Source organism: Periophthalmus magnuspinnatus, chromosome 8 (genome assembly GCF_009829125.3).
Source record: "Periophthalmus magnuspinnatus isolate fPerMag1 chromosome 8, fPerMag1.2.pri, whole genome shotgun sequence".
Lineage (NCBI taxonomy): Eukaryota > Metazoa > Chordata > Actinopteri > Gobiiformes > Gobiidae > Periophthalmus > Periophthalmus magnuspinnatus.
This window is the reverse complement of record NC_047133.1, coordinates 4237383-4359278: the sequence shown is the minus strand read 5'-3', so window position 1 is coordinate 4359278 and position 121896 is coordinate 4237383. Positions and strand designations below refer to the sequence as shown.

The window sequence follows — 121896 nt, the reverse complement described above, 5'->3', positions numbered from 1 at the left end:
CAGTCTTATAGTTTTAGGATTTACGTTCATTGTTAAGTCTTTTAGTAGTTATTAATCTTGATTCTGACTGCATGTTTCTTTTTCCTCTGCTGTTCCTGAACTTTGCGTCGCAACACTGTAATCCCCCCATGATGAGACAAATAAATGTTTATCATATCCTTGCATTTTATTGGGACGATAAGGATTTATATGGACCGCAGCAGAACGTAGAAGTCACGGATTGAGCTACTGGAAGCGCTTAGACGTTTTAATCGATATTTTGGCTCATGAAGATGCTGTTCACTTGTACTTTCTGCAGGACATGGCTTTAGTTGGCTAAGAACTCCTTTAGTTGACTTAAGCCGTACAAATATCTGCGTGTCACCTTGTCATTTACACCAACTATAGCAGGTTTCGTGGTATTTTCCTGTGCTGTTTCTTGCCTGAGTGTGCATGTGGTATACTATCAGGCGCTCTGTCAATGTTTAACACAGGTTCACACCTACTGAACATTGCACCTCCCCTGTAAGGCTTTAAATAACCTCCTATCTGATGCCTCTATAGCTGCCCTCTCTCTAACTTGTCTGTGTACAAAGCGTTGGTTGCCTAAAACGCGGCCGTCCCTGCCCTGCTCCGGGGGTCATCAGAGAACATTGTTGAACCCGATCTCCGTCACTTCACCGCTCTCAGGTGTATTTTGTTACTTTAAAAAACCCCAAATCCAACACAATCCAAAACATGACCCCATTCGTCGGGGCTGGTTTATCTTCAACTGTTTGGTTTTGCACAGATTCGGTGTCAGGGCAGGTTAATCTACTCAAAATTCAACTTTTGGAATGATTATGTTTATCCTGACGGTAATTTTGTGTTTTGTAGAGCTGCAAATATGAAACAGGATCTGATAATATCACAATTTTGCAATATCTGTGATCATAAATAATACATTGCACATTATGTTTTGCGATATATAGCACTATTTTTATGAACCAAATATATGTTAACAGCGCGATTTCTTTGTTAAACTTGAACAATTACATGCACAAACTTAAGAAATACACCCATTTTAATCGTTAAAACAGTGAACATCTTAAATATTCAGGACTAATTTGCCATAATATACCAAAAAGTACTGATGGCTATATATATATATCTATAAATTAGCCCACAATATCACCAAATTTAGTATCACAACATATAAATATTCTAGCTAAGGCTGTAAGATTCAGGATTAAATCTGTTTGACAATATTTATGACAATTATTATGATTTAAAATGAGATTAGATTTGCTGTAAAAGTAGGGTTCTGTTCAGAGTCCACATTGTAAACCTCTGCAGGACGATTGACTCGAGAAATATCATGAAACTTGCGGTATATCCCGTGCATTTCAGAGCATCTTTGCAGGTTTTTTGATCAAATTAAGATATTTTATCGTTTACATCGGACGTTCTGAGGTGATAATTGCTCTTCCTCAAATTGTGCAATCCTAATTTCACCTCAAAGCTTGAGTTTGTGTCACTCTTATCTCCCCCCCCCGTGTTGTTACCGTACCTCCTCCAAAGGTGAGGTGGGTAGAGACTGGAGAGAAAGAGAGAAAGGAAGACAGAGGGAGGGAGAGACGGAGAAGGAAAGAGAGAGAGAGAAAGGGAGAGAGGGTGCATGTAAGCGAGTGGCTCCTCCTCGTCCGCTGCGTGCCTTTTCTTGTGTGTCTCTCCAGCTTGGTGCGCACTCAACACTCAACCTCAGCTCCAGTGGCGAGGACGAGCGAAGACCGTCGGAGGAGAGGAGGAGGGATAAAACCAGGAATCAGGGACTATTTCTTCTCTCGTCCGTGAAAAAGGTGAGAGATGGAGTGTTTGTTTTTGCAGAAAGGGGGAAGGGTATCCTGACAGCGGCGGGTGAACAGGCTGAGGCACGTGCACGCTGGGGCTTCAAGATTCATCTAAATTTGAATGGATGCAATTAGCAGATCGGAAAGGTAGCAATTTTTGAAGTGGCATAATTTCCTCTGCAAACAACAAAATATCCGGTCTAACCTTGTAGTTTAGATCAGCGCTGCATGTTCTAAAATGTGATTCTTGGATTAGTTTGCCAGTTTATATTTCAGTCAATTCTCCAGGACGTGTTTAAAATGTGAACTTTGAACAGAATCCTAGCACTAAAACGTAAATCGCACGTTTTTTGTTGTTGTTTTTTTTGACTGTGTATCCCGTGTTGTCTGTTTTAGAGGGATAGAGAAGATGCAAGGAGATGGAGAGAAGGACCACCTGGAGAGCCCGAGCCCGCTGACTGACAAGGAGAGAGTGATGATCCAGGATTCGTGGGCAAAAGTCTACGAGAACTGCGATGCTGCCGGGGTCGCCATCCTGGTCAGGTGGGCTTGTTGTTAATCCGTTTTATTTGGAAAGGGCAAGTACGTACGTTTTGATTTTGAATTAAGAAGCGAAATATCACGAACATGACCTGTGCTCTGGAGACGAGGTAAATCAAGTGTAGCTTTTACTGAGGATAATCGTAATGTCGATGCGTTTTTAATTACAGAAACAATGGCTAAGTTATAATTTGATGTTTTGGTTGTTGAGATGTTTGTCCAATCAGAAAACAGGATGAGCCTCACATCAGTCTCTCCATCCGGTTGGTTTAAATCTAAAAAAGACTCTCTCTGATCTGAGTCGTCGCTACGTAAACCCCAGCACATGCGGCTAACCGTGACTCTGTGCTAGTGCAGCCGCTGCAGCTCAGTGACTGAATTCTGGAGGTTCACATGAGGCCTGGTCTGTTCACACACATGAGAAAAATGAGAAAAATGAGTTTAGAGCAAAGGCGACGTACGGTTTATTTAAACATGTAACGCGACAACACTAGATCCAAGGCCGATTTACAGACGAAGTCACATAAAAATATAACATTACGCTTCAATTTATGTTTCAGCTCAGAGAAAACTCAAAGAAAATGTAATAATGATCTACTAGAAATGTTGTTTAATATTAGCGCTGTACAATATTCCAGTTAAATTAAAAGTCGCGTTGGTGCAGTCATCAAATTGCCAAGACTGCAGTTAATTAGATAATAAAAAGTCCTCTGCAAAGAATAACATTTTTAATAGAAAGTCTTGTTATTCCTGTAGTTTAGACGTCCACAAACACGTTGAAATGCAGCAGATCCTTGTAGTTTATCAGTTCATATTTCTGATGTTTTCTCTCAAAGGTTAATGCTCTTGAGTTGTTCACACTCTGCATGAACAGAATCCGACTTTTTAAACTTATATCGCAAATTTAATCACAATGAAGACACAATTAAGGCGTCAATCTGTTTATTTAGCGCTTGTTAATTGTGCAGTTCATAGAAACGGGTTTGACAGCCAAAAAAAATGCTTATGTATAATGAACAACAATTATCGTGTGCGAGGGAGTGGTAGAAGATAAAAAGTCTTTTGAAAACTGCTCCCAGAAGATTAAAACATTTTTCATTGTCAATGATCATGACCAAAGATAAAAAAGTTTAAAGATAATTTATATTTTTTTACCTGCACATTACATTATGGCCTCAGTTAAGTCAAATATGATGATCACTCAAATATTGCGTCATCGTCTTAAATTAGTATTTAGATTTGTACGACACAGACACTGAGGTTTCAAGAAGCTCTGGACTGTTCCGTGATTGTGAACCGTAACGACAAAATGAAAATTGCTGTGCGTTTTCTCGTATAAAGTCGTATGCAGCTCATCTGTCTGGTGGAATAACGCTGGAACTTTTTGCAAACATGTTCGATATGTTCTTTCCAACTCAATTTATCCCCAATCCATACACTTAGGAAGCATGTCGATGAAACTCTAGTTATATTTTCTTGGTTTGTGAAAATTTTGATTAGATGGGAAGCATATTTTTTAACATCCAGCGAATAACATGAAGTTTTTTTTACATTTAATCACAATTTATTTGCTTTGAACTACTGTGAAAAATGAATGAGGTCACAGTTTACTACCTTAATAATAAGAACATCGACATCTCTGTTTTTCTGTCACTCGTAAATGGAAACGTAGCAGCAAAGACAGAAGCAAAATCATTTACATAGATAATAAAAAAAACAATGGTCCAAAAACTGAACCTTGTGGTACTCCATATTTTATAGACTTAATTTCTGATACTTGACTGCTCATAGAAACATACCGTTTTCTTTTAGTTAAATAGTCACACAACCATTTATACACCTTATCCCTTAAACCACAATTATGTCATTTTAAAAGCAAAATATTACAGCATCTAAAAACACGATTACTGCAAATTCATTATTTTCTAAAGCTGAATTAATTCTGTCCACATGTTCAATTAGAGCCGTATAAGAGGAATGAGTTTTGATAAATTCATACTGATAATTGTATAAAATGTCATTTGTAATCAGGTGTTGATAAAGTCTTTTGTATACAAGTTTTTTCTAAGATCTTTGAGAAACATGGCAAGAATAATATACAGTTTTTATACTTTTTTATGTTTTTATTTTACTGCATGGCCAAAAAAAAAGGCGATCCAACAAAATATTAGTGTGTGACCTTTTTTTTTTTGGGCCAGGCAGTGTGCAAAGGTATAACTTTAGCTTTTTCTTTAGCTCAGATATGCCAGTTTAGCTACGCCAGTTTTCAAAGACAATGAGGAAATAAACGTGAGTGGATCAATAACTGTAGGTATCACATCTTTAATCTTTCAGAGACACTTATTCCATTATGGTGATGTTTTCCTTCGCTTCACTAGAGTTAGGCGGCGCAAAATGACTTAAGGATGTAAACGAACCCTTTACGTAGCTTAATGGACCTTTGTTTTGTTAATTTTCTGGGCAAAAGACGCACCGACATGTGTAAAGAAGTCGTTAAACCTCGTGTGTAGTATCAAAACAATCACGAAAAGTATTGGTTCCATCTGAAAACGCTGAAATCTGTGCTTCTGGGTCTAGTCTAGTACTAGTTATAATCTTGTTTTGGTCCAGTTTTGGTCTAAATATAACAAAATAGAACCTTTAAAGTCCCTTCGAGGTTCATTTTCCTGTTTTTCGTTCCTCACTCTATCCATTTATTCACATTTTGGCCTAGAAAGTACGACCATGCCTCTTACCATTCTAATCCATGTTATATAAATACAAACTCCCACAAATAACTTATCCCATTTGCCATATCCTCCTTACGCTCGAGTCTGCACGATGATATAAATGTGATATTTTATTTCAATAACATTTCTGCAGTGTTTTAATAAACCATTTTGCCGTAGCAAGTTAAATCTAAATTGCTATTCCTTTTATTTACAAGTGGAGTTGTGTCTGGAGAACATCAGTATTCTATTTTTATATATTCTGAAGTATAGTTATTATAAATTTGGGTTTATTTTTAACACGTATACACTCAAAATTGACATTTGCGCTGGTGGATGCTTAAATCTGTGAAGGTTAAATCGGCTCACGGGTTTCAGATGTTTCAGAATTTGGACCGATGACATTTAAAGTCTTAAACCCCAAAATAAGAAAAAGCAAAAACAGTCAATGAAAAATACATCTGACTGGGTTTGAGAAATAGACCAGGACTAGACCAGGACTAGAACTGGACTAGACCAGGACTAGAACTGGACTAGAACTGGACTAGGACAAGGCTAGATCAGGACTAGAATAGGACTAGATTAGAACCAGACCAGCACTAGAACAAGACCAAAACTGGACTAGAAGAGGATTAGACCAGGACTAGACCAGGACTAAACCAGGACTAGAACAGGACTAGAACAAGACTAGACCAGGACTAGACCAGGACTAGACCGGGACTAGGACAAGGCTAGATCAGGACTAGAATAGGACTAGATCGGAACTAGACCAGCACTAGAACAAGACCAAAACTGGACTAGAAGAGGACTAGACTAGGGCTAAACCAGGGCTAGACGGGGACTAGACTAGGACTAAACCAGGACTAGAACAAGACTAGAACAAGACTAGACCAGAACTAAACCGGGACTAGACCATAATTAGATCAGGACTAGACCAGGACTAAACCGGGACTAGACCAGGACTAGACCAGGACTAGACCAGAACTAGAACAGGACCAGAACAAGACTAGAACAGAACTAGAACAGGACTAGAACAAGACTAGAACAAGACTAGAACAGGGCTAGACCAGAACTAAACCAGGACTAGACCAGAACTAAACCGGGACTAGACCAGGACTAGAACAGGACTAGATCAGGGCTAGAACAAGACTAGAACTGAACCAAAAAAAGTATCTTATCTTATCTTACATTAGGACTAAACTGGTCTCAAACTAAACAACAAAACCAGAACCGCAGACACGTTTCCACCTGTCTGAATCTGCGGGTTTCAGGATAATACAATAAGCACAGTTGCCATAGCGATTAACAAATTAAAACAAACTATTAAGTCTTTTGAACGCTAAAAACAGTCATCAAAAGTCTAGATATTTACTGTCTTAAAAACGTGAAGAACAAAACACGATTTGCAGCGTTCCAAAGTTATTCCTCACAACAGAGACCAATTTGTTTTGAATTTTGCCGCGTCGGGCAACAACTAGCCTGCTAACACGCATTCCTGATCATCAGACAATAACGCGCGTAGTAATTAGACGCAGACAGCACGCGGCAGACTTATTTTGACCTCAAGAGCAGCTTATATAATATATCTATACTGGGGAAAGATAATTTTCGCTCAAATGGAAAAGATCAGGTACAGAGTGTTTAAATATAACCATAACAAAACCCAAATCGCACATGCTAACTGAAAACATGCTTATAATAAAATACTGGCTTCCAAATCCAGCTACATTTCTGCATTTCTAATATCCCCGAGCCGCTCTCTCTCTTTCTCTCTCCTTCTTAATCCCATTTATCACACTGGTACTGCTGGGTAAACACTCAAATGCATCTGTCATACACCTTTGGCAGAGAGACCCGACTCCCCTCTCCTTATCGGGTCTGTGGAAATGTCGGCGTAGAAGGCATGGCAACTCCAATCCATCACCGGCAATCAGAGCCTGAAATCATGGGTTTGGTTTATCGCTCCGCTTCATTCACATTTCATTTACGGGTGTGCGCAGCTGTCTGGTGCGCTCTAAAATATGAGTGTTTGTTCTTAAGTCAAATCAAGGCTGGGTAATATGGTAAAAACGAAGTGTGTTTTTCATAGTTTTTCAGATTGAGCAGTGTTTTTTTGTTTTATAATCAAAATAAAATGGGGTAAAGTGGAGGTTGTTTAAGTATCTCTGGGTCTTGTTCTGTAAAATATGGAGTACCACAAGGTTCAGTTTTTGGACCATTGTTTTTTTATTATCTATGTAAATGATTTTGCTTCTGTCTTTTTGCTGCTACGTTTCCGTTTACCGGTCTTGTTCAGGGGTGAGGGGAGGATGGAGCGTGCGATTGACGGTCTGTAGTGATGCGGTCGCTGGTCGCTGTATCGGTCCGTCGTGGTGAAGAAGGAGCCGAGTCGGAAGGCAAAGTTCTCGATTTACCGGTCAATCTACGTCCCTACTACGTCCACGAGCTTTGGGTAATGACAGAAAGGACAAAGATCGCGAATACAAGCGGTTGAAATGAGTTTGAGGAGCTCGGAGTAAAGCCGCTGCTCCTCCACGTTGAGGAACCGAGCCGGGCGTCTGTTCACGATGCTCTAGGGTGGTATTCCGGGCATGTCCCATCACGAGGAGGCCCCGAGGAAGACTCAGGGCGTTTCTCTCGGCTGACTTGGGAATGCCGTCCCCGTGACCCGACCCCGGGTCAAATTCCAGGTGAAGAATCCACTTTCAAAGAGAATTCACCTCAAAGTGCACATTTTATGCGGGTCAAGGAGCACTGACTTGACCGAAGACCTCTGAACTAACAAGAATCCCAAGAATTTCCGAACATGTCTAAACGTCTTAAACACAGGATTATGATTAAGATTTGTCAGGTTGTTGGCAGAAGTAACAAAAAGTTTGGAATAACTGCAGTTTTTACAATTTGGTAGATGGGTTTATTTATATCAACCCTGTAGCGTCGGATGCTATCGCCGCCGTTAGACTCGCTTTCGCCGACTTTCCATTACCGTAACTCCGCAACCGACTGTTCTATCACGTAAATTCAAACGGCGTCTCAAAGCAGAGGCACGGAGCTCTGTAAATATGTCACTGTCACTACGGTAATCTGCTTATGTTGTCCCTCGAAGACGACCAATCAGAGCGCAGGTGTCGACGGGATTCTACCAGTCAGTTATTCGATGCGTTGAAGGAAAAATACGGTGAAACAACGGCCAAGTTATAAGATGGATATGTAAAATAGAGGAAAAAAAGGCAAAAGTACATGCTTATACTTCCTTTAACATGATTTTTATGGCTAAAAAAAGAATAAAAGTCTACACGTGCTCAGTCCTTAAAGGGTTAAGATGTAGAGTTTAGAGTTTCTTGCAAACATTTTTAAAAAAAGAGATCCCTCCACAATCTTAAAATCAAACCACGAATTTGACTTTAATTTAAATTCAACTAATCACAGCTCGTCTAGATATTATTTTCACAATGTGGCTTTGTTATTTATGTCAAAAAGCGCCAAAATATGCAGCTCAGTCTCGATTTACTGCCCCAAACTGTGTACTTTTATAATCCTTTTTGACTGTTGCAGGTGAAAGTTAAGAGGCAGGGCTGGACACATACTCACAGTCATTATGTCAACACTTTCAATGTGTTTTTCATTTTCCGAGCGTCACAGGAGTAGAGACATTTGAGACTTGAGCGGCGCGCGGTGAATTGTCTTGTTGTTTTTTTTTCCTTTGCTCTTAACTCGGGTTGTGTCCTCGGGGCAGCTGAGGACGTGAAAGCCAAAGTTGCGAGTAATTGCCGTTTATAATTGAGGAGCACTTCTTCAGTTAAGGAGGGATTAAAGCTTCCAAATGACTGTTTAAATTTTCTCATTAAATTAGCTTGAACGTTCGCCACCCTTGGACGCGCAAAGAGGTCATCACCGCAGGAGATGCCCCGAATCACACGCCAAACTTATTATTAGAAAAGAAACAAGTGGTGGGAAGTGGAAGTAAAGAAAGTTAAGTCAAGTTAAAAGTGTCATTAGGAAGAAAGTGCTCGTCAAAGTTCAAACTTCAACTGTGAATTATAAGTAACTGCACATAATAACGTAAAACTACTACATAAAAGTAAATTGTACATAAATTGTGGACATCAGTTTCTTTTTTTCCAAATGTTTTAATTAGAACACCAATAGAAAGACAGATTACATTGAAATATATTTTAGTTGTCCCCGTTTTTTTTTGTTTTTTTTAACGCACGAGCACAGTGTGGTAGAATTGTACAAAATACGAGCGCATAAATATAGAAATATCACCCACCCTGTACAAAACAAATCAATAAAATTAATTCAAAAATAAATAAATAAATTTAAAATAACATCCCCATCCCAGCTGACATCAATTTCTCCATTTTTTTTGTTTTGTTAGAATTTCACTGAAAGAAATTGTTTTGTTTTTTCCCTGTAGTTCCACTAATTCACAGAGGTTAAATGAAGTTCAAGTAAAAATGGCAGATAACTCCTTCCTTTAACTCCTTTAACATTTGTGGAGAAATGTGTTTTTCGTTTTTAATAAATATTGTTTCCAGATAAAGAAGATTTTTTGCTAAAAATGTATTTTTTGGTCATTTAAAGGTGCACTTTGTAACTTTTATAATAGAGAATCCGCCACCTGTCTTCATGTAAATGTGTTTGCTTTACCTAAAATATACCACAGTATGGCATTAAACATATCTATCACTGCAGAGACACCAGGCAGGCCAAGTCACAGGTCATATCTGCGGAGAGGCCACCCTGCTCACTGTAAAAATGTTTTTCAAGGTATAATTGAGCAATGAAAACACCTGCAGTTGAATCAATGCACTGTGTATGTCTTTAATGCCACACTGGGGAACATTCCAGGAAAATTAACAACATCTCCAAAGAAACAAGCAGCTGACACAACCTCCACCAGGAAAGTTACATAGTGCAACTTTAAGCAGTTAATTGAAGTAAACATAAAATCATCTAAGGAAAAGTAACTGATTAAAATAGATACAACTATAGCTCTATTTCAAATAAAAGTAATTATATAAAACTAACCTTTTGTATTTAAAGGTCATTCTTAATATAATGACATAATATACGCTACTACTTCCTCAAAACATGCTTTGTGCAGACATATATGTTCCAGACGTCTGTGTAATTCCTCAGTCGTTCAAGTCTGATCCGTGAAACAATTTTGGCTTTTAGTATTTTCCAGATGTCGAAATAAATACAGATAACAGATCAGTAAGTTATGTGTGCATTCAAAAATGTAGGAAGTAGGAACGTCACAAGTTTGGGTTTTTTTCCCGCTGGTTATTTTCCACCATTTTTTATACTCTTTATTATCATTCTGTGTCATCATTTTGTGGATGTACAAGTTGAGGAAGCCAAGTGACATGAGGATTTATGTCCACACACATGATTTAGACTCATTGGCTGGGCTCCTGCTGGCTTTAGGGAGGGGCTTTTAGGTTTGGCACATTCCTGCGAGGGTCAATGTGCCTCTGGAGTCATGTGGGGATAAGATAGACAGGAAAACATATCACACATTGGAGGTCGATATATTGGCACAGAGATATACTGCGAATCATTAAAGAGCAGGAGGTGCAACAGATAAACAATAGAATGAACCAATAATTAGCCAAAGAAGTTCCTTGCTTGTTTTTTTTTTCATATTACAACAAAAATAACAAAAATCTACCTAAAATATAATGATCCAGCTGTCAGTAATTGTCAGGACAGACCTACGGAAACTCAGAAGCTTTAGTACAGTTATACAGTTGGATTCTTTTACGTTTTTTTTTTTTACAAAAATATGGGGAAAAAATTGACTACTTCATTTTAACCTCCAGAGACCCGAGCTCTTGCAGGACTTTATTTTAAAAATATTAACTGCTTGAACACATACATTTTGTGTAAAAAAAACAAAATGAGAAACAATTGTGCCTCTAGGAACAATGTGTCTCATTTGTGCTGCTGACAGGTGCAGGAAGACGTATGCCTTTAAATAAAAATAAAATTAAATGAAAAAAATAAATAAAATTAAAAAATATATATATATTAAAATACAATAAAAAATAAAATTAAAAAATAATAATACAAAAAATAAATAAATAAAATAAATACATAAAAAATAAAATAAAAGTAAATTAAAATTAAAAATAAATAAATATTCTAAACTCTTAGAAATATTCAAAATTTACCATGTTCTTGTTGCTGTTCTTTGAAAAATTTGCACTGTGGCCTAAACAACCCACAATGTGTTGTCCACAGATGAGGACACCAGGGCTCAGGAGGTTAAACTTTTTGCAGCAGTCAAACTCCTCTTTCCTAATGCGTTCCTAACATCCTAAATGTCCATTGCGAGTTTAAAAAAAGACGTTTTTCGCAACTTTCAGAGGCAAGTGTGGAATTTTTGCTATCACTGTAATGTTAACAACAACTAGCATGCTAACCAAACACTTGTATCGCCATTATCAATGAACACAATTATCAAATTAGGAGTTTCTTTTAGGGTATTAATGCAAACATAAAAAAGGGTAATCATATAAAATAAAAATATACAACGGTAAAGGTAACTACCCAGTGAATACAAAATGTCGGTGTTGTCAGTAGAGGGCAGCAAGCAGTTTAAATCAGGCTAAAAACAATAGCTGCTGTGCTACATATAGGCAGGACTATACTTTTTTTTTTTTAACGGAAGGCTTTTTGAGTGCTGTAATTTTAAGAATGAATCCAGTGAACGTGTGTGTGGACTTAAAACATGTAAATATAAAATAAAAACTTTTACACTTCCTGGAGAGGCTTATGACATCATCAGGTGGGACAGATTGTTTGACGCTCATGAGAAAAAGACAGATTAAAAACGCAGGGTTACTCAAACTTGCATGAATGAAATAAAACACAATTCTGACCATGATTATGAAATAGAAAATAGCTTAAAAATAATATAGGTCCTTTAAGGAGAAGGCATCATGCTAGGTGTGAGATCGCGTGGGCTGCTCGTTTTTGTTATCTTATTTGTTTATAGTAGCTTTTATGTAACTTGTATTTATGTTATGTCTCGTGAAGCGCGGTTCATTCTTGTAGAGTTACTGAAAAGTTTAGACAGTGGTGATTGATGGAATGTGTGTTGTTGAATCCAATGGTAAATATTAGCTTTTGGTGCGGAAGTTGGAGACAGTGAGGTTTTTGTAGCTCGCCGTGAGCCTTTTCTATCCACATTTTGTCTGTCTGCTTGTTCTTCTGAGAATGCCCTGTGGGGCAGAAGAGGAAACAGGCTCGTGTCTGTTTTGGATTGTCTTCACACTGAATCCCTGGAAAATCCACAGTTCAATAACTAGCAGAGTTTAAAGAGTTATTCAGGGACATTGTTCTTGTTTTTATATGAGTTTTGTTCTTTGTTGCTTTTGGGTTTGCTCCCTTGGTAATGTGGCTGTTTTGTTTGTTTTTTTTCCTTTTTTTTTTTTTTTTTCGTTTTTTTAAACACAGATGCCCTTCCTGTTGCTCTTCCTTTTGTGGGGAGGGATGTCACGTCACAGTTTCATGATTATTCAAGATTATTGACACCATGACTAAACTACAACACAATCTTTAACCCTTTAAGGGTGTGTTGTATGTATATATATATATATAGATAAAATTTATTGGAAGACCAAATTCACCTCATTGGATCAAAACATAAGAACTGACTTGACAGAGAGATGACGTTCAGCCAACAGCATCTTCAGGATTCTGAGTCTGAAGAGACTGATGGATCCTGGAGACTGATGCAGATACAACTCCACAAACCAGAGAAAGAACAGAGTCAGAACGATCTAGGACTGTGACGCTTTCTCCCAAATGTCACAATGTCAAATAAACATTTAATTAGGAAATAAACTGTTATGGTTGTTATTTTTTCAACATGAGTTATTGATATATTCTTGTTCCTTATAAAAAGTAAATAATTGCTTTTGCAGTCCCTCAGCCAATCAGGACGCAGAACACAATGCACTTTCATACACTGTAAAAAAGTGTGTAGAATTGCACTGGAAAAATTTGTCAATACAGATATCGGCCGCTATCAATATTTGATACTGATATTTTTTGGTGCTGTGTGCCCATGTGTCATTCACAGATTGTTCTTAGTGCATCAGATTTGACCTTCTGAACAAATAGAAATGTGCTATACGCATGTATGTTTACATAAACATGTAACAAATTATTTTATACGCCAGATAAATACATTTTGTGAAATTTTTACAAAAGTTAGTATCAGTTATCGGTATCGGCTACAAAAAAATAATTTAAAAAATCATCCCAATCCTATTCTTCTAGCACGGGCAGCAGGCACATTGTGAATTGTGTGTCTCTACATGTTTGTTTGTCACATATGACAGGTTTTCATGTTTTTCAAAGTATTACTTGGTTTGTTTGGGTGAACATTTGGAAGGGAAAAAAATCCAGTTTTAAAACAAATAAATCTACCTATATCATAAACCCATAGACTATATATAAATGGACATAGCTAATGTGTTAGCCGCCGCGATCCACACAGAAAGTGAGCATGGACGAGCTTCTGGCTCCATCGGCTCTGGCTCTAATTCACTTTATACTGAAAAAGAGTCGCCACTCTCCACGTAACTGCTGCTGTCAGACTCATCATTTGGTCTTAAAATGTTCATATTGATCCTCTCTACGTGATCCTGGTATTTTTATTTCACGATTGTTTCTATAACTCAAGATATGAACATTAATAACAATCAAATCAGATGACTTCTTTCACTGAAGTTGCTCCCACTAGCGTTATTAACAGGTTTGATCAGCAACGTTGCAAAGCGTCTGCGTCCTGCTAAACCAGCGGTGCAGGAGGGATGGGGCGTTACCTTCAGCAGCATGGATACGAATAACAGTAAAATATTTAAAGAGCCCCATGCCTCTGCTTTGAGATGCCGTTTAAACTTACATGAAGCACAATTGGTTGCAGAGTTACACTAATGGAAAGTCCGCAACCGCGATTCTGCAAACAATAGCATCCGACTCAACGGGGTTAAATGACATTGTCGAATAGATGACCTTTCTCTAATCTAGTTTGTGATCTGCTTCATGACATGGAAACCTTCTGAACTGTAAGGTAAAGGCACTGTGACCGTCAGATCTTTACATTTAGGTTTACTTTTTTTTTTTAAATAGTTTTCATAGTTGCAGCTGAGGGTGTGACGCAAACTGTAGGCACTGCTCTGTCTGAAGCTCTAAACTTTAATCTGAGCGTTAATTTAACACAATCTGACCAGAAAGAGCTGGTTTAGCTGGAACTATAACACATTACACATTAAAAATTACAGTCGCAAGCTAAGTTTTTCAGTTAGTCACTCTCACCTTTTTGTTGAAAATCAAACAACTAAACACAACCATAAACCCACAGACCAATGGCAGGTTCCTGATAATGTGCTGTTTAAATCCATTTTGTATTTCTGTCGCGTTTTCAGATCACCCCCTCCCCCCTAGACTGAAGCCACTGAAAAGTAGCGATAGATTGATCTGAAATGACCTGCGTTTGCCTCTAAAATTCTCACGGCCTTACGATTATGTTGTGGTCAGAATAAACACGGTTACTGATTAACGGATTTATCACACCCCCTCGTCGTTCGCTCAATAAAGACATTTTTTACTGATGACTTGAATAAACTTTACCGTGGCTTGTACAATCGTTAGCGTTGTATTGTTATTTCACCTCAGCCACTAAAATAAAACAATTACATAGTAGAATACATCAAAAAAAGACATAAAAATGACATAAATGGGTATAAACATTCCTCACTTAGGCAGCAGAATGACCTTTAAGCATAATTTATTTACTTTATTTAACTCTAACTTAACCCTGCCTTGGAGAGCCGTTTTTCGTTTTCAATCAGGTGAGAATCTTAATTAAAAGTCCACAGTTTTGTCATATTACTCAAATAAAAGGTAAATCGAAATTATGGCAGTAACACAAGCAATCAGTTTCTTGCCCAGTAACACAACAATAATAACTGCCTATATTTATTTGCCTATCTGTATTTAGCCCTTTAAATTGTTCCACTGCAGAGTTTGATGCACAGTCTAACAGAATTTGGTTACAGTTTTTGTGTTATGTTGCCTGTCCTCTTACGGTTTTTAATCAGACACTACAATCACAACTGAACCCGTTTTACCAGAGCTTTAACCTGCAGACAGAGACACATACAAGTTTTTCTCCTTCTCAGTTGATGCACAGGCCTCATGTTAAAGCTCAGATCCTCCAGAATTCGCTCACTGAGCTGCAGCGGCTGCACTAGCACTGATGAATGATTGGCTGCAGGTGCTGGAGTTTAGGTAGCGATGACATTATATAACTGTCGCATTCAGATCAGAGTCCTTTTAGGTTTAAACCAGCTGTGTTTCAGTGTAGAAAGTGGCATTTTGTGAACCAAACAACCAAATTATAACAAACAACGAAGAACAAATCTGCATTACAATTGTTATCCGTAAAGGTTATGTTTGATTTCAACATGTTTGCCAAGTATCTGGGGACACAAATATACAGTATCGAATCAAATTGCACTTTTTACTTCACCTTTGAGGACATCACCAGTCACTCACACACCAGTTCATACATATGCAAAGAAGGTGGGTCAAGTGTCTTGCACAGAGACACAAAGTTTGTACCCGGGATCAAACAACTGCACCCGTCTGAGCTAAAAGGGAAGATCTCCACCCATCTCCACATACTGTATCTCTTATCACATGACGATTTTAGCTTTTATAACTGCCGCAAATCACTAATTGACCTCAAGTGCATGTCAGTTTGTATGATATATCGCACACTATTTCGCTCTTCACATATTTTTACCTACAAAAATGTTGAAATGATTGGTACGACTTGATAAAACGGGCGAATGAGAGTGCACGACTTTACGCACGGCTGGCACTGTTTTTCATCAACGTAATGGGTTTCCTCTGTGTTTTTAGTTTGCTCTTATAGGGGTGAGAGAGTGTGACCTGTGCCAGCTTCATCGAGAAATGAAGGAGTTTTAGGTGGATTTGCTCGAGTTAAAGAGGCGATGACAGGGAGGGCATCTGACACATGAACTATATATATATGTATTTGTTTTTCTTTGGACGAGAGGCATGGCTCCGTGGAATACAAAATTATAAAAATGTGAAAGTATTTGTGATGATTTTAGTTCGTAGCCTGTATGTTTACTAAGGATGCAACCACATTCAGCAACTGTTTAATAGCAGTTTACTGGTCGCACGCCGGAAAGGAGCAAAGAATCATGGGTAATGTAGTCCATAATGCATCGTATCCTGCCAATTCACCAAATCTTTTCAGCTCTAGAAACTTACAACCCAATACAGTGTAGATCTTATATAGTCAGTCTCGATATTGGGCTTTTATGACATTATTAATTCTGTTACTTCTCAAATATTCACCATTGGCTCACGATACAATATTATGTGAGATAATCAACATATTGCTCATGCGTTTCTGCTATTTATCCATATTTTTAGGAACAAAATACATTTTAACAACAGTATTTCTTTGTTAACATGAAGTACATCTATTTAAATGATCAAAACAGTTAATATGTCAAATATGTAATAATCATTTGTAAAATTAGCCCAATACAGCAGCCTTTAATAGCAGTACTATATCACCAAATTTCAGATGGCGGTACTTTAGCGTGCTCCTGGTTAATGCTCATATTTCTATACCTATATATTATCATATTTACCTATTTATTATCATATTTTAAGTCTTGCCTGCTTACAAATCTGAGTATAAATGATGTGTAATGCTTTATAAATTGCATACTGTCTCTAAATAACTTAATAATAGCTCTCAAGCACCGAACTACAAAGCAACGCCGCAAGTGCATGCCGCGCTAATGTTTGCTAACGCTGTCTTGCCAGCTCTAAAGTGGTTTTGCCAAATCAAATGCACTGTGCGAGAGATTAAGAGATACCCGCTCGCTTACAACAGCTGTTCGTGCTTACATTTCCGTCTCTTTCCCCTCCTTTTTTTTGCAGACTCTTCGTAAACTTCCCCTCGTCCAAGCAGTACTTCAGCCAGTTCAAGCACATCGAAGAGGCAGAGGAGCTGGAGAGCAGTGCCCAGCTGAGGAAGCATGCCCATCGGGTCATGAACGCCCTCAACAGCCTCGTGGAGAACCTGGAGAACGCAGAGAAGGTGGCCCAGATCCTGAAGTCGTTGGGGAAGGCGCACGCACTGAGACACAAGGTGGACCCGGTCTATTTCAAGGTAAGAAACTTCAACAATAAACCACAATACTTCTTTCAAATGAGTACTTTTTGGTAAAGGTGAGTGATATATATACTACCGTCGCCTCTAATTTCATTCACACGCACAGTCCATCCCCTTTAAACTAGTTTCAATGTTCCCCAGTGAATCCTATTGAATAACATGAAAGTGTTGGTAATTAACTAATTGCATTATTTTCCAAATCGGACCATAATATCTGTTTATTATATCATGTTTAATTCAGTCCTTTTCATGTTTACAAAATGCCAGCTGAGGGCTTTGATCAGAATATGTATGGACCTTAAAAACACAGAGGAGCAATGGAGGAGCAGCCTCAATATGCATAATTATTGAGATTGGTGATATAATTTCTCTAAATGGCTGTTTTGAGGGCTGCAGTCATCTAAAGAAATCCTTGACTTCCATTGTGCATCTAGGCCTGTCATGGTAATTACTATATGGACTTAGCATTCAATGTATAAAAGCTGGACCTATTTTTTGCGGGCTCAGAATTCATCATGTTTATATTTTTGTAGTTTTATTTATTTTATTTTATTTTTATTTTATTTTATTTTATTTTATTTTATTTTATTTTATTTTATTTTATTTTATTTTATTTTATTTTATTTTATTTTATTTTATTTTATTTTATTTTATTTTTATTTTATTTTTATTTTGTTTTTATTTTATTTTATTTTATTTTATTTTATTTGTAGCAATATTTGTACCAGGATTTAAGCTGTAGAGTGTTTTTTTTTTTTTGACTGATTATAGATACTAACTAAGCACTAGTGTTTCATTCTGCCATGTTTTTTAATATATTGCATGTTAATAAAAGGGTTTACGGCAATTATCTTGCTTTAGTGTCACTGTGTTAGTGCATTAGTAGTTTCAATATCATCGTAAAAATAGAACAGTTGAGTATGTCATCAACCCAAAAGCATAAAAAGTAGATGATCAAGAATTAAAGTAACAGAAACAGTGTAATAATAATGCTTCAGATCTATATAGTGCCTTTTAAGACACTAAAGCACTTTACATTTCATTATTTATTCACTAAACACACTTGTTGGTGGTAAGTTACTGAAGTTATAGCTGCCCTAAGGTAGACTAATGGAAGTGAGGCAGTGGTCTGTGCCTGAGCCCTTCTGACCATCACCAATCACTCACTAGAAAAGGTGGGTGAAGTGTCTTGCGTAAGGACACAACACCAGTTTAAACTAGAGCCACTGCTATCCTCAGTGGTCTCCCATCTAAGTACTAACCGGGCCCAGTCTTGCTTAACTTCTGAAATCTGACGAGATCAAGCATGGACAAGCAGATATGATCCCAACGTCTTGTAGTAGTGTGTAATCTGACATTTCTTTCCATTGATATACACTGCCTGGTCAAAAAAAAAAAGTTTCACACTCTAATATTTTCTTTTTCCTCCTTTAGCTTTGATTACGTCACACATTCGCTGTGGCATTGTTTCGATTTCGCTTCTGCAACATCACAAGATTTATTTCCATCCAGTGTCACATTAATTCTTCACCAAGATGTTGCATTGATGCTGGTCGAGTCTGACGCTGCTCAAAGCTTCTCCAGCTCATCCCAAAGATTCTCAATGGGGTTAAGGTCTGGACTCTGTGGTGGACAATCCATGTGTGAAAATGATGTCTCTGTCTCTCCCTCTCTCCGTCTCTCTCTTTCTGTTTCTTCCTCTCTCTCTCCCTCCCTCTCCCTCCTTCTCTCTCTCTCTCTGTGCATCTCTCTCTCTGCCTCTGTCCCCCACCCTCTCTGGTTTCTCTCTCTCTCTCTTTTCCTTTCTCTCCTTCTCCCTCTTTATCTCTCTCTCTGTGCCACTGTCTCCCTGCTTCTCTTTCTCTCTCTGGCTCCCTTTCTCTCTCTCTCCCTCCCTACCTCTCCCTCTTTCCCTATCTGTCTCTCTCTCTCTCTCTGCCTCTGTTTCTCCCTCTCTCTCTCTCTCTCCCTCCTTCTCACTCTCTCTCTCTCTCTGTGCATCTTTCTCTCTCTGCCTGTTTCCCCCCTCTCTCTGCTTTCTCTCTCTGCTTCTATTTCTCTCTCTACCTTTCTCCCCCCCCCCTCTCTCTCCCTCCCTCTCCCTCTCTGTATTCATGCTCCTGATTCACTCTTTCACAGTTTAATCCCGATGAATCGTGGCATTGTCTTGGAATATGCCCAAAAATCCATTGATGGAATAACCTGGTCATTCAGTATATTCAGGTGTCAGCTGACCTCATTCTGCTGAACCTCGACCAGACCAACTGCAGCAACCCCAACATATTTGCTTAGTTAAATCCAGGTGGTGACTTTTTGTTTGTCCAGACAGCGTATGAAGGACACTCACCTGACCTCAAACCATGTCTTCCAGATCCTGAGCGGCGTGATCCTGGAGGTGCTCGGAGAGGCGTTCCCACAGGTGGTCACTCCGGAGGTGGGTGCGGCGTGGACCAAGCTCCTGGCCACCGTCTGCTGCGGGGTCTCGGCCGTGTACGAGGAAGTGGGCTGGACCAAGCTCTCCACGTCCAGCGGGTGAAACGTGCGGACCGTACCAAGCGGGATTACGTAACGACACAGACACTTGAACGGCCTCTTTACCAATGGAATCAACTCGACTTATGATCTATTAAAGCAATGTATCTGAGGAAAATGTATAAAATATAGTTTGTGTAACATTAGATAAAACTGGATGATTAATATGCATATATAATACTATAATGTACCAATAATAATAAAATGAGTAGGTATCATAGCCTATAGCAGCAGATGCACGTATACTGTTAAAACTGCCACTATCTTTACCATAGTTTGGGACCAATGGATTTCAATGAAGGGACAAAGTCATAGGAAACGCCAGAGGGTGGACTCATATTGGACTTGGATGTGCCTTCTATTGAATGTGTATATCGAGAAACTGCCATGTAAATACCATTCGGAAATCCTCCTTGTGCTGTTTTACTATTAGAGGTGTTGACCCACACGTGTCCTAGAGAGATGTTTTTACATTTATAACAGATTATAGTGACGATTGTACATTTTTACATTATCCTTTGTATATGTATTAAACACACTATATGAAAAGAACAGAGAATCAATCGCATTTCTTATTTTTTTCCACTGCAGTAATAAGGTGCACTGTGTAACTTTTCCGGCGACTTTATGGAGATGTTACTACTTGGGCAAGAGTTTTCCGCAGTATGGTATTAAAATCTCCGTGGAGCCAAGCAGACGGCACCAACGGAGGTAAAGGGGCATGGGGCAACCTGTCAGGAGGCACGTTTTGGTTGATGGGGTGAACATGAGGATCCAGAGGAAACCCACCCAGACACAGAACACGCAAATTCAGAAAGGCTCGGACAACCCAGGAGTCAAACCCAGAACCTTCTTGTTGTAAAAGGACAAAAAGTTGTAGGAGTGAAGATGTTTCTCTGCTCATCCAAGTCGCTACTTCAGTTCTGGTCAGATTACTGCTGGACACTGCCTTAAATCTGTCTGAAAGGAGGCGCTAACTACACTGAAAACAGTGAAACACCCGCCTGGCTTGCTCTAGTGTTCCCTTTGTTTCCTTTGTTTGCTTTGGGTCTGAGGATGGAGTTATATATGAGGGAAAGGTGATGTCTAAGGCCCCCATTCCTGCTCAAAAATGGATTGTCTTTTCTTTCTCAAACCATTTCTTTTCTCTGGCTAAGATCTGTACCTTCTTGCTGTGATAGTAAAAGGACAAAAAGTTGTAAGAGTAAAGATGTTTCGCTGTTCGTCCAAGCCGCTTCTTCATTTCTGGTCAGATTGCTGGTGCTGCATTATCTGTTGAGCTACTAATGGGTATTTTTCACACCTATTGCCAACCTGGCTAACTCCATTGTTCTCTTTGTTCTCTTTGTTTGCTTTGAGTCTGACGATGGAGTTACATATGAGGGAAAGGTGATGTCTAAGGCCCCCATTCCTGCTCAAAAATGGATTGTATTTCCTTTCTCAAACCATTTCTTTTCTCTGGCTAAGGCAACCGCCACCGGACCCTCCTTTGGCAAAAAATACGCTCAAATCAAAATAATTCTCTCCTTCTTGATAAACACCAACACTCCATTCCTCCGTTAACTTGCCCTACTGATCCCTTACTCTCCGCTTGAGTCAGCAGTGCTAATTATAAGTAGCTCGGAGGTCTATCTATTTTTACCTCCATTTATCCCACTATGGCTTTTCTTCTCCTAATATATTGCAGGATGGGTGCAGCGAGCCTAGGGGGAAGTCATTACCCCGGTATTTTTAGAAACAGCCTCGTAATATCTTCAACAATGATCCGCTGGGCCCTATTTTCGGTCAGAACACAATAAAAGAAGGCTCACTGAGATTCCTGCAAAGAGAGGGCTGCTAAAGGAGTGTATTTGTAATTAAAAGGCCTGGACCTGATTTTAATTTATTCATGCAACGATAAATGCTCTTGACATGGTGCATTGTCTGGTAAAAACTGAAGAAATTGACTCTGCAGAATATAATCTTTATTCTACATGACATTTTCTCAGGTAATAACTAATAAAGAAGCTAAATCACAAGTGACAATAAACCAAATAATAGGCAGAGATCGGAAAACTGCAAGGAAACAACTGAACGACATGATCCCAGACAGTTGTTTCTATGCCACGGTGCAATATCACTATGGCACTAAGTGGGTAGGGTTAAAAGTTCAAAATAAAACATGTTCCTGACTCATGGTTTGAAATCATGTACGCAGAGCCTGAGGGGGATAAAGGACAGGTTCAAACCAGTTGAAATACAATATTTCAACTGGTTTGAACCTGGTTTATGGTTGTATCTGTAATTACTGGACATAAAACCAAAACTGGGACAAAATTCAGGAACTTCTCTGTCAACACGAATGAACTAAGCTGTTTGTTTTGTTTGTTTTGGTGTTAAAAAGTGGCCTCATTATCCATTTGAACATGGCGTGACATTAAACTGCACGATTAATATGGCAACATTTTCTATTGGGACATTTGATAGTAAATGTCTTACTATCGTGGATCCAGAAAACACCCTCCAATATTGGGCAAAGATCTGAGACTGGACTCTGTTGAATCTCCCGAAGTTCAGATGGGCGTGGCTGTTACGTGGATTAGTCAATCAGGGACGCTCAATGTCCTTCCATATCAAAACAAACATGGCTGCTTACAAGAAAATTTTGAAAAATGAAAAACATATCAATTTGCAGATCTTTAGACTAACAAAACTGTCTGGTAACATCATGAGTGTGTTTAATCTGAACCACAGACCGTTTTTGAACAGTCATGTGCTCAACTCACAGTAAGAGCTCCTGCCGTCTGGAAGGAGATACAGGGTTTCTTTACATAAAAATAGCAGATAAAAAACGTTTTTTTCTGCTCGAGTCCATAAAATTGATTAACAACATGGACTGACTGTGACTGATTGTACATTGTCCAGTTCTTTTTGTCTTTTGTTACGTCACATCATGTCTGTTTGTTGATGCTGCTGACCTCTGCTCTGAGCCAATTTTCTCTATGAGGAGACGAAAATACATTAAACCTAAACCAGAACCTGATCACGACTGGAAAATATTGCCGATTTCTGCACTAAAGTCTGTTAATCTGAGATGAAATAATGTTGTTTGTAAATGGTAGGTGACAAGTGAGCTCTTTCTTTTCAAATGCATGTAATTGTTAGTTTTTAATCAGTTGACGCACATTAGATCCAGAAGTGACATCGATCTAAGCAACACTACTGAGTTAAACTGACTTCTACTCTCCATCAAATACAACAACATTATGAACTTATGAACACAGCCTATTTGATCAGAGTTCCTTCTTGTGCCACAGCCTGCTTTATTTACCTTCTCCAGTCTTGTCTAACCCCCTCCCTGATCCAGGCTAATCCTCCCCACGTAATCTCCAGAGTTGTGAGTGCAGTCGGGTGGAAACACGGGGAATAGTCCCACTGTCGCTCCTTGTATAATTCAAGGAATTTTCAATGGAAGACCAGATCTCCAGGAGATAGCCCTCCCTCAGTATCACCATGTGCACCACCATGATGGTCCTCACCAGCATCGCCCTCGTCCTCAGACAGCTCTTCTTCCGCAACAAAGTCAGGCCGTGAGTAAATGATTATAAAGATACTCATGCAGGTGGACTTTTTACTTATGGACTTTTTACCATGCTTTTCTAGACTCTTTTTCCATGTATTGTCTTATTCATTTGCACAAAACACGTTCAAACATGGTCATAACAGTCAAAGTTTAGATGAGTGAGCACGTTATATACGGCAACACAGTGGAACAGAGGTTAGTACTTTTGCCTCATTGCAAGAACTTCCTCGGTTCATTTCTGGAGTAGTATGGGGCCTCTCTGTGTGTAGTTTGAATGTTCTCCATGTGTCTGCGTACATTTCCTCTGGGTCCTCCACCAAAAACAGGTACAACAGCTCAGACCTTCCTTGAAAAAGTTATTCTTACTCTCAGCGGAAACATCCTAAAAATACAATGGCAATAGAATAGTTCATAGTTCATTTTCTTCTTATGCAGTTATGTCACTTTGCACTGGGGTTATATAGTAATTGTTCACTTTTAAAAATACATTATTTCACAATCAAATTAAGGACAGGGTTAGAATCAGGGTTAGGTTCAGGACCATGTATTTTGGTTGACATTGGGCTTATGGGACAGATTTAGGGAGGCCTTGGCAGAACAGAACTTTGGCAGAAAAATGAAGCGGCACAGAAAAGCTTGTGAAATCAAAGTCCATGCAGATTTCTAAGAGCCCACACATGGCAGGGAGCCACAGACTGGGTCAAACCTGTCTGCATCATTGATTTCAAATCATGCTGTAATTGTTAGGAGTTTGCCCTGAGCCACAATGTGTGCTTTAAGTGGCTCGATACATAACAAGCGAGCATTTGACTTTTGAATAGAGGCGCTGATGGAGGGTGAGCACCGCAGCTCTCCACTCTATAGTGACTAATAGACCTAAAGTGCAGTGTGCAAAGCCTCTGGCCCTGTGTGCACTCGCTCAGCACATGTGGGGCTGTACCGGGCTCAACATAAGAACACGTGCTAGAGCTGCAAGATTCATCGGCATCGCAATTTGAATGGATGGAATTAGCAAATCGCAAAGACTGAAATGTTTCTCCCCTAAACAACAACATATCCGTATTATTCTCCATCAAAAACTCCCAATCTGTAGTTTAGATGTGTACAGATGAGTGTTGTGACAATACTAAAATTTGAAACTCTTGCTGATTACGATACCACAAAGATAAAAAGGGTACACTTTTAATAATATAATGTAATTTTCATATATAGTACTTTCTTTATCTTAGCATGAGGTCTCATATTCATTCTGATAAAGCTTAACATCATTAAAAAGCTCAGGAAAGATCACATTTTGTCCCGTTAAAGTGATTTTTTGCAGTATAGATATTTGCTCAAATGAGTATCTAGTTTCGATATTAGTTTTAGTATCGATTAATATCTGATTTTTAATACTTTTGACAACTCTAGTACAAACATGTGATTCTTGTATTAGTTTATCAGTTCATATTTCTGTCACATGACACATAAAATGACAACATAAAAACCTTGAACAGAATCCGATAATTAAAACAAAAATCGCAAATGCTTATCAGAAAAATTGCAGTTAGATATTTTTCCAAATCGTTCAGCACATTTTAAACAGCACACAGCACCTATTTTACGCACATTTGTTTTGTACGTTGTTGTTGATACTTCCTCATTCAACTGAACAAGAAATAAAATATAGAAAAGATACTTATTATTACTATGACATCACGAGGTGGAATGAAGTATTTTGAGCTTTGGAGAATAAAGGGTCAAACGTGAGAATGAAACACAACTCCAGGTCTGTTTTTGACATTTTAACGTGGCTAAAAGTTCCCATGAGTCAACTTTGTGTAACACGGGAGCCTCTGCGTTGTGTTTGTGTCGTCTCAGGCAGAAAGAGGCTGCAGACAAAGACGTGCCGTACACCAAGTCAAACGGAGACGCGGACGAAAAGACGTGAGAGCCAGGAGCATCCCCAGGTGGGTCATCAGACAGTCACGTCACGCTCACATAAATAAACGCAGTGTTCAGAGTATGGACACATCATATGGCCAACAAGAATGATCAGAGAACGCAGTTTTAAGATGTGATTTTCGATTTTCGAGATATCTGATAATCAAAAACATGTGTCAGTTAAAGGCGCTGTACCTCATTTTCTTAAAAACATGGAAAAACTAGTTTATTTTAAATCGTTTGCAGAGGTCCAAACTTATTCCTCACTTACCTAATACATTCCAAGCATCTAAATCATTCACCACGCTGAGTTTTTTAAGCAGTTTTCACAAGTCTCTAACAACAACTAGCATGCGAACGTGCTCTTCCAAATTTTCGGACAATAAAACAGTTAATAATTAGCTGCAGACATGACGCAACAGGTTTATTTTTACCTTATTTTTAACCGATTATTCAATAGATCTGTACTGACGCAAGAAAAATCATTTACAGAGACTTTAACCCATGGGTTTTCAGTGGTACTGTGATATTTGAAAGACAAAGTTCAATGAATCTTGTAAAAAACAAAGAAACAAACAAACAAAACCTCACCGGTGTTTAACGTTTTCTATCATTTTGTCTTTGCTGCATCGGTTTGTCCGTTTTACCATGTTAAAACCTGCACAAATGTGAAAAATCTGAAAGAATTACTCGTATTTTACATAACTATTTACATGGCATTTTAATAATCTGATAACTCCAGAAAGCAAGACAAGGATTAGACAGATTTTTGGTGCTCGTTTGAACATGGCCAGTGTCAAAACCTAATGTCTGATAAGCCGTTTTCAACATGTTCCAACTGCGCCACGTTGAAATGAAATAAAAACTGAACTAAAAACGTCAGATAAGCCGTAAGATGCAGTTGTATTGGCAGAGTGTAGATAAGTGTAAGGAGTTTAAAGGTTCTGTAACAGGTTTTTGGCTTAAAATGGTGAAAAATAGTTAATAGAGCTGGTTCATTCTTATCCAAACTCGTTATCCCTCATTTACATAACCTAATTATTCACCGCAATGAGTTTATAAGCTCTTTTCACAACTTCCAGACGCCAGAGCGGAGTTTTGTTGTGACTCTAACGCAAAAAACAACTAGCATAAACTGAAAATAAGACGATTTACGATTAGATGCAAGCAGTAAGACAAAGTGTTGCTAAAATACATCAACAAATTACAGTGATAATAAGTTTAATGGAACTATGGAACATCTTGAAGGCGCTATATCAGATTTTTAGCGTTTTACCTAATTCTGACTATCCTAATTACTCCCTGCGATGAGTTTATAAGCACTTTTCACAGCTTTCAGAGATCAGAGCGGATGCTAACCACGCGAATGTGCACTGACAGCAAACAACGGACATATTTTGACCTCGAGAGCTGCTTATACATCATATCTGTATCGCCGCAAAAGACAGGTTTTGCTCAGATACATGGGGAAAAAGCAGGTGGAGCCCTTTAAGAGTGGAGGAGGAGTGGTGGTGTATGTTATGGGTGCACAGATGCATGAAAATCTGACATGCGTGGCCCACATTTTAGCTTATCCAGTCAATACTAAATCATTTAAAGGTAGGGCAAACCTTCCATTAGCTTCGTTATGGGGTTATAGTCAACGTATTGCTATTTATTTCCAGAGTATATGTTATTATGTCAGAAATGTTGTTGGGAAGATGCAAAATTAGGTCAAAAACAGCAAAAAAAGAACTAAAAGGGTGGAAATTATGAAGATTTAAGACTGCAATTTAACATTTTAACTAAATATTTTATCGTTTGAATCATAAAAAGTCCTTAAAATGTCCCCCATAAAAAATTAAAAACATAAATTGAAGGCGCGCTAACTTTTTGCTAGTGCTTCCTTCTTTCCATGGAGATTGTTTTGTATGGCTTGTAATGTTTCACAATATGGCTTTATACTTATCTATTATGCGTGTATTCAGTTACATGTGTGTTTACGGCCAAACGATGCCAAGAAAAATATGCGTTCTTACTGTGGGTGGGGTTGCCTGTGCACAGATCTGACCTGTAATTGAGTAACTTGACCTGGTGGCGTCATCCCCGCTTTGATAGACGGGTTTAATGCCGTTTTGTGGAGTATTCTTGGCAAAAACAATGCTATCTCCATGGAAACAAGCAGAAAAGGTACATTGCCCATCCCTACATTTTCTCAATACTGGAAATCAGGTTTTCCAGTAATGAGATTCCGGGCAAAACCTCTGAGTATGTGTTAAATCTTTGTTAAGAAATACTTTGTTTAATCTGAATCTTTGCTGGTCACATGACAATAGAAAACAACTGGGTGTGTGATCTTTTGTCAAATCTTTATTGTGGTGAGTAAAATATCATTTGCAATTTCAAGCGTTTTGTTTTTTCTTTTGCAGTTGCCTCTCTACCGTCAACTCTCATGCCCCTGGAGTACGTGCAAAGTTCCTCGTACCTCTCCTCTTTGTCCATTCATCCATTCGTGTTTCATCATGTCAGAGGTTTTAGGGTGGGCCACAAACATCCACTTTAACAAGCAGCTTATTTTTTGAGCATGTTTTTTCCTTATGTTATGCCTTTTTGCCTGAAATAGACGTGATAGAGATGCAAAATTAGAATATCGTGTATGTTAAAGGAGCTGATCAAAACAGCCGCAATAAAGCATGAAGAAAGGCGTAATTTATGATGAACAAATATTTAATTAACTATTTTTTTTCCTTTTTTTTTTTCTTTTTTTTTTAAACCTAAAAAGGTTGTAGTGGTCCAAAGTTATTCCTCTCTTGCCTTATGAACTCCGAGCATCGTAATTATTCACCATGATGAGTTTATAAGTGCTTCTCACAACTTTCAACAACAACAGCATACTAATCACGCACTTGCTGTTTCTATGACAATATAAATCTTTATAATTAGACGCAGACGGCACAAAGTGGACATATTTTGACCTCAAGATCTGCTTATATGTTTGTAGTAGGGTAAATTTTTTGCTCAAATAGGGGCCAACATAGAAACTATCGAGTTGCCTGTGCCCAGATTTAACTAGGTTTACTTCATTAAGGGGTCAGGAGTTGAGTTAGGGCATTAATTGAGTAGTTACTAAGCCTGAATCATTTGTAATAAACTATTTGTTCACTTTATAATGATGTACGTTCCAGGCAATCAAAGTAAGCAGCACTTGGCCAATAAAATCTAAAATCATTGCGTGTCAAAGGAATGATTATTATTATTAAATAGTTGCAAAATATGTCCAAATAATCCCATTTCCCTTTAAACTTCTGCCCGTTTAAAGCATGGTCATAGTCACAGTGTGCTTTGGTACACCCTACTGGCCGCTGAGCAGACTCCACTCTCTCAACATGGGCTTTTACTACCACAGAGTCAGCCCGTTGTTTTCAGAAGTTTGCACATAAGTACTGAGGACCACAGCAGGGTCATACTCTGCTGAACAAACCCCCGTGGAGTAATCTGGAGGAATCAGGCGTCCGAGGAGGTTCCAGTGCGCACGTGCGGCAGGGAAAAACAACAGCAGCGCCAACTTTCAACACAAGAGAATAAAATAACTCACTTTAGCTTCACGTTTCTAGTGATTAGATGTTAGTTATTGATACAGACAGTATTTCATCAAACGTTGAGTTAGTTTCGGGGCTAGTTTTGTGAACAGGAGAATCCAGATGGAGCTGTTGCGTGACAGCTACTGGGGCAACCCATCTGACCTCTGACCTCTGACCTGTGTGTTTATGAGGCCACAGAGTTAAAGCAGTAACGATGTCGGAATGTGGCTGTTCTGAACTTGCCCTGCTCCAGGGAAAAACAGGACATTTCTTCAGGTGACTTAGATGAGCGTCAGGGTGCTGTTCTAACGCAGGGCTGTGTTTAAGGTGATGTTTGTGACACATGAGGCTGTATTATAAGTGTCTGACCAATGCACCTCTCACTGGTCAGACAAATACACTCACTTACAATGTAGTTTGTATAAAAAGTGGCGTCTTTAAATTGTTTTCGACTGAATATTGATGTCCACCCCAAGACTGCTTGCCTCCCCATAAGTCCCTCATGCTACTGCCGTTATAATTTAAGTTTGCCTTCATGCTTTCTTAAGGCTAGTTAAGATGTATTTAGTATATAATAAAGTATCACCAAATAAAAAGTAGGCTGAGTCGCAGTGTGATCCTCCAAACAAGGTTATAAAGTGATATTTCTGCACTTTTGTATTTAAGTTTACCGTTCAATCATTTTAACAAACATTTAGCACATTTTTGACTGAATAATGACATCGAGAGAATGCTAAAAAACATCGAGATATACAGTTAATTTCTGTCAGTATCCTCCATCTTGAAATAGAATCGATAATAAATCATTATATTGTTGTGGCTTTGTAAGAAAATAAGACTTACTGCTGTGCCTGTGCTGCATGTGTGTTTGCTTCCTAAAATACTATGATTGTGGCGTGAATTTTGACTGGAGTGTTCTAAGTGGCCTGGTTAAGTTTGAAGGTTCGCCTATGTCTTGTAAATTATGCTCTTAGTTTGTTAGTTTAAATCTCATTGCAATCTTCGGCTGTTCAATTGTTGTTTTAAATGAATAAATCCTAAAACATGTTCCTCGCAGCAGTCACGTGTTTATTATTGCCCACAGTTGTCATAGTTGTCTGTGAAAACTTGTCAAAGCAAAGCAATTTGGACAATGTAGTAAAAGTGACTCATGTGCAGAGGGGAGTGACCACAAATTATCTTTTATTTGAGTGTTTGCGTGTTTGCACATGATGGACAGATTATAACGTGGGCCAGAGGTTAAATAGGCCGAAGCAGTATAATGCCTCTTTAAAGGGCTCACGTTTAACACACAAACGCTGCATATTTAGGCTGAGTTCTTCTCTCAAACTGAAAACACTCTGTTCCACCTTGTGATGTCATCATGTGGTAATACAGGAAGTGCTCCACTGTGTTTTTAAGCTTCATACATCTTCACTAGAACCATTTGGATGCGTTTGTCCCTGCGATTGTCAATGTCTGCTGAACAAAAAAGTAAAAGGAGCTGTTAACTTGAAAACTACCACTTCATGACATCACAAGGTGGAACAGAGCGTTTTGAGCTTTGGAGATGTAGACAGCTCAATAGTTACTCAAACATGACTCACTAAAAGCTTAATTTTGTGTCATAAATTTGGAAATGTGTCCCAACAATCTACGTTTGGGAATAGGAGAGATTAAAAAAAAAAAAATCAGAGCAAAATACAACATCTATATCGTATTATAGTAGTTTATAATATTATGTTATTTGAAATTCTTGGCCACAGGTCAAGGGGAGACCAGGTACATGAAAAGAAAACAGAAATCTTGCTATGATTTGATTTAAAGCCATACCTGATAACCGCAGTTAAAGTCTGCAATAAATACTTTCTAAATGAGCCTCACGGGGCAGGGAATAGTTTAATAACTTTTTGAAATATTGTTCCTTTATAGTTGAACGGGTCACAGAGATCTTTAGACCTGTTTCACTCCTTATAAGGATTAGACCAGGACTGAACCAGGACTAAACCGTAACGAACAGGTTCATAGTCCATTTGATGACGATAAATTCAGATGCTGGGTCTATATAACGCTATAGGAGATTTACTGTTTTTGGAAAAATGTATGATCCACAACCTTAAACCTTATCATTATTTGTTAGAGACTGGCTCCACAAACTTAAATCACATTAATCTTATGGCTTGATGACACAGCAATCACGTTTTTGAGATTAAATAATGGCACCACTTTCTGAAGCTATATGAAATAAAAAACATGTCACCTTTGTTTTATGCTGACAGTAAAGACGTTGAACTATGTGCCAGTTTTTATTTCATGTGGATAGGACCAACAAAATACAGATTTACAACATTACATATTAATTACATATATTAATTACATTTTTTTTCAATAGTTTTGACACATTTCTCTATTGAAAATTGATGCAAAATAATAGGATGTTAGTTATCCTAAACAAAACTTTATCCCAGCAAAATTAAGTTTTTCATTCAAAACTGATCAATTGTCCTCCAAAAGCAAATTTTACAATAAAAACTCAACATTTGCTCATGTGTTTTTTGTTGCTCTTTTATTCATTTGACACGGCGGCTCAGAAGCTTTAGTCCTTCTCACATTTTCCACAGAGAGTCACTGGTTTAGTGCAGTCTGCCATTGAGGTTCACATTTTACACATAGATTTGTGGACAGGAACAGTAAGACAGTATTTTATTATTAGTTATATTTGTAAATAAATGTACATTGTACCCATTTCAGACTAGTATTTGATTAGAAAAGTATATGCTGAAGAAAATGGAAAGAATAGCAAATACATCAACACTACTTTTGTAATGTGTGTTTTCTTTATATAAAATTTGACATTTACATCTCACTGAATATACACTGTATGTGGGCCCTGTATTCATACCATCTGTGTCCTTCTCCTTGTTTGATTCATGTATAGAATCTTTTGTTGTTAGATTTAAGGTGCTCACAAATAGTCTTTTTTGTGTTTATGTGTTTCTATATTAAAAGTGACAGAGTATAGACCAACATCTGCACATAAGGACAGGCCTGTAGTATTGAAAACCAAGGTAATTCACTGATCATGTGTGTTTCTGAATGAGAGCTGCGTCAAATGTTCTGAGAAAGAGCCCGAAAACAGTGTGAACTGATGAGAAATGTTCCAAATGATGTGACCACCTGTGCCCTGTTCAGATCCATGTTTGAATCAAATGATCGAACTAAACCAAGGATTCATTTTGACAGTTAAAAAGCATAGAATAGAGCCCTAAAATTCTGTGATGTCCTCCAGCTCAGTTAAACTATAGGCATTCCGGGCTTGCCTGGGATCCCAAATTCACACTTATCAATATGGATTGCCCTGTCCTTAATAATGGCCTGTAAACATGATTGTGTATAATAGGCAAGGCAAGTTTTTTTGTACAACACAATTCATACAGGTAATTCAAAGTGCTTTACAGAATAAGAAACATTAAAATTACAGTACAACAAATCAGAATATAAAAAAAACACAAATAATCATCATATTAAGTGGCTATAATGTATAGCAGCACATAGACAAGAATAAATAGGAGGTAAAGTAACATAAGTGTATTGTAGTGGTGATGATTCACATTATGTTAATGCATTGCAGTAAAAAATAAAGTCCTATTTATGGCCCTGGTCTCTACAACATAACAATAAATTAAACATGGATTTCCACTATGGATTGCTGAATAATACATTTATGCTGTGAGCAACTGGGCTTCACTGCCATCTACTGGTCATTTCAAACAACAAAATTATACATTACAATAATATGATTAAACTGTCAGATGCAACAATCAATTTTTCTATACTGTATTCCAATTTGAACCAAAAAATGCCTAAAAACTACACTACCCACAATGCGTTGCGAGGCGTAAACAGGAAACGCCTCGCGCCGGTTCCGTTGTGTGGATGTGTTTTAGCTCGAGAGATGCAGAAGGTTGAGGAGGTAAATAAAAAGGTACATAAAAGGGTCAGATCTTACCTTAAATATATTCTCAGGGGTTGTCGATTCATTTAAAATATTTGGTTTGGTGAAATCTCCACTTTTCTGAACCCTGCAGCTAACGCACGCCACTCTCTTTGTTTTATACAGAGAAAATGACTTATAAAGAACATACACGGACATTCTGAGTACAGGCGACTGGGAAAAACGTGTTAAAATTGTATTAATCGCGTTTTCTGCCGTGGATAAACCCGTACCATGAACAGTGAGCGGTTTATCTGTGCGGTTGCCCTTGGAAACCGGAGACGCCTCATCAGATTTAGCTAGCGTTAGCATTAGTTAGCATCATCTCACAAATCTCGCACTGCTTCTGGAGATCGAATTGAAAATGGTAAGATTGCTTTCAGTTTACTTAATAAATACCACATGATTTGTCTTAAATGGATAAGATGAGTTATGTAACGTTATTATTTCAAATGTAGGCAACCAAAGCCAAGGGAAAGTTGTCAAGTAAGTTGTTGTTTGTTTGTTTTTCCCCTGAGAAATCTTTCACAGTTTCATTTAAAGGTTCACTACGTAACTTCTCTGCCATCAGGAGCATTAACATTTGAAAACTGAAACATGAACTGAAGTTAATTCAATAAGACTATACATTTCAGAACATACATGCTACTTACAACAACAAAGAGTGCAATTATTTACTTATTAATTTTAGTGGTTTGATAATTGTGTATTGTGCAGCTCTACTCGGAATGTTCCACAGCAGTTCCACTTTGTCTGTGTAATTCCTCAGTCGTCCAGGTCTGATCCATAGTAAAAGCCGAAATTAAATCTGTCAACAGGACAAAAAGTTGTGAAGAACAGCAGCGAAATGTCTTCACTCCTGCAACTTTTTGTCCAGTTGACAGATTTAACCTCGGCTTTTACTATTACAGGCATTACCAACTTACCTATTTATGTGGACAAGCAGAAGACAAAGTGATTTTTACCAATAAAGCCACCTCTAATTGAATAAAGATTTGATGCATTGCTGTTGGACATTAGAATCAAAGCAATAACATCTTTCTGCGTGGATGAAAACTAGTGACACTCCATCAGAAATGTTACATAGTGCAACTTTAAAACACTGATTAATACTTTGTTCTACTCTTAGGTTTATTTGATGGTGACGATTTACTTAGTGATTTACTGGATGATAATAGTAAGTGAATTTACGCAGCACATATTAATTTGCGTGTGTACGGACTAACAATTTTTATACTTGAATTCACAAGAACAACCAGCCAAAATGAACTCAAATCGCAGTTTACCCTCAAATCGGTGAGTGGTATTTGAAAGAATTTATAATGTTATGGCTTGAATGATAGAGGGAATGTTAACTGAGCAATTTTTCCTGTTTTTTTCTAGCTCGTCTGCGCCTGATAACATATTTAGTATGCTTGCAGGGGAGGTAAAGCAGGATGGTGCGGACAGTGAGGTATGTGGGCAGATAAGTGTGAAGAAATGCATAAACTACATCAACTTTATATTGTTGCTCAATTATGAAAATGGAATCATAATCACGATTTATATGGATCAAAATTGAAATCATGATCATTTGGAATCATTGTCTCGGCCTATGTGCTGACCAAAGTCCATAGAATCTATAGAGGAACAATAGGTTACGTTCATGTTCTATCTAGAATATGATGATTTTCTATCTAGAATATGATGATTTTGGATGGAGAGCCTATGTAACTCTGTGGGAGATTTATGTTTTTTGAAAGAAATATCCAGAAATATCCAAACTTATGATCCACATATAATGATGTTGGACCTTATTATTACGGTATTTGTTAGAAATTGACTCCCAAAACATGCCATATTAATCTTATGACTTTATGCCTTTCAACTGATAACAGCTGTCTTTGTGGTTGAATAATAGCACCACTTTCTGAACCTGTTGTGAAAAAATAATTTCACTTTTGTTTATCCGTACAGACAAAGAAGACCTTGAACTTAGTAGCAGTTTTTGTTTCATGTGGATAGGTCCAGTATTTACAGAAATATTAACCACAAACTGGGTGAATAAATCTGCAATCTGACAGTTAAACAGCAAATTCCACCATAGAATTTTGACCTTTCCTCCAGCTCAATGTGAAACTATTGGGATCGTTGGATTTATTTTTTATTATCTATTTTTTAATTGATTGGAGTAATATTTTTATCACAATTAAAATGTGTTAAATTGTGCAGCCCTAATCATTTCTTATCTTTTGTCAATCATAGAATTCCGAAGATGTTTCTGAAGCAGATCCTAATGAAATCCTGAAAGACATGAAGGTAACACTCGACACTTTCAAACGTAAAGAAACATAATACAAATGTGAATTGATACTTATATTTGCCTTGTTACTGTACAGGACATTGATGACATGGATGCTGATCTGTTTGTGCTAAAGAAAAAGCCAAGTTCTGCTCCTGCAAAGTCACCTGGTAAAGATGGTAAAGACAGGACAAAGAAAAGTGCCACTACACTAGAAGACAATGGCAAACCAGAGGGAGAAGGTACGGTGATGGTGGTTGTATTCTGAATCAAATTAAATACATCGAAAACTAAATTACATGATGAAGCATCACTAAGTATTCATGCCATCAGTGCACAATAATTACTACATCAACTTGTTCAATATATGAAGATATTTTAGTTCAAATTATAATTAATATTTATCACAAGTACCTTTTCTTACACTTGTTGGAAACATTTTCTTTACCGCTACAACATGCATCTCTGTGATTCATTAAAACAATGCTAGAAAAGTGTGTTTTGGCTTGATATTTTTGCAGATCTTGTTAAGCTAATCTCTTTTTTTCTTATATTTTTTGTATAATTGTATATATTTTTATTGTGATTATTAGCTTTTAATTACTTTGTTTAAGTTTTTTGCTTTGAATGAATTTAAATTATTTTCTTTCCTCACAGATGCATCCTCCATCGATCAGAAAAAGCCAAACTCTGCACCATCTTCTGGTCGAAACTATAAAAACTTTACCTTTTCTGGTAAGCACTTACCTGCTAGTTACAATCATTTAGAGTAAAATATGTTTTGTCCACTCGTTTTTCTCTTCCCTTGTCAACCTAATGCTCAAATTCAGATGATGATGACGAGCAAATGGATGCAGAAGGTATTTTATAGTTTTATATTGTATTTTTAGTTTAGTTAGTAGGAATTAGAAAAGAGTGGGGCTGATTAAACACAAATAATTGATTATTGATATAATTGTCAATTAATTTAGAAACTAGCTAATCATTATCTGGACTATAAGCAGAACTGAACTTTAAACACTCAGAGAAGACCTTTTATGAGATCATGTAGGAAATTTGTTAAAATGACAGTAAATGTATGTTGCCTGCAAATCTATCCATCAGTGTGGCATCAAGAAGCATTCATTTAGCTTAATCTGTCTTACTAAAAATGGCATGTTTACCAGCCTTTTGTTTTCTCGACAGCTAATCAATGAATCAAAATAATACTCGCGAGATTAATCAGCAAAATAAATGTTAGTTGTGGCCGTGGAAATGGGCGATATATTGTATTATCCCAATAGATGTTTTGAGGATATAAAGGAAAAATAAAAAAGCAGCAAAAAGAAATGTGCTGTTTAATCTTTCAAAAAAGGCTATTAAGTTAAATAAAGTAAATTTTAGTTAATTAGATTCTATTCAGACATACAGCCTCATTTTAGAACATTTCTAACAGCAAAAATGTAATCTGATTATGATTCTCAGGCTAATCCTTGTGTCTGTCACCCACCCCAGTGACAGTAGCAAAGGTTACGTGTAATCCTGTGATTTGTTAGTTAATCCGAATCACTGAATTATTACATTACATTATTATAACACATTAGCCTATATATTTAAACTTGCCTCCATGTACAGTGTAGGATATGGATTGATTGTCATTCACTTATAATTTCTATTATTGCAGATGAAGATCACCTGTTTGACGACTTTCCTCCTGAAGAACCAAAACTGAAACCCACGGCTACGGAAAAGTCTGTGCCAACTTCTCCTGTCTCGCCAATCCTCAAAAGTAAACTGCACTTTTTAATTCATAAGAAATAGTAAAAGAGTATATTATATGTGGTATAGTAGCGTTTGGCTCTGTAATTGTTTCAGATAAGGCTCAAGCCCCAACCAAGAAACTCTTGGACCTAACGTTTGACGACAAGGATGATTTTATGGACACTCTGGGATTTGACATTGATCAAAGTGCGGCTAAGAAAAAGGATGCTAAGTTATGGGACAACAAGGAAAGGTAGATGCTAGTTTATTCTTTCCCTGCCATAACCATTGCCATTAACCAAGTGTTGCAATTTTTTTTTTTTTTTTTTCCAAATCAGGATTCATTTCACAGGGCACATTTAAAAATCAAAACATTTCTGCAAAGACTGAAATATGAACTTGCATTTCAGAGCATATTTTTTGGTCTCTAATTACAGGGTTAGGATTTATTTCTTCCTAAATTGGCAAAGTATTTTGTTGTTTACAGAGGACATGTTACCTAAATACAGAGACCAACTAACAACAGGAGCTCAGTAAAGTGTTTTATCCGAAGGCTGATGGTTCAGATCTCGTTCTTGACATACACATCATTGGTTGAATGGTCAGATCCACTGACCTACAGGTTGGCGGTGCGATTCCAGCTCCCACAGATGAATGCTGTCATTCTTGGGAAAGACACATAACTCACCTCACTCCTGGTGTCTCCGTAAACTGATGTATGAATGTCTGTGTGAACGGATGAGTGGTTGCTTGATGTGAGATGGAAAGTGCTATATTTAAAAATGTGGCCATTTACCAAAGATTATGTACGTACTCGACTTGTCAGCTTTTTTTTTTTTTTGACAAATGATTATTTCTAATGTGGCTTTTTGATAAAATGTAACCAGTTACACTTAAAATATTCCAAATAGAACGAACAAAACAAATAAGTACATAAGCCCATTTAAAACATTAAAAACAGGTGCAGGTGTGAGTATAAATGTTTGTCACCAGATTAAATTGTATTTATGGCACCAAAGTATCCAATTTTCCGTGTCCTTGAAATATATTCTGTTTTGGTAAGAAAAACAGCTCTGCAAATAATTTCAGCCTTAGCGATTACATAATTCAAATTGCAATTTCTATTCGATTGTGATCATTAGTGCGGCGCTATATCTTACTGCAGTATTTAGAGTTCACAAATAATGATTCATAAATGCTTTAAATCTTGCTTTGTTTACACACATTTAAATACATGTCTGTCTTCCACAGGTCTGACCAGCCTCAGAGAGTTCGCACTAAACTAGATGACATCCTGCAGAGCTTGACTTCACCTCATCTTCTGGAACGTCCCCCTACAGGTGAAAAGAAGGAACAGCAACAGGACAAAAGCTCTACTCTCAAAGGTAATATACTAGAGAATAAATGTACGTTAAATGCAACTAATGCTAATTTTTGTTTAATTATAATTCTCAGAGAAACCAGTTGACAACTTGACATTTGGATCCTATCAGCCCACTCTTGTGTCCACGCCGGAGGGCCGCCAGTCCCGCAGACAGTCTGTCAGGTGTGCACTATTTTTCTATATCAACGTGTAGCACACAGAAAAAATTTACTTCAAACAATATCTTGCAACAATGTCTTGTCTTTTTGGGAAAGAAATGGCTAACGCCGAATGTATGTCATTCTTGCATTGGTTTAGCAGGAAACATTTCCAGGACCATTAACAGTTTGTCAAATGTTAATGGTCCAAGAAATGTTTAAAATGTTCAATCAGAATCCTGATTTAAAGACGATATTTTAAATTGCACTTTATTATTATCATTATTATTATTATTATAAGGACGTATTATGGGTAATATTCTTGTTTTTCTTCATGAAGATGTTATTATTTTACCTGGAATGTTCCACAGTATAGCATTAAATATGCCTGTCTTACATTTATTAAAATAAATGGTGTTTTATTGCTCAGAAATACCTTGATTAAAATTCTTAATGGAAGTGGACTCCCCTAGTCTCCACTTATCTGTAACTTGTCCTAGTGGGAGATTGCTTGTCTCCAATCTCCCTGGAGATAAATACATTTAACGCCATACTGTGGAACATTCCTGGGAAATGCATAACATCGATGAAGACAAGAAGGTGGAGGACGCTCCACCAGAAAAGTGAGCCTTAAAAATGTAACCCTCAAATCACAATTGCTGTACTTATCAGAATTTTTTTTTTTTTTCCAAACTTATACAGCCCTACTTTAAAGCTCCACAGCAGTTTTAAGAAATGTTTTATTTATTTTTTTACTTACCTATTAATTGCAATGCTCTTTCCTTTTTTCTGATGACTGATATTTATTTCTTTAGTGATGAGATTCGTAGATGAGAACTACTGGTGAAATAGCTGTATGCTAAATCTGTCATACTTACAGATTCACTGTCTTCAAATAAATGTATTAAATAAAGATATAATTATTATTCAACAGGTTTTCTACTGAAGACGTCTCCACTTTAGACAAGAAATCCAAGCCTACCACTCCGACCAGACAGCGCGCGTCTGCAGACTGGCTCGGGCTCAAAGCAAACGATGACCTCACACAAGACCTCAGTGACCAGAGACCAGACTCTGAAAAGGCGTCTTCAAACCCACCTGCAGCAGCTCCATCAGAGAGAAGAGTGTCCTTAACCGGCCCCACCTCAGCTCCAGTCAAATCGATGGTAGAAACACAATCACCATCTGATAATGAAGCTGTCAAACCATCTAAAGCGGAGGCCCCTGTGAGCAAGAAGGAAAATGAGGAAGAGGAGGATTGGCTATCCGGAGCGCTAAGTAGGAAGAGAGCGATATCTGGGTCCAGACAAGAAGTGAAAACGCAAATTATAAAACAGGATGATATGATGGAAGTTACACAGAAGGCAGATGAGGAAGCAAATATAAGGTAACTCTAAATCCTCACTATGTAGACTACACATTATAATATTGAAACTATGCAACTAATGCAGTAGCCCTAATTATAATTATCCAAAAAATATTCTAAACATACAGTAAAGCAATTTTTTTAATTCCCAACTAGTAGAAAGAAAAGTATCCACAATACATGATGATGAGCCCCAGAGAACAATGTTTGTTCCATCATCATTTATTGAACAATAAGTCAATAGTAATTATGGCAGGCTTGACTCTGATAAGAAAGTTAATAAAAAACATCATAAGCTATTATTGTTGTCAAAAATAGCTGATACCAAGATACTAACAGGCACTTGGTGGGTAGTACTGGGTTGCATTACTGTAATCCCACTGTAAAAGTGACAGTTGTTGTCACTGAAATGAGTTGTGTTTTCTTGCACCGCTACTTTAGCTACTCTACCCACCTCTTGCTTTGAGCTGAAATGATAGATTATACTAAAGAAACTACTAAATACTGTTATTTATCACTGTGGTATTGAAATCAGTGTATGCTCTGTACTTTTCTTTTGCAGTAAACAAGTGACTTCACACACTCCCAGGATGAGAGACGACTCGGCTCTATCTGTCAGGGAACTCAGGTGCCACAGAAGCAGCTATTACCATACTGAAAGTGACAAAAAGCAGGGTTTGATGTTGTGCCTTATTATTGTCTTTTACTTTAATGTTTTTATAGTAGAACTTTTCCCGGCGAGCCAGGCCCCGCAGCTCACTCTACTCCAATTAGAGAAGACACAACAAAGCACGGTATGTCTACAAATACTGTTCATTACACTGACGATATGTTACATTAGGTGCACTGTTTCAGAATCACAATACAAACAATATTCAATAGGCCAACAATATTTTAGTTGTAATACAGTGAGTTTTCCTTTTAGATATTTCAGAGTAAAATACAATGTAATCAATAGGGATAACTGTCACTTGTCCCCCATCTGAGAGTATGACATTTATATTTTACAATCTCAAACTCACCATTTACCACCAGTTGTCAAAAAATCATAATAAGGGCTTGAAATTAAAGGTGCACTATGTCACTTTTCTTGTGTAAAGTGTCCCACTTGCTTTTCTCCATGGTTATGTTATTGCTTTGCCTGCATGTCTGTTATTACTCAAAAGTTCTTGCTGCCTGTAAGGTCTCCTCTCCATAGATTTGACCTGTAACTTGGCCTGATGGTGCCAGTTGTTTGCCTCTATGAATGTAAGATAAGATAAGTTTAATGCCATATGGTGGGACATTAAAAGCAGCAGTGGCATCTCCTCAGATAGCAGGTGGCGGATCCTCCACTAGAAAAGATACATCGTGCTCCTTTAAAGAAACTATTATTACGTTGTCACTATTGAGTATTAAAAGGCGCTGTACCTGGTTTTGTCTTAAAACTATGAAAAACAGAACTAGTTTGTGCTGGTCAAAAGTTAATCCTCACTGATCTTATGCATTCTGAGCATCCTCATTACGCACCGCAACGAGATCATAAGCGCTTTTACACAATTTACGGAGGTCAGAGCGGAGTTTTACCATCACAGCTGACATACTAACACTCTACTTCCTCATTCCCAGACAAAAAAACCACTTTATAATTAGACGCAGACAGAACACGGTGGACCTCAAGAGCTGTTTTTACATTATATCTATCCTGGGGCAAGTCAGACTTTGCTCAAATACATAGAAAAATTAGGTACAGGGTCTTAAAGTTGTTTTTTTTTCTTGATATTGCTATTGAGATTGAAATGTCTTCATAAACAATATTATACTGTATACTTTATTTTCTCTGTCAACTACATAGATTAAATACTGTATCTCATGAGCCTGTAAAAATTGGTGGCCTATTTTTCAGTCTCTGGCACTAGAAATAGCCAGTCTGGGTCAGATTCAACGCCAAATACTGCCTACTGGAGTTAACGTAATTACATGTTTTGTAGTTGTAAAATCACCTTGTGCTTTTGACTTTAGGAGACAGAACAATAAAAGATTTCCAAACCTCACCAGCTCCTGTCCAACCGCAGGTACAGTCCAGACATGTGATTTACGGAAGTGATTTCTTTATTTTATAGTTTTAATATTAGTAAATTTTGTTTCAGATCACACTTTCAGCTGACAATCTGCAGATGCTACTACAACAACATCAACAACAACAACAACAGGTTAGAACTCCACTCACAAACTTGTCAATAAGAATAACACATCGGTTGACATGCAGCTACATTATATTTGGTTCATAATAGCAAAATAGTGTTGAAAATATAGGTGCAAGCAGCATTGAACGACCTTCATCAACACTACAAAGCACAAAGGGAGGGTGTCCTCAATGTCCCTCTATATATATTACATCCACTGACATTTATGTGGCTCTGTTGTGCCTGTCGCTTCAAACGGATTGAAAATTTTTTACAAAGTCAGAATTTTGGCCAAAATCCAATCCCTTGATTTTAAAGTTGTATTTCAGGTATTTTAGGGTATTTGAGAGCAATTGATACTTTGAGGCTGATCATGGGAATGTGATGCTAACTTTTTTTTTTTTTTTTTTAAACGTGTGTTTATTAAGATTTTCCATTTTCATTTGAACAAGAAAAACAAAACAAAAACAAAACAAAAAAACAAGGCACTTAGACAAAGAACTTAAACAGTAATAACAAGGGTGGTATGAAACAGAAAAAGTTGTATTAGTAGTTAGAATAATGATAATAATAGTAAATTATAAATAAAAGACAATGTGGAAGAGAGAGGCAGATAGAAATTAAATAATAATAGTAATAAATATATATATATGTGATGCTAACTTAAGGCACTGCTCTGTTACTCAAGTTAGATTTTTTTTTTAACATGATCTGACCAGAAAGAACTGACTTAGCTGGAAATACAACAGGTGATCTGATTTTGTACCTCTCAAATAATAATACACTCTAAACTAGCTAGCATTAGCCAACGTTTTTTCAGTTAATCATTCTCACCATTTTTGTTGAAAATCATTTTTATTTGAATAATTTAGGAGTAGTTAGTAGAGTATTTCTTCTCATACTATCACATGTATCTGAATATGAATAACTGTGTGCTGTATGTGCAGATGGTGCAGCCTCCTCTGCTCGGCCTGGGCAGTCACATGTCCTCAGGTGTTCTGCCCTTTGTGGATCCTCAGTCTTTCCAGGCCCGTGTGGTTCAGCTGGAGGGACAGGTCAGGCCTCCTCTGCAGGACACATAGGGGCGACTCTGGGCCTGTTGCACTCACATTTTGCACCGTGTTGTACAGGTGAAGACTCTGCAGATGGAGCTGGACCAGAGCCAACTGTTACTGCAGAATCTTCAGCTCAGACATAAACAGGATATGGACCTCATGGAGAACGCACACAAGTAAGATGTCTAAAATAGCATCATCGTTTCAGGATGTAACAGTAATCGCCATATAAGAAATGTTAAGTTTCATATTACTGTTATAGGCTTGTGTTGAATTTCAAACCCTGGGCCTAAACTGCATTATTTTGTTGCAGTAATAAAGCAGGAAACTACATAAATATGAAATACGATTGTACAAAAGCCATTTTTAATCACTGTCAAGAGCAATATTCATCCTATTTATGACAATGTGAGGCTCTTTACAATGTTGTGACAGGACTAATTTAGATAATATCACAATAGGGATGAGACGCTAAACCCACAGTATCGACACTGTGAGGATCAACATCTCACTGAGTTTGTAGAAAAAGCAATGATCCTCACAGCTTTGAGTTCATGAATAGATTTTTTTGGGTCATCATAAAGCAGTATACTGTAAAGTAGGAGCAGATCTTATATAAACTTTAAGCTTTATGAAATACACAACTCCAGGATATACTGTCATACTGTGCCATCCCTAATCAAATATATAAGATGATAATATTATATTTAAAGTCAAGGTCAGAAGGTCCTAAAATTATTTAACTTTAAGGACATACTCTCCTACTGGTTTAAAAAATAAAACGCATTATTACATTTCAAACCGCGGGTGCTATAATATCATAGAGAACCCTTATTTACACTAATAAATAAACTCCCAAAATAAAAAGTGAATTATTTCTACAACAAGAAGAAGAAGAATTACACTTTCTCACTGGATAATTTGCATGAGGACCAAAACACAAACGTAAATATGGACAACTTTTACACCACTTAAAACATATATTTGTGAATAAATCAGTCTATTTTTGTGAGTATTTGGTCAGTATTTTAGATAATTTTGAAATATATACCAAAAAAAACCCCTATCCTAAGTTAGAAATACCAACTTTTTGACTAAATCATTCCACCATTCCCTGTGCGCATCCCTTATTTCCCTTCTGTCAGTAGCACATCTCCGTTGGTTTCTCTTTGCACAGGGCCCGTGTGAAGCTGCTGGAGGAGTCTGCCGCTCAGAGGGAAACTCGGCTGAGGCAGGAGTGCGAGGATCTGATGGAGAGACTGGCTGCGCTGACTCGTTCCACCGAGCAGGAGCGCTCCGAGCTGCAGGCACAGTACCAGCGCAAACTGGCCCAAGCACAGCAAGAGAGAGACCGCGAGGTGGAGAGGCTGAGAGAACTGCAGAGGTGAGTGAAACTGCCCCTTAGCCTTTTCTACTGTGAAACTAGGGCACATGATAGTATGGGGCGTAATATTAAAGGGCCTGTACCTGACTTTTATGTATTCTAGTCAACACATTCTTCTGCTCTTTGCATCATGCATAGTAAAAGCAGATAAATAAGAAATGCAAGAGACTGTAAAATATAATCCACTCATTTTATATGGCATTTTCTCAAGTAATAACTAATACTGAAGCTACTGACAGAGACTTTTCATCCAATCAGGTACATTTTTACTAAGAATCATGGGAAACCAACTGCCTGGACTACTAATTTCACTAAAAACATAGTTAACAATTATATTTTAGATGTTACTCAAAGCCTTGACGAGATGTTTTATTTAATTTAATACATTTAATAATTTTACTTCCTGGTTGGACAAAACTGTTACCCAGCAACCATATTGTTAACAAGGGTGAAAACCTGTTTAAATTGCACAATACCCCTTGTATTTTTGTGTTTTCTACTCATTTTTTTTTCACAAACTGATGTAAAACTATGATAAATATTGAGTACTATCTCACCAAAACCAAGTAATAATTAGAAAAACCCGTCGTATGCACTTTAAAGGGTCCGTATTACGCCTTTTTCTGATCTATGTTATAATGTTTCCTCATCAGAAAACATACCTGTAGTTGTGTTGTTTCATTCACGTTTAACACGTTTAATACACAGAGAGAGACACAGGAGTTCTTCTCTCAAACAGAAAACACTCTGTTCAACCTTGTGATGTCATGTGGTAATACAGGAAGTGCTCCACTGTGTTTTTAAATGTCATACACCTTCACCAGAATCATTTGGATCATGTCAGCTCTGGAATTGCCTATTTCTACAGAAGTAAAGATTAAACGAGCTGTTAACTTGAAAACTACCTCTTCATGACATCACAAGGTGGAACAGAGCATTTTGAGGTTTGGAGATGTTACAGACTAATAATAAGGGGTTACTCAAACATGTGTGAATGAAACAAAACACAACTCTAGGTCTGTTTTTGATGAGGTAACAACATTATAACATGGCTTACTGACTCATGGTTCAAAATCAGGTGGACGCTCTTGAAACTATTTTGTATGTTGTGTTTTTTATGAAGGAAATCAATCTTGGAGATGAAAAAGGACCATGAAGATCAGATTCACCGACTGAAGAAGCTAAAGGATGAAGAGATTGATGCAGTGACAAGTGCAACTTCTCAGACCAGGTGTGGAAAGTAGGCTACGAAATCACACACTGATAAACACACACACACACACCCCAAAAAAATAAAAAGAAATAAAGAAAGCAAGAAAGAAGAATTATTACACAAGTAGGTGTTTAATCTGTGCTTTAAACCCCCCTCCCCCCTTGTATAGTTTATTATTGAGTGCCTAAAAATAAGTATAATATATTTTTATAAGTGTAGAAGGAAGACAAGACAAGACAAGACAAGATTGGGAGTCAGCATAACTGGCTAATCCTCCAACTGGGTTCTCCTTACAATCTAAAGAATTTTCTTTTACCAACAATAAAATATACACCTTACTTAGGCAAGGTCCCTGTAGGGAAATTTGTCCTCTGCATTTCTCTGTGATGTCGTTGCCAGGGTGTAAGTGTACTCTGTAGTGTAGTTACTGTACACTACAACACCTGTTCAGTGGTTTGAAATCCCCCTGTGGTTGTGCGTTTGGCCCCGCAGGTCTCTGAGTGCGGTGATCGAGCAGATGGAGCAGTTCTCGTCTCGTCTGGGGGAGCTCTCGTGTCGGGTGGAGAGCACACATGAGAACACGGCTCAAGGCCTGGAGCAGGGGGCACGGCACAGGGATGAGCAGCTCAGAAGTACGACACACAGGCACAAACGCAGACGCAAATGCAAATATAGATACAAACGCAGACACACACAGGCAAACACACACAGACAGACACAAACGCAGACACAAATGCAAACATAGATACAAGCGCAGACACACACAGGCAGACACACACAGGCAGACACACACAGGCAGACACAAACGCAGACACAACCGCAGACACACACAGGCAGACACAAATGCTGACACAAACACAGACACAAATGCAAACGCAGACACAAACGCTGACAGAAACGCAGACAGAAACGCAGACACAAATGCAAACACAGACACAAATGCAAACGCAGACTCAAACGCAGACAGAAATGCAAACGTAAACACAAATGTAGACACACACAGGCAAACACACAAACGCAGACACAAATGCAGACACAAACGCAGACACACACAGGCAAACACACACAGACAGACACAAACGCAGACACAAATGCAAACGCAGACACAAACACAGACACAAATTGTGTTTGTTCATGGTGTTTGTTGTATGTGGGGTTAAAGAGAGGGTATTATGAGTTGTTGTTTTTTTTTCCTTTCTACCATGTTATAATGTTGTTCCTTCATCAAAAACATGTCTGAAGATGATTAAATGTCATGAATGCATGTTTCAGTAATTTAGTGATCTTTTCCTGGACCCTATTTAAACCCTCATTATAGTTACTTGTAAGATTCTGTGCAATGCTCCGCCCACAAACCTACGTCGCCCATACTCCTGCACCTCTATTTTCCATTAATTTACAAAAACATGATACAAAACTGTACACAACAACTTCACAAACCTGATGTGATGTGCAGTAGTTTCATTAGCAGGATACACTCTGATTACACATACATACATTAAAGGTGCACTATGTAACTTTTCTATTGTGTTGTTCGACAGTATGACATTAAATGACCAGCAGGTGGCATCACTAGGTCAAGTTACAGGTCAGATCTGTGGAGAGGTGATACATTTCACAGTAAGAATGCAGGTCTTTAGTATACTTTTTTAGCAGTAACAACACCAGTTAACTTTAATGTCATACTATGGAACATTAAAGCAAAAACATTTTAAAAAAAGTGACATAGTGCAACAAAATCAAACTACGCACAATTTCCTTACTTGTCTGTTTTGTTGTTTTATTTGAATTGAACTGATTACATTTAGGAAAACAGAGAATAATAAAGACAAAATCATCCACAAAATCAATTCAACCTTTGATCGTTTTTGTTTTTGTGCTATTGGGAAAGACTCTCACCCCCTTTTCCTTCAGAAATGTGGCGATTGTACGGCTATATATTGCGTCATCTTAAACCCAGATATATAACTTCAACAAATCCAATGTTCTTTTCTTTGAACCTGTTTTTTTTTTAGTTCTGCAGGACCGCCTGGCTCAGCAGCAGAAAGCCATGTCTGAGGAGAAGGCTTACCTCAAAGAAATCATTTCCAGGATGGACACTCAGATCAGTGAACAGCAGAGGCAGCTCGAGAAGGTCAGTGGGAAAAAAAATATCTGGATTCGAGACTGCGAGCTATTTTTTGAAACCACTGAACTAGCAGCCTGCATAGATACAAGACGCTAACTTAAAGAGAGATGAGAGGTTTTCACGCTTTTCTAATTATCACTTGATTTGGTGAGATAGTAACTGTGGTAAATATAATAATTATCATAGTTTTCCTTCGGTTAAATGACAGTTTGTGGAAAAAAGTTGAGAAGAAAAGTACAAAATTACGTGGACTAAGTGAATGTGAGTGTTCGGGTCCAGTCAAATAAAGCTTATCGAGGCTAGTAGTTATAGGAGCGAATTTGGAGCCGAGTTCCACATTAGGGACTTCGACCGCGAGTATCATAATAACCAAAAAGCCAGTTTAGAGCGAGGCTGTTGAAAGTAACCCCCTTCCACCTGCTCCCTGTCAAACCAGCGGTGCGGCTTAGCAGGGCTGTCAATCAAGCCTGTTGCTAAAGCTAGCGGGAGCGACCTTGGGGAAAGAAGGCGCCTGATTATTATTAATGTTCATATCGTAATTTATTGATATAATAATGAAATAAAAATACCTGGATCATGTAAAGCGGGTTAAAGCCAAACATTTTAAGACCAAAATGACAAGGCTCATTGTAACAGTTACAGAGAGAAGGGCGAAAGTTTCTCAATACAAAGTGAATTGGAGCCAGAGTCGATGGAGCAGGTTAGCTATGTCCATCATGTTTACAGTCTATGGTTGTGATGCTCATAGTTCTACCACTCAGTCAGAATGTTGAGCGGCAATTGTCAAATAAAATTAATCCAGCGCATAACCTCTTATCAGTCAAATCATAATTTTTAGTTTTTTAGCCCTTGTTAACATTAGGGTTGCTAGGTAACAGTTACATTATTACCTCTACATATGTCACATCTGCTGCCCATGTTCAAGCAGGAAGTAAAATTATAAACTTCGCCAAAATGCTCAAACTAGGGGGAATTAGGCAAAATCTTCAGCAAAAGCTTAAAAATATTTATGTTAAGTACATTGTGGTGAATTGTGCAGTCTAACCTGTCACACGCACTTTAAAGCTGTATTTTGACGGTTGTTGTCAGGAGCGTTGGAAAGTGACATCGGAGCAGGCAAAAGCCGAGTCAACACAAAGGGCCCTTGAAGACGAGCGGCGTTCCCTCAGCATGCAGATGAATATGGAGCGAGAGGAGCTGGAGAGAGCGAAGGTGGGGACTTTGAAGACTTTTTTTTTTTTCTTTTCTTGAGGTTTGCCTACTAGATTTTCAGGTTTTCTTGACTTTTTTTATATTTACTATTTTTGGCTTTTCTGTAACTTTTTTTTATTTATTTTGTCCACCAATTTTAAAAGGCAAAATAGTTTGGGTTTTTTTAGCTTTTATCTATATTATAGTTGTTTCCCCTTCTCGTTTATCCAGTCAAAGTTGTATTTAGCGTGATTCATTTATGTAATCTTTATACTCCTGTATTCAAGACGTTGCTTTGATCAACCCTCGTTTTCACCACCACCGGTTCACACCCCTCTGTACTTACTTCATTCTCCAATTTTATTTTCTTAATCGGTGATCCGTGTAGGATTCGGCAGCGTCACATAGTCCTTTTGGTACTAATGAAAAAAAAATCTGCTACTCGTTAGTATGATCTGGTTGTTTGTTTTGTTTGTTTTTCTGTTTGTATTTTATTTTAAACAAGACGCCCATGAAAAGAACGCTCAAGTGCTCTCATTAGGTTCCCTTGTATAAGTAAAGATAAATAAAGATAAATAAATAAATCTGCAGCTATCCATAGGAGGTGCTATGCTTTGTTGGGTTAGATAAAGATTATAAATGCATACACAAGACACAAGCACAATATGTCTTTTAAAACAGTCTTTTACTTTAAAATAGAATTTTATTTTTCTTTATTGTTATTGTTATTGGTTTTTTTTTCTCTTACTAATTTAGTTCTGGTTTAGTCCTGGTTTAGTCCTGATTTTGTCCTGTTTTGTCCTGGTTTTGTCCTGGTTTAGTCCTGGTTTAGTCCTGTTTTAGTCCTGTTTTAGTCCTGGTTTCGTCCTGGTTTCGTCCTGGTTTCGTCCTGGTTTCGTCCTGGTTTCGTCCTGGTTTCGTCCTGGTTTAGTCCTGGTTTAGTCCTGGTTTAGTCCTGTTTTAGTCCTGTTTTAGTCCTGGTTTAGTCCTGGTTTAGTCCTGGTTTAGTCCTGGTTTAGTCCTGGTTTAGTCCTGGTTTAGTCCTGATTTTGTCCTGATTTTGTCCTGTTTTAGTCCTGGTTTAGTCCTGTTTTAGTCCTGGTTTAGTCCCGGTTTAGTCCTGGTTTAGTCACAATTGTGATGTGGTGTGTGTGCAAATATAAACACATCCAGAGTCTAGTCCTCTTGTGCGAGATCTTTCTACTCTTCTCTTGTGTGTCAGAGTGCGCTGTTGGAGGAGCAGAAGTCGGTGATGCAGCACTGTGCTGAGGAGAGGAGAAGACTGGCAGCCGAGTGGGCCAGTTTCCACGCTCAGGAGAAGCAGAGACATGACAGGGCCCAGAGTGAAGTGAACAGTCTGCTGGAGAGGAGGGAGGGCTCCATCATCAGTATGGCTCAGGTACACTTCAGACACAGGACTTACTGTGAATTCAGATACTAAATAAAGCAATATAAGATGCATAGTTTTTGTCTCATACATTTAATTAAAGTTGGAACTATTACATTCATTTTTATAAAGGTATGGCCTTGATTACATTGAGCTTTTGAGATACATCAGATTTATACTTTTTAATTATAGATGTGAATGTTCCAGTTGTAGATTTCTGGTTCTGTCACTGGTCTGACTTTGCCATAGTCTTTATTTTATCTACTGAAATCCTTGTTGTAATTTTTCCTATTAATTATAATGGGACAAATGATACTTTTTAATGTTTTTTTTTTTTTTTTTTTTTTTTTAATAAACAGTTTTACAGTTGTAAGAATTATGTTAGAACTTTTGCTACTTCTACCTCTTGCTGCAAAAACATGCCGCACATGCAGTACTATGTAGTACTTTGACCCTTCCCATTAAGTTATACATTTTACAATTTTGTCTTTTTCTGCAGATGATACATTTTGGTGGTTTCATATTTTTAAAGGTTTACACATTCTTCACAGTTGGTGTATTGATAATATTTGCAGTACATATATATATATAGAAAGTACTTCACAGGCTATACTATAAAACTTTCTGTAGATGGTACATTCTTACAGATTTAACATTTTCAGCAGTTTCCACAGTTGTACATGTTTTGCATTAGCACATTGGAATTTGACACAGTATCAAGCAAATTCATGCAGCTCTCATGGTACAAACAATTCTGTGGTATTACAGTACTTTCTGACAAGGCTACTACAGACTATTATACGTTTGCAGTAGAAGTACTACTACCTCTCCAAAACAACATTTTTTTTCACAATAAAAGCACTCCAAAAGAATAATTTGCCCTTTTTTTTTTACAATAATAGTTTCCTGGGATCCAGAACAAAACGTTTTTTCAATACTTTACACAGATGTGAGTCTGGTCACCGGTGAATCTCCCTGTTTTCAAATGGGCGTGACTGACAGGTGGATTAGCCAATCATGGAGACGATATGGGCCATGGTCCGTCCTTAATGGGAAAAAATGAAGGAAAAATCTCAGAGGGCTGAAAAACACTGTGGATTTCTGCAGAATCAATGAGCAACAGATCTGATTGCATGACCATGTCTGACGGGGCTTCAAATGCAACAGAGGAGGTGGGGACCAGACTAATATCAATCTGTATAAAAAATACAAAGGATTTTCCAGGCAACAATAGCTCTTTAAACTCTTTTTTTGTTTGTCGACCCAATACAAGCAAAATAATGCAGTGTTTTCGGAGGGTTCTTACAATAAAAGCACTGTAAAACAACAAATTAGACATTTTTCACTTTTGTTTCACACCTTTTTACAGTCTGAGCTATTTTATGCCTCCCTTTTAAACCTTAAGCAGTCACAACTCAGCTGTTGCAGTTTCTAGTTTATACTATGGTATTGTAACTATGTCCTCAACTAATATGTGCTTTAAATATTGTAGGACTTGATTTACATTTTTTGGGGTAAATTTTAGCAGTTTCCCGAACAAACTGACATATTACTTTGTTGTTATCTCTGGACTGTGGATTTCAAAATGGTACCAATTTGTCATTGCTCAAAACGTTGTGTTTGTTGCTTTGTAGGAGCAAGCTGACCTGAAGCTCCACACGGCAGAGTTAAAACAAAAGGAGCTCGCCGTGGCCCAGGAGAGAGAGAATGTGGACAGACTGAGAGAGGAGCTGGAGAGAGAGAAGGAACGGATCAGTGCCACAGCTCTGAGACTCAAGACAAGAGCTCAGGAGGTGGAGGCTTTCAGCAAGGTACAGACTCAACTGCAAATGTTCTGTATACACATGATCTAACATGGAAAACCCTCTGTAATACATCCTTTTCTAAGCAATATTTTAGCTTTAGCATGTTTGAAAGACAACATTCTGCAAAAATATAAAGCACAATCACCAATAAGTCTGGAAGAAATATGTGAAAAGGAAGCTTTTTTAATGAGTCCTAAAAATGTAACTTAATTCAGGCTATTTTGGGTTTTGGTATTATGCTGGTGGTCAATAAAGTGTTCCTAATTTATAAAACAAATACCAGTACCTGGGAATTAAGGCACAGTCCAGAAAACAAGATTTTTTTAAGTGTCATGCTGGATGTGTATTTGTAAAGCTGGCTGCTGACAAATTTGAAGAAGGGGAGCGGGCGTTACACAAAGCCAAAGCGGTGGAGGCCGAGCACGAGGCGAGACTGCGACATATCCACGCTCAAACAGAGAAACTGAGACAGCAAGAACAGAGAATCCTCCAGGTTTGTTTCAGCAATTCATTCCACCAATATCACAGTAAGGCCAAGTACTCACATATTTTACTTAATTAAAACTACAGATAAGTGGGCAAAATTAATAATCGCACTGAAAGTTTGCTTTAGTAAAATGGTTACTGATGAATATACTTGTGGATAAAAAGTAAAAGATGTAAACACTGATTTTACTAAATGCATTATCTTGGAAGATTTGTGATAACCTTGTTTGGCAAAGACAAAAACAATTTTCCCAATACTTTTAGCATCCACTGTGCTTTAATTTCTGTCTGATAAATTTATACGTATGCTTTTTATTTCAGGAAAGAATGCAACAAACCACTTTACAAAAGGAGCAGTCAAGACAGGCCATCCCCACCTTTCTCTCCATGCCTCCAGTTTTAGCACCACTGCCACCAGGTGATTGTTTAATCCTTTACTTTCCATAAATATTGTCCCATCAATGTGCACTATAAAAAGCATTTGTGCCACTGCTTTTACTTGAAGACTTGATGCCAGTAGTGCCAAGCTCAAAGCTCAATTCAGCCTTGAATATTCTGCCAAACACAGATGCCAACTCCCAGTCAATGGCTTTCCAGGCTAGTTTGGCTCTGTGGAAGTACACTGCTGAAAAGGTATGATTTATCAATCCATGTAATGTACATCAAGTTTTAAAAACTTCCATTTTTTGACAGGACCGTGAATATCTTGAGGATGAGAAAGCTTTTCTAGAGAATTTAAAGAAGAAATCTTACAACTCAAACTTCATAGATTGACACAGATGTGACTTTTAAATTTATATTTTTAATAAGATTTGTATACCACATAGAGAACTTTGTACAAAAAATAAATGTTAATAACTTGAATGTCTTCGTAGACTTCTTCCTGAGAGTGCAGCAAGTAACTGGAAATCTACCAGTCCAGCAGCACCAGCACATTTCCTTTGTCGATTAAGTGTGTTCAGGTTTTGCTTCCACTCTTCTGGTTTGTTGGCCAAGTCTCATCTCTCCAAACCCTAAAAAGAGGACCCATTACACACATTGCTTAAGGAAATCCAGTCAATATCCATCTATCCTAGACTTTAATTGCCTCAGGTTACCGTATCTCCACACAGTCATGTTCAGACAGGGATAACTTGTATCATCACTAGCACAAAATTAAGAAAATTCTAAATGAAAATTACCTGCCGTGTCTCTTTCTGTATCTAGTCCTCACAGCATCTGGAGAGGAAAAATACAACGGTTTACCTCTTTGCATCTTCAGTATTTAGCAGAAACACAATACATTTAAAAAGAAAATTAAAAAAGGTCTCAGAAAAGCCTTTGCCATCGTCAGTTATCGCATCAGACGGCACTTCCTATGCAGCTGTTTTCATCACCGATAAAACCAATCTGAAATGGTTTAAACAATATACAAACCTTTTCCATAATGCCTTAATGATGTTCAGGTAGGGCATCCTAGTAGGGTTTAAACAGCCAGTTCTTGATCTGCAAAAAAGTTATGTCATTACAATTTGTTCAAAGAAATAACACATTTTCTAAGACATAATATGCAGCAATTCAGTTACCACAAAAGGGTCTCTACACTATTTTTCAGACAGGGATAACAAAACTCATCACATCTGCTGAAAATGAAAAATAAATATGTAAAAATGCTAAATTATATATACCTGGTGCTAAAACTCCAGCCTTAAACTTGAGTATCTCCATGGATCCATCACCTGCAAATGGAAAAATACATTTTAAATCACAGTAAAGTCAATTTCCTAAACTTTGACCATTACTCTGAGCACGTGTTGGATGTGTTAGCAAGCGGCTATGCTAACAGAGACACTTACAACCGACACCAAGCTACAAAAGCAAAATACCACAACATCATCACATTTTAAACCCCAATCTTACCTTGTCATGGAGGTTTGAAAGAACCCATATGTGGACAAAGATGTATTAGAAACATAAAGCTTCTGTCCTTCAGGATTCGCATGATCCAATCTCACAGGAGAGTGAGGAGAATGGAAAGATCAGATCTCGCGAGAGGGTTTTTATTTTGGAGAATACGTCACATGTCACGTGATTGTGTGACGCTAGCTCATGTGGCTTTTTCAAGTTTTTAAAGAAATAACTGTACTTTTAATAATAATAATAATAATGTTGTTGTTTTTTTTTGTTTTTTTTACATTTTAATATATATGGATTACGCACGTTTACATAAAATGAAAACACGCTACGGTCAGTGGTGGTAAGTGAGGCTTAAAGTTGGGGCTGCAGTTTGATCGTGCACAAATTACCAAGTTACTTTTCTTGTTTAGATTAAGTGAAAGTGTGTATCGTTCTCTTTTAACTCTCTGCTGCCTGTCCTGATATCAGATAGATCCATGACACTGAGGAGAGGCATGTCCTTCCTCTTTCTGCCACTGGGGGGAGACAGTGGACTGGGTCAGCCGCTCCTCTCGCTGTCAAAGCGTCCCACCGCGGGCTCCGAGCTCCAGAGTGAGCTCTGCCTCTGCACCGCCATCCGCTCACCGGCCTGCGCGTGCGGGACCGTTGCACCTCCGCCCGGGATGGAGAAGGATGTCTCTGAACCGGACCCGTCCTGCCTGCGGAACGGGGCGGGGGGTGTCCTGTACGGGGAGTTCACCGACTCTCAGAACGACAGCCTCCGCTACTCCGTAAGTCTGTCCGAGAGCGCGCTCACCATCCAGCGGATCTCCTCGTCCCCCGGCCGAACACGGGTGGTGTTTAACTTGACAGACTGTGTGGGCTGCCGCGCGCACCGAGCTCCGGACAGCGGGGATGTGGGCGCGTACTTTACTGCCTATTTCTACCCGTTCAAAAGGCGTTGGATGAGCGCTGGAGTGGCGCGCCAGAGAGTGGAGCAGTGTTTTCGGGTCGCTCTGGTCCAGGACCCCATCGCCAACCTCCAGGAGGCTGAGAGGTGGGCTCGTGCCATCAGAGACGCCTCCGTGTTGCAGGCGCCGAGGAGAGCGGGTAAGAAGCCCCTATCCAATACCCCCTATCCAGAACCCCCTATCCAGAACCTTTACGCACTTCAGGAACACTAGGACGCAACTTGAGATGATACAGTCTATAAAGTACATGCAGGACATTCTTTTTGTTTATGGCTTCATGAGTTCAGTACATTTATGTTTTGTTTTTGCAGACCAGCCATTCCTTTCTTAGCAGATGCACACTTTGTTTAGTGAAATCAACAGTCATAAGGAGCCTCTAAATCCTGTACCTACTGCACTATAACATAAGGCTGCAATTGGCTTATTTTCTCATTCTCTAATTTGTATTCTATTTGTATAGCTAAACCAGGTTTTTGAAGTCTCCTATTCGCTCCAGCTGCTCCATGCTGCTCCTAACCTGCTCTACCTGCTCTATGACAGCAGACCCAACTGTCAGTAGTTGTAGTAATTAGACCGCCTCTTCCACATTCATTCACTCAGAGGGCATGTGAGAAGGCATTCCTCTAAGATCCAGGCAGACACCACACTGCACTGTCTCCTTTCTCTTAAAACCACTTAAGCAGTTAGGTTCCTCCTCTGGGCTGGGTGGTCGGTTCCTTCATTATTTGTGCACGGCAAATTACCCGGGAGGATTTCTTGTTGATGTGAGGAGAAATCACATCAAAACAAAAGCTGTTTTCAACCGCCTGCTTTGTCTAATTAGGGCTGTGTCAAGTCTACCCCCTCTTTGTTGGAAATGTAGAAGGCTCCTCAGTTCTGACATAACAAGACGGTGATTAGCATAAGCACAATATGAGAAGTGTGTGCACATAATTAGGCCTATCATTCATTTGGGAGGCAGGGAGAGCGGTGCTAATGATGGTACAAAGTCTTATGGGTTGTAAAATGATGACAAGAGAAGACTGGGGGGTAAGGCATCTGTTTCCCCCGAGGAGGAGAGCTGTATATTTGATACATTCTCTCAAAAGGATAAAATTTAAAATGGTTTGAGGTAGACATGGGACGATATTGAATTTGGCGCCTCGATTATCGTGGCCAAAATAACTGGGATGGACAATTACGTCATCATATTTATTAAAGTTGCATGAATAATTACATTTTTAGTGTTATGAATAGGTTCAAAAACTACTATTATGTCCAATTCAAGTTGATTTATACAGCAGATTTAAGTGCTTCACATAAAACTCAACAAAAAAACAAATATACGGACAATACGGTACGATAAAACGCCTGTATATCCTGTGTAGCTCGTGTTAAATGCCAGGGAGAAGAGGCTGGTTTTCAATCTTGTCTTAAACTGCGTTAAAGACAGAGAGGAGCTATAGTTTTGTACTTTGTTATAAGTAAAAACAAGCAAGAATATTATGGATAAGTCGTTTTTTTCTGCACATTCTGGTGATGTAATGGTGATTATCTTTGTTGCCGATTATCAGGATTATATAAAATGTCCCACGAGAAATTATTGTCTACACTTTGTATCATGATAAACGATATTATTGTTTATTGTCCCATCCCTAGTTTGAGGTGTAAGTAATTCAGTTTTAATTGTGGTATTCATTAGTGGATTAACAGAATTACACAATAGAAAGTTTCTGTTTTCTGTGGTGGAAACTATGGATGCATGATCTTGGGAAATAAAAGGAAAATTCCCTCATTTATTGTAGTCAAACTGTCAAATAAAACTTCGCCAAAACAAGATCAAGAAAAATCACCAAATCAAAGCTGTGATAAAAAAAAAAAACAGTTAGATTAGATTATATTAGATGGTGCTGTTATTGTAATAAGTTTCATTTGTTGCAGCATCAATTATTGCGTCACTATTTCAATTTTGATACTTTTGCATCCGTTATATATTTGGCATTCCTGGTGGCATCAAATACTACATATAAACTGTGAGATATACCAGTTAGATGGATTTTTTTTTTTTATCGTATTGTTTTTAAATGTGACTTTTATGCACGACTTTGATGATAAATGTGTTGTGTTTCTGTCAGTCAAGAACAAACTTAATGTCTGACTGTGACTGATTCGTGTTTTTTGCGTTTTATTCTGATCCTTAAAGTACTTTTTGATACCTTTGCTGTGTAATTTCATATTTTAGGTGCACTATGTAACTGTTCCGGTGTCAGATGTGCCGCCTGTTTGTCTCTGTGATTTTATTGTTTCGCCTGGAATGTTCCACACGGTCTGTTCCCTAGCGACAAGCAGGTGATGTCATTATGTTACCAAGTTACTGGTCAGATCAGTGCCACTCGTGCACTTTAATAATCTGGTGATGCACATTTATAATCACACCTGCTTTTAATGTTTTAAATGGGGCTACGCAGTTTTTTGTTTTGTTTTGTTAGTTTTTTTGTGTTGTACTGTGTTTTCTTTTGATGAAAAATGGTCTGGTGCGTCTCAACGGGCCTCTCCCTGAATAAATAAAAATAAATGAAATGAAAACATCCGTGGAGAGTCAAACCCACTCACTGTAAGAATGCGTGGCGTGTTTTTAAGACTGTTACTTACCAATAAAAACTCAAATTTTTGCAATAGCATCACCACGGAGACACGCAGGTGACAAACCCCCAGCAAAAAAGTTACATAGAGCACCTTTAGTTGAAAAAAACCCGACAAAACATGACAAATTAACAGCATGGCTTATGTTGGCATGACTCTTAACTAATATACGCTATGGGATTAAGGAGTGTCCAAGTCAAAAGTGAGTAATAAGTTCTAGAAAATGTAATTTAGCGTAATACATCTTCTGAGTAGACTTTGACTGGTCGTGTATCTCAAAGCGTAGTTCTGCACTTGGCCAGTCGGGCGGCCGGTGACTAATTTGGCATGCTGGTTGCTGGGCACAGGGGGGAGTGTTAGTAGCAGAGATGAGGAATGAGGATATCCTTCCCCGTGGCTGCCTCCAGGTGTACACAGCAAATACACCACGGTAAATAAAGATTGGACTGTGTGCGAGAGAGGAACATCCAGCCTCCCTTTTGCTCTGCAGCCAAGCCAAGTCTCTAAGGCCGCACTCGCGTGACACCACAACGTTCTTAGCAAAAGACGAAGTTTAAATATGTCAAATCGTTGTAGCCACTTCTTCAGTTCTGGTCAGATTACTGGTGGACGCTGCCTTATATTTATCTGCAGGAGGAGCTAACTACACTGAAACTGTAAACAGCTATTGTCTCCACCCAAAGGACAAAACCCCGAGCGACAAACAAATAAAGTAATGTAGTCTACTCCATTCAGTGTAGTGAAGAGTGCAGTGAGCGTTACACTGGAAAAACTAAACAGCTGCGTCATAAGAGAAGAAGAAGAAGAAGAGAGAGAGCAGCTCAGGACCACAGTCTGCTGTACATCTCCATCTCAAAGACACTAATCACTCCTTTGAAAACAGTGAGGTTCAGATCTGAGCCAGAGAAAAGAAATGGTTTGAGAGGAGAGTTAAAGAAGCGTTTTTGTTGGGAAAGAGAATCCTTCCTTAAACAGGAATTGGGGCCTTAGACATCATCTCTCCCCCATCTACAACTCCATCCTCAGACCCAAACAAAGACAACAATAGCAGCATCGTTAAGGTCTGAATATGATGGCTTCAACTGAAACTGGAGAGCTGAACTGTTAGCTACCTCCTTTCAGACAGATATAAGACAGTGTCAAGGAGCAATCTGACCAGAACTGAAGAAGCGACTTGGACGTTGGACGAGCAGCGAAACGTCTTCACTCCTGCAACGATTCGTCCAGTTGACAGATTTAATTTCGTCTTTTCTCTGGATCAGACCTGGACGACTGAGGGATTACACACAGACACCACAACATTTTGCAATCTCTATCCTCACAGAATCACACAGTTTAAGCCATGTTAGAATGTTGTTACCTTTTCAAAATCACACCTGGACTTGTTTTTTGTTTCATTCACACGTGTTTAAGTCACCCTTTATGATTAGTCTGCCCACATCACCAAAGCTCAAATTGCTCTGTTGCACCTTGTGATGTCATGAAGTGGTAGTTTTGAAGTTAACAGATTTATTTAATTGTATTTATTTATTTATTTGGTTGGGCAATGTATGTTAATGAACAAACATGAACGCAGAAACACACCGGATTATAGTTTAAGGCTAATTTCCATTCATTGTCATAAGGGCTGGGGTCACAGAAGGGTCAAAATAAAAATTGCACAGTTCCCATAATTGCACATTCCAGTTTTCAGATTTTATTTACCTTTGTTTAGAAGAGGTTAGACATTCCAGAGCGGAAATTATCCAAATAATTCTCGTGAAGGTGTATGGAATTTTAAAAAACACAGTGGAGCACTTCCTGTATTACCACATGATGACATCACAAGGTGGCATTTGGGCGTGTTTTCAGTTTGAGAGAAGAACTCAGCCTAAATATGCAGGATTTGTGTGTTAAACATGTGTAAATGAAACAAAACGCTCCATTATTCGACTCAAAAGACGGTTGAGAGGCATAAACATAAGATTAACGTGACGTGTGCGCACATGAGTTTATGAGCCAATCCCTCACAAATAACAATGAGGCTCAACATTTGTGGATCATAACTTATTATTCAGATTAATATGTCTTTCAAAACAGCCAATCTCCCATAGTTCCAAGCCTCTGCCCTCTGTCTGAAACCATAACATCATCATTTTTAGACCAGTTTTTTCCCCCGTTAGACTAGCAGATGGTAACCTGGCTAGCTCTGTCATTTCGCATCAACGCTTGGCACTTTCGAAAGGCGCCGAGGTGTTACTTCGCACGTTTTAATTAGAAAACGCAGCCTCATAAAAACAATTTGTCCCTCCATCACGCTTTCAAACACTCACACTCTCAGTTCATCAGGGGAAAACGCATTCCGGGGCGGCCCAATCTCACGCTAGTTAGGGGCGAAAAGTCGTGCTAATAATTCGAAAATGAACTCATCAGAAACGGGAGTGTGAAAGTCGGTGCGCTTTGCTAATCTGGCGGTGTAGTTATCCCAAAGTTAATTGCATGTCATGTCATCTGGATGCACAGATGGAAAAGGTTGGATTAAAAGTGTAGCCATAATGATTCAAATGAGCTAACTTAATGAGGGACTTGTACTTCAGTGAAAGAAAACACTGCGGGGTATAGCGGTATATCCTTTGATTGGGTATGTGGTACTTTCAAAGATATAACAAGCTTCTGATTGGACTATCAATGACTTGGTTGCAAAGAACACTCAAGGACTTTTGAATATTTAGCTTACGGGGCTAAAATACTGCAGTTACATTGGTGTCTAGGGCTGCAGCGTTAAGTCCAATCGAAACTAAATTGCAATTTGAATGGGTGCATGAAAACCGCTAACCCTGTAGTTTATTGCAATTCAATAAACCTTTTAGTACTCGTTAGGGCTGCGCAATTAATTACATTTTAATCAAATCGAGATCCAGCCGTTTCATATCGTCAGTGATTGTCTTGGGGCTGTTTCATTGAGTCTTTTGTCAGTACAATTAAGTCGTTTGGAGCAGAGTTTAGACTTTGGAGGAATATCTTGGACGATTTTTTCTTTATTTCCACTGATGAAAAGTCAGTTTGAATTAATTTTGAAAGTCATTAAAGAAAAACTTAAAAGTAAATGAATTGATCAGTATATCAGTTTTATTCATCATCAGCTCCAGCGCCAGTTTAATATGTTTTTTTCTCTTAATTTTTGATGGCACATTTGTATTCTCCTGCTGTTCTTTTTCTCTGTTCTTGACCTTGGAATCTCTTCTTTTTTTCCCAAGCTGTTTTTATTTGTATATTTTTGTTTTGCTCAAATTATGAACGTGTTAAAAATAAACCTTCAGCCTTTTCAGCGGGTCTCAAACTGTAATAAACATACTTTTACTTTTCAGTCCTGTTCAAAAATGTAGTGGAGTAGAAAGTACAGATACAGGCTCTCAAAAAGTATACACTTCAAAATGTACATTACTAGTAGAGTAAAGTACAGATACCTGAAAATTTTACTTAAGTACAGTACTTTACTACTTCTTTTTGGTACGTTCCACCACTGAAATTGGCTCAAGTAAAACTAACTATTGTCCATATGATAATTTGTGGTGTAATACGTTCACAGTCCAAGTCCTGGGTAATAATGATCAAGTTTAACTGCTACAAAAAACTGCTACTTTCCCTTTATCTGAGAGTAAGACTGGGTAAAAAATTGATTAAATCGATTATTCGGATATGAAGTTTGGAAGAAAATCAATTTTATTTTTATTTTCCCCTCTTTCTTGCTTTGGAAATTGCATTGGGAATGTAAGAAAGGCTGCTCAGAGTTTAGCAATGGGCTACGCTGCGCTAACTCTGTGACGTCAAATGAAATGTTGTCACTGTTTGTTTAACGCAATACTTTGTTTTATCTCGTTCGTAAAAGATTTCCCCAATGACCACTAGGTTAAATACACTGCCTGGCCAAAAAAAGTTGCCACCTGGATTTATCTAAGCAAATATGTTGGTGTTGCTGCAGTTGGTCCGGTCGAGGTTCAGCAGAATGAGGTCAGCTGATACCTGAATATACTGAATGACCAGGTTATTCCATCAGTGGATTTTTGGGCATATTCCAAGATGACAATACCAGGATTCATCAGGCTCGAATCGTGACAGAGTGGATCAGGAGCATGAGACGTCATTTTCACACATGGATTGTCCACCACAGAGTCCAGACCTTAACCCCATTGAGAATCTTTGGGATGAGCTGGAGAAGCTTTGAGCAGCGTCAGACTCGACCAGCATCAATGCAGGAGGTGAAAAATTAATGCAACGCTGGATGGAAATAAATCTTGTGACGTTGCAGAAGCGAAATCGAAACAACGCCACAGCGAATGTGCGACGTGATCAAAGCTAAAGGAGGAACAACCAAGTATTAGAGTTTTTTTGGTGGGAACTTTTTTTGGCCAGGCTGTTTACCATTTTCTGTAGTTTGCAGAACATTTTTAGTGGAGAGAGGGGTTAAAAATGCAAAATCAAATCGAAAACTGCTTTTTTTTTTGAGAAAGAGAGACTATTTTATTTTCAGGCAAAATCACCCAGGCCTAGTGTGAACTTTCAGAAGAAGAAGAATCAGAAGAATCACCTCCTCAAGACATTAGAAAGATACAAACTTTTACATAAACCGTGATCAAATTGAAATCGTGATATAAGTTTTTTTGGATATATCACCCATCCCAAACTTTCCTTTTGCATTATATTGTCCTTATAATGTAAAGAAACGCAGACTATCGGTGCATTTACAAACACTGCTGCCCACTCTTTGCGTACATAAAGGATCGACCTCTCATTCGTATCGACTGGTTCTCCATCTCCCCAGTAGTTTTTCGATGGCTTTGCGTTCTCACTTACGCTTTATTGGATCGAATGAGCCGTGAATAATGAGTAAAGTGTAGTCCACGATGCAGCAGTGCACGCGTGGACCGGTCTGGAGCTCATGCATGGAGAGACGAGATATATCAGATACACGAGTCGTTTCACGTTCCCCTCCAGAGCGCGCCTCTCCCCAGCGCTTCCTATTATAATATTTGTTGCTTAAGGAACAGTTGGTGTGGAGTCGGTTACAGATGGCGGCTTTATGCATTGGTGCCTCAGACGGTGATTGAAATAAAACTGAGAGGATGTGAATATTTTTTTAGTTGAATCATCTTTTTCATCTTTTATATTCAGAAATGAACCTTTGCTGAAGCTTTAGAATGATCTGTATCAGAATTTTAAGACACATAGACCTGTAAACACCCGTGGATCGCTACGTTTGAGGCATTAAACAAATAAGGACACATAGTAATATAAAAAGTACTACATTCAGTGGTTGTGTAAAGATGCACAAACACTCACAGGCTGGATTTAGGTTGTCAATGAAATATATGACATGGACAGACTGACCTTTTCGCTGAGACTTTCTGCTGACAGGTGTAAAAGATATTGGGAGAAATGGATTAAGATATAAAAAAAAATAGATATTTGATTATGTTTGTTATTGGAATACCTATATTTTTGTATTGTTTCTGTACACTTCCCTAGATGCTCTGTATTGTTCTGTGGTCTGCTGTTTTTCCTTCTAAAATACTTATATAAATACTTGTAAAAATGAAGTATAAAAGAAAAGAAGTACTATATTATATTGTCAAAAATAATAATAAATCATAAAAATAATGGTCGTCATGGTATTGAAATCAGTTTTGAGTATCAAGTCTATTCCTTAGTGTTGAAATCAAGTTTGAAATTTTAGTACCGTGACAACACTAGCACAGAAATGTTGGTTTTGTTGTGCTGGTTTATGTTTGGGCTGCAAGATTAGTCAAATTGAAACTGCAATTTGAATGAATGCAAAATCACAAAGCTTCAGTTTTTAAGGATAGCATAATTTCCTACATACAAACAGCTAAATATTCTGTCTCATTCTGCAGAAAACTCACTAACTCTGTACAAACATGGTCTGAAATATGATTCTTATATTATTTTATCATTTGTTTATAACATTGTGTTGGATAATCGTTTCTTCTGGACGTGTTTAAAATGTGAAATTTGAAAAGAATCCTATTTTTAAAACATAAATTGCAAATCCGATCGCAACGCTTATCGGGAAAATCGCAATTGGACGTTTTTCCCAAGCGTTTCATTGCTCGTTCGTGGTGTGGTATCTCTCTGTCTCACTCTCAGCTGACTTGTCCGTAAATCTCCTCTTTGGCATTCCTCTGGGCATCCTGTTTCTTGGCAGTTCTAAACTCAGTCGTCTGTCTGTCCATAGCACATATCCCTCCTCTGCAGGTTCAAACCATCTCAGTCAAAGCTTCTTAGACTATAAAACCTTTTAAGAGGGAATATTACACTTTTGTGAGGTATTAACTGTAAACACAGAACATATTTAGATCACCGTGTTACCTTTTATTGTTCTGAAACTGCTGTATTTGTAGAAAACAACGTATTAACATGTTTTATATCTTTCAGTTTCATTCTTTACACTCTCGAGACCCTCTTTCCCTTTGCTCCTCACGCTAAGTCACTCCCCTTTCAGAGAATTCCATTAATGCAACTACTGCACGTCACATCAGGTCTGTGAAGTTGTAGTGTGTCTTTTTATATATTTATTTTTAAAAAAGCTGTGTGGGAGCCTGGGTTACGTAGATTTGTGAACCCATAAACCACCACCAGGCACGTTCTTTGCTCAAATTGCGTTCACGACACACACATGGCTCTATTAGCATAACATATATAGGATAGGAACTTAATTTGTTTACTTTGCCATTGTTTATTCCTATTGCTGACAGCAGAGGGAGCTCCAACACCTAAATGCCTCACTGGAAACAGAGATGTAGTTTATAAAGCAAACACTGCCTGGCCAAAAAAAAAAAAAGGTCGCACACTCGCTTTGCTTCTATGTCACAAGATTTATTTCCATCCAGTGTTGCATTCATTTTTCACCTGTTGCATTGATGCTGGTCGAGTCTGACGCTGCTCAAAGCTTCTCCAGCTCATCCCAAAGATTCTCAATGGGGTTAAGGTCTGGACTCTGTGGTGGACGATCCATGTGTGAAAATGACATCTCATGCTCCTGATCCACTCTGTCACAATTTGAGCCTGATGAATCGTGGCATTGTCGTCTTGGAATATGCCCAAAAATCCATTGATGGAATAACCTGGTCATTCAGTTTATTCAGGTGTCAGCTGACCTCATTCTGCTGAACCTAGACCGGACCAACTGCAGCAACTTCAACATATTTGCTTAGTTAAATCCAGGTGGTGACTCTTTTTTTGGCCAGGCAGTGTAATTTCCAATGATTTTATTTTATTTATTTTTTTGCAAGCAGATGCAGACCGCACACAGTTGTCTGATTTTATTCTGTTTTTACAATACACTTAATGGATATAAAAACTACTAATCTACTAATTTATAAATCCAGCTTTAAGTTCCAGACAGACAAAAATGTGCCACCCCACCCGACTATTTAAGGCGTGAGGTCAGGTCTGTCAAACTGTTTGCGGAAGACACTGACGCATTTCGGAAAAAAAAAAAATCGACAACAAGACCTGAATGCGCAAACGGATGACCCTTCACCCCTCCTTCGCCCACCTCTCCACCCTCCCTCCCACGACACGGAGCCGCGACGGCCTGTCATCTCCCGAGACGCCTCACTGAACCACCACCACCCACCCCTCCTCTCCCTCTTTCTCTCCTCCTCTGCTCTTCTTCCCTCCGTCCGTTCGTCTCGCCAATATTTGCACTCCGAGTATACTGCGATTTCTAACAAGACAGCTTTCACCAAATAGCCCCGTGTATGTGTTTGCGTTCTTGCTCCAAAAGTTTTCCCCCGCGGCGGTTTGCGGTTTGTTAGCACGTCCCACCTGTGAGGCCAGCCCGGGGTAAATGACTTCGGAGGATCGAGATAAGAGCGATTTTTCTTTTTCCCTGTCAGTTACGCTCGGGTTGGCAGTAAAAATTGTCGCAGCCGGCTCGCCCGTCTCCACCTGGGTTCCTCTTTGTTTACCAAACGCTAAGTGGGGAAAAGGCTACACGGTGCTGCCCATAGGTATTTCACAGCACATCGCGGGCGCTTGTCAAATATAGCCTATTTCTGTCATCAAATAGCACGTCTGTTCTCATTCCCCTACTGACACAGAGAAGCGAGAGAGACGGAGAGAGGGATTGGAAGAAAGAGGGAGTGAGAGAGTGAGAGAGGATTGTCCGGGAAGAAGACGTTTTCAGACAGGGTGAAATCGATGCTCTATTGACTTGTGTTTAAATGTCATGCGGGTTGTGACCGAATTTTAATAAGAGCTAAAAGGTGCAGTGTGCTTATGATAAACAGGTCTAATGTATATGCAGGGCCGGCGCTAGCTTTCAGGGGGCCCCTAAGCTGAATTTGTCTCTGGGGCCCCCTCCTGGTTCAGCTGTTGTTGATTCACATTTGACAACATTCTGACTCTGCTCTCATCACTTTGACCAGTTGTTTTTGTGTTTATCTGAACAACATCAGACTGAAAACATCCAGAATGTCACAAAAACCACCACAGTCACAAGAACAGAACACAAACATATAAGGGAAAGAGTCAAGATTTTTTAAATTTTACAGGGTTTTTCTTCGTTTCTGTTGGATTTTAATGTGTTCCAGTTGGCGACAGTGTTTCTTACATTTACATTATGTCGGGTCCTTGCTCCGGTGTAAACACAGAGCTGCCCTCACCTCTGCCCGACTCAAAAACAAACGTAGCAGCAGCAGATATTTTACTACTATAGATATAAAACAAATATAATTGTTTTAGAGGGATATTTAGGCTGCTGTAAACACACGAGACCTGTGTCCAATTAAACTTGACATATTATATTATTTTCAGTATAAATGTAAAGGCTCTCGGGGGCCCCCTACTGGCCTCAGGGCCCTAAGCAGCTGCTCAGTCTGCTTATAGTCTGGACCGGCCCTGCTGTATATCACGGCTTATAGTTATGACCACAACAAACAATCATTTTGGTAACTGATTAATCTAGCATTTATACTTTATTTAACATTTCTACCAAATCTACCCAGATAAAGCTGAAGTGAAGCCGCTTGAGGACGTTCTGATGAAGTATATTTACTGACAGATTGTTCAAACGTCTTGATTTCAAAACGTTGTCCAGACGATTACCTTTAAAACCTTTTCTACTACAGGACAAATGAGGAATTACACTTACTTCTGTTCTTTATTGCTCTGTCTCTTTTATCAGCTCATGACATGTTTTGAGACTGTTTAAACACCGATTAATCATTATACTAAATTAGTCGACAAAGAAGCATTTAATGGAGCTGAATTTATTGTTCCAGATTGGGGGAAAGATGGAGTGGTGTGGGCAGAGTTGTGTTTTAGTTTTAGTTTTTCCTGGAGTGATGCAGAAAAGAGGGAGCCACTGTCTGTGTGAATGGTCACGTGTGTTACTTCAATGAACAATTAGCTGCTATTAATCCCTAATCCCAACTTTAAACCTTATTTATAATGCAAATTTGGAAAACGTTGATGCACGATTGTCAAGGATGAGTGTCAAAAAACAGGAATTTAATGAACTTCAGTCGCAGTTATGGATTTAAAGGGGCTGTACTTGATTTTTTTCCAGTACTTATATATTATAAAAGCAGCTGTTAGGGTCAAAATGAGACCACTGTGTGCAAATGTTTTATTTTTCACAAATGAGGAAGTAGTTCTGTTAGCATGCTAGTTGTTGTTAGCAATAATATGACAGCAAAACTCCATGCTGGTCTGTGAAAGTTGTAAAAAGCACTTATAAACTCATTGCGATGGATAGTTAGGATGCTAGGAACGCGTTAGAAAAGTGAAAAATAGCTTCAAAATGTTTAAAATGATCACGTTCTGTATTTATTTATTTATTTTTTTAAGTACAGCGCCTTTAAATTGCCCCAGAAAACACAATATAATGGATGTTTTCCTTGAGAATTGACACAGTTGGCATGTTTTTCCGTGGTTTGGCGTGGTCAGATTAGTTTGGTTTTGGAATAACTTCACATAAAATCACACTTTACACTTTGTTACCGAAAAATTGAAAAGCATCAGGTTTGCCTCGTCTTTACAGAAGGTCGTCAAACTCCGGCCGGACTGTTACGTGTCGGTATCAATCTTATCAAATAGGTGAAGCGTTGACATGAGCAGGTGAGATGGATTTTCTCCGGAGACAGTAGAGTGCCTCAGTAATACATAGTCGTACATCTATATATCTATAACTCGATACACGCACACACACACGTACAGCCTGCATTAGTGTGATTAGAGGTTTGCTGGGGCAGATGGGAGGACGGCTTCTGGTCTGCTAATACATTTCATAGTATAAAATAAGTATAATATGCAGTGGGATCAAAACATGAACCTTTGCGTTGATGCGTTCACATTTTGACTGAACTTCTTGAACCTTGGACTGTCCGTGACTTTGCGTATCCAAAGCGTGTTGCGCTATTTTGCCTTTACCACACGAATTAAACTGGAATAAGCGCTAAAAATAAGATCGGCCGCTGTTTCTGTCTCACTACGGACTCAGGAAAGGTCGTAACACTATCTGACATTTTAAACTACTGCACAAAGGTGATTATTTATTTCAGTTAAAGAGGCGGCATTATGCAAAATAGACTTTGGGGAGCTTGTTATAGCGTTGTTCCCTCGTCAAAAACATGCCCGAAGAGGTTTTAATGTCATTCATACGTGTTTCAGTAATCCTGCGATCTATTTTTATGGTTAGTAGCGTGAGTTTGTCCAAGGCTCCGCCCACAAATCTACGTCATCCATGTTCCTGCACAACAAGTTTACATAAATTTACAAAAGCATGATACAAAAATGATAAAAGGTAACATGGTGATCTAAATACGTAATGTGTAAGCAATTAATACCCCATAGAATTGTAATTAGTGACCCTCTTCATGGTTTATACAGGTGACATTTTGAGGACTTTTGCTTATTCTAATGACATAATATTTTGTTTTGAATCGTTAATTGAAAAATCCAGCAGCGGTGCTTGATTTTTATCGCTCTAAAACCTGTGAATTCATAGAGTAGACATTTCCAATCCAATTCCATTTTCAGCATTAAATTATAGTGTGACCGTATATCTGTGTACAGTGGGGTCACGTTCTAAAAATAATCCGCAATAGGCAAAATCCACGAAGTATCCGCTTTATTTTTTGCAATTATTCTCTATGTTTTTGTCTGTAAAACCCCTCACCACACACTTTATACACTTTTGTCACACAGGCGTTCACATTTTCTCTCATTTCTCTCTCGTTTAAACTCTCTCAAAGTTCAAACCTTCGTAGGCGTCTTTGTCGGTGCAGAACGTTTCATCGACATTGTGGGTTTTGTCGGGGAGAAAACAAACTGCAAACGTACAGCACTTTAGAGTCACACTGCGATACAACGTTTATGTAAATTTGGCTGAACACACTCAAGATCATTGTAAAGTTGTTCAGGAAAGGTTCATTTCTGTCTTTTTTGTATTGATACTTGCTCACATGACAGCAGTTTGGATACTAGTTTCCGTTTTGATTAATCGATGTGATATTTTGTCGAGCCTCGCCCTGTTTTGCCCTTACAGTACACTCTATATCACTGTGTCTTATCTCCGTTCACATGTTGAGTTTCCTGTTTGGAGGAGTTGTCGGTGTGATTTCCATTAGCTTTGGCAGGTTCCAGTCATATTTGAGTGTGTGAGCTCATTGTCACTTTGTCTCTATTGTTGACAGGATTCTGGAAATGTTGCGATGTTCTTTTGTGTTGCATTGTGCTACGGTACACAGCACCACAAAAGGTGTGTGTGGGTGAATGAATGAACCGCAGCACAGGGCGGCATGCTCTTTCTCTCCCTTTCTTTCTCTCTCACTCTCCTTTTCTCTCTCTCTCTCTTTCTCTCTCTCTCATTATCTCTTTCTTTCTTTCTCTCGTCTCTCTCTCCCCCTCTCTCTCTTTCTTTCTCTCCTCTCTTCTCTCTCTTTACCCCCTCGTCTCTCTCTTTCTTTCTCTCATCTCTTCTCTCTCTTTACCCCCTCTCTTTCTTTTTTCTCCCCTCTCCTCTCTTCTTCTTTCTCCCTCATTCTCCTGTTCTCTCTCTCTCTTTACCCCCTCGTCTCTCTCTTTCTCTCATCTCCTCTCTCTCTTTACCCCCTCTCTTTCTTTCTCTCCTCTCCTCTCTCTTCCCCTCTCTCTCTCTTTCTTTCTCTCCTCTACTCTCTCTCTTTACCCCCTCTCTTTCTTTCTTTCTCTTCTCTCCTCTCTCTCTTCTTCTTTCTCCCTCATTCTCCTGTTCTCTCTCTCTCTTTACCCCCTCGTCTCTCTCTTTCTCTCCTCTCCTCTCTCTCTTCCCCCCTCTCTCTCTTTCTTTCTCTCCTCTCCTCTCCTCTCTCTCTTCCCCCCTCTCTCTTTCTTTCTCTCATCTCCTCTCTCTCTTCCCCCCTCTTTCTTTCTTTCTTTCTTTCTCTCATCTCTTCTCTCTCTTCCCCCCCTCTCTCTCTCTTTCTTTCTCTCCTCTCTCTCTTCTTCTTTCTCCCTCATTCTCCTGTTCTCTCTCTCTCTTTACCCCCTCGTCTCTCTCTTTCTCTCCTCTCCTCTCTCTCTTTACCCCCTCTCTTTCTTTCTCTCCTCTCCTCTCTCTCTTTACCCCCTCGTCTCTCTTTCTCTCCTCTCCTCTCTCTTTTCTTGTCGTCTAACCCTGATCCTGCACACTTCCATGTCTCTCCTTGTCTTTCCTGAATTACACTTAACGAGTCTCGTCCCTGTGACCAGAGCAGGTCCACGTCGTGACATCATTATCCCTCCGTCCTGAGCAGAACCTCATCTCGGCGCCGCGTGGAGTTGATGTATTTGTCGTTTCTCCCCGCGGCGCCACCGTCGGCCCAAACTCCGTGATGGAAATAGATAGTGAAAATGGCGTCCTCGAAAAGCCCCCGAGTTAAATCATTTTTTTGTCAGTTCCGATTTCATTCGGCGGCGTCTTGAATGTCCGCTGCACGAGTTCAAGGATATCTGGTCTCCAAACTCCAGAAGCGACGGGAGGTGGAGCCGTTAGTTCTTCCTGTCCTTTTTTTAGTAACGGGCCGAGTGACAATTAGAGCCGGGGCTGAACCTGATCCTTTTAAAATATGGATTTGAAAACAGGAAATTTCCGCAGGAGAGTGGAGACAGTGGCCCAGCCCGTCGTAGGTCTGTTACTGCGCTGGGATTATCGTTTGATTTACATGATGTTGGGGCTCTGTACATATTAGAGATTACATCATGAGGTTCAAACTACGAGATTAACCTAATTTCAATAGAAAGAGACTAAAAGGAATAATGGAAAGAGCAACAGTCATGGCGGATTTTTATTAGACAGCAGCGGGGAGGCTAAAGTTCCATTTCAGAACCTGGATGTAGGCTACAGTTTAACACAGGACCTGACATAATGTAAATGTAAACCCACTGTCGCCAACGGGAACACATTAAAATCCCCCCCCCCCCCCTTATATGTTTGTGTTCTGTTCATGTGACTGTGGTAGTTTTTGTGACATTCTGGATGTTTTCAGTCTGATGTTGGTCATAAAAACACAAAAACAACTGGTCAAAGTGATGAGAGCAGAGTCAGAATGTGTCAAATGTGAATCACAAATAGTTGAGCCAGGAGGGGGCCCCAGAGACACATTCAGCTTAGGGGCCTCCTGAAAGCTCGAGCCGGCCCTGTGTTTACTGGTTTAGTCAGTGCTCGTTTAAACCTGGTTTGATTCTGGGTTAGTACTTGCATTTGACTTTTGGTGGTGAAGCTTTCTTTCTTTATTAATTTTTTTTTTTTTCATGTGTTAAATTTTTTGTATTTATTTTTTTTGTATTTATTTTTATTTTTTTATGTTTTATTTTTTATTTATTTTTGTATTTTTTATTTATGTTTTATGTATTTATTTAATTTTTTATGTATTAATTTTATTTTAATTATTTATTTATTATTTTTTGGTATTTATTTTAATATAATTTTTTTTGCTTTATACAAATAAAATGAAAAACAAACCCACAAAAAACCCACAAAGAGCACTAGCACAGCACATGACGTCAGCAAATGAATAACATAATAATTGAATGAATCATATCAAATGCAGCTGTTCCACTTTTTGAATTTTTTTTTTTTTCCCACAAAGATCTAATATCATAGTTGTTATGTTGTTGTTATTATTATTATAGATTAATGATGAGGATATTTTGTGCAACCCCAAATTATGTCATACTTTTTTTATACAGCACATTTAAAACCAACTTCAGCTGCTCAAAGTGCTTCACATAAAAAGTCAACGAAAAACAAACATACAAATAAAAGGAAACATAGGAAAAGTCCAATAAAACACCAAGATATTCTGTCTGTGTTGTATTAAATACCAGGGAGAAGAGGTGAGTTTTCCGTCTAGTCGTGTGTGTGTGAAAGACTGAGAGGATCTGACAGGCAGAGGGCGCTGTTCCATAGTCTGGGCGCTGCCACAGAAAAGGCTCAGTCACCTCTGATAAATACTGAGCCCCAAAAACAACAATAATTCAGATGAAGTCTATATATATACGGTAATAGCTAATGCCACGCTAGCCTCATTTGTGATTGCAGCGCCGTTTTTGTCGCGCGACTTACAGCGATTATCTTTTTAAATGAATGTGTTAATATTTTTACCGTCTCCCTCGCTGCGCACGTCCTCATTTCATTGCCTTGTTATTTCTGACAAATGTCTCCGCCGCGCTCAAGAAATCAACTTACATCTCTGCAGCCCTGAGCGTCGAGCATCCGTCCTCCCACAGCAATAATAATAATAATAATAATACGGCTGAGTCACTACATCGCCGCGCTTCTTTGAGACGAGAGCAACAGGTCAGAAAGCTCTAGGGGGCGCTGTCACATCACGTCTAATATTAAAAACTCCTGACTTCTCTTGGATGTCGTTTTACGCAGTGTCGTAACCCGAGGGAGAGGGAGTCCTTTTATATTTGTGGAGTTTTTTGATCATGCGTTGCTAAGTCACCTCTGTATTCTACCAATCGGTGATGATAACAGAAATTAAAATCACTGCGACTGATTTTTACGTAAAAAAAAAACAAACAAAGCAGTTCAGTTTAAACAGGTTGTAGCGAATCCACAATAGTTTATAAGCACTTTTCGCAACTTTCAGCCTCCAGAGTCACTGTAAGGCTAACGACGACTAGCATGCTAATAGTGTGCTTCCTGATTCTAAGATAATAAAAACAGATGCAGTACACAGACAGTCCACCAGGGGTCCCCAACCTTTTTTGCACCACGGAGCGGAATAATGTAGGTTTTATTTTCACGGACCGGAATTCTACACGCGACAGATAAATATGGAAAAAATAAGATAAGTGCATAAAAAATACAACTCTACTATAATCCCGGGCGCTTGGTCTCCATGAGCTGAAGCAGTTTTGAAGGTTTCATTGCCTTGTTCTCTTTTTTTACATTTTGCGCAGAGCCGACTCGGCGCGTGAGAGTCACCTGTAGTGACAAACTCATGTTTTAAGTTGGACTCCTGGTGTCTGTTAAATTTAGCTTTCTTTTTCTTGGAGGTCGTAGGCTCCTCTTCTGGCTCTGGCTCTGGGTCCTCTTCTGGTTCTGCTCTGGCTCCTCTTCTGACTCTGGCTCCTCTTCGGGCTCCTTTTCGGGCTCATCTTCTAGCTCTTCTTCTGGCTCTGGCTCCTCTTAGGGCTCCTCTTCTGACTCTGGTTCCTTTTCTGGTTCTAGTTCCTCTTCTGGTTCCTCTACTGGCTTCTCTTCTGGCTCTGGCTTCTCTTCAGGCTCCTCTTCTGGCTCCTTTTCGGGCTCCTCTTTGGGCTCCTCTTTTGGCTCCTCTTCTGGCTCTTCTTCTGGCTCTGGTTCCTCTTCTGGCTCTTCGTCTGGCTCTGGTTCCTCTTCTGGCTCTGGCTCCTCTTCTGGATCTGGCTTCTCTTCTGGTTCCTCTTCTAGCTCCTCTTCTGGCTCTGGTTCCTCTTCTGGCTCCTCTTTAGGCTACTCTTCTGGCTCCTCCTCTGGCTCCTCTTCTGGTTCGTCTTCTGACTCTGGCTCTTCTTCTGGCTCCTCTTCTGGCTCCTCTTCAGGCTCCTCCTTTGGCCTTTTCCCTTTTGCACAAAACATTTCCAAAGACTTCTGTTTTTGGCTCATTTTCACTCGCTTGCGGCTCTTCTTTTGTGCGTCATGTCTGATGTGTTTTACGTGATACGTCGTCGTGGAGACAAGAGCAGATCCAGCACAGATATAACAAACTCGCCGTTATATCAAATGGATTTATGTGGCGATTTTTATCAAGATTTTCATTATATTTCTACGGACGAGTTTATTATCGTGTCATGAGGGACGGGCGAAAGTTACGTCGGAGACAGTGGACGTACTCTGATTACAAGAGCTGTATACAATATATCTGTACTCAAGTAAGACAAAGTACAGCCACTTTAAGATCTCTTTATATACAGTATTTTGTATAATTCTGATCGTGACAAACCACCATCTGCTGCTGTGTCAAAATGTGTAAAGAAAACTAAAAATAGTATCTGTGAGAATTAGTTGAATGTGAAGAGAAAATACATTTGTGTTGATAAAATGATAATTAAGAACTATTTTGGTAACTTGGTTTTTAGACTTGTTTTAGTCCTAGTTTAGTCCTGGTTTGGTCCTGGTTCAGTCCTGGTTCAGTCCTGGTTCATTACTGGTTTAGTCCTGGTTTAGTCTTGGTTCAGTTTATGTTTAGTCCTGATTCAGTCCTAGTTTAGTCCTGGTTTAGTCCTAGTTTAGTCCTGGTTTAGTCCTGGTTTAGTCTTAGTTTAGTCCTGGTTTAGTCCTGGTTTAGTCTTAGTTTAGTCCTGGTTTAGTCCTGGTTTAGTCCTGGTTTAGTCCTGGTTCAGTCCTGGTTTAGTCCTGGTTTAGTCCTGGTTCAGTCCTGGTTCAGTCCTGGTTCAGTCCTGGTTTAGTCCTGGTTTAGTCCTGGTTTAGTCCTGGTTCAGTCCTGGTTCAGTCCTGGTTTAGTCCTGGCTTACTCCTGGTTTAGTCCTGGTTTAGTCCTGGTTTAGTCCTGGTTTAGTCCTAGTTTAGTCCTAGTTTAGTCCTGGTTTAGTCCTAGTTTAGTCCTGGTTTAGTCCTAGTTTAGTCCTAGTTTAGTCCTGGTTTAGTCCTGGTTTAGTCCTAGTTTAGTCCTAGTTTAGTCCTGGTTTAGTCCTAGTTTAGTCCTGGTTTAGTCCTAGTTTAGTCCTAGTTTAGCCCTGGTTTAGTCCTGGTTTAGTCCCGGTTTAGTCCTGGCTTAGTCCTGGTTCAGTTTATGTTTAGTCCTGGTTTAGTCCTGGTTTAGTCCTGGTTTAGTCCTGGTTTAGTCCCAGTTTTGAGCTGGTATAACTGCAAACAGCCCTTGGACAGTCTATATTTCATTCTCCTTCATTTACCCTGGACGTTCGATGGAGCGTGTACAATAACATCACCACCTCCTTCTCCTCCCTCGTCCCGCGCAGGTGCAGTGTACGCAGAGGTGAGGCGTCCATGTCGGGTCATGATCCTGGTGAACCCGAACAGTGGGCGTGGCCAGGCCCTGCAGCTGTTCTCTGGGCACGTGCAGACCATGCTGACCGAGGCGTCCGTCCCGTACAAACTGGTCATCACAGGTCAGTACACACGCTTTAAGTGTTTTTGTGATTAATTCTGTGTATCTTTAACATTTTGCTGATACGATACATACCTCGATACAGTACTTTTTCGATTCGATACAACACGATACGATATATTTCAAATCGATTCAATACGATTCAGTGAAAAATATAGGGTAGGTTTTCGTGACCCTTAATGATCAGCCACATTTTCACCAAAAATAAACCTTAATGGTGCATTTATCTTCTGTTTACTGAAGATGAATGAACATAAAGTGCATTTTGCTAACTAGAAGCACACATCAGACTGTTTCATTGGTCAATATTATTCATCCACAGTTTATACGAGCTGCACATTTACATTTACACAGGGACATGTGCAGTTTAACGACTCGGAAGAATCACAACATATCGACTAAAACACAACTATGATACTAAAAGTTTTTGTTAAACCACTGTCTGTGCAAAGTTAATATGAAATACACGTGTTTTAATCAACAAAACAGTAAATCAAATGTCAAATTTTCTGCTTAAACAAGTTTCTTTCCTCTAAACAAGCCACAAAAAGGTAGTGCTGTGACAGAATCTGGTAAAATATACAAAAGATATATCGATACAGCAGCGCACGATATCGATACTGTATCATTAAATTAAACAATGCAATATATCGACATTTTGATATTTTTACACAGCCCTATTTGTGTCTATAGATTTTGTAATATAGTAAACATAATAACATGGTGAGAATTTTGGATGCAGCTATTTCAAATTTATATCTATATTAAAGCTGAATTGCTCAATTTTCAACCCATGGAATGTTTCTGTGCTGCTCCTAAACTCTCACTAACTCTTTGGCACATCTCTGGTATTCACATGCATGGATTTTTGCACGTGCATAGTTTTAGAATAGTTTTTCAAGAGGCCAAAGCGCGGTCGTTCCTAGCGCTGTTTCGGCTCTTCCGGGTTTGTGATCTCATATGTCATTATTAGATGCAGATAAAATAGTCGTGGTCTGGTCTCTTTAGGGTCAAACTTTACTCATTTACAAGAATAAAGTTGCGTACAGCAGCTTTAGACACAATATTTAAATCACAATGCAAAACTACATGCATTTATATCACTAATAAAAGGTCCTATCTTAGGCTAAATTGACCCATGTGACCTTTAAGACGTGTTATTCTGCTGTTACCTCCCCAAAAACACAACTGGAGTTTCATTCACACATGTTTGATCTACATCTCCAAACCTCAAAATGCTCCGTTCCACCTTGTGATGTCATGAAGTGGTAGTTTTCAAGTTAGCAGCTACGTTTTCCCTTTTGTTCAGTAGAGATTAGCAATTCCAGAAACTGAGATTATCCAAATGATTCTAGAAATGAAGGTGTGCGGAGTTTAAAAAAACACGACGGAGCACTTCCTGTATTACCACACGATGACATCACAAGGTGGAACAGAGCGTTTTCTGTTTGAGAGAAGCACTTTAAATCTGCGGGTTTGTGTGTTAAACATGTGGGAATGAAACAAAACACAACTCCAGGTCTGTTTTAGATGAGGAAACAACATTAGAACGTAGAAAATAGCGTAATATGGGACTTTTAATACTGTTATAGGACAGTATCAAATAATCAGCCTCAAACACTTGAACACTTTATAATATCTGCACTAAACTGGACACTTTATAACACTGGTCACCTTAATAAAGTCATGTTTGCAGTGTTGTTGTATATATCTACCTCTATGACTATTTTATTTTTAAGCATATCTTTTTTTAACTTTACGCATGCCCTTATTTGCATTTATAACAGCTATAGTTCAAATCTTTTATATTATTATTATATTATTCAGTGTTTTATGTTTCATTTTGTCACTGGAGAAAGTTCCTAGTTTGTGAGTTGTGTTCAGTGACAATGGCAATAAAAGTCTGAAGATTCTGATTCTGAAAAATGATTCTTTTCCCCAAAAAATTCCACCGTATGACGTTTACCACAGCTTTTTAGATTTTTAATGCTTCACAAAAATAAGGGACTTCTTATCTGAAATTGTGTTTGTATAAGATTTAGAGCTTCACGTTTAGCTCATCCTCACAGTATTGATATGTATAGAGGTTATTGGACGCACTTTGCAGAGAAAGTTCATTGTTATTATGACATTAGCAATAAAATGTTGAATCTTTGACTCTAAATCTTGATACCGTGGCTTTTTAATGCTGCGTTGTACCTTAAATCAGACATATTGCGCTTGTTTTTGCTGTATAGTTATAATCTATGACACTAGTGGATCATTATGTTAAAATCTGCACGTTGTAAATCGCAATATTCATCTAAAACAACTGAATAAAACAAACAATCTGCTGTAAACGTCATCACAACAAAGCGCCGTGGAGCTGTCCGCCGCTCCTATGGATAGCGACTCACTTTCTGATTTTTTTTTCTTCATTTGCATCTAAATTATTACACAAAGCTGCCAAATCCTACACGTATCATCGATTGAGAGAATAAAACTGAAAACAGGGATTCATCGGCAATATGGCGCCTTGAAAATAAGCGATTAAAGATTGTTTAAACACGCACAAATCACTTCCGAAAACAACTTCGAGAGGATAAATGTGAAGGGGAAACATCTATGACATGGTTAAATTGCTCTGAAAAGTTTTATTTATTTTTTTTGCATAATAAATCTGTTTAATTACCGCTGTTAATAAGCACATTTGTTGATCACACTAAGTAACGTAAAAAAAGAATCTCTACAAATCTGGCGCTTCTGATTGTCGTAATAAAGCTCTCTGCACTAAAAAATCTGACTTCTTGTCTCTGGATATTGCACGTTTTAGACCGCTCTGATTCCAAATGCCACAAATATCCCAGACGACAATCGATAATCCATCAAAAATCTGACTTATAAACAGCCCTATTATGCAAATTTGCCCGTTCTCCCAGTAATTTCCACTCTGAGACTTGACTCGGTGACGTGTGCGTGCAGTTGTAGCCTTGAGCCAACCTTGACCTGACCATACGAGAGCTTAAACCCACGGTTGTGCAGAGGGGGCTGTGCAGAAGTAGGTCACACCGCACTGACTCCTCTCCCATCTGCACATGAGCTGTCTCGGGTTATTATGTATTATTTGTGCCATCTGAAATCAGCGCGCCACATGTTCACACACGCTCGCACAACAACACCCGGGCTCCAGCGCGTCGCAGAGTCAGGCCTGGGCGCTGTGTGTGAGGAAATGATCGATTTAGATAATAGATTGTATTTTTCAACTTTAAATCAGTATTTTCTTGTATCACGTGGCCTTATATCTGTGTCATCCGTCATTGTCCAGGTTTGTTCCATCACGTTCCAGGGCATTTTCGTTTCTGTCCGGCTGATGTGGCCCTTTTTGTATCGATACCTGCTCAAATGAGTGTCAAGTTTCGATACTACTTTTAGTTTAGTAGATTATTATCTGATTTTCAGTACTTGTGACATCCCCAGAATACGTTTTTTTGCCCAAAACTTATGAAGATGTGAATGTATATGTCGCTTTGGGAGAGAAATGCACTTTTTTTTAAGATAAGAAAAGCGAAAATGGCCTTTGAAGTTTATATGTCGTGTGTAAATCTATGAGTTACAAGTTGATTAAATTAAATGATAAAAGATTAGATTCGATTTTTGGCATATGTGAAATCTGCTCCCTCTTCCTCTCACCTGGTTCTTTGTCTGACAGAAGTAAGAAGATTAACATAAATACTGTTGTTGATTGCATTGATTTCAGTGAAGTGTTACTCATTTATTCTTCATTGAACTCTCTTCCTTATTGTGTTAAAGCAGATCGTCACAGATTTTACTGAACATGTCAAATGAGCCTTTGTGAACACAGCTCTGTGAAGTTTTCTTCCCAAACCTAATTAGTCACGAGACTTTATGTGAGTAGTATGTAAAAACACGAGTGCTGCTTCACTGCCTAAATATAACAAGTATAATATGTACTCCCAAGTCAGTAAAGGTTAATACTGTCAAGAGAAGTAATACCATGATACTCATTTTCAGTCTAGTATCAAAACTCAACTGAGGTAAGTATTGATATTAGTGATGTGACAATACTGACATTTTAAACTCAATTCCAATATTTAGGGACTCACCAATACTCAACGCTGATTTCAATACCACCAGGGTGATAAATAAACAATAAAGTGGAATTTTAACACAAAATCATAGTAAAATCATATTATGTACTAGTTCTGATATAGAAAAAGCCTTTTTTTTTTTTTTCAATTTTTAGAAGTATGGTACAAAAAAACAACATACTAATTATTAAGAGCTGCTTGAAATGACATCTTAACATAACAATGTAATGTAAAAATTTATGAAAAATAACATGGAATAGAGATTTTTTATTGAAATTAGGTCTGAAATATACTGTAAATATACTAGCAAAGAGCTCACCTTGTATTCCTTCTATTAATTCATGGTCTATTATCAAAAAACTATTCTATACACTGGAAAAAAAAAAAACAAGATTTGCCAATAGAACATGTCGTTTTTTGTCTTATTATGTGTCTTATTTGTGTTATATTAAGTGCAGTAGTATTTGTCTCTTCCTTTCAAATGAGAAAATGCTTATTTTTTTCTATTGGTGAATCTTATTTTAAGACACAATTTCAAGTCCAATTTGATTTAACTCAAATCAAGATAAATGCTTCTTGATTCAAGCACTTTTCATCTTTGCACACCATATTTTTTATTTATGTACAACTGACCCACTGGAGCCCGTTTAGTCGATCGTCTGAGCTGCAGGACGTCTCGCGGCGCTCTCGGTATCACATGATCCCTGTCAGAAAACGCACAGTCTCTGCTTTGATGTTAAAGTCGTGAAAAGTAAACTTCATAACCTCCTTTTCCTCTTCTGTCACCGTAACGATAAGCTATGTGACAGGGTGAACTTCTCCGCTGGTAGTTTGGCTTCTGCAGACAGCAACAGCAAAGGTGGATATAGAGTTTATTTCCCATGATGCTTTGCTGGAAAGGTCGGGTGCAGGAAGAACAAAGACAAAATAATAAGCGCTGCCAGCTCCTGTGTCGAGAGGGAATGGGAAAAGGATGTAGGTCACCAAAGGTCTGAGTGGGACAGGGTCAGGGATGGACTGCTGGATTATCAGGAATACAACATTTGGGCACGTCACACACACACACGTACAATACAAGTGTGTACGCCAAATATCACGGCAATGTGTGTATCCATAGAGATGCGTTTTGTGATACTTTAAACAACATACAGTCATTATAACTATCCGCTCTTCTGCATTAAGACTAAACGCGCTGAGCTGAAAAGATTTATTCATTGTTCATCGTGAGCATGAAAATACAACACCTTTTTTTAATCTACATCAGGGGCGTCAAACACATTTTCACCGAGGGCCACGTCAGCAAAATGTCTGCCGTCAAGGGCCAGATGTAAAATAAATATAACTACTTTTTTAACTTGTTCATTAACTGTTTCTGTATTTATTACTTATTCAAGTTACAAATATTACATATGCATTTGCCTAGATGTAAAATTATGTCTGTGTAACTGTGTATCTTCTGATAAAATGCTCTGCCATCACAAAACTGCAGCTTCTTTCTGTCCCGAGTGTCCGCACAGAGACTGGTCAAGTGGCATTTCAATATTCTGCGCCTTCAACATGGAATAATTTACAAAAAGTCTTGAAATTACAAGAACTGACTTCAATAGTTCAGTTTAAATCTATGTTGAAATGTTTGGAAATGAAGTCTATGATTTGTAATTGCTTTTAAGAATCCATTTTGTGATGTGTTGACATGTGTGTGATGTAACTAACTGTGCTGCTGTTTGGCCAGTTGAGGGCCAAATAACATGATAAGGTGGACCACATTTGGCACACGGGCCTTGAGTTTGACACATGTGCTCTACATAATAAAAACATAAATTTACCAACTTTTAACACCAGTTTTAAGGATATCAGGACACATATGAGGTATAAGTATTTGAATATATGTTGTATCATAAGGTACTTGTCAATACCCGGCCGTAGTACAAAGTAAAAACTGAATATATTCGCATCATTTTGACTGGTTTGGATTATTTTTAAAGCTTTTGTTGACATTTTTACCTCCTTACAAACAGCATTATCTATTCATTCGATAAGTTTTTGTTTGGTTTGTTTGTTTTGCAGCTTTTTAATTAACAATATAAAACCTCTAAACGCAAAAAACAGTCCAAAATAAGACATCCCACATACAGATTTTGATGGTGTCATGTTTGCGGTGCGTGGAGACAGAGGATAAACGTGTCGCAGAGCCGGTACATGCAGGAGTACATGCTGTGTGTTAGCGTGTACCTTCTACATACTGTATGAAGCCCGCACTGAAGCCCACGTTCGCTTCACCCCGACTGACCTCACGAGAAAGCAGCACTCAAGCACGACCCGAGAGCGCACAAAAGTTATTTCTGTAGTTTATATATTTGCGTGTAGCTCAAGGTTAGCAACTTAAAGGGCAAAATGTATATGCAAAATGTACTTTTTCAGTCGTACTATAGTCAAAAACGGAAGTAGTTTTGTTTTGTTTTCTCTTCTTTATTCACTTACTTAATTACTCGTAGGTTTACTCAACTATTTTGTTTAATATTTACTTAATTAATTGCTCACTTGAACTTAAATCAAAGGTCTGTTTACACGTAATATCTTATACTAGCACACACGTGTCAAACTCAAGGCCCAGGAGCGAAATCTGGCCCGCCATGTCATTTTATGTGGCCGCGACAAGGTAAATTAAAATGTATGACTGTCTTAAAATGTCAGTTTATCAGTAGATAGGCAGTTACACAGTCTTTTTTTTTTTTAATCTATGCCAATTAGCCCTCGGTGAAATTAAGTTTGACACCCTTGTACTAGCGGTTAGCATTGTACTTCCTCTGTGAACGGCCTTTACTGCATCAATGAAATCTTTAAATATATATCTATTTTCGTTTTTTGTTTTTTTTTTCCAATACTAAGTCAACATGCAAGTCACAAAAATAAACTTTAATCCCGCTGCCCAAATCCTCTTACAAATAATATTGTGTGTGACAAAACAAGAACGGAGCGCAGAAGTATTTGTACCATGTCTGTCACAGTAATTACTATATCGATTTATTGTTCAATATATAAAAAATTGGGTCAGTATTTATCGTGTGGACTTTTTCTTTGCGCTACTGGAAATTTGTGTGGTTATTTTGTGGGTAGATGATGAGATTTAAGTCGTAAACGTTGAGTAAATCACTACAGATGCAAACTAAGTACAAAAGCTCATAATTTTTTTTAACAATATCGTAGATTTAGAATAGTTTTTCTGGTTTAAATCTGCTCTTGGGTTAATATTATCATTTATTGTCTATATTTACTTTACAGCAATATGTCAAGCTTCAAAATTTGGATGTAACATCAAAAATAAACTCAAAAATCATACCACAAAATTAAACGATCTTTGCCCAAAATGTGTTACTTTTACGCTATTGGTTTAGTCTGAAGATGCTAATTTATTTCATACTTAAACGGTGCACTTTGTAGCTTTTCTGGTGGAGGATCGGGGACTTCTCTGTCTCCATGGAGATGTTCATACTTTGCTTAGGATGTTCCATAGTACGACATTAATGAGACAAACAACAGAAGAGAAAAACCCTCTGATAGAAGGAATGCATGTTTTTCTAGATGTAACTGAGTAAATGCAAGATAGATGCTTAATGCCATACAGTGGGACATTTCAGACAAAACAGTAAAAATATAATTAAATTGAATTGAGTTGAATCTCCATGGAGACAAGCAGGTGGCAGATCTTCACCAGGAAAGTCACGCTTAACATTTAAAGTGGTTATTTTGCATTACTATTATTATTATTTTACTAAATTATTCTACTATCACAACTCCTACTACTATTATCCACACCGTCCAACTTTACTTCATCAGTGCGCCCGGTGTAGGTGCTCAAACGCAGCCCTCTGACCAATTTTGTTTCCCCTCAGACGTCCGTGTGAAGTGGCCAATATCGTAAAAAGAAGCGTTGTTATTTTTACACGTGAAAATTCTACCATCATAACCTAAATAACGAACAATTATGACGTAATAAAGACTCTTACAAACCTTAAAAATCATGCGGAATCGACTTTTTGTAGCTTTCTACCATGTTATTTCATCATTCTTCCATCAAAAACACGCTTAAAGAGATTTTCAGATGTCATCTATGCACGTTTGACTAATCTAGTGATCTCTTCTGGGCCTTAGATTTGAACCTTCTCACAGTTTGCGATATAATTCTGGTCAATGCTCAGCCCACAAGCCGACGTCACCCATACTCCTGCACAACAATCTGCTATAAATATACAAAAGCAGGATGCACTACAACTTCACAAACCTGATTCGATGTGCAGTGGTTTGATGAGCGGGATGCGGGCCGATTGTGTTGTGATTTTCAAGGGCAGTAAAGCGAACAAAGCCTCCACCTCTGACGGATAACCCACTTTGTGTGCAGCACTTTTCCCAAAACACCTGCCTTGACTTAACTATCAGCTGGTTCCTGATGCTTTTTTACACTTTTACACTGACGTTCTTTACAAGCGGGGGCCATAATCCTGCGTTTTATTGCTGCTCAGAAGGCAAATGGACGAACAAATGGCCATTCCTACGTCTTCTGCTCCAGCTGGGTGTCGATTTTATTCACGGGGGAAACATAAACTACTGTATTTCAAACGTCTTTCACAAAATTGTTAGTCGTAGTTTGCTCTTGGTTGGTTCAAATCGCACTCTCGACGTAAACATCATGGCCCCCCAGTGTTTTCGTATGAACGGGTGAGTAGTTCCTTGATGTAAAGCGCTTTGAGTACCTTGAAAAAGTGGAAAATCGCTGTATAAAAATGTAACCAACTACCATTTACCAAAAACAGAAGTGAAACTCGTTCAAACATGTCAATACGTTGTTGTTTTTTTCAGCGAATATAGCATTTTCAAAGCAATAAAAGGCAACATGATGATCTAAATGTTACGTTTTAGCAGTTAGTACGTCATAAAAGTGTAATACTCCGTCTTTAAAGGTGCGGTGGCTCAGTCAAACCTATGTCAAATGCAGTATATTGAAGTATTTACAGTATTTCCCTCTAGTTTGCGTCCCATGTGCGTTTCAAAGTTCACATTTGTACTCTCTCGCTCGCTCGCTTTCAACTTTCACCAAGGTCACATGCGTAGTTTAGTTACGAATTCTGCCAAAACGCACGCCGCTCGTTCCCTTTGGCCGCCATTTTCGACCTCAGTCATTTTTTTTTTTTTTTGGCCCGGACCCATCGGATATGAAAGTTGAAACTCCTCTGGAAGTACTTGTACCTCCTCTCCATCTCTCCGCCCTCCTCCGGCGCTCTCTGACGGCCTCGTGAGCGCTGCGTCAGCCCTCTGCCCCTGTCTGTCAGCGCCGGCCGAGCCTCCAGCCTGCTCCACTCACTCCTCCACATCAGAAGAACCAGAGGAGGGAGAGGACGGGGACGAGGACAGGGTGAACCAAAGCCACCACGCATGAAAAACACAGAACAGTTTGGCCATTACTCACAAGCAAAGGATCAATACTTTAGCTTAAACAAAGGAAACTGCTGTCCGTGCGGTCGATATAGTTATAAAGTGTCTCTGTGCTCGGTTGCGTCGCTGGCGGAGATCCATATTCACAATGTTCAAAGTCTAAATCGTGAATTATGCTTTCAATTTGTTGCCCACTTAGATGATGGAAGAATGTGTTACCGCGATTCTGCATCTTAACGGTTCAGACCACAGCGAGTCAGAGGGATATTAGCTCTACTTTGAATCACTTTTGCTCCGTTGCGTAGTCGTGTTGTTGTTGTTGTTAGCAGCAGAGGAAAGATAAAGCGCTGACTACAGGCTCAAACTGTTCTGTTCATCGTAAACAGACTTTTCTATTACTACAAAAATATTTATCATTCTTACCTTTGACAAATAGGACAAATATTTAAGTTGAATCGGTGCAGGATGGATTTAACTGGGCCTAGATAATGACATGTACATCTAGGCTCTTATTTTTATTGAATTATGATCTAATAAAAAAGGCAACAACTAAATATGTCCAGATATGATCCATAGTAAGAAAGAAAAATGAAATTCTGAATTAAAAATCTTTTTGTCCAGTTGACAGAATTCTTTCTTTTACTACAGCTAAATACATTTTCAGGTGCCCTGTTTCTTATTCTTGCATGATTTAAGAACAGTTCTGTTTCGTTTACACATCCGAAGCATGAGGACCAGGGCCTCGTCCAGAGGAGACTGTGAGGTGCCCTATAGAAAAACTGCCTTTGGACAAAATGCTCTTTCTGTGAAGGCGAGTAAGATCTGGAACGGCATTCCACTTCAAATAAGAGAGTGCTCCACATTATCTACTTTTAAAACTCAACTCAAACTCTGGCTGAAATCAAATCAGTCATGTGATCACTAATCAATACATGGACCTCCCTTCTTACTTTTCTTACCTTTTTTTTTTTTTTTACTCTACTTCTCACTTTTTAACTCTTGTATATTGTACGAATGTGATGTATTTGTTGTACTCTTTACCTGCCTGGGGACTGCGGATGTAAATTAGCTCTGTAGCTATAATCCGGCATATTTACATTTGTTCACAACAGATGTTCATTAATGTGCATTGTCCCTATCAAATAAATAAATAAATAAATAAATAAACACAGAGCTTGAGAAATAAATGATTGTCGAGTTTGAAAGAAAAATAACTTCAGAATTGAATTAAAATCGTTTTAGAATCAATAATCTTTTTTGAATCAGGACCTCAACAATCGAAATTGAATCACCAAGACTCACACCTCTAATGTCTAATATTTTTAAAAGTGGTTTAGACTAAAAACACACATGATCATATCTGTGGAACATGTGCTGTGGTTGAAAACTATAGTGGAATCATTTTCGTTAAGTACAAACATTTCACTCTATAGTGTCATTCACAATCTAAAATAGTTGCCTGTAAATCGCTGGATGGAATGATTAATAATCAAATGGTAAAGCAAGAATTTATAAATGAGGCCTCATAAAACGAGATGTAATATTATCTTAACATTGATAAACACCTCAAATTTAACCCACATATGTCTCAACAGAGACAAACAGGTGACCCATGGAATAAGGATCTGCCTCCTGCTAATGTTTTTACCTAAATGTTCCACTGTATGGCATTAAACGTATTATGCTTCTCAATGGAGACAGTGAAGCAGGTGGCATTAAAATTTTGATGTGCAGTTTGAAAACTATTCTCATGAATTTTAAATGTACTGATTTTTCTATACAACATTTTTATTAATAAAAATGTCCATCTCCATCAGAAAAGTAACAAGAGCAGAATGTACTTGTTTTTGTGTACCTGTGTGTGTTGTCGTGTATCCGTGCGTGTTGTCGTGTATCTGTGTGTGTTGTCGTGTACCTGTGTGTGTTGTCGTGTACCTGTGCGTGTTGTCGTGTATCTGTGTGTGTTGTCGTGTACCTGTGTGTGTTGTCGTGTACCTGTGCGTGTTGTTGTGTATCTGTGTGTATTGTCGTGTATCTGCGTGTGTTTGTGTGTACCTGTGTGTGTTGTTGTGTACCTGTGTGTATTGTCGTGTATCTGTGTGTGTTGTCGTATATCCATGTGTGTTGTTGTGTATCCGTGTGTGTTGTCGTGTATCTGTGCGTGTTGTCGTGTATCTGTGCGTGTTGTTGTGTATCTGTGTGTGTTGTCGTGAATCTGTGTGTGTTGTCGTGTATCCGTGTGTGTTGTCGTGTATCTGTGTGTGTTGTCGTGTATTCGTGTGTGTTGTCGTGTATCTGTGTGTGTTGTCGTGTATCTGTGTGTGTTGTTGTGTATCTGTGTGTGTTGTTGTGTACCTGTGTGTGTTGTCGTGTATCTGTGTGTGTTGTTGTGTATCCGTGCGTGTTGTCGTGTATCTGTATGTGTTGTCGTGTATCTGTGTGTGTTGTCGTGTATCTGTGTGTGTTGTCGTGTATCTGTGTGTGTTGTTGTGTACCTGTGTGTGTTGTTGTGTATCCGTGCGTGTTGTCGTGTATCTGTATGTGTTGTCGTGTACCTGTATGTGTTGTCGTGTACCTGTGTGTGTTGTCGTGTATCCGTGCGTGTTGTCGTGTATCCGTGTGTGTTGTCGTGTACCTGTGCGTGTTGTCGTGTATCTGTGTGTATTGTCGTGTATCTGTGTGTGTTTGTGTGTACCTGTGTGTGTTGTTGTGTACCTGTGTGTATTGTCGTGTATCTGTGTGTGTTGTTGTGTATCCGTGTGTGTTGTCGTGTATCCGTGCGTGTTGTCATGTATCTGTGTGTGTTGTCGTGTACCTGTGTGTGTTGTCGTGTACCTGTGTTGTCGTATATCCATGTGTGTTGTTGTGTATCCGTGTGTGTTGTCGTGTATCTGTGCGTGTTGTTGTGTATCTGTGTGTGTTGTCGTGAATCTGTGTGTGTTGTCGTGTATCCGTGTGTGTTGTCGTGTATCTGTGTGTGTTGTTGTGTATCTGTGTGTGTTGTCGTGTATCTGTGTGTGTTGTCATGTATTCGTGTGTGTTGTCGTGTACCTGTGCGTGTTGTCGTGTATCTGTGTGTGTTGTTGTGTATCTGTGCGTATTGTCGTGTATCTGTGTGTGTTGTTGTGTACCTGTGCGTGTTGTCGTGTATCTGTGTGTGTTGTCGTGTACCTGTGCATGTTGTCGTGTATCTGTGTGTGTTGTCGTGTACCTGTGGGTGTTGTTGTGTACCTGTGCGTGTTGTCGTGTATCTGTGTGTGTTGTCGTGTACCTGTGTGTGTTGTCGTGTATCTGTGCGTGTTGTTGTGTATCCGTGTGTGTTGTTGTGTACCTGTGTGTGTTGTCGTGTATCTGTGTGTGTTGTCGTGTACCTGTGTGTGTTGTCGTGTATCTGTGTGTGTTGTCGTGTACCTGTGTGTGTTGTCGTGTATCCGTGTGTGTTGTCGTGTATCTGTGCGTGTTGTCGTGTATCCGTGTGTGTTGTCGTGTATTCCCGTGTGTTGTTGTGTACCTGTGTGTGTTGTCGTGTATCTGTGTGTGTTGTCGTGTACCTGTGTGTGTTGTCGTGTATCCGTGTGTGTTGTCGTGTACCTGTGCGTGTTGTCGTGTATCTGTGCGTGTTGTCGTGTATCTGTGTGTGTTGTCGTGTATCTGTGCGTGTTGTCGTGTATCTGTGCGTGTTGTCGTGTATCTGTGTGTGTTGTCGTGTATCCGTGTGTGTTGTCGTGTACCTGTGTGTGTTGTCGTGTATCTGTGCGTGTTGTCGTGTATCTGTGCGTGTTGTCGTGTATCTGTGCGTGTTGTCGTGTATCTGTGCGTGTTGTCGTGTATCTGTGTGTGTTGTCGTGTATTCCCGTGTGTTGTCGTGTACCTGTGTGTGTTGTCGTGTATCTGTGTGTGTTGTCGTGTACCTGTGTGTGTTGTCGTGTATCCGTGTGTGTTGTCGTGTACCTGTGCGTGTTGTCGTGTATCTGTGCGTGTTGTCGTGTATCTGTGCGTGTTGTCGTGTATCTGTGCGTGTTGTCGTGTATCTGTGCGTGTTGTCGTGTATCTGTGTGTGTTGTCGTGTATCCGTGTGTGTTGTCGTGTACCTGTGCGTGTTGTCGTGTATCTGTGCGTGTTGTCGTGTATCTGTGCGTGTTGTCGTGTATCTGTGCGTGTTGTCGTGTATCTGTGCGTGTTGTCGTGTATCTGTGTGTGTTGTCGTGTATCTGTGCGTATTGTCGTGTATCTGTGTGTGTTGTCGTGTATCTGTGTGTGTTGTCGTGTATCTGTGCGTGTTGTCGTGTATCTGTGTGTGTTGTCGTGTATCTGTGCGTATTGTCGTGTATCTGTGTGTGTTGTCGTGTATCTGTGTGTGTTGTCGTGTACCTGTGTGTGTTGTCGTGTATCCGTGCGTGTTGTCGTGTATCTGTGTGTGTTGTCGTGTACCTGTGTGTGTTGTCGTGTATCTGTGTGTGTTGTTGTGTACCTGTGTGTGTTGTCGTGTATCTGTGTGTGTTGTCGTGTATCCGTGTGTGTTGTTGTGTATCCGTGTGTTGTCGTGTATCCGTGCGTGTTGTCGTGTATCCGTGCGTGTTGTCGTGTATCCGTGTGTGTTGTCGTGTACCTGTGTGTGTTGTTGTGTATCCGTGTGTGTTGTTGTGTATCCGTGTGTGTTGCAGAGTCGCAGCTGGCGAGAGCAGAGTTTTTAAAAGCGGCTGATCCACTGAGACTGGCTCCAGGGGAACTCATCATAACTCGCTGCCAATATAACAGAATAAACAGCCAGCACATCAACACACACACACACACTTAGTATTAGCAACACATACACACATGCTAATATTAGTGAGCAGCAGATGTTAGCATGGGGGCTAAGCTGCCTCGGAGCTGTTGAGTAGCCACTGGACGGGCTAATATGTCTCGTCCGATAAGGGAAATTGAATCCCTTTTTTGGCCTAATCTGCTTTATCTTGCCCAGGAGGAACTAGAGAGATTCTGTCCACTGTTATTGTTTTAGATGCCAATATTTCTGCAGTTATAGCTCCTGGTCAGCTCTGTTATCTCTTATTATTTAGTTTAGGGCTGCAAGATGAATTACAATCGAATCAAAATCGTAGATCTGTACAAACATGTTATAAAATGTGATTCTTGTATTGGTTCGTCAGCTCGTATTTCACTGTTTTTTGTCCGTTCTTCTATTTAAAATGTGAATTATGTGAGTCCTATTAATAAAAGGACAAATATTATCCATTATATGTATGTTTAGGTTTTAGCTTTTAAACATACTTTTGACTCTCTGTGCTTTTGCATGCTAACAGAACTCAAGTTGATAGTAGAAATGCTCAGATGTTGATTTACGGACTTAAAAACAGCACCTTAAACCTTCAGACTTTTACTTCTGACATAACAATACTGGGAAATTTAAACTCCTGCGCACATAGAGGGAGCGGACTCACTAAAAATGATGAATCAAACAAGCGTTAATAAACGGCAAAAAAAGGTATGTTTTTAATGAGAGAACAATGCAACAACATGGTTAAAAGCTCAGAAAATCCATTTGTGTTCTTAATCTGATGTTTTTCCCAAATTGTTCAGGTCTAATTTTGTGTTAATGTGTTTGTGCAGAGGCAAAGAACCACGCTCGGGAGCTGGTGAGGAAGGTCGACCTGACGCAGTGGGACGCCCTGGTCATCTTGTCCGGAGATGGGCTCTTGTTTGAGGTGAGTCGTTCTATGTATAGACCTGTGTGATCTTTAAATATTGATTTATTTGAGCCAGACTTGGCTAATGGTTCGTAGGATGCCACAAAGGAACTGTCGACGGAGACCTACACTCATTCCCCAACCGGAACTAGCCAGGTTGTGAAAAGGCCAGGTTGCAATCAAGTTTGTGAAAATAGTATTGAAATTTAGGGATTTTATGACTAAATCCAGTTGTGATTTTGAGGAGATGTTGGTGATAGTTGAAAAAAAATCATAACTCTTTTGTTTCTAAATATTTTTATTTTATTTTTTCAGAGCGTTTAGAATGACTCTTCTGACATTAATCTGAGCAAATACAGCACCGAGGAACAAACCCTCATTGTATAGTGGAACTTTGAGTCACATGGGTCAAACTCGACATTTTAACACCAGAGATGCCCCGAGCGTAAACGCCATTAAAGGAATAATAAGTGTTTTTCAAAGACAGGGGGCAGTATGCGATCTCCACAGACCTGACTAGTCCTGATTTCTTCCTGTGGGGCGATCTTAAAGAAAAGGTGTTTGTGAATAAACCTCAGACGACTTAATAAACGACTTAAAACGTAATATCGAGGATCAAATACGAGCCATAAGCCGGAAAAAGATTTAAAATATTAATGATGGACACTTAAAAAACAGTAGTGATAAGTTCAAGTGTAAGTGAACAATTATAACCATATATATTGCCAAAAATCTCGGAAGGTTCGGTTTATCTACTGCTAAAATTTGATGAGTTTAACTTAAGAATTATAGGAGCGACTGAAGATTTAAAAGTGTCAGTGACTTTTGGACCGCCCTGTAGCTCGTTGTGGCTCAATGCTCAAACTCTGTACCTTTCCCCGCCCTCTGCTCCTATTGGTCTTTGTCATGCTCTGAGTGATTGACAGGTGGATTGAACCATTCACAGTGGTTTAGGTTTATGCTACCTCTTAAGGCACATGTGTCAAACTCAAGTGTGGCCCACAACGAGGTAAATTAAAAGGTATGACTGTCTTAAAATGTCAGTTTATCAGGAAATTGCAAGTTATACAGCCATTTATTTATTTATTTATTTAGATCTATGGAAATACATATGCAATATCTGTAAATGGAATAAGTAATAAATACAGAAAGTTTATGAACAAGTTAAAAAAGTAGTTACATTTATTTTAGATTACACCTGGCCCTTTGAGAGTGACCATTTTCCTGATTTGGCCCTCGGTGAAAATGTGTTTGACGTCCGTGTCTTAAGGCAAAATAAAGTATGTAAATATTGTTCATGAAATCTGTGGGTTTTTTGCCATATTTACTTCATATTAAGAGGAGGTTGCCATGGAGAATAACAAAGAAACACCAGAACTTTGCAATGTTGTAACCAGACAGTGAAAGAGAAAGTAACTATTCACCCTGATAGAATGATAGAATAATGAAATATATTGTTATTCCTTAGTCAAAAGTCAGATAACAGTCAAGATAATACAATTACAACATTTTGATACTGTCCAGATTTATTCCTCACTTTCCTGGCACATTCCTGGCATCCTAAATATTTACCACGATCAGTTTATAATCACTTTCTACAAGTCCAGAGCGCAGTGTTGCCGTCAAGCAGCGACTAGCATGTGCACTTCCTGGTTCGCAGAGGATTTATAAGACACATCAATCTCATTTTGATCTCAAGAGCTGCTTTTTTTTGTAATATATCTGTACTGGAGCAAAACAGATTGAATTTAATTACATGAAAAACATTGGGTACAGCACTTTAATGGCTCCTTACACTTACATCTTTAACATTACACTGTCATAATATCCAATGCCAGTTCCAAAATACACATTTACCAAAGCCTCTCAGCTCTAACACTATTGTACCCACTCTGTGCAGGTGATAAATGGGCTGATGGACCGCGAGGACTGGCAACAAGCCATCCAGACCCCCCTCGGCATCCTCCCGGGCGGCTCCGGCAACGCCCTGGCAGCCTCCGTCCACCACTACTCGCAGTGAGCTCGGCCGTAATCACCTATTTAAATGCGCACAGGGCCTAAGTTTAAACCAGAGGAAGACAGATCGTCCCTGTTGGCTATAATTATTCCACCGGCTGACTGGGCACATTGGTTGTCAGGCGGGAGGGAGCGAGGAGGGACTGTGGAGCAGACTGCTGGGTCATTTCAGGATGCTATTACCTCTCACAGGAATGGCGTAATGGTTATAGAAAGTCTGCATGTTAAAAAGGATTATGGGTTACAGATAGTGCAGCTTTGGCACAAGTAGGACTAAAGTAATGTCCTTCTGCTTCTGCGTCTGAGGTACAACAACAGAAAGTATTTAGTCACATACTGTATTAGTTGATTAGCTTCTGGGATATGTTTTGTGGTTGCGCAAAAACTTATGTCAACATGTGATGCAAACGTTGTCAAAAGTATCGTAAAATCAGATGCTAGTCAGTGCTAAAATTAGTACTGAAACTATATATTAACTAAAACAGGTATCGATACTAAAAAGTCACATTCACGTGACAGAAACTAACCTTTCCTGAACAGCTTTAGAGTGATTTTGAGCTGTATCAGAACAAATATAATACACATAGATGAGTTTACGCCAGTGGAACGCTACGGAACCTACTGGACACTGAGGTATTACACAAATATAAGGCCACATGAGAAGAAAAGTATAAAAGAAAGTACCGTATTTTCTGAACTATACTGACAGTTTGTCCGGGGGTGCGACTTATATGTGAAATTATTAAAAGTTGTTGAGAAGCGACACTGAGGACGAAGAATTCAGTGGATTTATTGATTTGTAGTGAGATCCAGAGTAAACTTGTTGCTTGTTTTTCTGCTTTATTTATCTGATTAACTGTTAATATCTTTCGTTAACAAACCAGACACGTGTTCAGTTCTGTCTGTGCTTCATGTCGCTGAATAAATATAAATGTGTTACGTTTGCGTGATGTACTGATATTCAGCCTGTTGTTCTACATTTTATAACTTACCTTTAAAGATAAAATGTTTGTTCTTGGTCTCGGATTTTGTAAAGTAAATTTCCCCCAAAAATACGACTTATATATGTTTTTTTCTTCATTATTTTGCATTTTTTGCAGATGCGACGTATAGTCCAGAAAATACAGCACTATAAGCAGTAATTTAATGCTGAAAATCTAACATTTTGTCTATAGAAATTGTGTTTTTTGTATCATTGTGGCATCAGAATTGGTGTTGAGCATTGAGCCTATTCCTGAGCATTGATATCCAGTTTGAAATTTTATTATCGTGAGATGTAATGTAAAATCTTAAACTCTTAAATCTTAAAAGCACCTGTAAGCATCAAAGTATTAAAGTACCGTATATGGCCTTTCTTGTTTTGGGTCACACTGGTATTTGTACGTTTTATACCTTAAAATGATGTTTACGTTAGAGGATTTGCATTAGCATTCCCTCTGCGGATAGAAACCTTTTAGCAGTTATTTAGCGACAGGCCTCATGCAGGTCCCTGTACTAAAATGAGGTTTATAAACTTGAATAGTTTTAGGAACCGTCTATGAACTTCAAAAACTGCACTGGAGGCCGGGCGGATTTCAGATCTATTACACAACTACAGGGGAAAATTACTAAATTATTCCTGAGCACTCGTAGCAACCCTGTAAACCGATGAATCAAGCATGAAGCGAATGTGAGGGCCGCGCTCGCTTAAGAAAACAAGAAGAGATTTGTAGATTAGTCATCCGTGAGTTCACCAAATAAACAACTCCAGGTAGTTTTGGATGAGGATTTAATAGTTGAATAGTTCCTTTAGGACTCGAAACTTGAAATGTGGAATAAAATGTGAATAGCGAGTCTTTAAAATTCGAGAAAGCTGAAACGATGTAAAGTCCGTGACCTTTAAACTACGTCTGTTGTTCTTCTCCGTCGCCGTGAGAGGATTCCTTTAAAGTTTTTATCCTAAAGGTCAAGAAAAAAGTCATATTTGCCAGTGCGGTTATGTTGTAAAATCAGCTTCTTGGTCTCTGTTTTCTGTCTCCATCTAATTATAAAGTATTTGTATCGTAGCAAACCAGGAAGTAAGGCTGGTGCACTGTTAGCATCCTAGTAGTTGTTAGCATTGGCCTTTGAAAGTTGTGAAAAACCTTTATGAACTCACTGCGGTGAATATTAATAAGGAATGTGTTAGGAAAGTATTTAAAATGAATCAGTCACGGTCTACTGCAGTTTAACATTTTACATAGAGGACATAGAGGACATAGAGGACATAGAGGACATAGAGGACATAGAGGACATAGAGGACATAGAGGACATAGAGTATTGGACAAAAATATTTCATGCTGTCGGATGTTTGTCCGTTTGGTCCTGATCCTGAGCTCGCCCTGTTTGGTTTATCCTCAGCTTCTGCAAATCTTCAAAATGGACAAAAATCATTTGTCAAATTTGTAACATTATTGACCAGAAGACTTATTTTATTGAACTGGAAACAAAAGAAAAACTTTTTAACTATTTACATTAATCTGTTGTATGACATAATGAAACATGTCCAACTACAAAAAATAAAATAGTACTTAGAGGGAAAGTGGGCATCTTTCACTTGACTTGGAATGTGTTTCTGGAGTACTTTGACAAACAGGAATATGAATATGTAAGTTACCTGAGCCTCATTCATTCATTCATTCATTCATTCATTCATATATTTATTTATTTATTTATTTATTTATTTATTTATTTATTTATTATACAGATTTTATTTATTTATTATACATATTTTATTTATTTATTATACAGATTTTATTTATTTATTATACAGATTTTATTTATTTATTATACAGATTTTATTATTATTATTATTATTTTTTTACTTTGAAAAAATAAATAAATAAAAAAAATTAACAAGTTACGTTGTTTGAGTTTTTAAGACAGTAAATACCCCATCTTTAAATACCACCTATTGTTAGTACTTTGTAGCTAAAGCAGAATTTCCTTGTTTCCGTATAGTTCAGCGCTTTAACTTCCCACCTCAAAGTCTTCTCTGTCTTATTTAATATTATGTAAATGTGTTGCAAATGGCGAGCCGTATTTGCTTAAAGTTACCGTATGCTAAGCAGTGTTTCCCAGAATACAAAAATAATAAGGACAAACAAATGCTGTGCCAGGGGACGTTCTTAGCTGCAGTATTAGCTCTAGAGGGTATCCCAAGTATCCACAAAGAGAATATGTAAACAAAGAACATGCAAATTCCACCGCACAGTTCAGGAGTTGAACCTGGGACCTTCGAGCTGTGAGGCACCGTTCTGATCACCCTGTGTTGTTAAATTCACAAAGAATATTGATTATTTAAGTGGACTATCGCTGTGCAGTAAAATACATTTTGTTTTGAAATTTTGCCAGAGACTTACTGAAACTTTGAGCACACTTTGTTTCCTACTTACTAGAGCGAATCAATACTGGCAAAAATATAATCTCAATGCTTGTGTTGCTTTACCTTAACAATAATCACATTCTGTTTTTGAGATTTATTAGACCTTTATCCACAAGAACAAGACAAGAACAGGCCTGTACATGAGAGGCTGAGGTTCAAGTATTGAAAGAAAAATAAAATTATTCTGAAATTAAACCTTATATCATTGTTAGCAATATTGTACTGCAAGCTTCCGTACATTTTTATGTCTTAACTCTTTTGCAGTTTTCTTAAAGATTCAGTATTTTTAGCCAAAACATGGACTAAAATAAAAGTTTTTTTCCGATTTTGGTTGTGTTTATTGCACTGAAAAACATAGAAAAACACGTGTCCTTACTGTAATCAGGCTTTCATCTCCACAAACAAACTGAATCTTTTTGGTCTGGAGAGAGAAGAGCCTCCTCCTGCTTGTTCTCATTGGGGATGGGATAGTTTGGTTTTTTTTTAGATTCATCGTTGATTCTAATAAAACAGTTGAATGAATAAGTGTAGTCACGCAATAATCTGAGTTTGAAGTTTGATTGAAGCCACTCGCTCTGCCTCTTTGTTTTTCCTGTGTCTCTCACTCTGTCCTGCTTCCTTCGTCCTGTCACTCTTAGAGCGGCGCTGGAGCTGCTGCTGTTGCTGCTGCTGTTGTTGTTGCTGCTGTTGTAGCTGCTGTTGTTGTTGCTGCTGCTGCTGTTGTCCTATCGTCAGACAGTGACCTATGGAAATATAGAGAGATATTTCAGGATGTGTCTGAGGCTTTATTTTGTTCATGTTTGAGTTTTAAGGCGTTCACATTTGACACTGCATGTTGCGGTTCTCCATTAGCCAAACTTTTTCCGTGTCCAACATGGAGACAGCTACACACTCGAAAAGCAGCTTTAGTTAAACTGTTCTGATCTAACTCCATGCTGTGTTCCTACAGAGGACAGAGGTGTGTGGGCTGTAGTTTCTCTGAGATACCATGAAGCTCTAAAGCTGATAACTATACGAATCTGACTGGCCGAAGCATCACAACAGTGTAACAAGACAAAAAAATCCAACTTTTGTTAGATCCAGTTGAGAGAAAAGCACAGACATCTCCCCTGTTCACAAATGCACACGAAGCTTCCCTTCTGCAGGTTTTTCACAAACCAAAGTCTTTATTGACACTAAAATAGGCTGAAGTACGTCTGGCGGCGTCGCCATGTTTGTTTTGGTTCACTTGAGGCTTTAGCACTTATGTTAAATAAAAGCTATTGTTTCATCCTGCAGTTCTGTACATTTTTTAAAAAAGTAGCCACTAATTCGATATAAATTGTAAAATAAATAGTAAAACATAAAGATGCATTGATCCTGCATCGGGTCATGAGCCTCAGAACCGCAATGGATTTAAATCGTGAGACACCCATAGATTCCCATCTCTAATGGAAATGTGTCTTTGACCATAATCTTCCACAGTGTGGCATTAAAGGTATCTATATCCATGGGGAATGTTCCAAAGAATGGTTGTACCTTTCTATTCCCATTGAAGTGCTACCTACAGAAAGTTACACAATGTTGCTTTAATATAAACAAAATACTATCAAATCAACATCAGTTCTTTTCTAAACCATTATAAAGCTTTAACTCTTGTTCTTTCCTCTCCAGGGCACCTCCAGCCTGGAACGAGGAGCTTCTTCTGAGCTGTGGCTTCATGTTGTGTAAAGGTCTGGTGGGCTCCATGGACCTCGTCTCCGTGCACCTCTCCTCCAGACAGCGTCTCTTCTCCTTCCTCTCCATCGCCTGGGGATTTGTGGCTGACGTCGACGTGGAAAGCGAAAAATACCGCCACGTTGGACCTATCCGATTCCTCATGGGCACTTTGGTCCGCCTTGCCACCTTACGAGTTTACCAAGGCAGGTTAGCGTACCTACCTGTCGACGAAACCTCCAAAATTCAAAAAGGGAATTCTTCACCTATGTCGCTTTGCTCGTCTCTCCCTTGCCACGTCATTCCGAAATCTCCGAACCAGAATTCTGTGTTGCGTTGTAGCAGCACCAACTCCAACCAGAACACGATTAGCAAGACTTCCGTTGAAACGCAAAGCGACGGCAATACCAAAGCGCTATTACTGGATTCCTTACTTCCCAGTTTGGATGAGCCGGTCCCAGAAAGTTGGACAGTTGTCAAAGAGGAAGACTTCGTTCTAGTTTTAGCAATTTACCAATCGCACCTGGCCGAAGACTTGTGGGCTGCACCGGGAGCGTTGCCGGATGACGGTGCGATTCATTTGTTCTACGTGGTGGCCGGAATCTCCCGCCCCGCCTTGCTCCGGTTGTTTTTGGCAATGGAGAAAGGCGGACACCTGGATTGCGGCTGTCCGTATTTGGTGTACGAGAAGGTGAAGGCGTTCAGGCTAGAACCGTTAACGCCGCAGGGTATGATCGCGGTGGACGGGGAGACGGTGGAGTACGGGCCGCTCCAGGCGCAGGTTCATCCGGGAATAGCGAGACTCATAAGCGGATAGGATTTGGGATGTTTTTGTAGCTTTAAAAAATAGTTTCGAGGGTTGAGAATCTAAATTGTAAGTGATGATTAAATAATGTTGATGACAGTTTGTAAAAATTTGTAAAAAAAAAAGCACAATTTGGCTGCAACAGTTGATCGGAATAATCGTGACTCGTTGGCTTTTAAAATAATCGGAATCGTATGGTATTATTATGGCATTATTAAAACAAAATGGCAAAATAGAAATGTTTTTGTAAATATTATAAATGTTCCGGCAAAAAATTTCAAGCCTTATTTATTTAAAAAATTATTTAAAATATCTCAATGTATAATAAATAATTTTTTGACTAGTCGACTAACGGGAAAAAAAATTAAAAATCACTGGCTTGACTGGTCGACGACAAAAATAATTGTTAATTGCAGCCCTAAAGCACAGATTTTAAACCACAGCACAAGATTGACGTACCTTAGAATCAAATAATTACTTCAGCGTTTTGCTAGGTCTGCGGTAGATACAGTTGTTGTGTCCTTGGGCAAGACACTTCAGCCATTTTGCCTACTGAGCTGTCCATTTATATAGCGCATTGTCACATGTTTAAGTTTCATTTTCAGTCACGTGCATTTTAGATTCTCCCCCCTCAACTCTGCCTTTTCTACGTCGTCTGTTTGTACGTTTTCTAAAGTGCCAAAGACATTCAGAAACAGCCTCTGGAGAGTTCAATATTTTTCTACTTCCTCATGCTCTTTTTTCAAACGCTGCTTCTTCTCGACCTCTCATTCAGGGTTAAAGGATGTTTTTCTCTGACTGCAGGCCGGTCCCTGGGCACGGAGAGGTAAGAGGTGCACATGCAATATGTTAGTGATCACTCGAGTGTGAGAGAGCGTAGTGGCCCCGGGGCCCGCTGGAGAGCCAGGCACTGCACTGTCGGACCTCATAAGCCCGCACATGTGAAAGGAAGCACAGTTATCTCAGCCCGTGTTTTTTTTTTTTTGTCTTTTTTCTGGGAGGCTGCTGTCGTCGTAGCACAAAGGGACAACGCCCATCTCATATCCAGCCCCGCCAGTGATAATTTTGACTACATTTTTATTTATTTTTGTCTTTTTTAATACAATAATTTTTCGTTTTTACTCAATATCAACTCAAATAATTATTTCAATTTTTTGTGAGGTTTTAGTCAGCAGAAATGTCATACCAATTTAGGGTTCAACCTGTCACACATTTACAATTCAGACCCAAACCAAGGCAGAGGCAGTTATGTGTTAGACGACCCGTTAGAGCAAAAGTGTGAAACTCAAATTCCCAGAGGACCAAAATTAAAAACTGGGACTAAGTCAAACTAAATATTTATTAAGAAATTTTAACGTTTGCATGTTTTTCAGAAGGGGTGGATTAAATTTGAGTGAGGCGACAGGCAGCAGATGCTAATGAGCGTCAACAGAAGTGGTGGAGGCCGTCACCCACATATTAGCAAAGCATTCTGGGATTCGTAGTATTAGCGGTGCATGCATGGCAGCCGGCGAGCCAGCTCTAATACGTATTAGATATGATCTCGCGGGCCAAATATAATTGTATCGAGGGCCAAATTTGTTCTGCGGGCCTGAGTCTGACGTGTCTGCATTAGGGGCTTGAATTGGGATGACAGTTCACACCTTAGGGCAGCGCAAAGGACTTAACTAGTAACAGATGCTCCTTTCTGTAAACAACTAGGGTGTATTACTTCCAGTGTAGTGAGCTTCTCCATTCAGACAGATATAACAAAGTGACTTAACAGATCCCTCCCTGTCAGAACTGAAAATATCTACTTTTAGTCATAGTTTTAGGTGACAAAATGTATAGCAATTGAGTCAAAGCTTTAGTCATTATAGTTACTTTTTACTTAGAATTAGCCAGCAGAAATATGACATTGAATATGACAAAAATCAATTAAATTAACAATAAGCCCCATCCCACCCGCTGAACCACACCTTCACTCCACAAACCAGACCCCAGTACAATTTAAGCCACGCCTCTTCTGCACTGGCCGGATAAAAAGCAGCTTTCTTTGAGATTTAATGCGGATTAAATGTTGATGGATCTGTAATCATGAGGCTTTAAGCTCACAGGCTGTATACATTTACATAAGCCTGCGTTTGTTTTTGTAGATTTCCCTGTGACAGACGCTTTAACCTGCACCAATGTGACCAAGACGTGCAGTATTTTCATTCGTAAAAGTCTTATAAATCATTATAAGTGTAGCTGATAATGGTGTTTTAATTAGGGCTGCACAAATATATCGCAAATTCAAATCACATGAAGCTTGTCGTACCTGTGATTTTATGTTTTTGGGATTAGATTTGAGTGCAGTTTTTAAAATCTGCTCTCAAATCTAATCGCAAAAACACAAAATCACAATTAGATTCATGCAGCCTAATTATTAAAACAGCAAGAATGTTGTATTTTAAGACTGTTTTGACATTGCAACGTCACATAATTGATTTACATTAACTTTTTCTATGAGGCAGCGTTTCTGTTAATATTGTCATAATCCAAATTTTAATATTTATCCACCGAGTTCCCAAGATGTTTAAAAAAAACTGCAAGCGTCTTTTGAAATTTGGGAGTGGAAAAACAGCCCTAAAATGAGGTCTTTGACAAAACAGATTTTATCATGGGGAAAGGAAGATGAATTTTGCATAGGGCGGTGTAAATTTATGAAGCAGAGGCAGTTAACATCCCGAATATAAACCATTGACTGTTTTCTTTTCTTTTTTTTTTTTTTTCTGCGGTTGATTGACCAGCTGAGGTTACACACTTCCCTTCAGGTCCATTATTCCTTTCTTTCATCTGCATCCAAAGTGTAGGGTCCAATAACACAAACAACCACTCACACTCTCTATCTCTTTCTCTCTTTTTCTCTTTTCCCTCCCTCGCCTTTCCTTCCTTTCCCGTTTTCTCACTGTCACACTCTCCTCTTTTACTCACTCGCACCATATCTGTGTCGCTCTCGCTCGTTCTCACCCCGTTCTTTCACTCTCAGCGTCTCTGTGTCTCATCTCTCCCTCACTAACCCTTTCTCTTTCTCTTTCTTCCTCTCTTTTTGTCTCTCTTCCATACCCCATTCCACTCTCTTCCTTTCCTCCTTGCCCTCACGTTCGGTTGCGCCTCACTCTCCTGTCCCTCTCCTCTTTCTCTTTCTCTCTCCTCTTCTCTTCTCTCCCTCTCCTCTTTCTTTCTCTTCTCTTCTCCTCTCTTCTCTCTCTTCCCCTCACATGCATTGCTGCTGCACACACGCACTCCCCTCGGCTTCTCTGCAGCACTTAGCGGTGATGGCGGGGGAGGGGCGCGCTCTGCCACTGTGCATATGATCCCTTCTTCTCCTGCCATCTCGACAATGTATTCTCTCCCTCTTTTCCCCTCTCTCTCTCTCTCTTTCTTCTCAGCATCCTTATTTTTGAACTTCCAGAGACGACACGAGAAGAAGCAGTGGTTGGGGTCAGTTTGCGTAATGAGGAGAAGCGGCGTTGTGATGGAGGGATGATAGTTGAGTAGTTTGTTTATCGTGCCATGTGGTCTTCTTGTTTTTCAGATGCAGTAGATGTAGTACACTGGAGTAAAGGGCAAGCAGTTCGCAGCATTATAAACCATAAAAAAAGGACATTTTAAAGACATTTGCAAATATATTTCACATTTTTTGTTCATTTAATTGGGGATTGCTACATTTTGGATGAAGGCAGAATCTTGTTTTTTAAGGTTTTCCTGGAGAAACATGAGTAGAAACATTGACCGTGCGATGCTTTTCATTTTATAGAAAGATATATTATAGACTTTACCACAAATTATACGATTATGAGGCTTTAATGCAGTTGAGCGTATAAGATAGTGAGACATGTAATCCCTCTTTTATCCAAGATTGTTTCAGTGTTGAGAAGGTTTCAACAACACATTTTGGCTCCTGTTCAGAAGCCATTTTCAATTTGATGTTACTGGATTTAAACTACTTTGAATTAACGAAGTCCAGCCTCAAAGGGCGGAGTTTTAAAGTGGCTGAGGTGGTGAGACTGATAATACACCATAAGGGTATAACGGGCCGTAATAGTGTTCGCTGAAAAACAAGCGCGGGGCCGTTTCCCTGTTAAATGCCTCCCTTTGGATTTGGACGTAAACTCAAGATAAATCCTCGTGACTCAAGCCTGTACCATCAAACTGAAAGCGGTTTATGGATGTTTCTCGATTGCAAAGCCAGTGTGTCTAAATAATCATCATAAAAACCTTTCCCACATTGTGTAAAATAGTGTTTTTTAATAGTTTCTAACAGAAAAGTGGTTATTTCTACTCTGGACGTTCAAAATTATAGCTTGTTTATTGTTAAAAAACACGAACGCACTCTGTCTATCTTGCAAAAACTATTTCTGATTTTGACAAACATTACGCACGCCCCTGTCCAATGCACCTCACTTTAGAAATATGAGCAAAATATCCTCTTTATTGTTAAAAAGTACACTTAAAACCATTTAAATTTCGATCTGATGTCATTGATAATCGGTGAAAAAATGTTCTGTGGTCGATTTAATTTAGCTTCCATTCCGAAAGTTTTGACCATTATGATGACATAGCATATTAAAGGGTCTATTAGCACCCATGTGTCCTACTTCCCTCCCTCCTCCCTCGCTTTGTCGCTCCTAGGCACTTTTCCTTCGCGCTTCCAGATTCATGCCAGGTTTATCCGAGGTCATTCCCGAAAATTGGTGCACCGCGCAGGTAATAGAGAGAGAGAGCGGCCGGACGCGGTTCCACGGGGAGTGTTATGGGACGGCCACACTGCAGACTGTAAGACACAGACAGAAATAGACAATACATTCTGTAAATATAAACAGAAGAATGAACACAGTTTATCGGGGGAGTGTGAGCGTAGTTGTGGGAAGAGGCGAGATTTTATAAACAGAATTAAATATGACTTGAAATTAGCATAGAAAAAATGATATGCAGTTTTGACATCGTTTTTGGAGCGATTTTGTTGCTTTTTTTGGCTTTTTTTCCCCATTTTTTCCTTTTTATTTTGCTGGGAAATTGTTTTACATCAAAAGCAAGACATGTAATAAATAATAATAAATAGGGACGTAAAAATGTGGTATTATTTGGTAAGGATCCTTTGCTCATGGAGAAAATACTGTTGTTAAAAACCCAGTTAGACATAATTTACATGAACAAATGCATCGATTATAATGATTTTCACGTATTTAAAGATTCTCCAAACTCCACACTCCAATTGTGCCACTTCCAAACCTGGTAAAATGAAGAAGTTTGATGCAAAAAATGGTAAAAATCAACGTTCCACACTACAGCAATGATGATACTTTACATTGTTTGTAATGTACATCGCGTTCTCAGTAATTACAAGCAAAAATGTAAAACAAAAATGACATTCTGTTATGTTATATTCCTATGCAGTGTAGTTTGCATAGCCCTTTAAGTTATTCCATGCTGACATTTTACTATTTTCAGTACTGTAGTGGTTTCATTCCTGTATCTTCCTCGTCCTGCTCCACATTTGGCTGATCTCATGGTGCTTTGACTTCGTCCTCGTTGCATTTGTGGCTGCACTCGTCAAGCTGCTCTCTGCGCTGCCACACACGCATGGCTCATTATTAAATGTATAAAGTACATATGGGAGTCAGTCAGGGGAGGGAAAAGCTATGCAAAAGCCTTGTCATGGCTGTGGTTATCTGATGTGGAAGCGCCCCCTACTGGACAACATCAGTACAAAAGTAGGTTTAGGGGCTGTGTTCTTTCTTTAAACATCCATTCTATTGTAATATATTATGAGACTAGCATTTCTGAACTGCTGCAATGAAGCTAACTGCTACTGTTTCTTCTTTTATGGTTCAGCACTGTTAAATCGTTAAATCGTACGGAATGATTTTCATATAGATTTTATATTTTTACTCTGTTTTCTGAAGTATGTTACTGTGCAAAAGTTTTAAAACGGGTTTGAACAACAATACGCAGGTCATATCAATGTCAAATGCTAAAAAAAAAACTTTAAAAATCCAATGTAATGTGTAGACCTCTGCCAAGGCACTAGTCTTAAATCTCGCAATTATAAAACTGTAGTACCCAGACCCAGTATTTTTCAGTAGTCCATTTTCCCCCTAGTTTTTCAGACCCTAACTTTAACTTTTGCACAGTTCCGTACGATGTTACGTCCAATAGTTGTGTATTTTCGGGGGATTATAGTGGCTTTAACTGTAATAGATAGTCAGGAGTTACTTAGCATGACTTGAGATGCTACGCTGTCCATATTAGTAAAATAGCACTAACGTTTATATCTTTTTAAAATGTAAAAAGGGAGAAAAAAGTGCCTTATTTTTGAACCATGAACACCGACACAAAAAGAGCGCAGCAAAAGTAGGCTGTTGTTTTGTTACTGTGTGTATATGACGGGAAATGTTGAGTAATTTGTGTAAGGTTGAGGACAATCTGGTATTAAATGGATTATACAAAGAAAAAACAATAAAGTTTATACAAAGTGACTCGACTTGCCTTTTTTTTTTTTTTTTTTTTTTTAAACCTTCCAGACTGTAAAAGTGTCATTCTGTTGCACCTCAGTGTTTAGTCCTCTAGGGGGCAGTAGAAGATGGTACAATGTTTTAATTTATTTGAACAGATTGCATTTGTGTCTCTTTTTTGTTGGATACATAAAGAAAGAGAGAGGTTAAAGGTGCATTCTGTAACTTTTCTGGTTAGGCTCTGCTATCTACCGTATTTTCCGGGCTATAAATCACAGTTTTTTCATAGTTTGGGGGTGCGACTTATACTCAGATGCAATTTATACGTGAAATATATGTTTTTTTTCTTCATAATTTTGCATTTTTTGGCTGGTGTGACTTATACTCCAGAAAATACGGTACTTGTCTCCACGGAGATGTCAATATGTTGATGCTTTGAATATGTACCACAGTTTGGCATTAAACTTGCATTTATACAAAAAGTTGACCTACGTATGGGGGGTAAGCGCACACAAGTATTTTACTTCGGCTTACTCCTTTTGAGCACAAACTTGGGATCTGGGTGTACACTGTTTTTGTTTTTGTTTGTTTTTATTATGCTCAAATAAACAATATTCATTCATTCATTCATTCACGTAAAGAAGCACTTGAAAACGTTATTTCTTCCTTGAAATATCCCACAGTATGGCATTAAACTGATCTAATTACAGACGTTTTCGTTACACAGAATACTTTGATAAATGAGTATTCTTACCAGAGTTGCCTCTCCACAGATCTGACCTGCAAGTTGTCCTTTTGTAGCCTTCAACTCATGTCCAAACTAACCAGTAACAAAACAAAACAAGTTCCACCAGAAAAGTTACACTGTACATCTTTAACCTGCAATAAAATGTCCAAATTGTCCAAGTCAAAAAGTTTACACCCACAAAAAAGTCCAGAAATTGTTGTTTTTTATTGTAAAATAATAAATCCACCTCATGTGACCTGCATGCATTTCCTCTGCTATGACACTGTTTGGACTCCAGGTGGCAGCAAAGTCTCAGTGAGCAGAGATTCCATAGTTACCATTTATTTTGAAGCAGTCCCCCCGGTTATAAAGCATAATAGCAGTAAATACCATGGAAATATAATGGAAAAATAAGTTTCAACATGGCAACATTAATCTAAACTTAATTATGAATCAAAATTAATCAATGCAAATGCCTTAGACCAACAGTAGCATGATTTTCTAACACATTTTTTCATAACATAACAGTATTACACCAGTACACACCTCCTACTATAGGTGTGAGGTTGTTCCACAGGAAGTCACACAGGAGGCTTTAATGTCTTGTTTTTGTTTTTGTGGTTTGGCCCAGTGTGTTAAAGCTCACACAGTCAAAAAAGTGAAAGACAAATCTAATGAAAGGTCATCCACACATCTGTGCAAGTCTGAACTGAAATTATACATTAAATAAGTCAAATTATGGGAACAAGCCCCAGCTCGTCACGCTACATACTGAACTTAAATGTATGTTAAAGAAATAAATTAGCAAAAGAACAGCTAGCACAACGCATATTTATTAAGTTGACTGCAGACGTCTGCTCCATCCACAGATAAAAACACACATTTATAACGCTATACCAATAGAAAACACATACGTCTATATTTTATTTAATCTTATTTTATACATTTTTGACAATTTAGGACAAAAAATGTCTTTCTGGCTGTGCGTAATATGTCTCTGGTGCATTATTTACATTTAGAACTATTTAAAATTCCATTAAGATTATATTTTTCATCATTTTTTCCAATATTTTTTAATATTTTTGTGATTTCACGTATAAACAAATTAGCAAGCAGCAATTTAAGCTAGTGAAAATCCAGCGTGCTAATATGCTAGCTGGTTTAAATAAAAAATAAGTGGGCCTGCAGATAGCTAATGGTTAATGCTAACGGTGAAAGAGAACTTGCTAATGTTTACATCTTCTCGTGACCTTTTCGTTCACGCCTTACTTCAAGTCTTTTCCTGCTACGGCCCAAGGCGACAGTCGCGCTCATCCAGCGGTTAGCGTACATTAGCCTATAGGAGCTAAATAAAATATGGCATAGGTTAATGTCCTGAATAACTGCAGCATGTAGCGCATCCATCGCGATCTGTTAGCTGTTGATTTAATACTGCTACGCTAATAGTTTTCTTTTGACAAACAGATCTTGTCTTTTGTCAACACCTTTAACGGTATAGACACGCCCACGCCGCCGCTGTATGCTAACCTTTTCTGACAGGATTAATTTAATGCCAGAGTCAACGGCGTGTCAAACGAGGGAGTGGACGTCTGACATTCAAAAAGACGTGTTCTGCTACTACGACTTTTTGGAGGTTATTCAAGTAAATCTGAGGTGCTTCACTTTTAAAAAAGACTTAAATCTCCACGTACTTCCTGTTATTATCACAAAGAAGCTGTCTGTTAGCATCATGTTGAGAATAGCATGTCTTATATATGTCCAACACTTCTTATATATGTCCAACATGTCTTATATATGTCCCAGATGTCTTATATATGCCCCACGATTTATATGTCCCAGATGTCTTATATATGTCCCACATGTCTTATATATGTCCCAGATGTCTTATATATGTCCCACATGTCTTATATATGTCCCATGTTTTATATGTCCCACACGTCTTATATATGCCCAACATGTCTTACATATGTCTCTTATCTTATATATATCTCACACATCCCACTTGTCTTATATATGTCTCAGACGTCTTATATATGTCCAACATGTCTTATATATGTCCCATGTTTTATATATGTCCCACACGTCTTACATATGTCCAACATGTCTTATATATGTCCCACACGTCTAATATATCTACTACATGTCTTAAATATGTCCCACACGTCTTATATACGTCTCACACCAGTTTTAAGCGTTTAAACGGCAAAGGAAAAACTGCCTCACTGCTTATAAATGCTCAGCTTTGAATGTTCCACAGTATGGCATAACATTTATCCATTTTACGTGCGCAATCTTACTGTAAGGGGGTTCGCCTCTCTGCAGATCTTACCTGTAACTTGTTGCCTGGTCGTCTCAATGGACATAGATAAGTTTAATGTAATACAAACTAATATCGTTTTCATTAGACAAGTAGATTACTGCCTTTACCAGAAAAGTTACGCCGCATTGTGGACTTTTGACCTCAGTAGCCTTTAACGTCGCTAACGGGCTAACACAGGCTATCCCACAGACACGCCTGTGCTTTATGCTAGCCTTTTCTAACAGGATTAATCCAAAGCCACCGTAACAATTAGAATAATGCCAAACGAGGGAGTGCCGTCTAATGTGTTTTTACAGTTTTTGACTTTCTTCTATTGAGCCTACATCCTGCTGTCCTGCCTCGGCGCATCCAGGATCGTGTTTTATTTTGTCAGTTTCTTTGTGTCTGGACCACGGTGAAGTAATTGCCCCGACGCCGGAAGCAATGTTTTTTTGTAATACTTTGTTGCAACAATATTTGTACAAGAGAAAATTATTTATTGAGACTGTCACTTTTGTTGTACGTGGCAAATTGAGGTCTCGGGGAGGTGAGAAACTTCAATACTCCGGGATGATTAAACACAATGGTGGAAGTAATAGGTGTCATTGCAATCTGTCCATTTCGACTGTCAAGTTGTCAGTCAAAACACAATAAAGTATATAAAGCTAAAAAGTTTATTACGCTACAATTGAAGCTAGCAATTTAGCCTTCCAGGATAAAGACAGATGATAACATAATTAGCCTGCTACTTGCTATAAAAGCTAGCGTATGTGTTGAAAAACTTTAGCCTCGCTGTTTTTGTATGACAGCAATTACCGTAAATGCAGAATTGAGACGTAATCATTTACAATTTAGCGTTTGCGTGAGTATTTTTTTTAAAGGAATTGTACTTTTCATGCGTTAATTTTCTCCTTGTGGTGTCTATCCTTTGAAAATACCAATTTATCAGGATATCAGTGCATTATTTTATGTTTTTCTTCTTCAAATTACTTTAACTTGAAATTGTAAATCAGATGTTACGCCTCGACTCTGTTCAGTTGTAGTTTTGTTTGAGTAATTTGTTGGATCACAGCTCAGTGGGGGTGGAAAGGCAACTGCACGATTCCATGGAAATAGAAAATTAAAAACATTCTTCGTGGAGATAGACACGTTGTTTAACACACTGTGAATATTGTAGCTAACGGAAAGTTTTAAGCCTAATAATCCTCCAAAATGTATTAATATAGATTTAACACCAAACTAAAAACGTATGACTTATGCAAAACTACTTCTATTCTACACACGTGAAGCTGACTAATCTGTGTTTTCTTATTACCTTCATTCTTTTCCACTGTAAAGCCGCAGAGGATGAATGAACCAAACACTTATTCATCTTCCATTATCGGTGCATATCAAATAAAGACACGCGGACGCCACGGTGTAATTAAATCTAAACAGGCTGATGGGACACTTCATTAGCCCGGAGAGCACGGACAACCAACGCTAATTACAGAATGACTCAAGATGTGTGGCGGAAATTGTTGACAACCTAAGACGTATCGACTAAAAGGCTCTCCGTCTACCTCCACCTACATGCGCTCGAATGCATGTACTGACAGCGCAGCAGGCGAGTGCGTAGGTGCCGCTTGACAGTTAAAGGCCTTTGCAAGTTGTCCACATAAAAGCACAAAGTATAGAAGCGGGATGAGTCACCGCGTCGTGAGTCTGTTGGGGTCCCACAGGGGTCTATTTTTGGTCCCTTTTTATTTGATGTCATTTTACCTTTAGATCTTACCCGAGGCGACATCACTGATCCCTTTTAGCGAGCTTTGTCTAGACAGGAAGTACAACGTCTCACATACGATCCGAAATGTACGTTTTTTAAGGTTTTAACCAACTGTATACTGTATAAATGTTATAATATTGTAAAAGAGAGCTGAGACCGAAACTGTAATCATTCACAACAATTGCACAGGTGGCAAAGTGGTCATGTTATAACTTGAAATTTGGCAGTGTTAGCCTATTTCCGATCATACAGTCGCAACTGTTGTTTTGTCTAACATTGCCAGTGAATGTGGTGTGGGAGTGACTGGTGATTATTGAACAGATTGGAACACATGCCGCGCTTTGAGAGGCATTTCAAGCTTACAAGGCATAAGTATTTATATGTTTTAAGCCCTTAACAAGTGCACTAAGTAACGTTTCTAACCATTAAACAGTAACACAAAGCACTCTAAATATCACAATTGTAAAGTATACAGACCACACCTATGCAACATAATCTTAAACCCCATCCTACGTAATAACTGCAGCGTATAGTTTACCGTGGGTCCCAAGAGCATTGTGTTCTCAGAAAAAAACGGTTACTAATCAGTCACATTGAAACCTCTAAGTCACATGTGTCAAACTCAAGGCCCTTGGGCAAAATATGGCCCATGAGGTCATTTTATGTGGCCCGCGAGAAGATGAACTGAAAGGTGTGACAGACTGAAAGGCAGATACAGACTTAAAACTGTAAATTTATCATGAAATATGCAGTTACACAATTTTTTTTACATCTGTGCAAACGTATATGTGATATTTGTAAATTCAATTAGTAAAAAATACAGGAAAAGTCGACCATTTTGTGATGTAGCCCTCTGTGAAAATGAGTTTGACACCCCTGCTCTAAGTACATTTCATATAGTAACTCTCTTAATTGTTGTGGGCCTTATAGAAATCGAAAGCGGTTGACACAAACGTCGAGAGCAGTAAAGAGCAGCACCGAGTTGCCGCCTTGTGTCTGTGGTCCACTGTTGTTCTGTGTGACCCCGGGGCCCAGTGGAGGCCTGCTGCATTATCATTTATGAAGAGCAGTGTATGATGTGACGATAAATGAGCGCTCTGTGCCGCTGCGTCTCTGCGGGTGTGAATAAGGACTGAGTATCAGCTAACACAAATGAATACCTGCAAATAGAGATAGAATTATATTTTAAATTAAATGTTAAATTAAAGTTTAAAGAGGAGGTATTGTACTTCTATGGGGTATTCATCGCCAGCACATGACGTATTTAGATCACTGAGCTTAAAACAACGTATTCAGCCACTCGCTTTTCAGAGTGTATACGCTAATGAAACAAGCTACTTTTTTTTTTTTACAAAACATGCACAAAAATTACAGCAGAATTATTATTTAAGGTTTCATACTACACAGTAATTAAATACAACTGCATCAAAAAGTGACCAAACTTATTTATCAGAGTCGGAAAAGTGTGTTAACTAGGACCTTCAAAAAGATGTTTGAATGTCTCAGTAAGCAACTGTCTCATTTCCATGTAAATGGCCTATGGGACTGAGGATAATTTCTATTTTAATTAGAGTGTGTCTGAGCTGCTATTCTTGGAAAGGCAACAAACAATTTTTCACTGAAATAGAACAAAAAAAAAAAAAGAATGCTGGAAATTAATTTGTAAGATTAGTTAACTCGTGCGGCAAATACAAACAGTGGCGCAATCAAAATACTTCAGTTATACCAGAGGGTTACCGGTTCAAAAGTGCATGCTGCTGTTGTGTTTCGTGGCAAGACACTTTTATATTTCATTTGTACCTGGCTGCAAGTATAAGCTGAACTTGCGCGCGGTTTACAGAGCAGGTTCCTGTTTCTACCTCACATGAAGATGACAGATGGCTGGTTTTCCATTCGGGTTGGTGGTCTCACCACTACACGTGGTTTCATTTCCAATAAGACTAAAGCTGCTGTACCTGATTTTTCTTTTTAAGCGGTTTGCAGTGGTGGATAATGATTTCTGACTGAACTTATGCATTCTGAGCAGCGTAATTATTCACCACGATGAGTTTATAAACACTTTTCACAACTTAAAGAAAGTTTTGCCCTCACAGTAAAGCTAACAAGAACTAGCATGCTAACACACACCGACAGAAACGCTTTATAATTACAGACAGTGTGCAGTGGACATGTTTTGACCTCACAAGCTGCTTGTACAATATATCTGCACTGGGACTGCTAAAAAAACACCTGATACAGCCCCTTTAACATTACAAAACTATTTTTTTCTACTGTGATGAGCCTAGAAAGTTTTCCTCTTCACCTCCTATATCACGAGGATTGCTTTGCTGAATCCTCCAAACATTCTGTGCCCAATCTGATACATTAAACGTCCGCGTTCCAGAGACGTGAATCTACAAAGTGATCCAAGTGCCTATGGTGGCTGACGTCAACAGTTTACTTGGCAGATTTCATGTCTCTTGCGCTATATCTCATTCTCTGTATCTTTCGCCTTGCGTTATGCACAGGGGCTGTCTGTTCTTTTCCGTTCGGTGCTCTCAAGTCGGTTCAGATAAGAGGGATGGATTTTCTTTTTCTTTATCCGGCTGCTTTCTGCATCTAAATCACTGCTGCGCTGTACTCTCGCTCTGCTATCCTCCTCATCCTCTTGTGTCAAGCGTGGGTTAGTGTCTAACTCATTCGAAATCCTGGGATATGTGACCCAGAAAAACGTTTATAAAGAGTATTTGATCCCATATCTACATATAAGACAATATGGAGTTTTGATGATAGTTTTAATACACTGGCTCTTTTGTGGAAAGCGTCACAAGAAGTGCAACCGTTTTACAGTGGATTCTGAATATTATTGGAAAATTTTATGAACCAAAAATATGTCATACATCACAATAGAAAAACGTATCAGGTGTTCCTCAGGGCTCCATACTCAGACCCCTTTTATTTTTCATTCATTACCTTACAATTTACCTTATGACCTTGTAGTTTAAGTTTAATCATCAGTTTTGACACCTGTTGAGAAATGGGTATTGCAGCCAAGAACTGTAGTACAATTACTTCTGAATAATACTCAAGTAGTAGAAGTTATTACTACCAATGTCTAATTTAAGTCGTGCCAGTTCCAAACTTGTATGAGCTGCCGAATTTCAAATCTGTTCCTATAACTTTAGTCATATTAGTCTCACAGCTTTTGAGAATAATATAAAAAAGAAAATAAGTATCGCTATAAGATAATATACTTGAGAAAAAGGATATTTTGGTAAAACGATGCTTGCATATTCCATTTCTACTTGAGTAAAAGTAACTACCTACTCTACAACTACTAAATAAACTTTAAACAGGGCTGGGAACATTTAAATGCATTTCTCTTTAAATATTATGGACATTTACTCAATAAAGTACGAAAACCAGCCACAACATCGACCATAATATAAAAAGTGTGACCATGGTGAATGCGCTCACCATAGGCAAAGGCAAAGGGGAGATGCATTTTCATTATCTCCTCCATCTGACTGTTCCCTAAACCTGCAAATACCAGTGAGTCAGACGTGGCCTGTCGGTGCTTGTATCAAAAGGTGTTTATATGGAACAAAATCCACATCTGTCAGTGTTTAAAGTATTTAAGTGTAATGCATTAGAAGTCAAGCTTGTCTAATTACAGGAGATTATTTCAATGGCGGTCGCTTTAAAGCACATATAGATCTAAAGGAAAATGAGTGAATAATATTGTACCATTAACATGTCTTTATTATGTGGCAAACACACCACAAACAATGTTAAAAAGCTAAAACCTAACAGCTTTTAAAAATACTTTCCTTTAGTTTACATAATTTACAAACATAACCTGTCCACCTGTAAAAAAAAAAGTAAGATTGATTTGTCCATATTATATATTTTGTGAATCACATTCACAAAGACAAGCACAAAAAATATAAATTAAAAAAACATTTAAATTTTCACAAATGCACAAATGGTAAAGAACTAAAAACAGGTATCACTGCTTAAAGTTAAAATTAAGCTAAAAACATTCAAAATATAAATTTGGTTTGACATTTATTCTCCAGATCATTTGAGTTTTTTTTGTTTTTTTTAAATAAATTTGTCATGTATTTGAAAATCGTCACTTGGTAAATCTGGCAATCAAATCCATATCATTAAGAACTTCTCAGATAAAGATTTCAAGTCATTTTAACTTCTGTAGATATCCATTTTTGACAGTAAATTCAATATGCTATGACAACTTAATACTTAAAAATTAAATGTTTTCTCTTCAATAAAAAAAAGTTCTACTCCACTTCAGCCTTATCCAGTGCTTTTCCGGGGCTGGGCTGATCCACTGGCGCTGCTCCTCCTGCTCTGTGTGGGCAGCTTGCTCATCTTGTCCTTTAGACCCTTGAAATTGTAAAACTTGCTGAACGTGCTACCAAATACCGTTTTCTCTTCCTCTAAGCCTGGCTCCACTGGTATCGCTTCTTCTTGAGTCTGATGTGACGAGGAAAAACGTCCTTGTTGCATGTTTTGCGTGTGCATGTATAGAAAAGAAGTCTGCGGTTTGGGTACAGGGGACGAATTTGGACTTTGACCCGATTTGGGCTTCGTGGGGGAGGTCGGGGGTTGTCGGTAGAGCTGGTTTGGGGCGGTTTTAGGAGTTGGGGGTCTTGGTGGCATCTTGCGAGAGGTAGGAGAGGAAGCAACGTCCACGATTGGGAAATTTCCGTCAGACATCTTCCTCTGGTGACCCATTGGGTGAACCAAGGTGGACTGGGAGACGGAGAGGGAACGGGGGGGTGTGGTTTGCTGGGTTAAGTGGGTTTGCATTTGTGTTGTGAAGTCTCTTTGCTGCTGCTGTGTAAAAAAAACCAAAAAAAACAAAAGTAGTATTAGTATGTAGCGTTATTTCTCCTGTTTTCTAGCTCAAGAGAAGCTGTTTGCTATTGTCTGAAGCAAATTAACTTGCCAAGCTCTTTCCAAAACTACATAATTTTGAATGCATTAATGATGTGCAAAGTTACTCCCTGCACATCAGATTACTATTAGCATTCTTTCTGGGCTTACAATCCATTAGCCGCCTAGCAATTGCTGAAGTCATTTTTCAAAGTTTTAGGGAAAACAGATGCAGCAGGGTCTGGAGAGAGACAGAATGGTCAATTTAGCAAAAAATGACCAAAGCAGTTACCCTACGAGGCTGGAGAATTGATCAAAATCCTTTATAAGTAGATGCAGATAGTAGGTATAATGTCTGATTTTCTCAACACAATCAAAAAAATGAAATAAATCCTACTTTTACAATATTCTACATAAGGGAAAAACGACAACTACGAAAGAAAAAAAGTACAGGGCTTATAATTCCCTAGATGGCGACATACAAAGTACATCTTCTGGCATGTGCTGTAGAGTGCTCTGAAATCGTGTTGCAAATGGACATAAGACAAGTTCGTGTGAAAATGCAGTTTTATTCTAAGTTAACAATGCATGAGTCATACGAACATGCCAACTACAACTGTCTCTGGCTTGAAGTGAAAGTTGTTAAGTAAGGCCAGAGCCAGCGAGTTAAACTGTCTATAAAAAGTGAAGCCATCAATCTTTTAGCATAAAATGAAAACTAGATCAATGTGAATGCCTTGGCTTCATTAAAAGTACATTTGTTCATTAATGAATCATTAAAATACACTGACACACATACAGGATCAATCACTCTCCAGCAGTGGCAGCCTCTGTTTCTCATTTAACAAGCTGCTGTCTAGTACATTTGATGAGTTATTCTGAGAAAATATTGGTTTTGCTCAACCTGCGTGCATCTCATGATAATAGAAACTTCAAGAATAGTGTAAACGTGTTTCTCAAAAGTTAGGACAGTGTCAAATAAAATTAAATGCAAACAAAAGCAATTTTTTAAACAGTAAATTTTCGTACAAACCCCATTATTAACAATATAGAACGGACAACGTGCCAGGAGTTTTTTATTGACGCAAATGACACGCCTAAAACCAATTATATAGAAATAAATCAGGCACAAAATAATAGCTAGTGGAGACTTTTTTCCATTTCAGTTTTATTACAGGGCAAGTCACTTAATTATTAGCCTGCAGAACATTAAGAAGAGCAATTAACGCCCTAAGGTAAAACACCAAATATATTTCTATACGATTTAATGAGATCTTACTTTATTTGTATTTCATTTATTTGTACACTGTCCCAACTTTCAAGGTTCAGTCAACTTTAGACCTTATTTTTGTTATTTTAGTCAATTTTCATTAACTATAACCTGTAATTAAATAGCTGTTCACTGTTAAGATGCTCCATGCGCGTTAGCTTAATGTATGAAATGATACTCACCTCCAAACAGTGTTATTCTCATTTATTTTGGTGAGTTTTTGTGAGGATTTAGTCGGTGAAAGCAAAGCGAGTATTGATTTCCGTGAGGAGTGAGTTTTTAGTTAGAGGTGTGGGGTTAAAATCAGGATTATAAAGGGATTAAAAGAGCTTTTTTTGTGCTTACCATTCAATTCACTGAGGTGGGCTGAACAGAAAACTGTAAGGTAGTTCAAACATTCACACTTCATTACATTCAGCTACTGTACGGTGACAATTGAAACCGATGATGACAAAGTATCTACCAGACTGTGAGTGAAATTCTATCTGCATCTTGACTTGAGTAGTTTTTTAAGATGATTTCAGTCGCTAGTCAGTGTCTTTTTTGAGCAAAAGCTACAAAAAGTTATTTTAATGAACTAAATTTGTATTCCTCCCTGGCAAATAAGATTGATAAGTATCTAAGGTTAAGTTTGAGGTGAACATTGGTGGATTTGTTTTGTCGTAGTAACATCTGTCCAACACATCTGACTCATCTTTTCATTAGTGAAGCTGGACAAAAACCAGCAGCACCCAGGGACATGCCGGGCAAATCCAGACCGATATCTCTGTATTTTTAGACAGATTGATATCAGTCTGATCCCCACGCCCTCTGTTGTGTCTCAAGCCCAGCTAAACGAGATTGAGCAATCAGATTGTTTTTTTTGTTTTTTTCCAACCACCCATGTGAAATGAAGAAGCTCACTGGCCACCCGTCGTTTACAGATAATTTATTTCATCTCTGATTTATAGTTTAGTGCTTCGCTCATTGATTCTACAGAAATTTGCAATGTTTTTCAGCCCCCAGTGATAAGTTTTTCCTTTATTTTTTCAGATACAGACAGCTCATGTATGTCCCTGATTGGTTAATCCATCTGAACTGAGCTCACATCTTTGCAAACTATTGAAGAAATGTACTTTCTGGATCGCAGGCGAACCCAGGGACCCTCATCTACATCGAGCTAGCTAGCAGGATTTACTTATTTGTGGTATATTTTTAGGATGATCGGTAAATTACAGCTCCTGAAAGAAAATCATCCAGACACAGAAAGGTCGCACATCGTCCGAATCAAAATTTGACGCCTTCCTGTTGTGGGGCAAAAATGCTAACCATTATGTCATCAACTAGAGAAAACTACTCAAAACAAGATTGTGAATTGGAGTGGTTCTGGTTTAGCCCTAGCGTTTTTGTACCTTGTGTCCCTCGGGATCCTTGTTAGCCGAAGGTGCTGTCTCTCTCCTCTCCACTCCACTGGTGCTGAGTCCCGTCTTCTCTCCATCCGCGGGCACTTTGTCGGGTCTCTCTGCTCGGGAATACACCCTTTTGGGTTTCAGCTCACGCGCCGACATCCGCTTAGCCTCTGTGGCCTCGTTATTTAGCTTTGGAGTTAAACTTTGCTCCACCACGACTGACTGGTTCGGCGCTATCTTTCCTTTGGGCTGGTTAATGTCTTTTATTTCTTGCAACTCTAAACTGTCATCCTGTTTACCGATTTCTTCACTTCCTTGCGTATTTTTCTTTGTCAACATTTTCTCATCATCTATTTTCTCCAGACTAGAAGATAGGGATCCTTTATTGGATAAGTTCAGTGTTTCACTACTTGACATAGTCGTGTCGTTGCTACTGAAGACAGAATCTTTGTCTTCCAACGGACTGAGGCTGTAAAATGGCACTTGCTCAATAGACTCTCGAAAAGGAGATTCACTACATTCATAAAACTCATCAGACGTCGTGGATCCGCACCCGTCGCTTACATCCGAAGTTGGCGTTCGAAACTCTGGGGTGCGGGAATGTCGGGAATCAGAAGTTGGAACGGAAAGGGGGAATCCATCCAGAATAGGGCTATATCTTTGTGCAAGTAGAGTTCGATGATCTTTTTCAGAGGTTGTTGAATCTGTCAGTTGCGCTGTTTTTTTAGGTATTCCTCCGGGAGGGGAGCGACTGGTGAATTTTGTAGTTTTCGCCACACTTCCGTCAACTTTCAAAATGTCACCTTTAGCATCTGCGGCAATTGTGGGAACGGTTTCTGATTCAGTTTTTAAAATTGGAGACCTGTTAGTTGGGGTTTTTAATAAGTCTGTATTTTCTTCTGAACTTGGACACGTTATTCGAGCTCGAGGTTCTTTTTCAGAGGTTGCTGAATCTGTCGGTTTCAAGATGTTCTGGTGCAAATGCGCTGGTTTTTTAGGTACTCTAGGTGATAATGGAGGAGAGCGACTGTTAAATTTCGCAGTTCTCGCCACACTTTCGTCAACTTTCAAAACGTCTGCAGCAATTGTGGGAACGGTTTCTGATTTAGTTTTTAAAATTGGAGACCTGTTAGTTGGGGATTTTAATAAGTCTGTATTCTCTTCTGAACTTGAATGTGTTATTTGTACTCCAGGTTCTTTTTTGGAGGTTGGTGAATCTGCCATTTGTGAGGTTTTCAGGTTCAGTTGCAAATGCGCTGGTTTTTTAGGTACTTTGGGCGATAATGGAGGAGACCGACTGTTCAATTTTGCAGTTTTCACCACATTTTCATCAACTTTTAAAACATCACATTCGGCTTTTACAGAGATTGTGGGAATAGTTTCTGATTTTGTTTTTAAAATCGGAGACTTGTTAGTTGGGGAACTGGATAACTCTATATTTTCTCCTGAACTTGAATATGCTCTTTGAGTTCGAGGTTCTTTTTCGGAGGTTGCTGAATCTGCCATTTGCAAGGTGTTCAGGTTCAATTGCAAATGCGGTGGTTTTTTAGGTACTTTGGGCGATAATGGAGGAGACCGACTGTTCAACTTTACAGTTTTAGACACACTTTCATCGACAACTTTCAAAATATCACTTTCAGAGTTTACAGTGATTGTGGGAATGCTTTCTGATTTCGTTTTTAAAATTGGAGACTTGTTAGTTGGGGAATTTAATAAGTCTAGATTTTCTTCTGAACTTGAATACGCTCTTTGAGTTCGAGGTTCTTTTTCAGAGGTTGGTGAATCTGTTGTTTGCACTGTTTTTTTAGGTTCTCCGGGTGATAGTAAAGGGGAACGACTGTTAACTTTAGCTGTTTTTGCCCCACTTTCGTCAACTTTTAAAATGTCTCCTTGAGGTTCTGCAACAATTGTGGGCGTGCTGTCTGATTTACTTTTTAAAGTTGGAGACCTGTTCGTTGGGGATTTTAATAAGTCTGTTTTTTCTTCAGAAATTGAAAATGTTCTTCTCTGTGGTAAACTAGCCCTAGCATGGTGACTCCCACCTACTTTGCTACTAGCTTGACTTTGCACTTTAGCTACAGTGCTGTTTCTAATGGGAATTTCCTCGAGTTTATGGTCCAGGAAATCACTAGTTTTTATGATTAAACCTGGTGAGTTAATAATAACCTCATTCTTTTTTAGAAAACCCTTATCACTATGCATTTTAGCTTCTATTAGCCCCTTGTTAGCTTCACTTTCCGTCTTTGCCATTTCTTTGCTGCTAGCTAACAGTTGTGGCTCTGCTTTGTCTCCTGCATCCTCTCTCCCCACCTCTTGGGACTTCTTGCTTTCTTTTTCCTGGGAACAGTCGTTTACAGCACTGCTCTCTGTGCTTTTTGGCTGGATCAATTTGCTAGCGCTTTTGTCAGCTAGCTTGGGGACCTTCTCAGTTTCTTTTGGAGCACACACTATAGCGACAGGGGTCTCATTGTCTACTGCAGTTACCTTTCCCACTATATTGTCTTTCTTTACAAAGCTGACCTCCGGTATTTTCTGACCATTTCCCGGGCTGTCTTTAACGACTAGCTGGACTGTGCGCGGCTTCGGAATTGGAGGGGATGTTACGGGGGAATGCGCTATAGGGGAATTTGTGTTAAGCTGCGAAGCGGAAGTGCTAATAGTGGTCAATGTTGGGCTATCGCTCGTCAAGGTTGAATGCACCGCAGTAGCTTGAGAAAGTTGGTAATTGGCAGAAACAGAGGTAGAAGTGACAGGAATATACCCAGTTGGAGAAGTATTATCATTAGAGGTGTGTTTCTGCGTTTTTATCTGAGAGTTTGAGTCACTTAGGGCGAATACTTTAGGGGCATTGTTCGTTTCAGCGCCGTTCCTGTTTTGAAGTGTGCTTTTGCGGTTTGAAGTTGTCGTTATTGCTGCAGTCTTGGGGCTGTCGGCGCTACCAGTTGGAGTCGTCACCGTTTTAACAGGTTGTGGAGGTGTGTGCAAGTTTGCCGAGGTGCTGTGAATCTTCTTTGCAGGTGACTGGGGAGGTGTTTTTTTGCCGGGAGCTTTTGCAGTTTCTTTGTCAAATACTGACTGTGAAAGGTTTTTAGTCTTAGGAGTAATTGCCTCTAATGGTGTTTTCTGTTGCGGTTGTGGCGAACTCTCTTCATGTTTAGGAGCAGTTACGTTTCTCGGCGTGGCAACCTCCGGTAGAGTTTCCTTCTGCATGCTAAACGGACTGCTAAACCGGATGGCTTGGCTGACTTCGAACATCTCAGAACGCTGTAGATGAACTTGGTTAGGCTTGCTCGTATCGCGGATATTGATAAAGCCAATAACATCAGAGGGAGGGTCGGGCTCGGGCCAGGTAGGAAGGTAATCGAATAAATACACTTTTTCTAAATCCACAAGTCCAGGGTGACAGGGCAGAGCTTCCTGTACAGTATCCTTACGCTGCCTCTTATGCCCCTTTTTGGTTGCCCCCTCGTTTTTGGTGTCTTTCTGGGACTCTTTGGGGCTATTGTTGCCAGGGGAGGTAGACGGGCTGAAACTGCCGTTGCCAACAGTAAGCAGAGCGTATTTGGGGTTGTACAGTTTCCTAGCAACGGCGGCAGATGGCGTTGGCACAGAGGCGGGTTGTGGTACGGGGTTGTGCTCCGGCTCTGGCTCGGTCGCCACTCGCTGCAGGTCGACCAGCCTGGAGGAGGTGGTGTAGAGGAAGCGGAACAGGCGGTCGAAGGCGTCCACTGCTTGTCCGGTTACCACGGTGATGACGTTTCGGTCCAGCCGGGAGGACATCCAAGTAAAACTACAAAAACAGAACAGACATCACACACTATGCTATTATTATTACATTAATATACATTACATTGTTTTTTTTCTTTTTTTTTTTTTCTTTTAACATTTTATATACACATGGAATATAACATAACATATATCCTGGAATATATATGTAGCTGAGAAAACTTAAATAATTAATAGTATTTTTATTTATTTTTTGCCTTGTCAAGGTCAAGAGCAAAAACCAGTGATCAAAGCAAAGGCTATTTTTAAAGAGTTTAGTTTAGTCATAGTTTTGGTGCCTTCAGTGAGAATCTACAATGTAAATAACAATGTAAATAAAGAAGAAACATAAATTAAAAAGTGTTTTCAAGCTTTTGATGTTTATGTCACTCTACAAAAAAACAAAAAAAAAAAAACAACAAGAAAAACTTTGAAAAACTTGTTAGAACTTTTCCACTTTTCTTTTTTACCCTGAAACATCCTTTTGAATGGGCATAATCAAAATAAGAAAAGATTGTGGATTTTTTTTTAACAAGATTTATTTTGTTCATC

At 38.8% G+C, this 121896-nt stretch overlaps 4 protein-coding genes, 1 long non-coding RNA gene and 2 other non-coding genes across 10 annotated transcripts in view; 3 read left to right on the top strand and 4 right to left on the bottom strand.

Annotated features, from left to right (window-relative positions):
- The first annotated feature begins 1473 nt into the window (after positions 1-1473).
- Positions 1474-20394, top strand: LOC117374546 (cytoglobin-1-like). The gene is made up of 4 exons (XM_033970703.2): positions 1474-1817; positions 2205-2351; positions 17069-17300; positions 19675-20394. Exons 2-4 carry the CDS (start codon positions 2218-2220, stop codon positions 19837-19839), a joined length of 531 nt encoding a protein of 176 aa, XP_033826594.1. The 5' UTR covers positions 1474-1817; positions 2205-2217; the 3' UTR covers positions 19840-20394.
- Positions 20395-32789: 12395 nt separating this feature from the next.
- On the top strand, positions 32790-53437 carry LOC117374658 (fas-binding factor 1 homolog). The gene is made up of 31 exons (XM_055223856.1): positions 32790-32844; positions 32980-33220; positions 33312-33339; positions 33983-34030; positions 34104-34149; positions 34237-34306; positions 35098-35151; positions 35232-35376; positions 35792-35869; positions 36798-36902; positions 36989-37127; positions 38126-38259; positions 38330-38420; positions 39330-39782; positions 40324-40389; positions 40485-40555; positions 41763-41815; positions 41891-41953; positions 42874-42981; positions 43057-43157; positions 44159-44365; positions 45489-45596; positions 46071-46210; positions 47594-47712; positions 48796-48918; positions 50120-50296; positions 51919-52095; positions 52445-52582; positions 52897-52993; positions 53081-53208; positions 53269-53437. The coding sequence occupies exons 2-31, from the start codon at positions 33218-33220 to the stop codon at positions 53347-53349; spliced, it is 3351 nt and encodes a 1116-aa protein (XP_055079831.1). The 5' UTR covers positions 32790-32844; positions 32980-33217; the 3' UTR covers positions 53350-53437.
- Positions 53438-53464: 27 nt separating this feature from the next.
- On the bottom strand, positions 53465-54573 carry LOC117375296 (uncharacterized). The gene is made up of 4 exons (XR_008648784.1): positions 54475-54573; positions 54243-54293; positions 53992-54060; positions 53465-53793 (listed from the first exon to the last, which is right to left on the bottom strand). It is a non-coding gene; the product is annotated as an uncharacterized LOC117375296 (long non-coding RNA).
- On the bottom strand, positions 53657-53728 carry LOC117375583 (small nucleolar RNA R38). Its single transcript, XR_004541710.1, has one exon. It is a non-coding gene; the product is annotated as a small nucleolar RNA R38 (small nucleolar RNA).
- Positions 53882-53955, bottom strand: LOC117375584 (small nucleolar RNA SNORD49). Its single transcript, XR_004541711.1, has one exon. It is a non-coding gene; the product is annotated as a small nucleolar RNA SNORD49 (small nucleolar RNA).
- A 515-nt stretch (positions 54574-55088) lies between the features above and the next one.
- Positions 55089-98785, top strand: LOC117374948 (sphingosine kinase 1). The gene is made up of 6 exons (XM_055223859.1): positions 55089-55560; positions 75501-75650; positions 90778-90872; positions 92755-92870; positions 97927-98238; positions 98341-98785. The coding sequence occupies exons 1-6, from the start codon at positions 55134-55136 to the stop codon at positions 98783-98785; spliced, it is 1545 nt and encodes a 514-aa protein (XP_055079834.1). The 5' UTR covers positions 55089-55133.
- Positions 98786-113765: 14980 nt separating this feature from the next.
- Positions 113766-121896, bottom strand: part of LOC117374657 (proteoglycan 4) — a 21409-nt gene continuing 13278 nt past the window's right edge. Inside the window, exons 4-6 of one of the 4 annotated variants that reach the window (XM_055223854.1) lie at positions 117583-121369; positions 116537-116569; positions 114819-114882 (exon numbers count right to left, since the gene is read on the bottom strand). In XM_055223854.1, the coding sequence (XP_055079829.1) occupies positions 116540-116569; positions 117583-121369 (3817 nt within the window). In that variant the 3' untranslated portion in view covers positions 114819-114882; positions 116537-116539. Of the gene's footprint in view, positions 114883-116322; positions 116613-117582; positions 121370-121896 lie in introns of those variants that run through there. The other 3 variants (XM_055223852.1, XM_055223853.1, XM_055223855.1) reach the window with 3 other exon arrangements.

What these genes read in the sequence shown, in the direction of transcription:
- LOC117374546 (XM_033970703.2), top strand. Translation starts at nt 2,218, where the DNA reads ATGCAAGGAGATGGAGAGAAGGACCACCTGGAGAGCCCGAGCCCGCTG. An exon ending in GGGGTCGCCATCCTGGTCAG is followed by an intron (nt 2,352 to 17,068) that starts GTGGGCTTGTTG and finishes TTTTTTTTGCAG; the next exon opens with ACTCTTCGTAAACTTCCCCT. An exon ending in TGGACCCGGTCTATTTCAAG is followed by an intron (nt 17,301 to 19,674) that starts GTAAGAAACTTC and finishes CATGTCTTCCAG; the next exon opens with ATCCTGAGCGGCGTGATCCT.
- LOC117374658 (XM_055223856.1), top strand. An exon ending in TGGCAAACCAGAGGGAGAAG is followed by an intron (nt 35,377 to 35,791) that starts GTACGGTGATGG and finishes CTTTCCTCACAG; the next exon opens with ATGCATCCTCCATCGATCAG. An exon ending in AGGAGCTGGAGAGAGCGAAG is followed by an intron (nt 48,919 to 50,119) that starts GTGGGGACTTTG and finishes CTTGTGTGTCAG; the next exon opens with AGTGCGCTGTTGGAGGAGCA.
- LOC117374948 (XM_055223859.1), top strand. Translation starts at nt 55,134, where the DNA reads ATGGAGAAGGATGTCTCTGAACCGGACCCGTCCTGCCTGCGGAACGGG. An exon ending in GTACAAACTGGTCATCACAG is followed by an intron (nt 75,651 to 90,777) that starts GTCAGTACACAC and finishes GTGTTTGTGCAG; the next exon opens with AGGCAAAGAACCACGCTCGG. An exon ending in AAAGGGAATTCTTCACCTAT is followed by an intron (nt 98,239 to 98,340) that starts GTCGCTTTGCTC and finishes GAACACGATTAG; the next exon opens with CAAGACTTCCGTTGAAACGC.